Genomic DNA, 107,654 nt, shown 5'->3' with positions numbered 1-107,654 from the left:
GAGTCTCTCTGGGAAGAGGGAGGCCCCTCTCCTCCTTCCCCCAGGAGATGGCAGGAATGGCGGCCAGGCCATTGGTTCCAGACCAGAGGTCAGCACCATCCCTCCCTGTGGTTCTGAGACTTCCTGTGTGTAGGAAGGGATTAACTAGCCAAGTTTTCCTGTGACCCACTGGTTACCTCTTCGAGCCCTGGAGGCCGTGCTTCTCTGGGTCTGGAGAGGCTGCTGAGCAGGCTGGGATACTCAAGTGGGAAGCAAAGGGAGGCGAGAAGCAACATTCACATTTGGACCTGGACACCCCAGGCCTTGGCTGCAGCAGCTCACAGACAAGCCAGGCAGGTAGAATGTCAAGTGCACTTTACTGGGCCCCTGGACCTTCAGATGCTGTCCTTACTGAGCCTGGGGTATCCCCTCCCCACACTGCCACCTGCACAGGAAGTGGGGATGGTGGAGGGAGGACATGTGGAGTGGCTCATTTTCCTGCTCTGAAGGGTCTGGAGTGATATTGGGCCACAGCTGCAGCCCCAGTCCCACCCCCAGCAGCTAGATCCTCGGGGCAGAGAAGGGGGCAATGCCTGGGCCTTCAGCACGGGAAGCTGGATTCATATGAGGCACCAGTTCCTGCTTAAAAATGGGGCTAGTGGAGGGGGGGTGTCCACGTGCAAAACTCTACCAGGGGCAATGGTGAGGTAGAGGGGGTAGCAGCCTGCTCCTGTCAGGGAGAAGGCTGGGCAGACCCTGAGAGCCAGGCTGGCCCTTTCCATCTGGCCCAGGGGAGCTGGTGGCTGCAGTAGTGAGGTTCAGCCAGCTAAGGCTGGTGGAGGGTAACAGACGGCCAGGTGAGGCAGCCGGTCCAGCTTGTCCTGCCTCCCCTGCCATGGGTCACCAGTCCCGCTCAGCTGGCTCTCGGTAGGGCAGGCCTAAGAGCCTGAAGACATCCTTCTCAGTGGGGGTGGGCAGCACTCGGCCAGGCCCCACCTTGAGGCCTTGGGTGTCCCGGACCACTGCCGTGCTGAGGGCACGCTCTGACAAGCTCATGCCTTTGGTCTTGGCCAGAGCCCGCATGGAGCGGTTGAAATGGGCAGAACCGGTGAAGTAGAGCAGGGCGCAGGCAAACTCGCAGTAGGGCACGACGATGATGTCCAGTCGTCGGTGCCGCCGCCCTGGCCCTGGGAGCTGGCATACACCCAGGTACTTCTGCTGTTGGCCGTTCTCCTCTTGGCTCACCAAGTCATCCGTCAGGAACCCTGGCCCAACACAGGAGGGCTGCTGGGAGGGCAGCAGCCAGGCCCAGGGCTATCCTAACCTTCCCCCAGGCTTCTCTGATCATCCCTGGGTCCTCTATTCCCAGCTCGTCCATTCATTTGCTGGGTGACCTCCCACTCTCTGGGCCTGTGCCCTTATCGGTAAAACATGCATAGTAAATCCTCCACATCTCCCCACAGTGGCACAGGGAGAGCAAACAAGCCACTCAGCCTGCAGGTTATTACTGAGCACCTCTCAGGAGGTGCGGGGAGCTGATTCATCTCTTCCCTGAAGTGCCTCTGGCCACGAGAGAGAGGTGGGATTCTCACGAAGCAGCCTTCCCCTGCTTCCTGCCTAGAGATGGCCACTTTGAGGCTCTCCCTCCCGGGGGCCACCCTACCCTGCCCCCTGCCCACCTGCTCACCCGGAGGTGGGGCTTATACCTTGCTGCCGGAGACTGTCCAGGAGGCGGCTGAAGATGCCCCGGTGAGAACGGCCATCCGGGTGGGTGAGCAGCACGTCCACATCGCCACATGTTGCCTTCCCCCGTCGGTATGAACCACATGCCACGCACAGCAGCCCAGAGTTGAAGGCCTGAGCTGCTTCCCGAACCTGAGAAAGGGCAGTGGGGGGTGAGGGCCTTCCCTGACCCAGGAGCCCACACACCCAGCCTGTGCCCCAAGCCAATCCTTGGATGTGTGCTCCAGCCTGAGGGGAAAAGCTCCAAGAACAGAGGTCAGAGCTCTATGCCAGGGAGCGGCAGTTCTCTAGCTTCTAGGACAGAAGAGAAGAAAACACACTCATGCCACAGCGGGTGGCCTGACGAGAGATATGAGAAGGTGAGCTCAGATTCTGAGGGAAGGCACTGACCCTTCCCACAAGAGCTCTTCAAGAGCAGAGACACACCTTCTCTGGACTTCTGCCCCAACCCATGTGCCCAAGTCTGTGAAACTCTACTTAGGACAAAGGCCCAGGTGCCGGGAAGCCCTCAGCCAGGTCTCGGCAACCCCAGGTATCTTTGGATTTGGAGCTAAAGGCAGAATGTGAGTTGGGGCTTGAGGCCTGAGCAGGTGGCTGACAGGTGCTTTGGGCCCAGGCCTTGGGGGAGATGGAGCCCAGAAATATCACTGCACCTATAGGAAAGGAAAGGAAAGGAAAGAAAGCCAAGAGAGAGGGAGGCAATTCTGAGCCAATGCCCACCCACATCCTTCCCTGGAGGAATGAGGCTTGGTGGGGAGGGAGCTGAGACAGAGCAGACTGTCTGCTGAAGGATCATCGGTCACTGAGGGAGGATAAGCCCATTAGCCACCCCAGAGACACCGTGGCCTTTCATATGCAGATGGCCTCCCCGGCTCCACCCCAGGATGCTGAGATTTCTGGGGTCCTGGATACCTCTATTTTCCTGATAGGCAGGCTCTGCTAATCCCCTCACTCCCTTCTTGAGCCTCCCAAGAGGCTGGGAGGAGGCCTAGGATGAGTAATCCCATCAAAAACTCCTAAGGCCCTTAAATAGGGGGAGTGGGCCAGTTGGGAAGCCACTTCTGTTCCAATGGGCGGGGGTTGGAGGCTCTTGGGGGCATTTTCTGTGCCCAGATACCGTGGCTGAGTTGACGGGTCATCACTAGCATGAAGGCCTGGTGATGGGTGGACAAAGGGCCTGTCTATCCATCCCCCACCAGCCTCATAGCACATGGCCTCGAGTACAGCTGGAGGCTGATTTCAACTAAGCCGGGCCAGAGTCTCCAGGGAGTCCTACCCTATCAGAATCACAGACCAAAGTGAGCAAACCTTGCCCAAATCAACCAGCCCCTAATCCTAACACCAACTGAACAAATGATATATCTAACCCTATATGTACCCTAGTTTCCTTCTAATCTAGGTTTTATATGAACTTAATTCCTAACACGACTCTAAACCAATCCCAATTCTTGTCCAAACTTCTTTCTAGGACAACCACAAATCTTAACTAAAAGCATCCAACACTAAGAAAACCTACTCCTAATTCAGACCTAACCTTAACTCAGCTGTTGATCTAGCTTTCCTCTAACCTTAAACCTAATCCTACTGGCACTATGCTTCTACACCAACTCTAGCCCAAACCCTGAACCAGCCTCGAGTGGGCTGCAGAAGGCGCAAACATCTGGAAGGAGATATAAAACTGTGTATGTTTGTACAAATTGTGGAGAGAAAGAGCCCATGGTTTTCATTAGGTTCTCAAAGAAGTCTGTGAATCAAAAAATGTTCAGAACCTCTGCCCTGATCCACCCTAACCTAGCTCAATTCTAATCCCAATATCTTCAAGTAGTTCTGATCATAATCTGTCTCTAAGATAACCCTAACATTAAACCAGTCCTAACACCATTCTAGCACCTAAGCCGGTGCTAACTCTGGCCGATAATTGAGAACTCTAGCCCAGAGAGCCGGTGTTGTAGCCCTTCCCTACCAAAGCCACCCACCCCTCTCAACTTGCTCTTTTCCCACTAGTCCCAACCTCTGGTGGCCTGCAGCTTCCAGTGCCTACTGGGCTCCCCTGCTGAGGGATCAGGGTTCTTGGCTTCAAGCTGGGCCCTGAGCTTACAGTAGGGTCTGGCTCTTCTCACTGCCCTGGGACACCTGCTTACTGTCTGCTCGATCTCTGAAGCCTCCTCCCTGGGCATGCGGTCCAGGAAGTCGTCATAATGCTTTAGGCCAATGGCTTGCTGGCTGGTCAGAGAGGCCTGGGTGCGGATATCTTCTAGGCTCCGGAAACCCTGGAAAAAAGAAGCCAGATGGGAAGACTATGAGGATCCAGGGCCAATGAAGAAGTAGTGAATGAGCACATTCACGAGGCCTCCATCACTCCCAGACTCCAAGGCAGGCCTGAGGCAGGACCAACCCCATGATTGGTTGGGTCTGTAATCAGTGGGACTTGGGAAAGGCAGACGCATGGGGGACACACCCCAATCCAGCCCTGCCACAATCCTAGAACACTGGTTCATGATTCCATCAGTCTAGGGATGATTCTAGGCATGGCCAGGTTTGGGAACCACTGATCTGGATGCTCAGCCCTGAGGCCTGGTCTCCTCAGGAAGGCTCTTGCTGGTCTAGGGGACAGAGAAACATACGGTTTGCACTGCTTACACCACATATCAAGGACACCAAGCAACCAGGTAGTTCTGGGAGCCAAGAGAAGGACCTGCATAAGCCCTGGTCCCTTTGAACAGTGGTTTCCCTATTCATCTGGGTTCTTTCCCATCAGAGCACAGGACATCAACTGTGTGGGCCAGGAGCCCTAAGACAGGGAAAAACTGAAGTGGGGGCTGGGACAGGATGTGACCTGATGGTACCACATCTGGGCAGTCTTGGTTCCAGCCCCCCAGATGTTGGAGAAGAGCTCTAAGACAGGCACGCTCTCGCTGATGTGGTCCAACTTCCGCAGATGCCCGCTCTCCAGGATCTCCACGATCTTCTCAGCCATCCGCTTTCCAATCCCAGGGATACTAAAGGCCTCCTAGAGGAAGAGGAGGGAGAGGCAGGAAAGAAGGGTGAGAAGATGGGAGGGGCAGAGCCAATGGTGGAGAAGTGGACTCCGTTAGCAGATGTCTGAGTAAAAGCCAGTCTGGCTGGTTGGCAGCTGATAGCTGTGTAAAGCTTGGGCACATTTAAGATGAGAGGTTTTGATGAAATGGGCCAGGTAACTTGTCTTTTAGTTCCCAGAGGGATGGAGATCAGCACAGGAAACAGAGGAAAGGCAATACTGATGATACTAGTCACAGTCACAACAGTGGAGCTATCGTTTACTGAGGCTTTATCATGTATCAGGTCCTGCACTGCAGGGGTCATGGCATTTAGTCTTCACAGGTACACTGCATTTGTGACTTGTCTTAGTCCCTTTTTATTGATGAGGAAACTGATGCTCAAAGGGTTTAAGTAATTTGCCTGAAGTCACACAGGCAGTGAATGATGGGAACTAGAATTCAGTCTCTGGTCTTTTGACTTCCAAAGTATAAAAAACTTTTTATTATGGGAAAAAATTCCAAAATAGAGAGAATAGTATAACGAATCTCCAAGTACCCATCACCCAGCTTCTATAATTATCAAGATTTTGCCAATCTGCTTTCATCAATCTCCCAATTATTTTTTCTTTCGTGCAAGCCCCAGATATCATAAAACCTTAACCATTCCACCTGATCCCTACTTGTGTCTGGTGCCTCCACCAGCCTCTGGCCAGTAAAGAGAAGACCCTCCACATACCCTCCCCTGGCCCCCAGGTACCTGGTAGGAGGTGACAGGCTTGTGGAAGCTCTTGAGGGCATTGATGGCCTTGGCATAGCCCAGGGCCCTCCACTTGTCTCCCTGAACACTGTAGGCTTTGGCCAGCACTTCCAGCTTCTCTGTGATGTGGGTGTTGTGGTTGGTTGCCTTCTGGCTTGATGGCTGTGCACAGACCCACTTAGCCAGGCCCTCAGGTGCTGGGCTAGGCTCACCATCTCCCTCAAGGGGAGTGGGGTAGCGGCCACTGATCAGGGCTTCCAGATCAGCTGAGCTAACCTGAGTCTCTTCCCCATCACTGGTTTCATCATCAGAGATGGGCTTGAGGACGGGAAGGAGAAGACACAGTAAGTTTATGCCCCTCAGGAGGAGGGCTCCTCAGAGGTGGGGGTTGTTTCCTAGTCAGACCCAAGAATAAGGCTGGGTCCTCTGCATCATACTTGGGTCTCCTTAAGTGTGGGGCTGTGTTCCATCAGGCTCCCCGCCATGCCCAGCCCTAGGACCCCCAGTGGTATGTGGTAGACTTGGCCTGGGCAAATGCAGCAGTGAGAAGTGGTGGAAAGAGCTAAATGGCTTTCCAATAAAGAGAGCCCTCCTCTCTCAGGGGCCTGGGACTTTCTGAACAACCGCCCAAGGACTCATCACCCAGCTTCTATAATTATCATTCCTGTTTCTATGATTTAGTTCCCAGGGGAAAGGAGCAGTGGGGGTTGGGAGGCTCCTGACCTGGGCTTGCGTGCTTTCAACCTCCTCTGCCCTCAGGGAAGGAGGTACAGGTCTCGCGGGAGGAGGGGAAGGAGAGGGGGCTGTCCTGAGCTGAGCCTCACAGTCTCCAGGAAGAGAACAGTCTTGGTCTGCCTTGCTGAGCTGTGCTTGATCCAGGTACCTGCAGGGATGGTGATGGAAGGTTAAGACACCAAAGGTCTCACCCTGTTTCTGCTCTCAATCCTTCTCTACTCTGAAATCTTGGTTTTTTTTAATGTATCCAGTTAAGACAACGAGAGTTATTCTTAATAACTCAAGAAGAGTGCTGAAGAAAACATTTGAGGAAAGACTAAGACCAGCCTACCTCTTGGGGATGAAGATGCTGAATGCTGCTGTGTCCACCAGCCTTCTCTCCTGCAGGCACAAGCTCAGCCAGGCTGACTTCACCAGCTGAGCACCTGAGGGCAGCTGGGGCAGTCTCAGGAGGCGGAGGGCTCGCTCCCAGTCCATGCCTTCATCCACCACAATGTGAGTGACCCCAGGGGTCTGGGCTGGGCATATCTGGCCACCATGCTGGACAATCTGATTCTCAAAGAGTTCTGCCCGGGCTCGCCCAATGCCAGTGGGCACAACATGTGCCCGCACGGAGCTCAGCCACTCTGTGGAGGGGACATCCAGATGCCTACTGTCATAGCTTTCAGACATGATCCAAATGAACCCTTCACAGTCCCCTTCCCCCAATCATTTTCCTCCACCCAGCCTGCTTGCTTTCTGGGGCTTCTACTACAAGCATACAGTTAATTTCCTCATGGGTCATCGCTTGATGTAAGGGCAAGGATGTAACCTAGAACAACGTCTGGCACATTGTGGGCATCCTATAAATAATTTATTTGATCATTTATACTTTCAGCAAATATTAGTAGACACCTATTATGTATCAGGCACAAGGCACATGTTTTGCAATTTCAGGTCTCATCATCTAATAGATTCCCCTCTCCCCACCCAGCCCACCATGTAAGTTTTTGCCATCTATTTGTCAATTTGGCTGCAAAATAAGTTATAATTATGGGGACCTGAGAAGGCTCCCCCTGCCCTCCCCTGGGGCAGGCAACCTCCTGGAGAGCAAAGGATTCTGCTAGTTATTTCCTTAGGGACCAGGGAGTATTTTCAGATTGATGGAGGTCTCGGATGGGGTAGAAGATAACAGAGCAAGTGGCCTGTCAAAGACTGGGGACCGAGCCTAGTATAAGGTAGGTACAAACAAACCTGCAGGCTGCTGGTGGGCAGTCAGCTGTAATATCTGATTCTGGACATGAACTATGTAGGAAGCCTGAGGTTCAAACACACAAGGGTTCTGAAACTCACCTCCTGTTTCTTCTCTGTCTTCTCTCTTGGGAATCTTTGTAAGTGCTTTTGATGATGGATTGGTATGAATTTTCTTCCGTTTGGGAAATGCCTTCAGGATGCCCCTGGGGTCCATTGAGATATGGCTGGATCCTGGCCTTTCTATTGGAGGGTTGTTCAGAGCACCTGTCATGTGAAAACTCAGAATTGAGGCTCTCCTACTCTGACCACGAAGGTGGAGTCTTTGCTGACCAGGGCTTGGGGGTTGTAGCCCAGTTCCCAGGGGTCTCCCAAAACCCAGTTGAACTTGGGTGGTTTAGCCTAGCTCTACACTTACTAGCCTTTCAGAGTCAGAGTACTGGGGAAGATGAGAGGAAGAGTGGAACTATTGGGGGAACTTTTGAGGGGTACCAAACGATATCATTCCTCAGGCGGTTTACTCTGAAGATTCAGTGTGCAGTGTCTGCTCCTGCTGCATCCCACTTCCAAAGGGAATCCAGAATGGGATGCAGGCTAGGAAATGGAGCTACATCTTTAATAAGGACTTGGGCTCCCAAGAGGAGTGGGGACTGAGGGTAACTTGAATGTAATCTTTCTTTACCTCCATCACAGACCCGCAGAGGAAAACTGGGTGGGGGACGGGTGGCAGGTGGAGGTTAGAGAGGCGAGGGTAACGCCCTGCACCTGCCCGGGTCTCGAACCGCTCGGCATCAGGGGCGCACAGGCCCGCAGCTGCTGGGAGATCTGCGGCCGCAGCACGTGTGGGGAGTCTTCCGGGACTGGGGGAGTCTCGGCCTCACAGCTGGGGGTGAAGTCTCCGGCAGGTGTGGGGCACCCGCCGCATGCGCAGCTGGCGCGCGCCAGGCATTCTCAGTTGGGGGCCAGGGGAGTGCTGGGGTGTCCGGACCCTCTCTGAGGGCTCATTCCAATTCCTCGGATTCGGTCCAGTATGGGGTCAACTCCAAGCCGGATAGGTCACCCGGGGTAGGCAGGAGTAAAGTACTTACCAGAACAGCCAATGAGAGCGGACTAAGGGTGTATGTTGGCGGGGGGTGGGGCAGGAAAAGTAAGTGCCAAGAACACCTTCCGGGTCAGCCGGAAGTGACCTTAGACGGAACAGGTTGCCATGGCAGCTGCCCGGCAAGCGGCGGGGCGGAGGGAACATGGCGGTGACCGGCTGGCTGGAGAGTTTGCGGGCAGCGGAGAAGACGGCGTTGCTGCAGGACGGTAACTCGAGGTCCTTCGCGAGCTCCCTCGTCCTTTCCCCCAGTGTCCGGCCCTCCGCCCTGGTGCCTCCGGGGGGGCCTCAGCCTGGGACGGCAGGGCTGGAAGGTCGCGGCCACCAGCCAGGCTAGGTCCTGCATTTGCCGATGAGGAAACTGAGGCCCAGAGAGATGACGTGACTGAAACACGCATTTCTGAACACCCCTTGTTTCCTTAATTCCACCTCGCTCGGCTCTCAGTTCTGTTACTAACAGATAATAATTCCTTTCACATTCATTATGTTATTTGCTTCTCACCGCTGTCTCGAGAGGTTGTTAATTTTCCACCCCATTTTACGGAGAGGCAACTGAAATCCTAGAACTTAGACCAGCCCCAGCTCCTTTAGTCAGTCAGTGGTACAACTGGATCCTGACCCGGGATCCAGTGAGCCTCAATTCGGAGGTTCTATTGCTGAAAGTAGCCTGGTGTTATAGAGAGGGAGGGCCTGGGCTCTAGTTACGACTCTGTTAATTTACCGTGGACTCTCCAATCCTCCTCTTTACTTGTTTTACCCTCACTTTCCTCCTCTGTAAACTGAGATGGATGGATTGTCTCTATTATCTCAAAGGGCCTTTCTAGCTGTAATATTATGTTTGTAAGTGAACGTCTAAATGTTTCCTGGGTCTTTAGGCGAGACAGAGCAACGGCACCCCAGGGCTGGAAGCTTTAGGGTCCCTTCCTAGACGCATTTGGCAGCCAGAATGAATTAGGTCTGAATTCCTGTAGCTTTCAGGAAACCAGCAGACTGACATCCACAGGCGAGGCCAATCCGGAAAAGCGTGAAAATTGAAATCAGCTGGTCATTTGCTCATTTATTCACGCATTTAGGGATGCTTTTACTAGGCGCTGAGTTGTGTACTAGAGAAGATAGAAAGAAAAAGACATGTCCCAGGAGTTCACAGGGTGGTCAGGAAAAAGAAACGTAAAAAAAAATAAGAATGTGTTTAATAAAGGTTGGACTCTTCTATAAAATGCTATGAGGCTACAGAGGTGGAAATGGTTATCTCTTTGAAGGAAGACCTGACAGAACAGGTGGTGTTTATGGGTCCTAAAAAATGAATAGGTTGCTAAGTAGAGAAGAGGAGTTAGTTATTCCAGAGAGAATGACTTATGTGTACTGGCACAGAGGTGTGAAAGTATATGACTGATTACTAGCGGCCTAACAAAACATTTTGGGAGGCTGAAGCATCCACTCCATCATATTTTCCCCCTGCACTGTGTCAGTTACTAGGTGCTAGGACGCCAGGCTGCAAGAGTGTATAAAAGGTCTCTTTTCTCAAGGAGCATTGAAGGGAAATGGTGGAAAATGAAGAGAGATTGCAGATAAATTGCTGTATGTTGTAATAGATCTCCTATGCCAAACTAAAGGTTCTGAATATTATCTCATAGGATGGTGGTTTTTGTTTTTATTGTAAGAAACACATAACATAGAATTTACCATTTTAATCATTTTTAACTGTACAGTTCTGTGGCATTAAGTACATTCACATTATCATGCAGCCATCACCACCATCCATCTCCAGAACTTTTTCATCATCTTCAACTGAAACTCTATACTCATTAAACACTAACTCCCCAATCTCCCTATCCTCAGCTCCTGGCAGTCATCATTCTACTGTCTGTCTTTATGAATTTGATTATAGCAGGAAACTCAAGTAAGTGGAGTCATACAATATTTGTCCTTTTGTGGCTGGCTTATTTCACTTAGCATCATGTCTTCAAGGTTCAACCATCTTGTCGTGTGTGTCAAAATTTTCTCCCTTTTTAAGACTGAATAATATTCTTCCTTTGTGTGTGTGTGTGTGTGTGTGTGTGTGTGTGTATATACACCACATTTTGTTTATCCATTGGTCTGTTGATGGGTATTTGGGTTGCTTCTGTTTTTTTTATTGTGAATAATTACTGCTGTGAACATGGGTGTACAAATATCTATTCAAGTCCCTGCTTTCACTTCTTTTGGTCACAGGACACTGTCTAAACAAATATTTCATCAGCCAGGATTTTGTTAAGTTTTTTGGTTAGTAACATCACAAAACAAGATTGTTAGGGTTCCTCCCCTAATCCAAAAAAAGAAAACAAATAAAAAACCCCAAAATATATGGCTACACTTCTTATCAAACCTCTCCTGTATGTAGATTTGCCCTCCTAGTGTGTATGTGAGTGGGTGGGGCATGCGACTATTTCCCACCAAGAATCACTTTTGTTGGTAATGACAACCCAATACACTTTTTTCATAAATAATTTATGTTCATTATAGAAAAAAGGAAAAATAAAGTCACGCATAATCCCACCATCCAGAGATAATCATGATTGACTGTTTTTTTCTTTCTTTTTAAGAAAAATTTAAAAAAATATTGGGGGGGAGAGGTAATTAGGTTTTTTGTTTGTTTGTTTGTTTTAATGGAGGTACTGGGGATTGAACCCAGGACCTTGTGCATGCCTTGCTACACCCTTCCCCCTACAATTGACATTTTCATACAGAAACTTCTGTTTTTTTTCCATGCATACACACTCGCACATATATATTTTTTCGTTCACCAAAATATACTAATGTACTTAAAATTTTTTGGCTCTACATACAAATAATAGAATAACTATGTATTAGAATAAAGTATAGATAGATACTATATGATCTTGGGTAAGTGAGGATATTCTAAACACAACTTCTGGGTAGTAACCACAAAGGAAAATATAATTCACTATATAAAAATTAAATTGTTTGGGAAAACCCACTTTAAACAAAGTTAAAATGCAGTTAAAACTGAGAGTATTTGCAACATATATGACATGTGGTTAATATATACAAAACTCAATCAGATAATATGAATACCCAAATAGGCTAAGGCCTAAACAGGCAGTTCACTAGAAACATGAACAATAAACCCTTGTAACCGTGTTCAACCTTACAAATATTAAAAGCCATACAGACTATCCTGGTATGGTTATTAGAGCATGGACTTTGGCCTCAAGTGAGTTTAAGCCCAGGCCTGTCATTTCTCAGCTTTGTAACCTTGGACAAGTTACATGACCTTTAAGCCTCAAATTTCCTTATTTGTGAAATACAACTACTAGAGGCACATAGGATTATTGTGAGAATTAAATGCAGTAATACACATAAAGTGCCTGGCCCGTAGTAAGCACTGCATCCTGCTTGTACTTAACAGCAGACTCCAGGGGAGAAGAGGATCAGGCCAGACACCCTCAGCCACTCATAGGCAGCACCTTGTACCGCTCCTGACAGGAAACCTCTTCTAGCTCTATGAGCCAAACAAATGGTTAAGGGTGGTGTAACCTAGCGGCCTACTGAGAGGCCCTGCAAATTTGGGCGTGAGTTTCCCCAGAATACAAATTAGGACTGACTGACTCAAGGGAACTGTGTCTCAGGGGAGTGAATCGGACAGGAAAAAGGCTTGGTAGATCAGATACAGTTGCGAGTTTGGCTAGTGGTACCTTTAGCTGGCTAAGGGCCTTGGGGCTCTATTCATCAGGAATAGGTTGGGTGCCTGTCTACTGGGCATTAATCCTCTGGTATTCATTTCACTGGGGAACCTACTTGTATCTACTTACCTATTTGTAAAAATAGGAGAAATTATATAGCCACTTTTAAGAAAATGCTTATGATTATACTGCATGGGTGGGAAAGTTGGGCTAGGAGATGCCTTTGGGTTCTTCCATTCTTTCAGTGAAAGATGAATCAATGTTTTTTCTTTCAGTCAGTATTTAGTTGAGCTCTTAAACTGTGCCAGGCACTATGCTTGGTGTTGGGGAAGCCATGGGTAGGGTGGATAAAACCCCTCCTATCTTAGTAGAAGAGACAGCCAATAAAAAAAAAAAAATCACATAAATAGATGTAAAATCATCACCAAGGTAAATGCCATGAAGAAAACACATGGAGACTACCATCGTGTGGCTGTGCACTAGGAATGGCCTAAAGATGTGCAGAAGAAGGCAGAGCCAGGGCACAGCTAGAGGGAGTGCTTGGTTGGGAAACCCAGTTCAGTATCCTGAGCATATAGGCTTGGTTTTAGGAACTGGGGAGAGAAAGATAAACATGATATCGTTCTTAAAACAGATGTTTTTAAAAGTATCATACTGTGTGATAAATGCTCCACTGTGGATATGGATAAAGCACTAGGGAGGCATAAACAAGGAAGCGGTGGCTTTACCAGGGTGGCTGGGGTGATAGTTTAGGAAGACCTCCCAGCGGAAGTGACATTTGAGCTGAATTTTGAAGGGCAAGGAGTTGTTCAACAGTTGGGAAGAAGTTTGGAGCTATTGCTGGTGGAAGAATCAGCTGAGCCAAGACACTTTCAGAGAAAGTTTCAGAAAGAGAGTCCCAGGACATGTCTTAAAGTAATGGTGGGTGATGGTTGGCCAGGAGTTTGTGGGAGGCTCTGGGAAGATTTTTTAATACACCCAAGGCTGTTAATGTTTCCCAGGTAGATCCTTGACTTGCAAGGCCCAAGGCAAGAGGAGGCTTAGGGGTAAGGCACTCTCTGCTTTGTGCCTAGGGAGAAGGAAGGTGCACTATTTGTTCCCAGATGGGAAGGAGATGGCCGAAGAATATGATGAGAAGACAAGTGAACTACTTGGTAAGTGATGGGGCTCCCAGAGGGCCCTTAGGAACACTTGGGGTGATCTATACACAGGTTACCTCACTGAGTTGAGGCTTCACGGAGGAGCCCAGCTCCACATGTGGAAGCTAGGGGAGACCGAGGCCCTTGAGGCAAGATTGTTCCTGAGAATAATCTGAAGTCAGGGCTGGACACCAGAGATGGAGTGGGAGCCTGCTGGACCAGTAAACCTCAGTCCATCCCTAGACAAATGAGAGAGTGAGAAATTCTTCTAAGGTGGGAACAGGGATGTAGAGAAACCATTGGGAAAAACTTCACAGAGAATGTGGAATTGGAAGTAAACGTCAGCTGAGTAGTGGTAAGGGCTGGTGTTCCCTGTAATTTTTTTCACTTGTTTTTTGTTCTGTTTCCTGAAGCTACATCAGGAACAAGCAAATATCAGAGGCAGCAGCCTTTGACCTTGCCTCAGAGGCAGCTCTATTAAATATGTCCCTCATCTTGGAGAATGTCTGAATCAAAGGGAGTAGGAGGTAGAAATGGTGATCTTGCACCATTGTTACTTTCATTCCTGCATGCTTTTTCCTTTAAGAATAGGCTTATGAAGAGGGGCTGTAGCTTGGATTTCTGGAAATTATTTGATCTGTCCATTCTCTTTTCTCAGGTATGCATATCAACATTAACTGACTTCCCAGAGCTAGGTGGCTGGTTCTTTGACCCAGGGCCTGAGGCTGTCAGCAGTGGGAGTTGGTCTCTTTATTAAGTTTCACCTGAAATGCTAACACCAATGATGGAATCATGGGCTGGGTTATTTTCTTGTCATTATTCTTGACTTTAATTTCTTCCTTGGCCTGATCGACAGGTAGTATTGGCGAGGGAATTTATTTTTCCCTTTTTCTGACAGCTCATAAACGTCTAGAACTGACAACATGGATTATACTGGTTTGCATTCTCTTAGTCTCCGGTCTTAAAATGTGTGTCCTGTGCATGTTCAGTTGCACAGTGAAGTGTTGATCCCCACTTATTATGAGCTGCTTGGCCCCCAGTCCCAATTGGCTTAGTCTGGTGCTATTAAAAATCTTGATGTGTTTAGCATATGACACTGATTTGGTGGAAACCAATACAGTAGTAATATCCTTACAATGCATTGTAATTTATAGCGCTCCCAGAGGGTGACAGCCTTGGAATGCCTAACAGGGGCGAGTTTATGAAAGCAGAGGTCATGTGAGCTGACCACCACCATCACCAGGCTAGAGACTAGCCGCAGCTCTTCTTCGCCAGCCCTCAGCGTCACCTCTCTTCTCCACACAGAGCAAATAAAACAGCTATTGCTGCTGTGGCTATAAAAACAAACACATAAAACCCAGGCCTCTTAGTTGTGCTTGGACATGAAATTAAAATGAAAAACAAGTCTAGGTTCTTTGATTTGTAGCATCCATCCCACATGAACCTGTCACTCTCCCTCTTGGCAAGTGGAGAACAGACAGTGGCCTCCAAACTCTTTTTTTCTTAAAGTAAAAAATGAAGGTTCATAGGAGAAATTGTTTGGCTAAAGTTTACCTAAAATGATACTAATTCCGTAACTTTTATTGGGCACCATGGTAAGTGCTTTATATGAATCATCCTCATTACAGCCCCACTGGTAGGTACTGTTGTTTTCATTTTATAGTCAGAAAAAAATGGAAGCTTCAAGAGGTTAAGCAATTTGCTCAGAATCACATAGCTGGTTAGTTACAGAGCTAGGATTTAAGCCCAGTTCTGTCTGATTAGTCTCCAACAACATACTCTTGGGAGTTGAGTATATTTAATCCTCTTTTCTTTTCTTACTAAATTTTGTTCTCCCCAGAATGAGGAGGGGCTGGTGGGAACAGGGCAGAGAGGAACACACCACTCAAACCGCTGGGCCCTTTGAACAACTGCCCCTTTTCTTACCTGTCTCCAACCACCCCACCCTGCCCCTGCCAGCTTGCAAAATACTGTTCATTTTTCATTTTTAAGTATAAATAATCACAAAGGCTGAGCTGACTTTCACCTGTGCATTCTATGAAGGAAAATGTGGGTGGGTTTTGTGGGCAGTAAATGGGAATAGTTTCCCTTTTTTCAGCTAATTATACAAATTGGCTAATTGGCCAAACTGGATTTCTGTTTGAGAAACCCAGAAAGTAATTTACAGAGAGAATTGCCAATGGTGCATCCGTCTAGGTCGGAGCTCTTCCAGTTGGTGTTAATAAGCATAGTAGGGTCATATTTTTTTCCTACCCTCTCAGTGCTATTCATCCCCACCCCCCACAATGAATGTTGTATGTGTATTCATAGAGGAAAGAAGCTGAAGGGCCCCATAACAATGATCGGAACATCAAGCCAGCCCCAGAAGAACACAGCATGTCCAGGGGGGCAGAGGCTGAAGGGCAGGTCGTCTCCCAGCGATTACATTCGGATTACCGGCTTAATCTGCTTTGGTATTTGACCGCCAGCCTAACCACCCCAGGCTGCATTTGGAGGATATTGAGCACTTTCATCCCCAAGCACTTCACCGGCTTTATAAATGACCCACTCGATTCCCTTCAGCCTCCTCAGGGATGGGACGTGGCAGCTGTTTAATAGCCACATAGCAATGTTGCAGTGTTTTAGGGCAGAAAAGAAGAATCCTGCATCCAGTTTAAGCTGCAGGGAGTATTTAGGAAAGGGGAATGTAATTATCCACATTGGAAATGGGCCAGGGCTTGGAGCTCTGGGGAAAGAGGCCTTTAGGACCTCTACTTTCCAGCCCACCTGAAAGATGGGGTCTCCTTTCAGCAGTCTGGGACATCAGCCTGCTTCCTGCTGACTTAGGGAAAAGCCTCCAGGCGCTGCCTCCTTCATATATTCCCCATCAGACCCTTTATAGGGTCAATGAAAGTCTCCTTTCCGAGGACTGGCCCTGGCTCAGCCAGGAAGATATGACAGTGTCCCAGGGAGCTGCCTTGCACACACCAGTTTGGGTTTAAAATATAATCAAATCAGAGTGACAGCAGGTGGAAACAGTGTTCTGTTGCCGCAGGAGCTGTCCTTGAGTTCAGGAACAAAGACAGGACAAGAAAGACAAAACAGTGTGTGTTTGCATGTGTTCATTCATGCCCACCTCCATGGGAGGAATAACAAGGACTTCACCAAATCATTTATTGGATCTTATAAGGGAAGGAGGGGGGAGACTTTCTTTGTGTTCAAACAAAGAATTTAATCCAAGGTGTTTTGTTTTGTTTTGTTTTTAAAGAACGTTGAAATAGCCAAGGGTCCAGGTTCCTGTGACCTGAGTGGCTTTTAAGGTCAGCAGTAAAGAAAACAGTAGCTGACTTTCCTCCTCCTTAGGGTACTCCTTGGGAAGGTTTCTGTTCAAAACCCAACATTCCTTAGATAAAAAAGTAGACAGGAAATCCTGGGGTCAGAATTCCTGGTTTCGTGGCCACCCCGGCATCGTGCTTCAAGACACATGATTTAACAGGGCCCAGTCTTACAGGAGCACCTCACTTATCCAGCACCAGATAGTTAGGTGTTTTCCACAAATTACGTTTTCAAATAATCTAAGCTTTTCCTTTAAAGGCTAAAATATAAAAAAGAATGGAGCTACTTTTTAAAAAAGCAGACCTTCTAAATATCATATATGCTTATCGAATATTTATAGAATACACGTTATTAGCCTTTTATTAATGATTCAGATTCTGGCCTTGGTGTTAGGAGACGTGAATTTTAGCTGTGGCCTTTGCTGTAGTTTATCTCTCTGAGCCTTGGCAAAGAGTATGAATAGTCGTCATGGAGAGTGGTGGCGAGGGTTGAATGGAGAGCGGGCAGGGATGAAATGGCTATTTCTCATTTGAAAAATACAGGTATTGGACTAGATGCTTTCTAAAGGAACCTCCACCTTTAACACGTTGCTTGCCCATGTGGCTTGGGTGCCCCTGAGGAAACACAACTGTCACCCAGATTTGGATGACGTGGCAGTCGATGTGTTCAACTCTGTGATGACTGTGTTCTATCATATCGCGATCCCATCAGGGTCTAAGGGTGCTGGTTTGCCCTTAAACCAAATGGTCCCACATGCTAAATTTTTAGTTCTGATGCTGCCCTCTAATGTGAGCTGTCCTGTCATAGTGTTGTCAGTATGCCTGGGAAAAAATTAATTTCCTGCCTTATTCTACACTTTATACATGGTCTGAGTGAGAATCTGGAAGTGATCTTTCCTACAGTATAGAGTGAGATACATGGGTCTTGTCACAATAAGCCACTGCTTAGAGGCATTTGTCACTTCTGAATCTACAACTGTGACAGAGGCCCCCAGAAGGCTGGCTTCCAGTTAAGCGAGAGGTATTACATGAACAGATTTGGATACACTCCCGGTCACAGTCCATTCACTTAAGAGAGTAGAAGTATTTGTGAGGGAAAAAAAAGTTGCCTATAAAGCATATTTCCAAGTTTTACTCTTCCTTATTAATTTTCATTATAAACTTGGAAATGTGTTTCTAGGGAGAATTTTTGGCCCTGAGATGTAATAAAATCACACTGCAGAATGCAGCAGACCTTATAAAAGCACATATTCAAGGGAAAATTCTAATTTTACAGCACACTTTTGTGTTCAGCTTGTGTGCCTTACTCAGAGCAGTGAGCGTGTTTGGGTTTGGCACAGCTGTTCAAAAGGTTTCAAAGAAACCCATCCTGAGAATGGCACAGCAGCTCTTACCCTGCAGCCCAGTTTAAAAAGGAGCAGACGGGACAACTATGACATGACATCAGGCACTTTCTGAGTTTTTAGCTCCTCACAGCAGCTTCAGGAAGGCTGCTGGCCTGAAGCAGCCCCAGGGCTCCCCAGGCTGGAAGACACCCAGCGCGCAGAGAGGGCGGGGGCAGAGGGGTCGCCCTGATAGCAGTCACTGTGTCGGGACTGTGTGGGCTTCCCAACATCCCGGCGGGGGCTTTCAGGTGATGTCTGCTGGATTAGTCTTTTCACTTAGAATTTACATAAGGTATGTGCCTTACTTGAAAAAACACCTTATGCAAACACTTGGGTTTTAAAACAAGGTAAAATACAGATAATTACTTGCATTATAAAAGGATGATTCCACTCTCCAAAAAATTCACTTTAGACCTTTTATAAATAATGCATTTAAAACATTGTGTGTGCCTATAATTTCCTGTAGATACAACTCTGGGTCAATTGTTTTAAGCCAGGTACACCTGAAATAAGTGGAGTTCCATATTTGGGTTTCTGAATCGTGAGACAGATCTCCCTATCAGCTTTCACCCTTTTAATTCCTTTTTCCTTTGCACATTTTTAGAGGGAAAAATGCATGGCAGCTCATACTTTTTGGGGTCCACATTTTTCCTGTTACCAGTAGCTGCCCTTTTGCTAACCCTTCCATGTTCCCCGTGCTTGAAGTCACACTTGGGGGTTTCTGAACTCCATTTGGCTCCTTTCAGAGATTTACTGCGGTTCCCCTTTTGTCTGGGCACTCGTGATATGGGCTTTACAGGTTGTCTAATATTGAAATGCTCTACTGAGATTTCAGAGGTTGCGAGGTCCCTGCTCTGATGGACACAGCCAGCTCCCACTTTCATCCTGTTCTAGTTTCCTGTTGTGACATTGATGATTCAGCAGAATCCTCCTCCCCATAATCCCATTCCTTCCTTCTCTCCCCAGTGAGAAAGTGGCGTGTGAAAAGTGCCCTGGGAGCCTTGGGCCAGTGGCAGATTGAGGTGGGAGAGCCAGCACTCCCAGGAGCAGGGAGCCTGGGGCCTGAACTCATCAAGGAAAGCAATGCCAATGTATGTCTGTCTGTCAGGTGTCTTGGGGAGGCTGGGGGGAGTGGGCTGCTGGCCCTCGAGGGCAGGCACCGTGTCTTGTTCACCTCCTCATTTCCAGTGTGCCCAGCTGGACACAGTGCTCTAGAAACATTTGCTTGAATGAATACCCCAAGGGTTTTGGCTTGGTCATCCCAGGGCGAGGCTCCAGGCCTAGAATGTCACAGCAATGACAGCATCAGAGGGGAGCTGTACAGAAGATCTGAGGGTCTCCCATTGTGCCCCCTGGTAGAGCTTTGTGGAGGGGGGAGTCATCTCTTCCTGGCCCTCTCCAAGAACAGCCCTCGAGTTGGATTTGTCTTCTGCAGCCCATCTTCATACGCAAGGACACCAAGATGAGTTTCCAGTGGCGAATTCGAAACCTCCCATACCCTAAGGATGTCTATAGTGTCTGTGTGGACCAGAAGGAGCGCTGTGTTGTCATCAGAACAACAAACAAAAAGTAAGTGGCGTAGTGGGCACCTTCCGGCCTGAGTATGAGTGGGGTGTGGGATGGGGTTTGACCTGAGGTTAGGGCTCAGACTGCTTCCTACCCTGAGGGCAGAGAAACCTCCTCTTCCAGCTCTGAGGGAGGGAGGAAGGCTGCACTGAAGCCCCAGTAGGCGCTGAAAGCTGAAGGGTTTCCTCTCTGCAGGACCAGCTTGAATAATGTAATCAGCTCTATCAGGGCAGGGAAGTTTATACAGTGTATGTCTGGTCTAGTACTTGGCACATACTGGGGCTCAATAAATATATGTTGCATGAATGAGGGGATGAGAGAATCACTTGGCCATTGATTTGAGATCTTAAGTGTTTCTTTTTTTTTTTTTTTTCTACAAGCAACAATGTATTTCATGTTCACCACAAATTCTTGCATCAGTGTCTCTCTAATGTTTCTGGTGGACTTGATCTCTAGTAGACACTTTAATAAGGGCCCATGAGAACAATATTCCCTGAGTTCTTGCATGTTGATCACAGTTGGTGTCAATCTTACTGGATACAAAATCTTTTGCTCACATTTTGTTTCCTTGAGTATCTTAAGTATATTATTCCATTTTCTTCTGGCATAAATCTTTGCTGTCAAAAAGTCTGATAATAATCTAATTTCCTTTCTTTCATAAGTCACATGCTATGTGTGTCTTAAGTGTGCAAAGAAATTTTTTTATTTTTCTTTAAAGCCCAGCAATTGTTCTAGAATGTGTCCTGGTGTTTGTGGTTCTGGGTCAACATATTTAGGTACATGGTGTGCTCTTTCAATCTGTACTGCAAAATATTCTGGGAAATATTTCAGGAAAGTTTTCTTGACTTTCAGTTTTTTTTTTTTTTAACATTTTTTATTGATTTATAATCATTTTACAATGTTGTTTCAAATTCCAGTGTTCAGCACAATTTTTCAGTTATTCATGGACATATACACACTCATTGTCACATTTTTTTCTCTGTGAGTTATCATAACATTTTGTGTATATTTCCCTGTGCTATACAGTGTAGTCTAAAAGATTATTGTGACCTTGACCTCTGGCTGGATCCAGGCCATGGTAAACTTGATCTAGTGACATCACTGCTGGAGCTGGCAGGGAGCCATGGCCTGGAGCGCACACTTGTCTGAGGTGGCAGTTGCAGAACTTTAAAGTCCTGGTCTGGGAGCAGCAAACTTGATCCCTCCCTGGACTGAGGGACAGTAGGCAGGTGCTTTGCCTCTTGGAAGTCTCTTGCATTATGTTTCAGAAGGGCTACTCCACTTCCTTTTGCTGCTCTTCTCATGGTCTGCTGGGGGGCCCAGTAGGCAGGTGCTTTGCCTCTTGAAAGTCTCTTGCATTATGTTTCAGAAGGGCTACTCCACTTCCTTTTGCTGCTCTTCTCATGGTCTGCTGGGGGGAGGCAAAATGTAGGGTTATGGGGACAGAAGGTGACCAAGTAGAGATCTGATCCTGGCAGGGCTGCTTCTGGGCTGATCATCTTGGAAATGCATTGATCTCATTTGGGTTTCTGGAGCTGTGACTGATCACAGAAGAGAAGAGCCTTGTAACAACTTGATTGTGACCTGGGCCAGAGGGATTGCAGTATAGGACCAACTCCCATGAAACAGATATGGGGCATTGAGATAGGAGGTTTTATAAGTCATTGGTCCACAAACTGTGAAGCCCCCCAACATGTTTCATGGTATGCTAAGCTTTGGCCCAAAGTACCACCATCTATCCACTGTTTGCAAGCAGTAAGAAGAACCCAGCTGTTTGTCTATCTTCTCAGGTGGTGTGGTGCCAGCCTCCCCTCCCATGTCCATGATGCCCACAGGGAAGCAGCATGGCTCCCAGGCTCCCCTAGTGCAGCCATGCGTTCTACCTTCCTTTTGTGACCTCCACACCCTGTCACTTTGGCAGGGTTAAGGGGTGGGGAAGGGGTGGAGATGAATGAATTAATTTCAGGATTATTGCTGTACATGCAGCCAGCAGCCCCTGCAGTGGGCCTTGTCTATAAATATAAAGTCATAATAATAAGGGTTTGCGTTTATAAGGCACTTTGAAGCCCTCAGATAAAAGGCAGTTTATTCCTGTTATTGTTCTCATCATTAACAGGAGTCAGTGCCTAAAGTGGAATTTAGCAATTTCAGACAACAGAGAAATTTCCTTTAGGAAAACAAACTCTGTGCTTCAGCAAGCAGTCCCTGGCGTAAGAGGCCCTGGGTCCAAACTAGGAATAAAAGTGCTTCTGATAGCACTTGAATCTGCAGCCCAGTAGTTTGTGGAGCTGGCTGCTGCCTCCCTTTTGTCCCCCAGAGGTCACTGTCGAATACAGATATCAAGCTGAAATGTGATTACCAGGGAGTGAGAGAAGAGAGGCTAGCTAGCTCACCAAAAAATTCATCTGCAGGCAGATCCTCTGGGTTCCATCTCCTGCGAGTGTCCAGCCATAGGTGGCGCTGTTGGCCAGAAGCTCCATGGCCAGAGGCCCACTCCGGCGCCCAAGGCAAAGGGGGAGGTACATGTTTGAACTGATGGGTGAGGCCAGGTGGGATACGTGTAGTGCCCCCAGAGGAGGGGTCAGGGCCTGGGTTGGATTCCCACAGAGGGGAGAGGAGTATGTGAGTGCCCACTTCAGAGCCCACAATGAGATTTAGAGTCCAGTGGCCCTGCCTGGCTCAGCATAGCCTTCCTCTGTCCCTCTGCTGGGAGGAAGGTGACAGAGGCTGTTAAACCCTCAACTGGCTCTTTCCTGAGCCTACTGGCATTTTCATCTACCTGGAGTAGGAATGTATCTTATACCTTTATTACCCTTAAATAAACAGAACTCAATGGCTATTCTTTTGAGCGGTGTTTTAACTTTTTAAAGATACTTTAAAGATCTGTTTTCTTATCATCACACTGTCCAGGGATGGACAGGGTACATACGTATTTTTATTCTTGTGTTATATATTAATAATTATGTAAGTGTATCTATAAAGTCAGCACGATGAATGACTTGCCAAAGGGGAAGTTAGTGACAGGCCACTGCGGTTTCTACCACACTGTGGTTTTTCTCTCTGATTTGACTTCCTTCACCTGGAGGTTCTAATATTCTGGACTGTGGTTGCTGATAAAAGCCAGAATTCCTTTACCTATACCTGCCTTGTCCTGGAAGAACTGGGTTGGCCACTTTTCTTGAAGGAATTGATTCCTGTGTGTCATATCCTTGGCCTCAGGTAACAGTGAGGGATGAATCAGGGAAGGAAGAAAGTGATTCCCCAGGATCCTTTTGTGGCACCATCTGTTCCCAGTAAGAGTGTTTGTGCAGAAAGGTTTTTTGCTTCAGCCTGGAAGCTGGCAGCTGTAAAGGGAATGAGGTAGGGTGGTGGAGTAGGAAGATGTCAGTTTAAATCTGGCCTCTGCCACGTATTAACCATAGTATTTTGGGCAGTTTCCTCATCTGTCACAGGAGAGTACTCATATGTACCTCATAGATTGGGGAATTTGATGAAATCGTATATGTACAAACACCCAGACCAATGGCTGGCCTGAAGCAGGTCCTTGACAATTTTTTGGAATTGAAACCTGAAGGGAGCTTGGCTGATTTGATGTCAGTAATACTAACACTGTGGAAGAGCTTATAAAGGCATTACTAGAAAAAAGGATTCTGTGGTCAAACAAGTTTAGGAAACTCTGGAAGAACCTTTTCTTTGGTAGGACTGCTGAGAGCCTTTAGATTGTGACTGTGCATTGTGACTCTCTAGGAGGGGCTACTGTAGGCAGGGATGACCAGTTTGCCTGGATCATTAATCTTTAAGAAAGAAGGAAGATTTGCCTAATGATTCTCTAAGGGGTGGGCTGACTAGAGGCTTCTCTAGACGTCTCTGGCTGAGCCTGTGTGCAGGTGTGCAGAGCAGCCCCTGGAGGTGTGTGGGCCATGGCCCAGGTGACTGCATAGCCACCCTGCTTCTACTTTCAACCTCCTCCAGAGTCTCTCTCTGAAGGCCTGGCCTCTTGTGTCCTTTCTCAGTTCACCACAGGGGAGAATGGGTTGGGAAAGGACCAGGAATTGGGAAGGGGAGATGGTAGAAAGAGTGATGGGGTGCAGTGGGTCAGTTCTAAAGTAGCCGAAGTGAAGAAGCTGTTCTTTTGGCACAGGTTGGAGAGAAGTACAAAGTTGGCCTGTTCTGGTCCCTTTGACAGTGACTTAAAGTTCATTGAGGGCGACTCCTTTATTTGAGGAAGGAATTTGGAGTAAGAAATAAGCCCAGAAGTTAAGTGGTCTGCCCAGAGTCACAGGGCAGGGCCAGGAATCCTCCTGAGAGCCTTTGCTTCCACATACATCTTCTGAACACTTATATGCAGACCACTATGTGTCAGGGGGCCTGCAGGGTAGCTGGATCTTGGCGGGGGGGGGGGGATATCTGCCCCATCTTGGACAGACGCAGGGAACCTTGATCAGGTGGTCTGTTACTTTGAGGTAAGAATGTTGAGAGATAGAGGGGTCAGGAGATTTGGGGGATTATCCCTGTAACAAGGGCATCTCCATTTACCAGTTTTGTGACTTGGGCAAGATACCTAACTTTTCTGTGCCTCAGTTTCCTCTTCTGTAAAGGAGGATAACGGAAGTAATCAACCTGGGAGGGTTGTTTTGAGGATTCGATGTGTATGAAATGGTGCCTGGAACAGAATAAGCATCCATACATGTCAGCTTTCACTGTGTGCCTGAGACTGAGGATGGGGAAAGGAAGTGAGAATGGGGTGTTGTTGTGCATCAGCAAAAGCCCAGGAACCACTCCACTATAAGGGCTTAGCTTTTTAGCAGAAACACAGGTTCTCCTCAGGCAGGGATAGGCCTTGTTCTTCATCCTTAAATCTCCAGCTCATAGCTCAAGGCCTAGGACACAGTTGACACCTAAGAAATGTTTGCTGCCTACTTGCTGCTGCCTGAGGCTGAACATTTGGACTTTCCTAGAAGCACAGTGAGTCCCTCTCTAGTCCAGGTGCTGGTGAGAAAGTCAAGTGTGGTGTCTCTCAGGGCAAACCCCAAGGCCAGGGATGTAGATAAGGGAGTAGGCTGCTCCCTGAGGAGAGAAAGCAGATGTCCCATACCCCTTTAAGACTGCCTGTCAGGAAAATTGTTTAACCTCAACCAATAAACTAAATCCATTAGAATAGACTCAAAACAGAGCTGAGCCTCGAGACCCACTCTGCCTCTGTGCCCCTCTGCCTTGTGAAAGGTTGGGAGAACAGAGAAGGGGCGGCAAGCCACACAACTCGAGTTCCCTTTGATCTAGTCATTGCTGTTGAGGCCAAGCCCCGGGATTCTTTTCCCAGTCCTACTACGCCAGCCTGGTGTGTCCTTGTCCCTCCTTCCTGGCACACAGCCAGGTAGGCAGAAAGGACATCCCCACATTCTGCACGGCAGGGCCTTACACAGGCCTTATCAGTTCGGCTGAGCTCTGTGTGCTGGGCTGCTTCTCTCCTGGTTCTGCTTCTTGTGTATATTTGCACGGAAGATGTTAGAAGATCTTAACACTTCCTAACAAGCCTTTGTGTTCATCTAATCTCTGCTGTTTAACCTCTGACTCCCCCCATTATCAGTGTCTGCCACCTTTGCTGGCCAGACCAAGGGCCCCAGGAAGAGCCCTCAGCCTGGGCTGGCTAGGAAGAGGATGAGGCCGGCATTCCAACCTGGTTTGCAGGCAGATGGATCGCCTTTCCCTGGGGCAGAGCTTTGGAAAATAAAGCAAACTTGTGGTGCCATTAGGATCCCCCAGCCCCCACTCCTTTTGAACTGTCAGCCTTTAAGTAAACATTCTTTTCCTGCCTTGGGTCCCAGCACCTCAGAGGGGAGTGGGAACCTGGGAGGAGAGGGGCCCTGAGAGTCTCCACTAAACTGAGGGATTTAGGCAAGGAGAGCAGGGTAGAAGTGCTGCATTGATGTCAATGCTCTGAGTCCCCAGGGCATCAGGGCTTTTGAAGTGGACTTGCGGTACCTGTCACAAGGACCAGGCCCCTCTGAAGTATTAAAAGTCCCATCCTCACCAGGCCCCTCACTGTTGAGTTTGTTTGCACCTGCCTGCAGTGCTTCCCTGCTTAGCACACACAGCCTTGCAGCAGCAGTGATGCCATGCCCAGGTCACAGGTCTGGCAGCCACTGGCCAGACCTAGTTTACACACCCACCAAGGAAAATGGCAAACGGGCCTATTGCTATAGATGAGGGGGCCATTCTTTGTTCGCTGGTGTAATAAGACCAGGATCAGGGAACTTTAATCCTGACTCCACTGGACATCTGGCTATGAAACCAGGCAAGACATTTCACTGTCTCCAAGCCTGAGTTTCCTCTTTGGTAAAGGAGGTCAAATTTCCTGCAAAACAAAGTCCAGTTACACTCATTATGGGTTGGATGTTGCTATCTGGGCTTTTCTGGGTTTTTTTTTTCCCCCTACTAAAAGGGATCATTAATCTCTGGACTGGCACCTGCAGGTAGGTGACAGGGACTGTGTGTGGTATGTGAAGATGGAGGAGTGGGGTCTCAGGGCCAGCAAAGGAGTCCAGAGCCTGAGAGATCCAGCAGGAGTCTGTCAGGAGTCACAGGGTTTGTTCTCTTAGATTTCTCCTTGTGGATGTACTTCCCCTCTGGCCTACAAGTAGAGTCAGGCTAACAAGGCCTTGAAAGACCCCAGAGGAGGAGAATGTAGCTGAGGCCCTCAATGAAAGTTCCATGTTAAATGGCAGCTATCAGTCCCCAGCTTTGGAGCACAGCCCTACATGTCCTTATTCTGACATCAATTTCTTGGGGGTGCAGAGGTCTGGCTTGCCTGAGCTGTTATTCCATGAGGCTGCTTCTCTGTGTCTTTAGGAGTCCTGAGCCTTAAGTATGTCACTCCAGCCTGGTCTAATTAAGGAATTATGACTGGCCCTGTTCTTCTACCACTGGACTGGCCATAAGGCCTTTCATTCTTTTTCTTCTAGGGCCACTAAGCTCTAAAATACTGGTGTTCTAACTGGCTTCCCTTCTTCGTCTTCGGCTGTGTGGAAGGTGTAGGAGAACTGTGTAGAAGCTTGGTGTCAGAGGGCCTGATGCCCAACTGTTGGGGTCATCTTGATGGGTGTCCCCATGGCCTTTTGGTGTCCCCACAGGTACTACAAGAAGTTCTCCATTCCTGACCTAGACAGATACCAGCTACCTCTGGATGATTCCTCACTGAGCTTTGCTCATGCCAACTGCACCCTCATCATCTCCGTAAGATTCGTCAGACTTCTTGGCCACTATGTCAGGGAGAGGCTGCCTCTTTCCCTGCCCACTTCACGCTCCATAGGAGTCCCCAGTTCCAGCTCCAACAACCCCTGGGGTGTGCTTGCTAGAGAACAGGCATCCCTGCTCGAGCATGGAACGAGCAGGTGGGGGCTGAGGGAGGAACTTGATCTTAAACTCATAGCTGGAAGAGGATAATGGGGTGAAGGTGATGAGAGGTTTTCCTGAAGAAAAGAAACCTTTGTTCTTTGGGATCCTGAGCCATGAGGCTGGTCTTAACCCTTTCCCCAGCATGCCCATCCCCAAGTTTAAATCTGTTCTTCCCTCTCCCTGCGGGAGCAAATCATTCAGTCCTATAGGCTGCAATATCCTCATCTTGGAATAAAGGGGATAGAAGGGGCCCAGAGAGAGTGAGTGTGTGTGTGAGTGAGTGTGTGTGTGTGTGTGTGTGTGTGTGTAGGGAGGGGTGATGTGACTGAATCATGTCCTCTTCCTGGTCCCATACACAGTATCAGAAGCCAAAGGAGGTCCTGGTAGCTGAATCAGAGCTGCAGAAGGAGCTGAAGAAGCTAAAGACAGCCCACGGCAGTGACGGGGACTGCAAGACCCAGTAGTGGACCCCAAAGCCTGCCCTTCAGGCACGGAGAGTGGGTGAGGCTCTTCCTGTAGGCCTGTGAGACTTCAAGACTTGGGCCTTTCTGGCACAGGGGCTGCCCCTTTTCTTTTGGGGACTGTCCAGGCTCTGTAAGAACTGGGCCCTGGAGCACTCTTAGCCCCTGCCCATGGTCTTCTCTCCTGAGTAAAGTCATTCTGAGTCACTGTGGGTGCACTGCCCTCCTGTCCACCTCTGTATGTCCCTGCCCCTGGGGAGGGTGCTGGTAATGACATTTCCTTCTCCTCTAGACTAGGGACCGGCCTCCAACATAGAGCCTTCCTTCTACATAAAGGCAGGTATGGGCCTTAGGTGGAGAAGAGGGCGAGAGAGCCTTCCCCAACCTTTCTGCATAAACTCATAAACTCAGAGGACGAGGCTGGAAGGGACCCTGTGTGCTACCTTAGCTTGCAGACCCTAAAGTAAGGGGGGGTGAGTTTTTAAAATGCAGAAATAGCCCAGGATATTAAGACACTGTGGGTGTAAAGCCAGCACGAAGGTTGCAGCACTGCAGAGCGCTGGAGTAGGGTGAAGGTCACTGCAGGTGGACAGCAGCATAATATCCAGAAGCCCTTCCACAGTCCCCAGTCCATACCCAACCCTACCCCCAGGGCCAAAGGGATCGGGGTAATGAGTTTTCCTAAAGAAAAGAAACCTTTATTCTTTGGGATACTGAGCCATAAGGCTGGTCTTAACGCTTTCCTCAGTATGCCCATCCCCAAGTTTAGTTCTCTTATCTGGGGTCTCCCAGGACTCCCCAGACAGTGAGGTACCAAACCTGAACAGTCAAGCTTTATTTTTACAAAAATGAACATTGTAGCATGTCTTAAATTCACTAAAACTGCAGGGTTCCCTTTGTCCATCCTTGGTTTTGAAGGAAGACCAGGGCCCAGTGCCCCAGGAATGAGTCCCCAGCCGAAGAGCTGGTCAAGGGTGGGGTCTGACTGAAGTGGAGGTTGGGGGTATTGGCAGTCTCCCCACCTCCTTCAAGAAAGGGGCAGGGAGGGACCAGCTGGGAAGGCTGGAGTACCTCACCTCACCTCTGAGCAGCCCAGCTCTAAGAAGGGGTGGGCCTCTCCAGGCCAGATCCTTGCTCTGGCCAACAGGGAAGCCAGGCCCGGCTGGGTTCAGCTGCTCTCTCCTGAAGCAGTAGGTCCCTTCTCTCCATCTGGTTCCTGGGAAGGCCCCTGGGTGACCCTAATGCCCAGGAGTCAGCAGCCTTTACCTTGACGTGCCCGAGCGCCATAGTCACAGGCCAAGGAACACAGGCACAGTGGGGGAGGAGGTATCACTGTCTCCTCCAGGCAGGAGAGGTCCCTGAGTAGCTGGCTTTCCTGGCCCACAGGCTGGGGTGGCCCTGTCACGGGTTGTGAAAGTCCAGGACGTGGAGGTTATAAGATAGCGCAGCATAGAGATGCTTGGTGGTGAAGCGCAGGCAGTACACAGGACTGCTGAGGGGGGTCGATGTCAGCGGGAAGGCCTGCAAGGGAGGGGCAAGAATGGTGATAGCATCCCAAAGGGGAGCTGGGGGAGTCCAAACCCAGGACTTCCAGGCCCAGTGCAATGGGACAGGTGCTACTGTAGGCTTTCTCCCACCCTCTCCAGGCACACCGCTCCCAAGTGCAGCCCCTAATAAGAGTCCTGGCATCCTGGAGGCATGAGGGGGCGGGGCCCTTACGTGCAGGCAGGCCCTTTGGCGCCGGTCCCACAGTCGTACAACGCCGTAGTAGGAGGAGCCAGTGGCCAGCAAGTGGTTCCCATCCGTCTGCAGGCAGTACAGGGTGCTGTCATGGGGCTCCTCCCACTCCATGACACACTTCCTGTCCAGGAGGAGGAGATGCAGGGGGAGGTTTGAGGGTGCCCTCCACCTCCACCCCAGCTTCCCCAGGGGCCTTAGGGAGCCATTCTGGCTGGGAGAGGCTGAATCACCATATTCTTTTAAAACCACTTGATGGGGGAAAGCCTCCTCAGTAAAGATCTTTCTCACCAAGTCCGTGACCCCAGGCAAGTTATGCCTCATTTATGCTTCACGTGGCCAGACTTAAAGAGGCAAGAAAGGCCTCAAGAAAGCTGGGCGAATGCTGAAGGACAGCACTCTGATGGCTCCCAAAGCTCTTATCAGGGCCTGGTGGCTATTGTCTCCTGGACCACAGGACCAGGGCTGCCAGGATGAGGAGTCTAAGCTTGATCTTACCTTATCAGTTGCTCTCTACCAGCCCCTGACATGGAGTCTCTGTCCCTCTCCCTGGGCCCACAGGACTGGAGGGAGGGCTGGGACTGGCGCGGGGTTCCCACCACCTGTCCTCCCACCCAGCACACTCACCGGACACTGGCACGGAGGTCCCAGTAGCGAACGTAGGTGTCATAGCCACAGGACAGGAGTGTGGAAGGGGACTCGTACATGACGTCCAGCACTCCAGCCCCTGGCGGAAAGTCACTACCCAGGTGCGTCATCAGCTGCCCACTGGGGAGAGAGGAGGGGCAGAGGATAAGAGGTTGTCCCATCTTGGCCCACACACAGTCTTTTAACCTTCAAACAGCATCAGTCCCTGGGGCATCATAGCTCTCCTTCCTGAGCTAGAATTAGACTCCCTTAGGATGGGGACACGGGAGGAGATGCCCTTGACTCCCACCCCTCTGACTGGGTCCCAGTCCTTGCCCTTCCCCCTCCCCCAACTGAAGGCCTCATCAGTCAGCAGCAGCCCCTCCATCACACCTGCACCCTGGCTGCCCACCACCCAGCCACTCCTCCGCAGGACGATGAATGGGCCTTGCTGAAAGGGTCGGGGACGGACACACACGGACACACACACGGACACACACACACACACACACACACACACACACAGTTACTTTATACTCCTTGATCTTGTAGGTCATGCAGTTCTGAGCTGCCTGAGTCCAATGCCTTAATTCCTGCCTGTAATCTGGGGCTCAAACCTCATTGGGGATAAAGACCACACAAAGGGAGAAGGGGAGTCCCAGGAGATGTTAAAACAAGTAAACACCTTTGTGTCTGGGGAGAGAAATCGCTGAGAAAGCAGCTTAGCGGGCTGGTCCCTGGTGTTCCTGGCCCTGCTGGCCCCCGGCCCGGGGCTAGCACGCCTCTGTGATCACAGCCCCCAGCCTGCTGGGCTCCAGCTTGCTCCCCCTACTCTTGCCCCTCCCGGTGGCCGAGAGCAGATTACTGAGAAGAACAATTTCTTTGTGACTGTGTAATTCCCTCCGTGACCGCGGCAGTGGGCAGACCCCCTCACCCTGATGCCAGAACCCTAGCAACCACGTAGGGGGGCCTCCTGGCCCTAGCAACTACCCCTCGACATCAAGTGTACCCACTAATCCCTGTGGCTGGGGGACGAGTAGAAGCAGTGAGTTTCTGCAGAATGACTGGAGGGAAGGAAGATGAAGGGGCCTCCTCCAGGCCCAGGCCTTCAGCTTTGCCCAAGAGATGCTGGTCCTTCTCCATGGCATGAGAGGAGAACAGGGCCATGGACCCTTCACAGGTAAGAGGCCCCAGCATGGGGTAGAGAGCAGTTCGTGGTCTCATCAGCCCAGCTTTGGTTGAAGTAGTGTTCACCAAAGAGCTTGAGGCAGACTGGCTGTCAGCTGTGTGTGACTGTGACCCTCAGCTCCAGTCCTTCCACCTCACACAGACTGACCCTAAGCCTCCGTTCTCCTCAGTGGAGCCGCCATCTTCCCTGAAGACTAAAGGAATAAAGGAGGAGGCTGTTGGTTCTTTTTTGCCCACTCTGCCCTTTCCCCAAGAGCCCAGGGCAGGGAGGTGGCCCCAGCAAGCAGCACTGTTGCTGTCCAGTCAGGAGTGGGGAATAGGTTAAGTCAGCACCCCTACCACCAGCCGCCTTCCCAGGGAAGTGCTTCTTCCTGTAAGATGGTAAGTCTCTGTGTGCTGGGGGATCCTGAGAGGGTTCTGGCAGAAAGCCTCCTCCCCACAGCAGCATCTCCTAGAGATCACTGACCCAGCTCCCAAGAAGGCTTGCCTTCCCAGGTGGGCCACCTGCCATGATTCACCACCCCTGGGCAGGCCAGAGCCCTGAGAGGGGCTGGGGTCATTTTCTTCCTTTCCATCTCTTGCTCTCATATAATGGGTAGGGGCTGTTTTGCTCCATAGTTCTCCCTCCTTCCAGATTTGGGGGCCCTGCCCCCTCCATTAGTGAGGCCTTCAGGAATGACTGAGAAGCTCTCCCCTTTAATCTATAGAAGTAATTTCATGTTTGTCTGTTTGAAATAGAAGATGAAAGGCAGTGGGGGCTGGGGGGCCTGAAGCCCAGCATGGCTCTACCTGCCCACCCCTGGTCCCAGGGTTCAGAAGGAAGGAGAGCTGGGCACCCATGGACTGAGGGTTGGCAGCAAAAGGGCCATACCCAGACCGAGTTGCCAACCAGGGCCCCTGCTTGGGCATCCAAGCCACCACTGGAAAGTGTCCTGCCACAGTGTCTGCAATAAGAAACATAGAACCCTACCCTCTAGGGAGACCCAAGGGCTGAGTGAGCACCAGCCCCTGGCAGCTAGGACAAGTCTTGAAAGCCCCTGTCTGCCAGCACGGCCTGGCCAGGGCCTGAGGAGTTCCTGCTGCACTGGTTCTCTGATTGTCTGCAATGGCCACACACACTAAATGGGCCAATAAAAAGAGACAGTTTCTTTTGCCTCTGGACCTGAGACCTCAAGGCTCTGTTGTGCAGTGCCCGTGAGGTTAAGTTCAGAGCATAAGCTGACACACCAGGCTCTGGGAAATGGCCTGTCTCTTCAAATAGCAGCCCAGCAGTGCCATAGGAGCCCTGCTGGGGCTTTGATTTGGGAAAACAAACAGAAATGGCACCGTGGGCCCTTCGTGGCCCCCCACCCCAGGACCAATTTAACTAGAAAACTCTAGCTCAACCGCGCTGGTGGAGGGAGCACGATCGGCCCTACAATAGCCCCAAACTTTGGGGGGAAGGGGGACAAAACAAGCTGTCTCCTCAGCCCCTCCTCCCGGGCTCCTTTTCTTACTGCAAGTGTGTTCTTGTAAAAACGATTAGATTGCAATTTGTATAATGTGGTGACCCCCAAATTCAGACATTTCACCCCTTTTCTCTGGAAAGAATGTTAAGAATGCTTCTCAGCCTCTCACTGTTGGGGGTGGGAGGGGGGTGCAGAGCCTTGGCTGTTGAACAACTTGTGTGGGAAAGGGGCTGCTGCTCAGAGCCTCAGGCCAAGACGGGAGCAAGGGCCGGGTCTGTCACTATAGAGGGCCAGACAAAAAGTCCACTCCCTTCCAACTCCTGCACACAAAGCCTGGGCCTCCAGGAGCCACAGGGCTGGGGGGCCCCCACACCAGCCTCCCCCGAGCCTGACTCCAGCAATTCTCTCTTGACCCAGGAAAAGATAAAGACAGATGGGGCCGCCCCTGTGAGCCTGATGAATGAGACCAGGCCGGGGAGGGCTGCCTGAAGGAGACCTGTTCCCGCAGCCTGGCTGTGGGCGGCCTCCCCTGGGAGTCTCCAATACCTGGGCAGGAAAAGCAGAGTGCAGTCTCATCCCAGGGACCCTTGAGGGGATCAGATGAGGGAGTTGGGTCTCCCTGGCTCAACCCGCCCTGCTGCCCAGGCAAGTCCCCTGAAGCTGGAGGGGAAGGAGGAGGACAGGAACTTCCTGATAGTCGGAGAGGAGGAAATTTAACACTGACCCCTGGCCCCGCCATCACCATCTTTGTGGGGCCAGCTAACTGGAGGTAGGTATAGGCCTTGAAGACCAGCTATCCCGTCTGGGAGAGGCCTTGAGAATCCAGGCTAGAGTTGGGCACAGAGGGACAGTCCATAGCAAGCCCCCATCACCCCACCCACCCTACCCCCAGTCTGGGCACTGCAGGCCAGGGAAGCCTGGTGCCCTGCTTCACTCCCTCACTCCCTCCCTCCCTCCAAGCTCCCTTGTCCCAGCCTACACACACCTCCCTTGGCTGTTCTCCCTGAGCTCCCAGCCCAAGCTGTGGCCCAAAGAAAAGTCCTATGCTAAAGTGCCCTGAGGGAAGATACCCCTGGCTTCACCTCCTCAACCACATCTAACAATGCCCATGGCCCCCACACCATTTACAGCCACTGTTAATACACTGGGTTCCTGATGATGCTCCCTGGAGAGCCTATAGGTGCTCATTCCTGCATCTCACACCCCATTTGGAATGTGCAACTGCAAAATGTAACAATGGCTTTTGGAGGAGAGAAAGGATGGAAGCGTGACAAATAGCTCCTTTCCTACATCTCTGCCCCCAGGGGACAGATGGCCTGAAGGTATAAGCTGGGCCCAACTTAGTTGCTAAGAGAATGGGAGGTTTTTCCTCCTTTCTTCTCTTCCTTCTTTCCACCCCTCCTCCCCTCTTTTCTTTTCTTTGATCAATAACTATTTACTGAGCACCTTCTGTATACAAGGCATTGTGCCTAATAGAAACTGCGAGGAGATGTGAGGTGAGACTTTGGAGGTACTGTCCCTTCCTCAAGGAGTTTTCAATCCACGGAGGGAGAGAAGTCTGTCATGTATCCAACTAACAACATAAGGGGTGACCTAGTGGGTACCAGAAGAGAGATGAAAGAGCATCTTATAAGGGGGACAGATAAGAGAACATTTCTGGCTGTGCATATTGAGTGATTCTTCAGTGAGTGACAGGGCTGTGACAGGCAGTGACAGGAGAAGGGGGATGGCTCAGGTGAAGGACCAAAAACAACAGAGGTGCAGGGCTGGGGCACCTGGTTTGGCTGGAGGTGTGAGTGTGTGAAGGGAACAAGATGCCGGGATCTGACTCCTGGTGTGCACTGCTCAGACAGCACAAGAGCCAGGAGGCTTTGCAGCAGGGAGTGGTTGTCCTCGCCCAGCCCACTGGTGGTGAGGGTGAGAGAATTAAAGAAGCAGGCAGGTCCTGCGTGTAACCACGAAGTGGTAGAGACCAGAAGCCCACGGAAGCTTTGCCTGCCCCAGCACCCCTAGGTGAGTGCAGAGGGCTCTTCTCAAGCACAGGCCCCTCACATGCATGTGCGTGCGTGCACAGTCCCAGCACCCGCCCGTGCACACGTGTTCAGACACAATGGCTCAAAGGCCAGGCAGCCGGGCAGCCCACTTTGTACTGCTAACAAGGGGACTGTAATTACAGGAAGGGGCAGCCGGGCAGATAAAAGGATACAAAATTTCAACATCTGTTGCCATAAAGGGATAAGGAGAAGTGAAACGCAAAGTATCAGTTTGGTGTCAGCAGGCAGAGAGCCAATTTCAAAGAGTTCAGGGGGACAGAGGGGACAAGAAAGAAAAAGGAAAGAGGGAGGGGGAGAAAGAAAGAGAGAAATTACAGGGTTCCTTGAAGAGGTAAAGAAAAAAAGAAAATGAAAAAAGCTGTCAGTAATACTTTCAAAGGAGAAGGCAGATACTTTAAAGAGGGGCAATTCCCATAATCACACTGACTGAGGGCCAGGCCCCCTGTCCTGGGTGGAGGTGGAGGGTGAAGAGACAAAGCCACACCTGGGTGGGATGGGCAATAATGGTGCCCTCAGAGTGGCCCAGCCTGTGCTCAGGACACCAGTTCCTTCTGCAGACGGTTAGAAAGGGCTGCAGCCAGACACCCCTGCCATTCCAAATGCCATCGGATGCCGTGATCTATCTCCTGTGCTCAGTCCAGGGTCCCAAGATAAGATCCCAGCCTGAGAGGAGGCTATTCCAGGCCACAGGGTAGCCGATAAGGTGGCCCTATGAGTGCTCTAAGGGTCACCAATTCCAGCCATAGGGGTGAGGATCAGGGAGGACTTCGTGGTGGAGGTGCTCTTTATGCTGAAGAGTGAGCAGGGTTTCATTAGGCAGAGAGTGGGTATTCCAGACATAGGGGTCAGCTAGAGCAAAGGCTCAGAGGGGAAAAATATAGGATGTCAGAATGTGTGAGAAGAATGTGTCCTCTGCCCCTGCCTTTGTTAAGAAATAGGAGACTTATGGGGCTTAAGGATGGAAATGGAGGAGTAATGGGGAACCAGGAATGACACTGGCCTGAAGGGGAAGGGGAGATGAGGTGGGGCATGCAGGAGCCATGCACACCCTGCCACAGTGCCCCAGGAGTAGCCAAGTCACCAAAACCCATCTCTACCCCCTTCCCTACCCAACAGTCCCAAGACTGGCATAGGGCTATGGCCAGACCCACTGCGCCATCTCCAGAGCTGAGATCACAGGGCTTCTCTATCCTGGTTCCCACCTCCCCTCTGCTACTGGGGTGCCCATTGTGCCCTGATCTTAGGGCACCAATGCTAGATCCAGCTCAAATGCGCCTTGGCAGAAAAGGTAAAACCTACAGCAAGGGCAAGCCCAGGGAAAGGTGTGTGTGTGTGTTGTCAGGCCAGTCAGAAAATTCACCCGGGGGGAGGGATAAATTAGGAATTGGGCATTAACAGATACACACTAGAGTATACAAAACAGATAAACAGCAAGGACCTACTATACAGTACAAGGAACTATATTCAGTATCTTTTTATAACTTACAATGGAAAAGAATCTGAAAAAATATATGTATAAAAATATATATAACCGAATCACTTTGCTATACACCTGAAACTAACAACATTGTCAATCAACTATACTTCAATTAAAAAAGAAGAAACAGCAACAACAACAACCCACCGACTCCCTGGGGCCTTCCAGCAGTCCCACACAGACACCTCAACACCTTCCCTGGGGCTGAGCCAGGGCTCTGCTCAAATGCAGACAGAGAACACAAGCCTTAATTCCTCTAGACCCAAGACTCAGTAAGAGGATGGCTTTGGCACAGTTTCTCAAGGCCTAATGGGACCACAGGGCCTATCTAGGGATACTTCAGTGGTTGGCTGTTGGCACAGTCTGTCAGGATAGAGCCCTTGGGGGCTGGGGACTAGGCCAGAAGACCATCTACCCTCGGAAACAGGAACACCCTGGCATGTCCAAGTTAGGTGAAGAACTCCATCTTTCTCTCCATCTAGTTAGAAATTCCCTCTCTTTGGGCTCAGCTCTAGAAGAGAGAAAGGCAGAAAAGGAGGAAGGGAGAGGGGGACAGCCAAGCTCCTTGCCATCTAGACAGTGGCTTTGTGCCCATGGCTGCTCTCTGACCCAGCCAGAACCTCCCCCTCCCTAGCCCAGAGGGAGAATAGTTTTCAGGCATCTTGGTGAACAAAGGGCTGAGGGAGCCATGGTGACCTTGAAAGAGGTCCCCAGGCATTATGAAAAGCAGCCTAGGCTTCCTGAGGATGTGTACCTGAGAGACACAGATGGATGAGGGTGCACTGGTGCCCAAAAGGGCGCCTATACCTCTGAGGTATGTCCCAGCCCCCACCATCATCCTGAGGGCAGCCTCTGGGGGGCAATGCTTTGAGCAAAACTGTCCCTTGAGTACTCCTCCCCTCCAAGTCATAGCACACACATAAAAGAGAAAATCCCAGCACTCAAGTTTCAGCGGTGACAGGTTAAAAGCAAAGAATCCACACAGCACTGCATACTGCCCCACCACTGAGTCCTGCCGGCGTTGTTGCTCCACCCTCCAGATTGGCCTGTCAGTCAGGCTTTGGCATTATTGAAAGATCAAACTCTGTCCTGCCTGTTCATTACCTTAATCCTGTTTTCTACATGGCTTTATTATCTGCTTGGGCTTCTCTGGGAAAGACAGCTACAGATAGTCGTCCTGTCCATCAGTTTCCTCCCATTAAAAGGGGATGTCTCCACCAGGGCATCTTTCCCTTGGTCCCTGAACCACTGGTCCTCCAAGCTTCCCTGGGATAGAAGAGTTTTTTAAGTAAGGCCTGGGTCCTCTCAGTGGTGAGGAGGGGAGTCCAGGGGCTAGAGAGAAGGCAAAGGCAAGTGGCTCCCAGGATGGCCAAAAGGTGCAATGGCTGTTTCTTGTATGGCTCCAGTGAGAACTGAGGCCATAGCTGCCTTGTGCCCATTTTCATTTAGGTCCTTCCTGGGTTCTGTAAAGACCCAGTGTTTGGGGTTAGTGAGGTCTTAGGGATTCCACAAAAGAATGCTGTTGAAGGAGCTGGTGCCTTAGAACTCCATCCTGACCATAAATCTGCACCCAGAGCACCCCCAACAAGGCAACCACAGGCAGGAGAGGCCACTCAAAGATTACTCAACCTTCGAGATAAAGCTGGGCCACAGTGGGGTCGTGCACACCCTCCCCACCCCCATTGTCTGCCATCCTGGGCCCAGGTCAGTGATGATGCCAAGCACAACCCATTACATTACATTAACAGAAGGAGAAGATCTAGAAGAAGGGAGGTGATAGCACTGGCCACTTATCAGCCCACACCTGGTGTCCTCAGGACTCAACTGTGAACACCCTGTTTCAAGAGGGATCAAATCATATACAGGTGGCCAACAGGTACATGAAAACATGCTCAACATCACTAATCATCAGGGAAATGCACATCAAACCCACAATGAATTATCACGTCATACCTGTCAGAATGGTTATTATAAAAAAGATGACAAATAAGTGTGGTAAGACTGGAGAAAAACCCTCCTGCACTGGGGATGTAATGTACAACACGATAATTAATACTGCTATATGTTATTAAGTTATTAAGAGTAAATCATAAGAGCTCTCATTACAAGGAAATTTTTTTTCTATTTAATTTTATATCTATATGAAATAGTGGATGTTCACTAAATTTATTGTGATAATCATTTCATGATGTAAGTCATCATCATGCTGTACACCTTAAACTTACATAGTACTGTATGTCAACTGTGCCTCAATAAAAGTGGAAGGAAAAAAAGATTAAAAAAAAAAAAAAAAGAGGGATCAAACCAGATAAATTAGAGAAACTTTCAGATGAGAATGGTCCTGGAACTAGTGTGAGACCAACACTGTAGGCCACCCATCCAGCTATTCCTCACCTTCTTCCTTGCTGACCAAACCCTGATTCTATGCCTGCCCCTTCCCTCCCCCACTGCCAGTGTGCATGCCGGAAAAGCTGGGCCCCTCCCCAGGCCCAGAAGATGTGTCTCGGCTGTTCATTCCATCTCTCTTATTGGGGCTTGGTTTAGGGTATGTACTGGAGCACAATTCTGGCTCACTAAATATGAGAAGTCTGTTTGGGAGCTCCTGGGAACAGCTTCCTCATCTTAAAAAGGGACCCCAGGTAGGGACATGTCCTCTTCATTCCTTCTCCCCTTTGGATGCTACATTATGAGTTGGTAGAACTATTATAAACAAGCCTGAGGGCAAGAACAAAAATGACCTTGACTGGGTGGCAAAGCAGAAAGCTGAGGAGAAGATGGGCACTCATGGTCTCATTGAGCTACTAATGAATCCATCAATCCTGGAACCAATCAACCATCCAACTTCTAAAGTCCTTGTCATTTAAGATACTAATAGTCCCTTTATAGTCTCAGCAACCTGAATTAGGTCTTCATTATTTATAGCCAAAGCCACCTTAACTGATCAGCTACATTTATGAGCAATAACTGAAAGGCCTCCAACTTTTTGGCCTGGAAAATACCTGGAGGAGCAGGATCAAAGTTTTCAGATATTTAAAGGCCTGTCCTTCAGAGGACAGGTTCAACTTGCTTCTTATACAGGATCACAGCTCCAAGAAGATCAACCTTTGATGAAGGGCAAAGGCAGGCATCCCAACTCTCAGAGCTTCCCAAAGATGTAATGTGGTGTTTGGGAAAGTTGTTAGGTTTCCTATCTCTCTGGTTGGATGGCCATCAAGAGAATATTATAGAGAAAACCATATTTAACTGAAACATCTTGTGTTATTTTTTTTAAAAAAGTCTTTTGGAAAGATTGACAATATGATGAATTTTTCAGGAAAAAAAAAAGTTCTGGCTAATACTTTCCTAGGGAGACGGAAGGAAAAGACAAGCTACAGCAACAGAGGCAGGAGACAGGCAGGAAGAGCACCTTCCCTGCTCCCGTAGATGATAGCACTGACAGCCAGGAGGGGCCTGGGGTGAAGGGTTCTTAGACTCGACGCCAAAAGCACAACTGATGAAAGAAAAAGTTGGTAATTTGGACTTAATCAAAATTTTAAAGTTTTTGCTCTGCAGAAGACCCTGTTAGGAGGATTTAAAAAACAAGCTACAGACTTAGATAAGATATCTGCAAGCCATATATCTGACAAAGGATTAATACCTAGAAGATATTAAAACCCTCAAAACTCAACAGTGAAAAGGCAAACAATCCAATTAGAAATGGGCAAACAACTTGAGCAGACATTTCACCAAAGAGAATATACAGAAGGCAAATAAGCATATGAAAAGATGTTCAATATCATTAGCTGTTAGGGAATTTCAAATTAAAACCATAACACATCCATTAAAATAGCTAAAATAAAAAATAGTGATAATACTAGATGTTGTTGAGGATGTGAAGAAACTAGATCTCTCATACATTAGGGTCAGAACATAAAGTGATAAAGATACTCAAAATACTTTGGCAGGTAAAAAATTAAACATACACTTACCAAATGACCCAGCAATTGGATTCCTGGGCATTGATCCCAGAGAACTGAAAATGTATGTCCACACAAAAGCCTATACACAAACGTTCATAACAGTTTTATCTGCAATAATCAACAAGTCAAAAGCAACCCATGTGTCCTTCAATGGGTGAATGCTGGTCAATGGGGAAAGAAACTTTGGTATATCTGTACCAGGGAATACTTCCAAGCAATAAGTAAAGTACTATTGACAGATGCAACAACTTCTGTGGGTTTCAAGAGAATTTCACTGAGTTAAAAAAAAAATCTCCAAAGGTTACATACTACATACATTATTTAACTTAGATAATACTTTCAAAATGACAAAACTATAGACATGGAGAGCACATAAATGGTTGTTAGGGGTTAGGGATACGAGGGAGAGGAGATAGGGAGGAGGATGGGTGCAACTATGAAGGGGTACATGACCGATCTTTGTGCTGATGGAATAAACAGTTCTATATCTTGATTGTGGTAGTGGTTACATGAATCTATGCATGGGATAAAATTGTAAAGAAGCACACACACACATAACTGCATCTGGAATAAAGGTCTGGATTGTACCAATGTCAATTTCCTAATTTTTATATTATATTGGATAAGATATTACACAGGTACCTCACCTTCCTGTTTTTGTAACTTCCTATGAATCTATAATTATTTCAAGTAAAAAGTTAGAAAAAAAAAAGAATGGCAGGTAATCAGATGAGAATGTGTCAAGCCTGCCAAGGCAGAGAATTGTGAATGAAACCTGAATGTACTTTAACTGTTCTGTACTGTTATTTTTATGGATCTGTAGGCTACTTCCAAAATTTATTTTAGAAAAGTCATCTCGGAGGATAGATAGGATTTTATGTAGCCACATAGTCAGGCACTCCTAAGAGAAAAAGTTGGAGAAAAGTAAATCCAAATTGTTGTTGTTATCATAAATTCTACATGAAATTATTTACCTATTATAAATTATTTCAACCGTCTCCTCAAGCTAACACAAACGATTCCATGTGAGAAGGCGCCACAGCAGAGGCTGTCAGTGGGTTGTGGGGCAGGGGCCTTCCCAGCCTCCTCCTGTTCCACGCGGCCAACTGAAGCAGGGGCTGCCTCGGCTGCTTTCCCCTACCTCCCAGCCACTCCAGCCCCACCCCCACTGGAAGCCATGGTGAACACAGGAAGCTCTTACCTGTTGAGGTCCCAGATTCTTAGGGGTGAGAAGTGCCCACAACAAGCCGTCCCTGTCACAAAAGAGCTGCCAAACAAAAGGAAAGCAGAGTCAGATCTGGCCTGTCAGAACTTGTAGCAGAAATGGCTACACAATGCTCATTCTCCAGGGGATCGTGGGGTTAAGCCAGGATGAGAGAAGCAGCCAAGAGAGCCATCAGAGTTGTGGGAAGACCACATGGAAAATGGTGAGGGCTATGACCTCCCAGAGCTGCTTGGCCAGAGGACCCATGGATTCAACTACAGCTGAGTTTGCTGCTCAGACCTGGCTGGGTGGTCTCCACCCCCACTAGACGTGCAACTGAGGCCAAGGGAGAGCGAGCCTGCCGGGCTTTAGGTGTACAGACACCAAGTTCACAACATCACACTACAGAAATGGTCTCCTGGGAATAGGTTGCTGTGTGCTGGAAGGTGAAGCTCTGGTCAGAAGTGAAGGTGGCTGGGGGGCATTACTGACGGTTTTAAGAGCTGGGGAAATATGGTAACTTGGTACAAGCACAGGGCAGGTGTAAATACACCAAAGTGAGAAAAGGAAAACTATGAAAGGTGGGGAACAACATGAAAAGGTGAGGGTGGGAGAGTAGGGCAAGTGAGGGGCCAGGCAGCCAGGACTGCTGCGAGTGGGATGGGAGCCAGAGTTTAGAGGACAGTAACAGACACGCCCCAGAGGCAGGTGAGAAGGGATACTCTGATTGTATCTCCCAGAGTGTCTCTTAAACCCCTAAAAAGTTCAACGTATACAATCTGCAAAGTTTCATTTTAAGTGGAGGCCCAATCCCAGTGAGAAGAATCCGTGCAATGAGCCAGCTGGCCATAGTGCTAGGACTAGAACTTGAACCTATGTGCCAGACCACTCCTTTGTTAGAGGATTTGGAAGGGGTGGGGAGGGGGAGCCAACAGGAACCCTGGGCTTGAAAACCTAAACTCCAGCAAGAGAGTTGAAAGCATCTGTGTCACTCAGGAACCCTGGGGCAGGGAAGGGCCAAGTCCCTACATGTCTGGACATGGGGGGAGGGAGCCTGGACATACTAATGACACGTTAGCAATGTGGGGCAGCAGCCCATTGGCCCTAGCCCTGCCCAGCACCTGTGGCTCTCTGATCCCAAGCATGTCAGCATGGAGATGGATTTCCACAGAGGGGGCTCTGAGAAGCCGGTGGCTGTCACTTTGACTTGCGGGGGGGTGGGGTGTGGTGGGGGGTTGACCTGCCACTTACTGATGGAGAGATGTTAGGGCAGGAATTGGCCAAGCCACTGATTTACAATCAAAATTGCAGGGCAGGGGTCTGTGTTTCAACCCCAGGCTAACAAAAAGGCCACACGAACCACCCTGGGGCTTCCATGCCTCAAGACAAGACTTCCTCTAAGGACATGCTCAGTCATCCCAGCTTTCTCTTAACCCATAAGCGTGCCACAGCCACTAAACTAGAGTGATGTGCCGAAAGAGCCACTTCATCATGCCCCAAGTGGCTCCCAGCCCAGGAAGCAGCCACTGGACACTGAAGCCCCGAACTACAGCCAGGAGGTGTTGTCCTCACTTCCCTCCCCTGCTGACATTTTTCTCTTGAAGATAATCCATTAATAACTGGTAAAGACAATTACCTGGGGTTGGAAACATAATAGCCACTTGGAAATCATTCAAGCAGGCAATTGGGCTCTTTAGACTTTTGAGGACTGGGGGCCAGGTGAGGGGCGCCAGCACAGACACACAGACACCTCTAAAGGAGGCCTGTGGCAAGCCTCTGACTGGCCACAGGATTAAATTAGTGTCAAGGTAAGTCAACAGAGAGAGAGATGGGAGGCATCTGGAACCTGAATCCCTGCCACTCCCTCAAACTCTGAGCTCCCAGCAGGCTGGGGTGGGGATGGGAACACCTACCCTGGGACTCCTGTCCTCCATTCCTGCCTGCCCACCCTGACCCTGTCCATCTGCCTCTAGGAGGAGTGCCTCTCACCTTCATGCCCCACGAAGGCTTTCTTAACTGCCTGGACATGACACCCAGAAACATTTCTTTCCAAAAGCTGCCCTTTTCCTTTGCTTAACCATGTGAAATAGGGAGGAGAAGGAGGAAGAGTAGAGAGTCCCCCTGGCATTTAATGAGGACCTAAGAGTTTAACCAAATCAAACATTCAGTGAAAAACTACATAAGCAACGAACTGATTTGGAGCCAGGTCCTGCTGGGACATTCACCAAGACTCACACCCAAACCATGGGGACTGCCAAGGGACAGGGACAGTAAACTCATGCTTAACAAGAAGAGGCAGGAGCCACTGGCTCCCCAGGGGGCTTGACTAGCCTTCTTCTTAGTCCCTGCCACACCCTGATCTCACCTTCATGGGACAAATGGTATTTTGGGATTATCTTCCCATCTTCCTTTTGAGATCATGGACTGTCTTGTGGCTCTTGTGTACTCAAGTGCCCAGCACAGTGCCTGGCCCAAAAGAGGCACCCAGAACAAATCTGTGGACTTCAACTGAAAGGGCCTTCCAGAGCTGGCAGCCAACAAGGCTGGGGAAGCTTGTCAAATGGGCTGTGAAGGGGGTCCCTCTGCTCCCTAGAGGAGTAACTCCCAAATCACCAGACTCAGACCTGAATGACGCATGACACAGTCATACACTGTTGGTGCAGCTCCACAACCAGACAATAGATGAGAAGTACCAACAATATCTAAAAATTCATGTTAGCACATGCACACATGCACATGCTCTCTCAGCTTGAGGGTCTGAAAGTCATCCTGACTCCATAAACTCTAGTCTTTTTGGACCAGAAAGCTGTTACCAGAAGCCAGCCTTTTATAATTTCTCATCTAGTCCCAGACCTTACCTAGATCCCCAACCTACCTCACTGGTCCCCTGGCCCCAGCTCAGGCAAACCTGGCATCACAGAGATCATTACCAGGCCCAAGAAGCACACATAGGAGCTCTCACATCAGAGCAAGACACCAGGAAAATCAGGGACTCTGGTACTCAAGTTGAGGGATAGAAAATAATAAGATAACGGAAAAGAGGAAAGGATTATAGGAAGGAAAATTAGCTGGATGCTAATTTTCTTAGCTGGACTAAATTAGCTGGGAGGGTGAAAAGAAGGTAGATTCCTGCTGCCTCTGCCTTAATTTAGCCCTCCTTAATTACAGTAATAATTGACAGAGCACTTGCTGTGTGCCAGGTTCTGACAGGTGTTTCAAAAGCACTACCCCATCTAATTCTCATAGCCCTGTGCAGCAGGTACCACTTTCCTTATTTTATAGGTGAGGAAACTGAGGCACAGAGAGGTAGAGTGACTTGCTCTAGCTCACTAGCTGGACTGGAATTTGAACCCAGTCAGTCTTAATTCCAGAACCCAAGTGATTTTACACCCTTTGACCTATAAGTTCTCTCCTGAGCACCTAGTATAATGCTGGACCCATATTGAAAACTCAAACGCTTACTGAATGAACGAATGGACAAATGAACAAATGACTCCACCTGGAAGAAAAAAGGAGCGACTGAGGGGCTCTGAGGAGGGGCAGCAGAAGGGGCGTGCTCAGCAGCTGTGCCCCGTGGCTGGCCTGGAGCTGCCCAGCTGGCCCAGGCCCCAGCCGCCTCTGAGCTGGGGCTGACACACTTTGGCAAGGGAGGCCACCAGAGCTGTCACATCATTCACCAACATGCCCATCAAGTGTATTCAGTTCTCTTCAACCCGCACTGGCATTTTAATTACTGTTGGGTAAACTAATTTGTACAAATGAAGGCCGGGCTGCCTAATAGAATATGCAAGCTCTCTGACCTCTGACAGGCACTGACACGAGATACAAAGGCCGCCGAGGAAGGCTTTTTATCTGAGCCTTATTACTCTCTATTACTCCAATTAGTCAGGCTCCAGTGCTCCTAATTGGAGGAAAAATTGCAATTAAATCAATTTTTGATGGGCTGCAAGTGGGCTCCCGAACCGCCCTGCTTGTGAAACACTGATATTATAGCAGCAAAGGTCACAGGCTTCATCGGCACCTGGGGGTCCCTCGATTTCCCTTGGCCCCCTCCTAAAATGCCTCAAGGAAACCCCTGCCCCTCCATCAGCTCGGCCAGCAAGGGTGGGAAGGAGAGAGTCATTAGAACATGTCAGGTCTCATTGCTGCTGCCGCCATCTGCCAACCTGCGCCATTGACATCATTATAGCAACTAAGTCCCAAAGCATGAATGCAGTGCGAAGGTCACACAAACTCACTGGGTGCAGAGAGGCCAGGAGCAGGAGTGCAGTGACAGCGCTGTGAGGGAAGGACCAGTGGAGTGGGAACAGGAGGTCAACAGAAGTCAGGAAGAGGAGAGACATAGTCCAGGGAAAATGAAGTGTGAGTCAGCCAGTTTCCAAGATCCAGCCAACAGGGCACCCTAGGCCACCCAAGGGGAAGGGAAATAGATGTACTTGGGAAGGAAAAAAAAAAAAAAAGAGAGAGAGAGACAAAGAAATCTTGTTCTCCCCAGCAAACATCCCACCTTGCAGCTGGGGAAACACCCACCTGAATGCTGTACACAGACCAGAAGGCTGACAGTCACATCAGTGATGGGGGCAGGAGCACACTGTGGGGCCTACCATCCATAGCAGTCCCTGCCTATAAAGGCTGGGCAGGGGGTGCCCAGAACTAAAGCTGTAAGACCAGGGGAGGGGAAGAAGGTAAACACAACTTTGTCCATCAAACTAAAGGATAACAAGACCGAGAAGCCTATCTGAAGCTTGAATGAGTAAAGTTTAAGGCAAATAAAAAGAAGTTCCATTTCACACAGCAACTGGCATATACCACTACCTCAAAGAGATGGTGCAGACAGAAAATACAAATTCAAAAGACATTTAGCCAACTTCATGGATGACTGAAACAAAATAAGTTAACAGGGAAAGAAGGATGTGCCTTGCCTTCAAGGGGTCAAGACCAAAAACATGTTGAATAAATGCTGGTCCATCTACTTAATGGAATATTACACAGATATTTAAAATGATGTTCCCAATGAATACAGATAAGATGCTTATGATACTATTATAAGAAAAAAACGTTAGGGTACAATTATTTTAAAACTATTTTAAAACACAACTATTTTAAAAATAACCTGTGAAAGGTAAAGTAAACACAACTTTGTTCATCAAACTAAAGAATAATAAGACAAATTTTTTTTATTACAAAGGAAGCAAGAATATACAATGGTGAAAGGACAGTCTCTTCAAAAATGGTGTTGAGAAAACTGGACTGCTACTTGCAAAAGAATGAAACTAGACTATCTTACACCATACACAAAAATTAACTTAAAATGGATTAAAGACTTGAATGTAAGACCTGAAACAGTAAAACTCCTAGAAGAAAACACAGGCAGTAAGCTCCTTGACACTGGTCTTGGCAGTGATTTTTTTGGATCTGACTTCAAAAGCAAAAGCAACAAGAGCAAAAATAAACAAGTGGGACTACATCAAACTAAGAAGCTTCTGTATAGCAAAGGAAATCATCAACAAAATGAAAAGGCAACCTACTGAATGGGAGAAAGTATTTGCAAGTCATATATTCAATAAAAGTTAATATCCAAAATGTATAAAGAACTCATACTACTCAATTGCCAAAAGACAGACAATTTGATTCAGACATGGGCAGAGGACATGAATAGACATTCTTCCGAAGAAGACATACAGATGGCCAACAGTCACAAGAAAAGATGTTCAACATCATTAATCATCAGGGAAATGCAAATCCAAACCACAGTGAGATATCACCACACCTGTTAAAATGGCTATTATTAAACAGACAAGAGGTAAGTGCTGGAGGGTGTGGAGATAAGGGTACCCTCGTGCACTGTAGGTGGGAATGTAAACTGGCGCAGCTACTATGGAAAACAGTATGGAGTTTCTGCAAAAAAAATGAAAAATAGAACTATCATATGATCCAGCAATTCTACTCCTGGGTATTTATAAAAAAAACAAACAAAAATACTAGTTTGACAAGATATATGCATCCCCATGTTCACTGTAGCATTATTTACAACAGCCAAGAGATGGAAACAATCTAAGAGTGTATTGATGGATGAATGGATAAAGAAGATGTGGTATGTGTATGTATGTATATGTATGTATGTGTGTGTGTATACATCAAACTATGTATGTGTGTGTGTTCATCAAACACACACACACACAATGAAATACTACTCAGCCATAAAAAAGTATGAAATCTTGCCATTTGTAACATGGATGGGCCTTGAGGGCATTATGCTAAGTGACATAAGTCAGACAGAGAAAGACAAATACTAAATGGTTTCACTTATATGTGGAATCTAAAACAAACAATCAAAACAAAATTAGCTCATAGATACAAAGAACAGATTGGTGGTTGCCAAAGGGGAGGCAGGTAGGGGATAGGAGAAATGGGTAAAGGGGATCAAAAGGTACAAACTTCCAGTTATAAAATAAATATATCATAGAGATGTAATGTACAGCATGGTGACTATCGTTAATAATACTGTACTGCATTTTCGAAAGTAAGAGAGTAAGTCTTAAAAGTTCTTACCACAAGAAAAAAATTCTTGTACTTATGTAAGGAGACAGACGACAACTAGACTTACTGTAGTGATCATTTTGCATTGTATACTAATATCAACTCATTAAGTTGTAAACCTGAAATGAATATAATGTTATGTAACCATTATACCTCAATTTAAAACATAGCCTGTGTATAGAAGAGGAAAGAGTGGAAGGAAACATACTAAAAAGCTTTAAGTGATTGTGTTTGGACAATAGAGCAATTAGCAATTCTTTCTTCTTTTAAATTTTATTTTCTGAATCTTCTTTAATGAGCATGCATTACTTTTTAAAGGGAAAAGCGTATTATTTACATCTTGTAAAAGAAAACACAATATAATCACACACTCCTGTCCATTGACTCATGGCCAGAAGCAGGTGGATCTGATTATAAGCTGCCTGCTGGAGCAGGTGTCAGCAATGGTGGCCCTGGCACATCTTGCACTGAAGCTTTGGGATTGACCAGTGGCCCAAAGTTAGGACAGGAAGCCCCAGATCAGAAGGGAGGGGCTCCACGAGACTCTTTCTCCCAACTAGGCACTGGCCAGTAGGGAGCAAGACGGACTCCTGACTCCCACAGCTGGCAGAGACCTGGAACACCTCACCCAGTGTTTGTCTGTCTGTCTGTCTGTCTCTCTCTCTTCCTCCCAGCCCCCTGCCCCCTGCCGCCAAACACACAGCCCCACTCAGCCTATGTGCATCAGGATAGGGTGGTGCAAGTAGGCCACCTAGAGTGTCTGGAGGCTGGGGCTCCCAATGCTCACCTCCCACTGCAACTCTATCAAACAAGAGCAACAAAGCAGGCTTTCTGCTGCCCCAGAGAGAAGGGCAGTCCAGCAGCTGGGAAATGCCTCTACAGAAACACAAATGGTTATTTTCCATTTTAACCAGTGGTAAGAGGGCAGCCTGGCGAAGGATGTAAGACCCTGGCCCAGGCTAAACAAGAGGAGGCTCAAGATAGAGGCTGCTCTTCCCAAATGTACCAATTCTACTCAAAAAGTAGAAGCTTAGAAACCTGAGCAATGGAAGGGCAGAATTAATAGAGAAAAAATTAACTACATCAAAAACAAAAACTCAGAGTACAATGGAGTAACATGTTCATTCAATCTATTGAGTTTAATTAGATATGTTTAAGAGTTTCTACACTCTATTTTCCATCTACATGGCCTCTAAACTCAAGCTTCATCCACTCTCAAGAAGAAGAAATGGCTATATGTTGCAGTGCTAAAGATAAAACAGACCAGGTCAGACTTCCTGAGAAATGATGCAATACTCACAAAACTATGGACCCAACAAATGGCATGGAAAAAGAAGAAATACATATGGTCATTATTTGCAGACAATATAATTGTCTACCTAGAAAATCCAAAAGACTCAAGTAAAATTATTACAACAAATTCCAGGGTTGGATGAGGTGGATGGGAGCATGGGCTCAGGGCTCCTGGCTCTGCCACCCAGTAACCATATGATCTTGGATGAGCTATTTAACTGGGCTCTAATGCCCAGTTTCTTTGTCTGTAAAACAGAAATAATAATAGGATATAGGCATAAGTTTGTTGTAAAAATTACATGAGATAAGATGCTTAGAGTAGTGTATGGCACATAGCAAATAACCACAGATGTGAGCTCTTATACACCAACAATCCACCCCACCAAAATGAAATCAGAAATCCATTTACAAAAAAGAATTAAGAAACTGTAAAATAGCCAAGAATAAACATAACAAAAAACAGAAACAAAAAAACAAAAAACCAAGACAGCCTCATATAAAAAATTATACTGTATCCTTTACTAAAGGACATAGAATTGCTTAATAAGTGCAGAGATCTGGCATGTTCCTGGATGGGAAGTCTCAAGATTACAACTGTCAGTTGTCCCCTAATTAATCTAAAAATTCAATACAGTCTCATCCAAACAAGATTTTTTACTTAATCAGCTGATTTAAAAATTCATGTGGAAGAGGAAATGCGCAAGAATAACCAAGAAGCATTTTTAAAAGAGCAATAAGAAACAAGTCACTCCACCAGATATCAATGTTCATGCCAAAAAAGACAAACAGATCAATGGATCAGAATAAAGAATCCAAAGTCATACCTATACATCTGCAGGGAATCAGTAGATCCTAAATGTGGCCTTTAAAGACAGTGGATAAAGAATGAACTAATCAATAAACAGTACAAAAACCATAGGGTGCACGTTTGGAAAAAATAAAATTAGAGCCCTAACTCACAGCAGACATCAATTCCAGATGGATTAAAGACATAAACATTTTAAAAACTATACAAAAAACCATAAATGTATCAGAAGAAAACACAAGAAAATAGTTTTACAATCCTGAAGTAGGAAAGACATTTCATAAGACAAAACAAAATTCTGAAGCCATAGGGGCAAAGATGACAGAACTACTCTCCAAATAACAAAAACTTTTACACAACAGCAGACACTGTAAACAATAGACTGAAAGGAATTACCAGATATACGCAGTAGTCAAAAGAGTAATACCCAGAACATACAGAGATCCTACAAATCACAGGGGGAAAAAGTAGAAAAATGAGCAAAAATTTTTCAATAAGTAATCTATAGGAAAAAAATACATTTGGCCAAAAAGCACATGAAGTAACATTAAACCTCCTAGTAATCAAAGAACTGAAAATCAGAAAAACAATGAAAATGATTGCAAACACTTATATAGCATTTACTAAGTGTTGGCTACTGTTCTAAGCACTTTATAAAATTAGTTCACTTAACCCTCAAAACATTCCTACATATTTGAGGATATTCTTCTAAGTATGATAATGGTATAGTACTTACATTTTAAAAGCATCACTGTTTTTCAGAATATACACTGAAATATTTATTTATATGCCTGACATTTGCTACAAAATAATATGCGCGGGAAAAGTGAGTGAGCAGTATTGAAGAAAAATTGGCTGAGAGTTGATAATTATTATGCTTTTGTATATTTTGAAATTTTCCATAGTAAAAAAATTTTAAGTCACTGAGGTATGTACTACCAGTACCATCCCCCTTTTACAGATGAGGAAATGGAGGAAAAGAAATTAAGTAGCTCACCAAGGTCACACAGCTAGCAGGTGGAAAGACTCATGATTTGACCTCAGCCAGTGGGGTTCCAGAGTCCAATTCTTAATCACTATTCTATACCTACTCCCCAAATTACATATCATTTTTTACCCTCTGGAGAAACAAAAAAATTTTAATCAGATATTATCCAGTACTGATAAGTGTAAGAGGAAATAGGTATTTATATACTGTTTGTGGGTATATAATTTGCATCTAAAAACTTTTAAATGTACTTACCCCTCAATCCAGCAAGTCTTTTCTAAGTATCTTTCCTACAAAAATACCTGATTATATGCACAAATAGGCCAAGTACACAGTTGCTTCCTGAGATATTGTTTGTAATAGCAAACCACTGGAAGCAACCTACGTGTCCATCAAGAGCAGGATGGCTAAGTAAATGATGGTGCATCCATATTATTCTGAACTAGAATGTAGCAGTAAAAAGAATGTGTTCTGACAGCAAAGGACCTCTGAGCCACATGGGCACCAGAGGAAAAATTTAAGTTGCAGAACAAATGCATAATGTGAGCTTAAAACAAAGCAACACTTTGCATGTATGTATATATATAGACATATATACTCATGAAATGTGATGTCTGATGTTTGCTTCAAATTAGAAGATCTAGAGTGACACATACCAAGACTTCCAAAAAAAAAAAAAAAAAAAAAGGAAAAGGATGGAGGAAGGGGCCACAGGAAACTGAAGGGAATTTTAATTTTATATTCTATGTTTTTTAAACCGTTTGAACTTTTCACAATTGGGACATATTTACATATTACTTATCTGAAAAATAAAACAAAATAGAAAATGAGAAATTAAATGGAGGATGGTAATAAGAATATTCATTTTGAAGTTGCCTTAAAGAAGGGTTGTATATTGGTGGCACCCTGAATTCAATGTGATTCAGAATAACACACAAACCACATGGTCTCATGTCTCCTTCCTGAACCTGGTTTCCAAGTGATTAAGGCCTGGAAACAGTTACCTATGCAAATTCTTTGCTCTTGTATTATATACTCTCCAAATATCTGTTTCATAACCACTTTCTCAGTAAAGAGGTTAACAACAAGCTTCTTCAAACAGGTGAGCTACTGAACTCTGCTGCTAGCCCATCAGAGCCTGACTTACCCAACAACAGTGCCCTGTACTTACTAGGTACTCAATTGACTGTTGCTGCTATGGCTAGCTAAGCCTGAAGCACAAAATACATTTCCAACTTCAAAACAAATCACTTTTTCCTTTTAGGCAGTCCATTTTGTCATCATGGTAGTGGTCAGGCCCAAGGCTGGGCCACCAGCCTGCTAATGTCTTCTCCTGGGCATGGGTGGCCCACATGGTCTGGTGATCATTGGGGAGACTGAGGCCAGAAGAGCTCTCGTGTTTTTTCAGGTTTCCTTATGAATATAAGTGGCTGGTATTTCAACATGGGTATGAGATGGAAGGATGACAAGAACCACCAGGATCAACTGCGGCTCTCCAAACAGAGAGGAAAGGAGAGCTCAACTAGAGAGCTGCACAGATAAGACGGACACCAACTCCACAAGTTTATTTTAAAATCTTATTCTTCCTAAACATATGCACATTAACAAACCACAGAGGGACCCTGAGACTCAAGACTTGATCCAGATTTGGGCATGAGCATTACATGTTTATAACACAAACAGAGAAGAGAGATGAGGACAGGTCAAAGAGGAATCTGTGTGACCTGTGATCCTGAGGTCCTACATTCCTGACCCACTGTCACATTTAGGCCAAGCGATGGAGTTCCCTAGAGACTGATTGGCTTGGCTCTTATTTTGATTCTCAATAGCACATAAGCACCAATGTGGGGTATTTTCCTGTGACAAGCATCAAAGTACAATCAAGACTTTTGAGAAAGAAGTTCTCTCTGAGGAATCAAAGGACAGGAGAGCCCACAGACTATCTACCATGTGCCTGCCTGACTGGCCTTCCTTGTCCACTGGCATTATAACTCTGGCAGGGCTTAAAGAGAGAGAGGTCCTGATGACTAACCAAAAAGGGTCCCACACTGATATCAAGCAAGCTGAAAAAAGGGAGGTGGAGCGTGTGAGTGTTGATCTACAGATTCACCACCACCATCTGCATCCCTGAACCATTTCTCTTCCATCAAAACAGGCAGAGAAGAAGGGGAGGTGAAGCTCCACATTCCTCAACCTAATCTGATTGCTACAGCATTTTCCACCATTACCCTGAAGGAGGTGGGGGTGTAGTGGTCAGTCAAGGAGAGGGGAAGGGGTGTTGTGGAGGTTGATAGGCCAGTAAAGCCTGCTAAGCATCATAAATTATACACAACAGGGCTACAGAAGTAGACTCCATGAGAAGTAAAAAGGAGAGGACTGTGTGTCTCCATAATGGTAGGTAAAACCTATTCCTTAAGAAAGAAGGGTTCTGTTGTAGAGGAGGGCAACCAGCAAAACTTGGTGTGCAAATTCAACCAATAACTCTTGTTTTGACTCCTTCCCTGTGAAGGGAGACATGACGGGCCCCAGAGTCCTCACACTGGCACAGACTGAGGGTTACTTTACAGGGTGATGTGGAAGGATCATGCGGCTGGAAACAGTAGAAAAGTGGGGTTACTCAGGTCCTTTTCTGCAAGACTTCCATTACAGGGTTTCTCAGGAAGGCCAAGTTCTGAGGAACTTCCTTGCTTCCAGATTAGTTGGCAGCACCAGGAATCTTGACCTTGAACTTTGTTCCTCCTCAAGATTACCTGCTCTCTCAACAACAGCACTAAAGAGTGGAGAGGCAGCAGTCTGTGTTCCATCCTGTTCTACTGGAGTCCTAGAGTCTAATTCAGTTATTTTCCTCTGGAGGAGGCCCAGCCAGGTCGGGTCTGTGCCATCCCAGGACTTGGCTCCAGTCTCTCTCTGCCAGACTAGGAGTGTGCTGGGCCACTGTTCATTTGTCCAACCTCATGTATTTGCAGTCAGGGTTTTACTCCTATGCATGTCAAACAAAGTGGCAGGTTTTTCTAAGGACAACATCAACAGCTTACAAAGAAGGCATTTCTTATCAGCAAAGCAGTAATAAAGTGAGGAAGAAGAGGTTAAAGGCTGCAGTGCCACCGTTCCCTCCAGACTGACTGACTGAGAGCTGGTGGCCAAGGCTCTGAGCTCAGTGACCATCCATGTACTAGCGCCATCTGCCTAGACACCTTAGGACTGGATGTCAAGAAGTAATTTGCTCTTTATGAAAACAGTAGGTGCTGATTGTTCTGTCTGCCCTATTGGCTCCCTCTATATAGGTGATTCCTGAGCAGCTTCCCATGTTCTTACACACTCTCACTCCCTGGCCACAGTGAACTGGTCAAAGGGTGGGCACCTTACCCAAACAAGGCCAATGAATCTCTGCCCTGGGATTTCTGAATGCCAGCCACACTCCATGACTTAATCTGTGAGCTGCCAAACTCAGGAGCTCTTGGCAGCCTCTGGAATAAGCTGGTCAGCTAGGAAAAAGGAAGGAGCTGAGATCCAAGAAGAAACAGAAATGAGCACCCCAGAAGGATAAGACCTGACAGCATTGTGGTCTCTGGGTCCAGCTAATCCTGAGCCCTGCTGTATTTCTGCTTTTCCTTTGGCTTGTATGCTCAGATTTGCCCTTGGATTTATAAGCCAAACATTCCCCATTATATTTAACTTAACGTGAGTTTGGTTTCTGTCACTTACAACCAATTTGTCCTGACCACTACAGAACCTCTATTCAGTAGTTGCTGGGCTTCTCACCCACCTGAATGTCCTAACAGACGAGCAAAGGGCTTCGCCAGGCACCTACTGGGCACCTTGAGGCCTGGGTAAGAACAGACACCTCAACCATGAAACCAATAGCTGGTGAGCCTGCTAGGAGAGCAGATAAACAGGGCAGCACAGTCTGGCCTCGAACTTCAGAAGAGGGATGACGTGTTCTCTTACACCTTGGACCAAAGAGAGTGCCAGGGAAAAAACCTACTCTCCCACACCCAGTAGTGGCTGAGGAGACAGTCTGCACAACAGCAGATAACCAGGATGCTGCTTCAGCGATGTGATCACAGTTTCTAAGGAAGAAGGCTCTGATCTTCCGAGATTTGGCCTCTGGGATTCTTTTTTAAAGACTGATTAGAGTGAAAGTTCTGCTGGAAATCACAAGGCTCACTCTGATGGGACAGAGTTTGGTCCACTCTCAGACTCTTTCATTTTCAACAACTATGGTGCCAGGTATCTGAGAAATAGGCAATTTAATGATACTTTCCACACACTTACCTAACTTGAATAAGGACACACAAAATAATTAAGACGGTGATGAAAACACAGGAGTTAATTTTACTATTTTCTCTTTGTGTATGTTTGAAAATTTTCAAAATTAAAGTTTAAAAATACATACACCCAAAATGAAAACTCTGTAACCCCAAGTAATTCCTTTGTTACAACTTCTTTTATCTCTTTCTTACCTTGACTCAGTAGTAATGGCTCCAAAACCAAGGGAAAAATAAATCTGACCATACGAGCAAACTCAAATATTCCACTGCTGAATCCCTCTGAGTGACACACATAAACCAAAAAAAAAAAAAAAAAAAAAAGGCAGAAGGAACCAAGCAGAAAGCTCACATATAGCATTTAGAATTTTGTTTTTCTTAAAAAACAAAAAACAAAAATAAAACAAAAAAACCCCTACACATACTTAAAGCAGTCCCCCAAAACTCTCTCAGTCTCTTTTTTTTAAATGAAACTGGTCCTAAGTCAGAAAGACATCTGAAGTCATAAATCAGAAACTAGGTATGAGAAAACCAAGGTCCACTCATGGACAACCACATTCTGGAGCATCAAATAATAAATATCATACGTTGTATAAAACCTCTATACATTGCATGAACAGACACATATGTGCATGTGTTCATGTTTATCTATCTATATACACCTATAAAAATTTTGAAGCAAAACATGCCAAGCATTTGATCTTCAGGTTCCTCCAAAGATCCATCTCCTTACAGGCAGTTACTGTGTGAAGCCACATGCAATGAGCAGCCCCCCATTCCTGCTGCTCTCTGGGCTATTCCGCACCCACCCACACAAGACCCCAAATTCCAACCAGCCCTTGTTCTCCATAAAACCTCACCTCCACCTCCTGGTGATGACTTTGTCAGCAGCCCTCACCTCCCGACACTGCCAGCCTGCAGGCACCAAATTCTACCTCCTAAGTCCCCTTGGTAGGCAAATAACTTGGCATATTTGTTTTCTGGGAAAAGTCTACCCCTCGATGTTTAATTTCACCTCTTTGGAACATTCAAATAAAGGCCAAACACATCATGAGCCACAGGGAAGCACTGGGGCCAGGGCAGTACCTGACTCAATGCCATGCCCACCATCAGCGCCACCAGGCCCTGCCTTAAAGTACCAAGACTTGCGGCAGGGTAGGGCATGGTACCTACCTATCCATGTTACCTATGATCTGTGGGTACACATGTGCATACACACCTGTAAATGATCAAATTATAGACCATTGATGTGTAAGTTTACTGCCCTCCCCAGATAAGATAAAATAAGATCACTGTATCTTTCCAATTTGTGCTTCTCCTTTGGGAGAAGAAATCTGAAGGGAGGGGTTTTGCCAACTGGAGGCACCCACCATAAGCCATATCAGCCAAGCCAGACACCAAGGAAGCATCTGCCAGGCTAGGCCACGGATTCCTTTCCTGTCGAGTTGCCACACTCGAACAACATGACAAAGAACACTGCGGAGATAAGCAGGTCCCTCTATCACCTCCCCCCAGGTCATTCTTAGCCTAGGGCCAGTAGGTGGCCCTTGGCCATCCAGCCCTCAGATGCCAACTATCCAAGGCGGAAAGCTATGCAGTGGCTCAACTCCCAGGTGCTGGTATTTGGCTCCAGGGAGGACAGAGAACATGGGCCCAGTCACAGCCTTGGGAAGAGGTACATGTCCAGCTGGGTTGTCTTGGTCTTGCCATCCTTTGCTAAGAAGGCGCACGCGCACACAAACACACACACACACAAACGCACATACACAGAGCCTGTGGTTGCTCCTTTCGGTAAGAGGGCACCCAGGATGCCACGCACACACCCACACAGACGCACCCACTGCTTGCTTCCACTCCTGGCGAGGAGAGGAGAGCAGTGTGCCCATGTGCACCCCACACATACATACCCCTACGTACACACTGTGCCCCATGGGAGTCTCCGCAATCTTCCTGGATAGTTGTGATTTTTAGTCAGTCCAGGTGTTAAGCCCCTGCCAGTCTCTCCCCTCTCTGGCCTGTCTCTGTCCCTCCCTCTGCCCTCCCATGGTAAGTGCTTTCAGGCCACACAATGAGTGGGAGGAGGAGAAACACTTCTATTGAGGAAGGCGTTTTGTTGTTTCATCCCCAAGGGGGGGCTGGGGTAGAGAGGAGGGGGGACCCACAAAATTTCTAATAAGCAGTTTCTCTCCTCAAAGCTAAAATGATTTTCTTTAATTGCTTGGTGGGAACAGTTTATTGTGGGGGTCTCTGCCCTCCCCCCCAGCCTAATTGACTTACTGAAGTTTAACAGGGGCTTTCACCTGGAGAGACTGCAATTACTCCCCCCCATCCCACATTCGTACCTGGGCTATCCCCACAGGGGGCCTTTGTTCCTCCTAAATACAGCAGTGACACAAATGTCCTCAGCAGCAGGGGAACGCAGGGAAGTGGTAATTTTCAGCCCAACGCAATTAGCTGAGGGCTTTTCAGCCTTCCCCTTGAATGGTAGGGAAACTTCGGCATGTGGGAACGGTGAGCTGGGGCTGCTCTGTGCAAGTCAAACAAAAGAGGCCTCTGAATTGGGCCCCGTGGTGAGCCAGACCAGGGCTGGTGGGGGCAGCTGAGACTGGGGCCTGGACGAGGGACCTACAACCACCCACCCAATCTGTGTCTTCCAGTCAGGGCCAGTGGCCCCACATAGCTTTCTGGGAGGCAGAGGCACACTAGACGTTGACTTGTACCTGGCACCACAGCTCTATATGAAGCAAAGAGGGAAAGGGTGGTAGACTGAGCTGGGGTGGGATAATGGCGGGTCAGAGGGCCATAGTGCTGTGTCTACCCCGCTCTCTCCAGAGGGCCTGAGGCTGGAGCTTCACATTACATTTTGGGCCTTCATGGACACCCTGAATCAGGAAGCTTTAAGGAAAGAGACTCTCCTGGGAGTGCAGAGACAGGAGACCCAGAGCTTCTCTAACACTTAGGCCTACTGTTGCTGTCACTGTAGCCCCTACTGCCCAGCTAACCAGAGGAAAGCTTTGAGGCTAGGGAGGCACAGGGTAAAAGCAGTACGTGGCTTATCTGGGGTCAGTGCCGAGGGGTCCAAAGCCGGAACATGGGCTCCAGCAGAAGTAACTGAAGAGCCAGCAGCAAGCAGGCCTGCCAGCCTCTCGCAACCAGCCCTAGAAGAGCCCTGACTCCAGACCCAGGAGAGAGAGAAGTAGTTTTCCTTGAAAGAAGGAAAAAATGAAAACTAGAAACAGAAGGGCTGGTTGATAAATGAGCTGTGCATGGCTGAGAGAGAGCATGGAGGTGAGCTCACTGCCAGGTAAGAACACAGGCCAGGGCAGGCAGCACCATGGCGCGCTGAGAAGGGCCCGGAGCTGGGGCTTCAGCAGGCCAGCATTCAGTGCCAGATCAGGTGCTTACAAGCTGTGTAAGCTTGGGCAAGCCTGTAACCTCCTGGGACCTCATATTTCTTGTCTGTAAAATGGGAAACAGTTATACTAGAGCACTGTTTTTAACTTTTTAAAAAAAGCAACAGAAAACTTTTGTGAGCATCACTAGTTATAAAATAGGAACCAGAGGAGCCGTTCAGTGGAGCAGAGGTCAGGGAGGGGGATGAGCCCCACTCATGTGTCCTCCAACCATCCTGCCTTTGACGCAGATCTCAGAGCCCTGCCCGGAAACCCCAGAACCAGATACTCTCCAAGGCAACTCCACTGCTAACACTCCACCAATAACATTTTGACCCAGCAGCAACAAAGGAACAAAGCTGAGCTTCCCGTAGCACAGGCCACTCTCTACAGCTCTGCCTCCCGGCAGCCCTCCAGTCACAACAACGGAAGTGGGATCATGCCCTCATTTGCCATGAAAAACCTCATTACACACGACAGTCTCTGAAAGCCCAGATGAACTACAGTCAGGGGCAACTATGTCTGGGACATTTGGAGCAGTTTGGCATGTGGCTTGTAGGCAGTGGTCAGGTCAATGTTTATCCAACAATGAGGTCTAGCCATGGCACTACAACAATATGACATGCTACCCCCACCCTCATCCCACTCCCTCACTGGCCTGGTCTAGCTGTTAGGAACTACTGCTCCTACCCTCACCCCCACCTCAAGCTCTGCCAAGAGGTTCAAAGTGATTCTGCATAGAGGTGTCTACAAAGTAAAGGGTGGCTCGTCCAAACACCCACAGGTCAGAGACGTGAAAGCAGACCCTCCCCTCACCCCCTGCCGTCCCTCGAACAGCCTCCTCCTCTGGGAGCAGCTCAGACCAGCGACCTGCAGGGGACAGACAGGCCTGTTGTGCAGAACAACTGGCTCAGCTCCAGCCACATCTGGCCTGGATTCTGTCTTCTCGCTTTCTGCTGCCCATGCATCAGCTCGTGTCCCACTTGCAGAGCCAGCCCACCCCTCTTCAGATGGAAGCTCCTTTAGGACTGGCCTCTGCCCTCACGGAACAAGGCCTTGCCTAGACAATTCCTGAGATGAAGGGGCCTCATTCCTTCAACAAGTACCTGAGGGCTATCCAAGCCAGTCTTGTGCTAGGTGCTAGGGTGTTCAAGAAAAACAAAAGTCACACAGGCTTGCCCTTAGGTAGCTTAAGATCTAGTCAGAGTCAAGTCTTCAGTTCATATGAAAAAAATTTTTTTTTAAAATAAGCAATTTGAGACAATCGAGTTCTAATCCCAAATGAGAGCAAGATCCCTATGGGCCAAGAAAGCAGGCAGGGTAGCACAGTAGTTAAAAATCATGAGCTCTGGAGTCAGATGCCAGGGCTCAAACCATGGTGCATTAATTACCAGATATGACTTTGAGCATTAAGTGAGGTTGATTAACCTCTCTTAGGCCTCAGTTTCTTTGCTTTTAAATTGAGGATGGTGACAGTACCTATCTAGGATTAGGTGAGACAGAACATGTCTGGCATAGTGTGTGGCAATTAGTTGGCATCCACAAGAGCCTTCATCCTCATCATTATCACCACCGTCGGCTAGACATTAGGAGAGGCACTGGGGACTCTAGATCGAGAAGTGGTCTAGTAAAAGGAAACTGTACCATTCCCCTCCTGAAGCACTAAGACCTGAGTAAGAAGAGACCTTGGGTACCCTGTCCCTACCCTGCAGACTACTTCAGAAAGCTACTGTCCATGCTGATGACAGACAGAACAATTTAACCTGGCCAGGGCCGCTGGGGATCCTGAGCCAACCAGGGGCCTTCAAGGGCAGACTGGAATTTGTGTCCCCTGAAGCTGACCACAGCCCCCTTAGCCCTCTCTTCCCCTAACGCTCTGCCATCAGCCTGCTGGCTGGAATGCAGGAGCCCCTGCGCCAGAAGGCCCATGCTAGGCAGGAGGCCGGGAGGCACAGGTGGTTCTCAGAGGAGATCCCTGGACTCCAGAAAACATTTCCCCTACAGGCTCAACAAAGCTGGGGCTTGTTGTTGGTCAAGGCGCCTTTGCTTGTTTGGGCTGCAGCCCAGACAGTGAGGCGGCCGGGGCAGGCCAGGGGATGCACGGCTGTGGAGCAGTGGGTGGGGGTGCGGTGGCCAGCCCTCTTGGCACCAGCTTCCTCCTTCCCTGGGTTTCTCACTTTGTTCAGTACAGCAACCCAAAGGAGGCTGGGGAAAGCACTTTTCACTACCCAGCAAATAAAGCCACAGGGAGAAGGAGAAGGATGAAAGGTTTGGGGTTTTTAAAATTTGGTTTTGGGGTTTTAGGTGGTTTTAAAAAATAATAAAAGGAAGTTGTTTCTGCAATCCAATTAATGTCAAACTCAGGATTCAGATCATAAATAGCCAACAGTGATCCCATAGCATCTAATACATATTATCCTTCTTCTGAGACTTGAAGTTCCAGCAGAGCCAGAGCTGGTCCCAAGAGGCCTGGAAGGAAGCTTTCTACCTCCTGGTTGGGGGTAGTTAGGGATGGGGCACAAGCATGGCTTCAGTCAACCCTACCACAAAACTCTGGGACTCTTAGCTCCCTAGGTCTACAAATACCTGTGCAGTCCTGCTAGTATAGGTATGCATGGCTTTCCAAATGGAGGTATGTCACCAGGGGCTTATTCCTAAGAATGATGTCCTCTTGGCCCCAGGTGTAGGCACAGACTCCAATAATGGGCAGAGGAGATTACAATGCGGACCTTAACTGTTTTCTTCATTATTTCCAGGAAAGGAGCCCTCACTCACAGATCATTCTGCCTCTGTTGGCTCCCTTCTACAGGGCCCCAGAGCACTGACTCCAGATCTTCCTTGGCCCTGCGACCTTAGAGTAAGAGGAGGGACTATTTTCATTGGGTCTTTGACAAAGGAGAGGTTTCACACAGGAGTTTAAGGAGATACTGGGCCTGGGAACCCCTTCCCTAAGCAGCTATCTGCGCTCTCATCCAATTCCTCAAATTTAGATCAACCTACTCACACCACATGCCCATTGATTGCTTTGGAACAGATTTTTTTTTTCTGGTGGCATGTCTTTGTCATGCATTTTTGAAATTACAAACTATAGAAACTGTGGGTTTTCCTCTTTGGAAAAACATCAGGTTACCAAAAAGGTCACTTGGAAGTTTCCTTTCTTTCCCACTAAGCCACTTGGGATGGGATACAAACCTTTCAAGAATGAAAAGAAATGACACAAATTTGTAAACACACTTGACAGAGGTGTGGGTTCCTGATTCATTGGCTGGCTGACCCACCTCGCTTCAGGCTTTCATTGCTACACAGGATCTGTGCCAAGTATTGGACACTGTTAGCTGCTATGAGTTGAGGTATCCTCAAGTCAAAGATTTCTAGAGAACCCACTTTCCATCCCCCTCTCTGCTCCCTCTGTGGAAAAGCCAAGGACCCTGATGATGAACCTGCTGAGAACCTGCTTGGTCAGCTGCCACCAGCACCAGCCTGGCCTCTGCCACTGTGACAGCTCCTGCCCTCTTCTGTGCTCAGGCCCTGCGTTCTCCCACATAACCACACCACCCACTGTGACTTGCTTCAGAAGCACACACCTTCTTCCAGAAAACAACATTTCCTTGCACTCCACTACCAATAGGAGGAGAATTCACAGGGAAGGGGAGTCCCAAGGAGACTGGGCAAAAGATAATCTAGAGAAAAACATAAGAACTTCAGGAAATACAGCGATTGCCAAAAATTCAATAACTAGATCCCTAGCTCCTTCTCCATGCTTGAGGAAGAGAAAATGATGGAACCCAGTGGCTTTAAGAATCCACATACATGCACACTCACTTATGTTGAGTTATATTCTTGAGGTGACTCTGTCCCAGGAGACGCAGTGACATCAACACAAAGTAATAAAGGTTAAAGCAGAGGATTCCATGTGGATCATCTCAGGTTGTTCTTGCTTGCAGGGGAGGGCACTCAGAGACCAAGGAACCTGCCTGCCACCCTGACACACACTTAAAGATGCACAGGCTCAGAGACAGGTGACAGACGCATACACACATGGCTGGAAAGAGAAGGACCTGTGCCTGAAAATAAAAAACCCAGCATTGGGTATCTTTTATTTAGTTAATTTTCATTAGGTGCTAATTGCTTCCTCTGATCATCTCCTTCTCTTTTTCTTTGGGGAAGCAGAAAGTGAACAGAGGGATATATTTCCCTCTTTGTGGGAAGTAATTGGGGGAAAGAGGGGAAAGGAGGAAGGTAGAAATAAGTTGCCTCCTATAGGTACTCAGTGAGCTCATAACTCCCAGCTTCTCTCAGTCACCTGAAGAAAGAGATTAAGCCTCCATCAGGGATTAGGTCTACCAACAGGAAGACATCCTGTGTATTTAGAGTCCCAGGCATCTCGGAGGTTGAGCTAAGCAGAGACCTGTGGTTTGAAAGCAAAGGATGGTTTGAGCGGGACACTTTGATAAAGTTACAACAAGCACTGATTCTAAATGAGATTTTGTACTCCTACTCTAAGACCCCAGCCATGGGAGGAAACTCTCCCAGGACAAAATGGTACCTTTTCTCAGCTTCCTTGAGAACACTGAACACCAGATAATCTGATTGACTAGACAGAACCTAGACAAGTCACTTTTTTAAGCAAGCACCCTAGATCAGAGTTTCCTTGGGGATCAATTCAGACATGCGCCCTGGGGGAGCAGCAGCAGGAAAAGGAGTCAGAACGTTAAGAGCAAGCTCACCTGACTGACTCAGATAATCCCCCATGGACAGGACCAGGTCGCCCCTGCCTGGACAGAAGTTAATATGCATCCAACCAGGCCCAGTGAAAGGCCAGCCCACCCTACCCCTTCCTAGGCCCCCAAAGAGAAGGGCCTATGCATTCTATGAAACAACAGTTATGTCAGAATATTGCACTGCATCTGAATTCCACCATTTTGTACTTTAAGTACAAAGCTAAAATGGTCAAATATCAGGTCTACCAGGACGGCAGGGTTTCTGATCAACATTTTTCCTGTCATCCCAAATTCTTCAAACTTAGTCGCAGAACTGAGGTCCTCACCCCCTACCTGGGATTTTTCACCACTTTTTTATTGTCAAGAAATGAGGGAGGACTCAAAATAGTCTCCCACTGGTCCATCTATACCTCCACCTGGCTCCAAAATCTGCTTGAAATCCCTGGGTGCTCCACAGTTACCAAGAGTAATTCCTGCCTCTTCCTCCAACCTAAATACATATTATACTTTTAAAAGGGGAAAAAACAGCCCACGGAATCCCCAAAGAGGCCTGCTGCACTCTTCCCCTTGTAATGAAGCTTAATAATGAAATGCCGAGCACTCCAATTAGTAAGAAATGCTCGTTTTCTCCAGCCGAACACCCCCTATAGGTGTATCTAATTTGTTCCATGCTTCCATCTCTCTCCTCCATCGAGTTTGCATTTAAAGGTTATGATCTGTTGGTGCCTTCCCAGCCAGGCCCTGGTGGAAAAACCTGTGGGGAGCAACAGTGTTTTCTATAATCTTGGAGCCCCAGCCCAAACACCCCTGACACCCCTTCCCTCCACTATCACATCCATACATACATCTGTCTCTTTCATGCTCTTTATGAGCTGTCCACAAAATGGAAGAGAAGGGAAGGGAGAAACAGCATTTGAGGAAGTTAAGGGAAACCAACAGTAAAAGGAAAAAGAGAGGGGCTGGGTATTGCTGGGAGTGACTATTTCTCAATGAAAGAAATGTTCTCTGCCACAGAGTGACCTAAAGAGAAGCTGCTCCTTACTGGTGCGCCCCCTTGGGATGCAGGCCCTTCAAAGGCCTTAAAGCTCCAGCTTCTTTCCCCTTGTTAGGCCTGGCAATGTGACTGGCACCAATTCCCGACACAGTCTGAAAGGTGCCAAATGGAGCACAGAGGAGACCCTGTGCTTGGGGAACCTTGGTGGGACACCTCTCCAGGGCCACCTCACCTCAGTGGCCAGCCTGCATCCCTACCTTCAGAACATATGGAAAGTGAGGACACAGTCCCTTTCTAAAAGACCTGATTCCTCAGATGAAGGCCCTGCCCCCAGCACCACACTAGATGCCAAGACCAGCTCCCTGATTCAAAGGTACCCCTAGGTTTCCCTCTCCCCAGAAGTAGAGCAGGCCACTACCAGGCTGAAGCTCCCAGATTTCCCTTCCCCCACACCAATGCATATGTCTCTTCTGTCTCAGCAAGGCAAGGGGCCCAGAATGAGTAAAGACCCTTCCCCCGGCTCCCAGCATGAGGCTGTACTTCAGTGAGGTGAATGGTAAAGACCGAAGACATCCTGTTGGATAATCCCTAGAGGATGTGTCCCATTCTGTCCCTGGTTTCTAGGGACTCTCCCCTCAACTGCTGGAGATGAGCATTTGAGATCTCCCAGACACTCTGCCTCTTTTCTGCCTAGTCCTGTTCTCCCCTGACCCTGACCAACTGCTGGGTAGTCATCTGCAGCAGACTTGTGCTCTCCTAGCAGCCCTCCTGCCTGCCCCCACCTCCCCCAACCCCGGAAGATAAGGCCCTGCCCTGGCTCCCTGAGACCCACAATCTGTGCTCCTGCCAGACTCAGGCACAAGGCGGGTATAACTCACTTCAAGCTGGCAGTCCTACATGGCAGAACTAACTGCCCTGCCTCAAGGGGTAGGGGGCCAAGTAAGCGTGTGCCTGAGCATCCCAAGGTGCTCTTGTTTTCTAGGCACCCCATGGTGGTCTGTGACAGACGCATGGATGGGGGAATCCTTTGCCAGCCAGAGTTGGCATCTCACCCTACCTCTCAAATCTGCCACTAGCCTCCAGGGCTGAAGACCCTCCAAGAAGAAGAGGCCCTGCAAGACAAAGACCCGAGGCCCCCCAGCCTGGCCTCACAGCCCAACACAGACCCGCATTAAAATCAACACTCCGTGAACACACAAAACTGACAGGGCAGAGGGGGAGTACACATCAGATACAAAGATCGGGCTCTCGGGAGACGCGGCCTGTTGGTCTCCCATGTTAGCTCCAAGTGACTAAGCTCAGGGTGGGAAATAACGCCATCAAGGCGGCCAAAGCTCCCGCTTGGGCTCCAGGTTCGGCAGCCTTTTCACAGGGAAGATGCCTCAGCCTGGAAAAAAATGCAAGCATTGTGTGGGGACCATTAATGCGTGCGCCTCTGCACATTCCTTCGAGAAGCAGGAGCACACTAGTCCCTGAGCCCCCGGCCCCGTGCCCCAGCGATTGTACAGGCCTGGAACACACTGCACATGCCACCTGGTCCTTCCCCCCAGGCCTCCGGCTCTGTGAGCGGTGGGAAGGGGCCCACCAAACACCCTGGATTCATTGTGCCCCAGAAAGAGGGGACTAATTACTGGCCTACACTCTGGAGCGCCCAGGGAGAAAACAGAGGCCAGTGGGGTAGAGAGGGTGGGAAATGGGGGTGGGGGGTTTGAAGAAGGGAGAGAGAAAGCCACAGGATACATTTCAAAGTTTCTCTAGCAATTTGGGGGTGGGGGAAAGAAAGCCTGGTCCTGATGTGAAATCATACAGAGGTCAGAGCTGGGTCTCCCACCCTTGTGAGAAAGTGGTGAATCGGAGACGGTTTATCAAACGATCATTTTTTTCTTTTGAAACTGGGAGGCAGCAGCTTGGACAATTCTGCAGATGTGCTTGATGAGTTAGGGACAAAAATGGCCCTTCTCTGCCCCCCTCCTCCCCTCCTTCTATAAGGGCTCCCATCGGGGGTTGCTTCTCCCTCCACTGCCTCCAGGGCCCTCCCCTCCCTTCTTCAGTGGTCAGCTGAGACCCCCACCCACTGCTTGCTTTTGTACTCTTGGCCTTTGGACATACTGACAGAGGCCTTTATGAGACCCCAATCAAGACCCCCATGTCACAGGTACCTAGTAGAGACACCAGACCTTTTCAAACAAGGGACAACAAGGAAAATCGGCTGGCCCATTGTCTCTTCTCTGTGCTAAGTGAGATGAAAGGGGCCCGCGGCCCCCTCCCCTGAGCCCGCCTGCCAATCACCTCTAGTTATTAAGGTCACAATGTGTAAATTCTTTTGACCTGCACCTAATCAAAGATTCACCGGCCCTTTCAAACCCGAATGGGGAGGAGGGGAGAGATTCCCTCCCATAAACCCAGCAAACTCTCCCTCAATAAAAGTTCTCTCTCTGATTCCTTCTCTACTTCCCATCTCCACCCCCTCGCTTCTCCTCACTCCGCCCTCCTCACCACTAGCTTCAGACACAAATGACAAGCCCCATGGAATTACTACCCAAAAAACTCTAGGAGGATTTGAAAGTTTCTATTTAATTATCTTTAAAGAAAATATTTTGGGACAGGCAGAGTTGCCCAAGCAAGCCCAGAACCTGGGCAGCCCCTGTGGCTCAGATGCCAAATCTCTCCAAATGGCCAAGTGGTCGACGGACTTTTTTCTCTCCTAAATCAGCTTTTTTTTTTGCTTTACCCAGGATACCATTATATGTGGAGAAAAAAACTGGGATTAATGTTACTCCCTCATATTGTCACTCAGCATCCCCAGCTCAGTTGCTGACCCTCCAAAATCCAGTTTACACTCAGTGGTTTTGTGAACTGAGGGGCAAAAAATTATCAAGCCCAAAGTAGACAACCCTCAAGGGAAAAAAAAAATAACCGTAGGGTAGAACAATAGGGAACAGAACAAGAGCGAGAGGAAAGAACTTGAGAGAAAGTAAAACTTAAGATTTTGTGTTTTGAAAACTATAAAATGCTTAAATCAAGCAAGGAGAATAAAATGCTTGCAAATCTTCATCAATCAATATTAAGCCATGCATTTTAATCTTATCCATCTTATCTGTCACTTAGAATAGGAAGGAGGCATAACAGGCAAGGTAGTGATAATTTACGTAAATTGCCCCCAAATGCTCACATCCCACCTGCCTACTCTTGCTGGATGCCTCGCTCTCCCTTTCCCTCTCCTGCTCCTTCTCCCTCCTCTCTCTGCTCCTACTTTTCCTCCTGCCTCTCTGATGATACCTTTTGCTTCTTGGTTTCTCCCTGCCCAGCTGCCTTATTTCTCTGTGCTTCCTTTCCGTGCTAATCCCACCTGTTATTTCGACTGCTGTCTCCATGCCGAAGCTTCCACATCTCAACCCCATGTCTGAGCTCCAGGTCACCATTCCCAGCTGTCTCTGGCCATGGCTCCCTGACTGTCCTTCACTAACTCAAACAGAACTCAGTCTTCTCAAAGTCAGGGTATCCTCCTTTCATCATGCCCATAGAGGAACTTATGCGGGTCTCTCCCCTCTCTCCCCTACACAGTCACAACCACCTACAGATTTTTTCCTGTTTTTCTTGAATCCAAGGTTGCCTTCCCACTGTTTCCAGGAGTCCAGTCTCTTACTGCCAACAAAGTGTACTCCTGGAAAAATGTCTTAACAGCCTCAGTCTCCCCTCACTCTCCAAAATACCCTACTTATTGTACCACAACATTTAATCATTTAACTGCTTCAATTTGGCCAAAAATCTTTCATGGTTCCCTATTACCCTCAGGTTAAAGTCAAACCCTGCCCTTCAAAACCCTCCAAAACTATGCCCCAAAGCTCCCCTCCAGCCACGCTGCCCACTATTCTTTTACATAAACCCTCCCCCCTAGTCAGCCAAACCTATCTGCTCTGAACCCCCAAACCTACACTGAGCTTCCCCATCCCTTAGTATGTCTTAGCTCATACAGCTCCCCTGGCCTTAAGTTCCCTTCTACAATTTAACTAGAGCTATCTTTTAAGTCCCACTTCAAATTCCATGTCATCTGGGAAGCTCTCCTGGTGACAAAACAGCTACTGCTTTCCTCTGATTTCCTATCGATAACCTTGACAGTTGATGGCACTCACACTGGAATAAACTGTCATCTGAGCACGTGCATTTTTTCCCAACTGAAATATAAGCCCCTGGATGGTAAAAATTGTCTCTTGTGCTTCATACTCCCCGTGTATCCTTGCACACAGCAGCATTCTTGATACACCTGTTAAGGCAGGCGCTCAGCGATACGCATCATACAGAAAAATAGTTCAGAGTTTACACTGCCTTTTAAAAAATTCCAGTATTTTAACTGTTTTCTTTCCCCACAAAAGGTCCCAAGCATGAAACTATGTTTAACGCTGATAAAGGAAATATAAGGAAGGACCATTTCAGGGTGATGGAACTATTCTAAGCTAATTGTGGTGATGGTTGCACAACTCTGTAAATTTGCTAAAACTCATGGAATTGCACACTTGAATTGTACACTTAAAATGGATGAGTTTTATGGGATGTAAATTATACTTCAATAAGTGTTTAAAATTTTTTAAAATGTAGGTCCATGGATCCTTAATTTAAATAACTGCGTAAAGGAAAAAGGAAAAATTCTCTCCATAATTTCCCGATACTAAAATAGACATTTAAATGTAATTTGTTTTTATTGCTAAAGATAGGCTTATTATAAAAAAAAAACTTAAATACAAAGAAGTAAAAAGAAAGTAAATGTCAGCAGAAATCTATCACATAAGAAATAACTGAAAAGATAGTCACATAACTATCATACTATTTTGTGACCTTTTCTCATTCAACATATGTAATGACATCTTTGGGGTCAATAATTATATACATCTATGTCATCCTTTTAATGGCTAGGTAGTACTCTATTGGGTGAGTGCACCATAGAATACTTAACCAGACCCCTATTAATGGATATTTATGTGTTCTTAATATAAGTCTTTATGTATACATCTTGCATACATCTGGTTATTGCCTTAGGATAAATTCCTAGAAGAGGAATTTATGTGTCAAAAGGTTTCCACATTTTTATTTTGATACTCATTGCCAAACTAATGTAATTTTAAAACCCTAATTTTCCTCTCCTTATTCCTGGACCTGCCCTTACCAGCCTGCAAAGAAGAATTTTCCTGGCCATAGACCTCTAAAAAGTGAAGAATCCTTTGAATACCTGTATTTTTTGTGTGAATTTTTAATTTTTATTCTCAACCACAGCTCACCCTGGATGCTAGTGAGAATCAAACTGGCCGGGAAAGTAGAGAGCTTTCAAACATATTAACCCATGTGTCCCTCTCTCTTCACCAAATGTTAAAAAAATCTCACCTTCATGCCCAGATGACCCTTCCCTTGGGTCATTTACCAGAGGACCCCACTCCAATCCCTCACATGGTCTCCTCTCATTCAGGCCCAGGATGAAAGAGGCCCAGGCTTGGCCAGGAGAACTAATGCTACAGCTGCAACAAAGCAGAAAATAGCAGGAGAAAGAGAAGCGTTCTGCAAGAGTAGAGTCCTTGGGAGAAATAGAGACAGTGGGTCACATGCCCTGAGATAGGCCCTCTCCATAGCCCCTGAAGGCCATGGTGCGGTGAGTTCAGGGTGAAGAGCGTGTGCTAAGCGATGGCTGATTAAATCTGGACAGTGTCCTATAGGGAAACTGTGTTCCTGAAACTCCACAGAGCTTTGACCAGGCACCACAGGACTGACCCAGGGCAAGACTTGAGCTAATCTCTCTCAAAATTCCCCAATCAACAAAGAAGGGAGGGAGGGACACTCATGGTGGCCTCGAGCAGAAAGTGGTCCATTCCACTTACCTCGCACATCTCTGCTTTTCCCTCCCTCTCTGCTCAGCTAGTGCATGTCACATGTGCGACAAGCCACACACAAAGGAGGAGAAGCAATCCCCACAGTTGCATGGTGGCCTCTACTACCGAGGTACATTTACACTTGAAAAGCTCGCCTTCCACCCTGCCTTCTGGCCTCTCTTTGTGTCTTCCTGCCTAGCTCAGCTCCTAGAAGGAAGCCCATATGAAACTTCTCACCTGACCCCTTGCTGTGCCAGCATAATGAAAGTGATGGCCATCCCCTACGTATCCCCACCTCCAGCACCATGGAGGCATCCAGAAGCAACACAGACATAAGTGTCTCCAGCTTGGAGCAGAAAGCTACACCTCTTTAGATGGGACAGGTGAAGCACGGAAAGTCAAGAGAGGAACAAGATCTGGCGGCCACACCTCCTGCTTCACCAAGCCTGCCCACACCATAAAGAGGATCAGAGAAAGCGTAAGATGAAGGGCCTTGGCTTTAAGCCTTCTCAAAGCAGGCAAGCTCGTGCCTTCGGGGGATGTGCTCTTCAGCCCACTGAAGAGGCTCCAGCCCCCGGAACTGGTGTGCACGTTATCTAAAGAGCACTGACTGCAGATGGAGCTGCTGTTGCCAGCCTGCTGTGAAAATCAGTATACTACACCATGACCACCTTTACCACACTTCTAGAAGCTGGGTTATGGCTTTGTTGTAGGAAGGTGCAGAGGAGAAGACAGCAGCGCAAGCTGAGGGGCTAGAGACAGTCTGAACACAAGAACATGGAAATGGCGTGTGTGTGTGTGTGGTGGTGGGGGATCACAGCAAAATATGATTTATAGTTATTTTCATCTCCTAAAAGGTTCTCTCTCATTACTTGAAATTCTCTTTTGCAAATTTTAAGGCCCTGCTGAAGATTTTGGATGTTATAACATCCCAACTGGCACCCCACCTGCCCTTCGTATACTTTTTTGTGCCCCATTCATGTTTTAAATTTGCATTGCAAACTATGAAAAAGGAAAGCTTCTGCAGAAAGCAATTTCCTGGGCCAGCAGCTCTTGGACTAATATTCCCTTTGCAATTATCATGGCTTCTGCATGCACGTACTCTCCGCCCTCCTCCCGCCGGCTCTCCTCCCCCTTCCACTCCTCCCTCCTTGCCAGCACCTTGTGCCTGAGCCAAGCCTATCTGACAGGTCACTACAGACTATGTCACAAACTACCCCTATGAAAATGTTCTTGCCCCAAGAGAAGCAAGAACCAGCTGGAAAAGGTACAAGGATCTTGGGTACTCAGCTTAATAGAGCACCCCACAGGCAAGAGGTTTAGTCTCTAGCACAAGGCACAAACCTTACACAAAACAGGAAATAAAACCCCTCCTCCTCAAAGTTCACAATCTGAAACTATGAAAAAAAAATCCTGTTCAAGAAATTACTAAAGAGGCACAAGGATTACCAGATATCCACTCCACACAGCCGAGATCTTTTAGCATCGGTATAAAGGAAGAGTCAAATATATTTGTTGGCTTGCAGAGGTAAAAACGCATCCTTTGTCATCATCTTATGTAGGAATTCTAGTCAGCACAGCAAAGTTCAGAATCAACACAGATCTTTTTGATTCATAGCATCTTTATGGCCAGTTTTCCATATCAATGGTGTCATCATGCTGGTGGAATACAGGGACATCTATTCTGAATAGGTGGTGTGAGGAAAATGTTCTAGCTCTTGGATCCCATGCTCCTAACCCCTCAAAAGGAACTAGTACAATAACGAAACTCACTGATGCAGGGAAACTCATGGGCAGCAGAATTCCTATTCTTGGGTCTTAAGCCCATGACCAAGTAAAGCCACATGTGACTGTCCTGAACTCAGAGAGGGGAAGAAATATAACTGACACTGTGGACTGCCACCTGGAGATCCCAGGAACCAGGACTCTGGTAGATTGAGTTGGGGGCGGGGAGACACCTTTTCAAAAAATTCAGTTTGAAATGAAAAGGAAAACAAGGAACTTAAGACTTGACTCAAAACTGAAGTGCCAAAATCTGCCCCAAATGGCCTGAAAGTCACCTAATTACAGGAGGATGGGGTGATTCTTCCACCTCTGACATGACCCCCCAATATACAAACACACATTATGCTGCTAACCCAGCTACACTCCCATCATTGCCTTTTTCACTTGGGCCCAGTACAAACTCCACCCCACCCCAGGCTACTTATAAGAGTAAGGTCCATTGGCTCAAAATACTAAGAGCACAGGTATTTCATGAAGATCCCTCTTTTGACTGAAGTGAGTGTTGCAGCTAACAGGTGGGGAAATCTTCTTAAATATACGAGTGTTATCATGACAGGACCACTGGAACGGATCGGTGCCATAAGTCAGACAGGGCTAGAAGTTTCCGCCCCACCATCAGGTTTCTCTTTAGCCTTGACAGATCAAACTCAAGCCGAAGCAGGCTACAGAGATCAGTTCAGTCTCTGAGCCAAAGGTCTTCACAGTGAGGGACCAAAGCTGCCCTGGCTGGGCCTCTGCCGGCCTGCGTCCCAGATTAATCACCACCAGGAGGGGCCTGGACACCAGCCTGCAATCTGAGCCCAGCAGCACCTGCACAGGGGTCACTCCGGCACCTCCCTCACTCCCCTTGGGCAAGGCTCCAGGGCGTGAGGGTGTCCACCTGTTGACTAGGTTACCTGGAGCAGGCGGGCAGGATGCTCAGCCATCTTCCATCCCTCAGATAAGTCACAGACAGTTTGAGTTAGTGCAGGAAGGAGGAAAGATGCGGTGACTCAAGCAGAGAAGTCAAGGCTTCAAGAGAAAGAAAATTCTCAGCCTCTGAACAGAAAGACAGAAAGGTCCCAATGCTCTTCTTGCCACTGTCTAGAGATGAAATTTAGCTCAAAAACAGCAGTGGGTGAACTAAGCCCTCAGAGGTTATGAGCTAATGAGATGCTCCGGGAGTGTTTGGGACACATTCTCATCATCTACAAATCAACAAGATGCTGACAGGAAAGAGGGAGACCAGAGCACGGATGTCTTTTCAAAACACCCCCAAATGCTGCCAATACACCTATTTGATGGAAACTTAGAAATAAATTCACTCTGTGAGGGTGCAGGAGAGCTTCCTCTGAATGCCAAGACCTCAGAGAAGAGTTTCCGCAAATGATCTCCTAAATCAGTAAGCTATTTCAAACACATGTACACACAGTGCTATCAACTACGTATGGTGTGTGTACACATGTCTGTGTATGCTAGAATGCACTTTTTAGGACCAATGGCCCCTATTATAAATTCTTCTTAGATGGTAATGTCTTTTATATTGTTGTTTCTCTAAGTCTGACTAGAGTAGGAGGAAGTATTCTTGAGATTCAAAAAAAAAAAAAAAATCAAAAGGAAGAAGATAAGCAGAAAGAGCTGGATCTTAGAACATCTGTCCCAGGCCCCAACTTGCGATATAGGGAGAAACCACTCAGATGGGTGCACCTTTTCCCACCTGCCCCATGGCCCCAGGGGAGGAAGGGTGGGAGGGGTCCAAGTCAGATTGAAGTGTGTGTTCCTTGAAAGAGCAGAGAAAAGCACAGGTCAGATAAGAGGAGAAAGAGCTCCTACACGCGCCTTCATTTGAGGAGGAACACCCACATCCTGACTGTTACACCTTGTCCCTCCAGAGCTCCAGCTCCAGGAATTCCCTTTGAACTCCCGACCGCAACCCAGAGTTAGGACAGAGCAGTGGCTACAATTACACACTTGCTTGGAAGGGGGGGTGGGGGTGGGTGCTGCATGTGACAGGCCATGAAAGGTCCCTGCCTATAAAACAGACTGGAAAACAAACCCTTAATTTAAATGTTAATGAAAGTGCTGTAGAGACATCAGAGGCTTCCCGGCTGCTCAGAGAACAGCTACACCAGCCACAGAATTTATGGCTCCCCTTCACCCTCCTGCCTCCCTCTCTGCCTCATCACCCACTGAAGTTTAAAGAGGGGGAAAAAAAAACCCAACTAATTTTAACATTAACTCCATGCTTCCACTTTGGGATGTGATTGCTAAATTATCTGTCGGCAGAACAGTGATCAAAGGTGGAAAAACACAGGCATATTGCACACACAACCCAGAAAAGCCAGCCTCAGCCAAGGCAGGAAGATTACCTTCTCCCTTCCTGATGCAGGAAGGGTAGAAGAAATAGCAGTGCAGGTACGGACTGGAGCTGGGAGGTGCAGGCAGCAGGAAAAGGAGGAAGACTCTGACCCTTCCCTTGTGCTCTGCTACCCATCTGAGAACTTAGCATATCGTATTTGCTAAGTTTGACTGGTCTGTCTCTCCACCAGACTATGCTGTCTAGCTCACTGTTGTTTCCCCAGGGTCTAGCACATAGTAATGCTTAAGAAGTATCTGGAAAGAGAAAGAGAGATTGGGACAGAAAGAGGAGAGAGATACAGAAACAGAACAGAGGAAGAAAGAATTTAAACACTAAGACTGGGAATGGAAATGTGTCCCTGTTAGCAGGGACAGGGTCCTGATGCATGGACTCTGTATCCATAGCATCCCACCTTCTACAACAGCTTCTGTTTCCATTTGCAGTGTTTTACTTAAGTCAGTTCTTCACAACTGAGCCAACCTTGCTGGCCAGGGAAGGAGTCGCTCCCACAAATGGGATCTAGGCCAACCAGGGCTGGTTGGGTTGCTGGTCTCGGGCCAGCAGCTCAGCATATGAGCCTCCCTGTGCCCAACATGCCCTGGGCACTGGCAGAAATCCAAGGTCTTGAGGAAGTGAAACCCACCCCTGCGGCATTTTGTCCTTGCTACTGATGGATATGCCCGCGGGAGAGGCTTGGCTTAGCACCGGCAATGAACTCTAGGGTGGCGGGCACTGCCCTGAGATTCAGCAGGACCAGACTCTGATTCAGCTGTATTCCTACACTCATCTCTTTCCAATTTTAGGTCATTTTAGGCTGGACCAGTGGGCCAACCTAGCATTACCCAGAGCTTCCTTCTTTCTCCAGGAGTCATGCCACCCCTTCCAGCCCTGCCATCCTCTGGCCCTTCCATGCTGTCTTTGTGCCTCTGACTGTCTCATCCAGTGTCACCACATGCAGGAGGCTCCCTCCAGTGTGCTCTTCAGCCTGGCAAATGGGGACACTGAGCCTCTCCTTGCCTAGAGAAGGTCTCCTTAACCTAGACAAGCCCCTGACCCTGGGATGGGAGAACGGACAGATCTTGACAGCTGTGGGCCAGACCATCAGGATGACCAGCTACAATGTGAAGCACAACAAAGTCATCCCCCAGAGTCTCTCCCCAGGTTATCAAGGTGAGGGATCCCCTTCAGGACCCAGCTCTTTATTGCCAACTAGAAAAAGCAAAACTCAGAGGTGCAACCTTTATTTTTGATTTGTCTTCCCTTAATAGCACTGAGTGAGTTAGGAAGCCCAGGGTGAAAGGATTTTGCTGAACCACCGGGAACCAAAAGAATCTAAACTGAAAGTTGGCTGCCTCTTTTTCCAATCTTTCAGACCTCTCTGTCAGAGAAAACTCCAGATGCAATTACCTTTCACTAAAGAAGAGCATATTTCACAGGCTGGTGAATGTGTGTCTGCCACACACACAACACACAGTAAACAACACACTGGGAACAAACACCCTGCTCTCCCAGAAACCCATTCCCTTACCAAACAGTACACAGTTATTGCTTTCCTCCCAGACTCTCCCTCACCTCTGGGAGAAATGAAGCAAGAAGGGGCAGCTCCTCCATCAAAACCCCCCAGAGGCCACAACTCACTTTACAAATTTGAATTGGTACATTTCATGCAGACTTGGACTAATCCTCCCAAAAACAAACAGGCCACCACAGTGAGCAAAGTTACACAAAATTACATTGTATACCTAATAACACAGCTAAGTCAAGTTTCTACACCTATACCACTCATGTTTCCCTAATGACAGAAACAAGAGAGAAGGGATTAAAACCCAAGTGTCCTTGGAAGCCTTCCTGACCACACTCCCTCACACCGTGGCACATGTTATGAGGAGATGGGGAAGGATTCTGCTTAGCACCTCCCTCTTCTTGGAGGGCAATAAATACGGTGTCTGCAGAGAAAGGAGGAGATTTGGACTCCTCTCTCTTCCGCTCCCAGGCAAACAGGGCCAGTGGGGCTCCTGACTCATTTCACCACCAACCCTCCCCGTCCCAAGCTGTCTTGGAGGGGCCCTGAAAACTGAAGTTCTATGTGCACTGGCACTCCTGGGATGGTGCCCGAGTGAGCCCAGACCTTGATTACACACTACCTTCCTTCCCTACCCCTCTCTAGCTCAACTCTGGCCTCCAGGGAGAGAGAATGTTCCCAGGTCCCCACAGAGCCTTTCAAGGGTCACAGCTACTGTCTGAGATTCTGGTGGTTGAAGGCATAGCAATGACCCAGAGGCCTGCCTCGTGGTCCTCCCTCAGCATCACAGCATGTGGCAACAGGCTAGAGACCTGAGCCCCTCCTGCCCCCTCCCACATGTGCCCTTCCTTGAGCCTCAACTTCTCCATCTGCCAGCAGGGGAATGACCCTCCCCGTTCCTCAACCAGAGATAGACTAGTTCCAGGCACTCAGTATCGTCCGGCAATCATTATAGCTATATACCAGCTTTCCCCACCACTGAGTAAGGGCCTTGGGAGAGCTGCCCCACAGCAAGTGTTCAGTCAATACATGGGGAGCAAGGAGGAAAGGGAGTGAGAAAAAAAGAGATGGAAAGTAGAAGGGATGAAATCAAGTCTTTAGTTCTACACTTCCTTACTCTGAGTATTTACTAACTTTATTCAGTTGGAAATAATTTTTTAACAGCAATAAAATGCACTGCACATTTAAAAAACTCTGCTTTTCTGTGTTACTCATGGAAAAGTACTCAGAACTCTATGTGGCCTCAGGAGGTTGCATGTCTGAGACTTGTTGGGCTGAACGTATTTTGGCCCCACAATGACACCCAGATATGTACCCTTACACCAGAGGCACACCTCCAGCATCTCATTTCTGTCCCATCTCAACCTGTCCTTCCACTCCTCGAAGAGCTCCAGGCTGGGCCTCTGCTACAAGAAGAGGGCTGCATCTGTAAGTCATGAATCCTAAAAGCAGGGTTATTTAGTATTGGGGCAAGAAGATGGGCAGGAGGGCACATAGGAATCAGAGAGAAAGGTCTTTGCCTGCCACCTTCCTGTGGCTCCTGGCTTTCCTTCCATGGTTTTTGAGGACCGAAACATGGCTCTCAGCACATGACTGGTATTAAATATCATCCTCCACAAGCTACGAATCAAGAACTCAAGGTCGAGGAAGGAAGGGTGACATCTGGACACAGGACAGAATACCTGCTTTCTCCCAGTCATGAACACCTCAAATTACACCTAGGGCTTGAGGTTTCATGTTTCATACTACAAGTTTCTAAGTACACACAAATGAAAAGAAGGCAGGAAAGTCCCAGCATCAAAGATAAATATGATGAAGAGCTCTGACAAATTATTTTAAATAGAAGAAAGAGATTGAGATGTGTTGGGTTTCCCAACTGTCCTGGATCCCTCTAACTGTATGAGGGAGCAGCAGGGGAGTAAGAGGTCGTCAAGTGAATGAGGAGTACCTGTCCTGGAAGACAGCTGCTGCCTCCTCGCTCTCATGTTCTTCATGAGGGGTTCACGGCCACAGCACATTAGTGACAGTGACAACTGTACTCAACAAGAAAGGTGACAGGGAAGGGAACAGAAGGCAGCCATGGAGGACAGGAACACCACAGGGGAAAAGGAGAGGAAAGAGAGATTCCTGTTGAGCCCTCACCTCAAGAAGACTGCAGAAGAGCAGTGTAACTCCATGGGGGCCAGGAGAAGCCCCAGGGAAGAGTAGAGACATGAGAGCAGCTAAAGCCACTGATGTTTTACCAGGTAGGAGAGATTCTGGCTGACACAAGATTCTAGCCCTTTTAGCTTTGTAGAGTCTTTTCATATTCATTATTTAGATCATCTTCACAACAATCTAGTAGGGTCTATAAGGGAAATTGCATTCACATTTAACAGATGAGGAAACTGAGGCTCAGAGAAGGACTTACCCAAGGCCACCCTGCTGGTTGGTAGCAAAATGGAACTCCAGTCTCCCAGAACAGACCCTACGGCTGGGAAGCAGTGTCTCCCCAGAATGGAGAAATGGATGAGTTTACTGAAAGGTTCAAATTCATTGGCACAGTGGGAAGAAATGGATCGAATGATAAGGTGAAAAGATCCCTATCACAGTATATTTTTTGGGTAATATAAAAAGAGGCAGAGAGAACACCACATATACTCTGGTCATCTATTGTAATGAGAGAATCCCAAATGCAAACTATTTTTTAACAGAGTCCAAGATACCATTTGTGCACTTGGGGAAAAGGTCATCTCAAATAACTGTGGGTCAGGAGCTGAATAGCCAGCCAACAGTAAATGAAAGAATCATCCCAGGGCTCAGAAAGTAAATTGAGAGGACAAAAAGACACTTAAGGAGAATGTGAAAAAAACTTGAGACCTAACTTTTCACCAAAGATGAGGCACATCAAGGATTTAGCAGAGGGTCTGGCATAGAGCACATGACTAACAAATGGGAGCTGCCAGTCACAGCAGGAGTCACAGAGCAGCACTAGTAACACTAGGAAGCCAGACCCTTTCTCAAAGCCAGCCTCCACGTTGTGGCCAAAAAACCTCAAACCTAGTTTACCGTGATCTAAACTGCTTCTTAGTGATGAAGGCAGACTCTGTCCTCAACCTCTTTCACTGACATCATCTTCAACAGATGCCATGCTCTATTCTGTTAACAAGTGGCCTAACACACTCCAGAGGAGGTAGCTGGAGTGGAGGAACATGAGGATGGGATGCTGGGAGAGCCTGTACATGTCTCTGGCCTAAATCCATGTGCAGGAAGCACATGGACCATCTCCAGCCCTGAAGAGCATTCCTCCATCACTGACCTCACCCAAGCCTACCCAAGTCTCCTGAAGATAGCAGAAGTCCTCAGGTAACCACCAAGACAAAGTCACCAGCCCATGTGCCACCTCCCACAGGCTGTCCCACCTTCTTTAAATCCTTACACATACAGCCCACAAATACCCAGGCCTGGCTAACTGGCTTTAAAAGGGGCAGCATTAGGAAGAAACTGAGGAGAGGACAAAGCTCAATGGTTCCATTTTCCACCCTCTGCTCCCACACACTTAGGCCTTTCTACTCCCTGCTGGTCTTTCCTTCCTTCTTTCCTAGGATTGCTAGAATGATTTGTTCTGAACAGCGACAGGTTTATAGGTTAGCCGACACCTCCGCTCTGTGGAATTTTAATTAACTTCTCCCATCGTCAATATGCTAAGGAATGGGGTCTCCATTCTCTGAGGTCAGCAATGTGTTTCAGGTCCTGCTATATCAGCCGTCAAATTGAAGAATTAATGACGTGGCTAATCGGCTCTAATTCTTTAGGAAGAAAAAAAATTGAGAGGGAGTTGTGGGAGGGGGCAGGAGGAGGGGTGCAGGCTCCACGGGGTGAGGAGAAAAAGGCTGAAGGGGGCTGAGCAAAGGGGGTGACAAACTCTCTCATAAAACAAGTGACTGACTTAAACCTAGTGTTGGAGGGTGGCAGCTCCACAGCTTTCCCACTGATCCCCTGGGTGAGGAGTGTGGGGTGAAGGAAGTGGGAGAAGACACTAGGTAAACACTCTGACAAAGCAGGTGCAGAGAGGGTGTCTATGTACCCTGCTGGTAGGGGAGAGGGGCTCTGCCTCAGTTCAAGGGAGACTAGAAAGCAGAAGTCAGGATGCAAAGCTCACTCATTCACTGGTAAAACTACAGAAGTATCAGTCAGGCCAAAGGATAGGGTAAAGCCACCATCAAAAACTGGCACTTCTGCTACAACTGTCAATGAATCTACTCCACATACATGACTTTGGATGAGGGCCCAACTGGACATGGACTCCAAGCCTCTCCTGATGATGCCCACCTGACCTCGTAAAATAAAAGCATTATTATACGGGACAAAACCATACCGCAGAACATCTCCCTTACCTGAGCAATGGGCTGATAGCAATGGACCAGACTCGGTCTTCAGTCTGGATGGTGTGTAAGCACTGCCCCAGTCGGCCTGAGGCCAAAGGCCATACCTGGAAACAGGAGAGGAGATGCTCTCGTTGGCATTGCCTGGGATCAGGATGGGGACTGGAAAGATGCACCAGGTAGCGTTACTAGCCCTAGCGGGGCAGGGAAATGGAGAATCTTTTCTATCCTGTATACACAGAGCTCTGGGTCACAGCAGAGGGGACTCTCCAGCTTCTGGCTCGCCCACCGCCCAGATGCTGGCTCCTAGTCCTAACCACCCTTTCACTTTCACCTGATAGCCCTTACGAGCAGCCAATCTTACATCAGGGAATCAGAAGCTCCATATTCCTCAGCTGAGACTTGACTGAGAAGCCTGGGTAGGTGGGGCTTGCCTCGCTCAGCAATCTCCCCATGTTTTTCCTCTCGCTCATCAAGATTTTACTTTGGGGAGGTAGGGAGAGGGAGGAAGATCAAGGCCCAGTATGGGAGGACAGAGATAGAACTAGAGTAGAATTAGAGAGAGGAGTAAAAAGAAAGATCCAAGGGAAGAAAAGAATGGAAGAAGAGGACTTCAAAGTGGGAAGGTGGTGTGTTATTGTTTGTTTGTTGATAATGCCCAGAATCCAGTGCTATTCATGTCAGCAGGGAATTTAGCACCTAGTGTCACCAAAAGTAGCAGAAAAGCTTAACTCTTTTAAGCTTCCATATCTCCTACAGGTTAAAAATATTGCTTGGAGCACATTATCTGGTCCCTATCAGTCAGGAATGTACATTAGCAGCCACTCTGGGCTTAACTCTAATCAACACTCACAGAGCCCTCTCAGCGGTCAGTGCATTTAGAAATCTCCCATTAAGCACAAGGCCCCCCTCACCTCACCCTACCCTAGATGACACTCACAGGGAAATAAGCCTCTAACCAAACAGAAAGGAAACCTCAAATGTACAGGGCTGTTCCCAGACAGCAGCCAAGGAGGGATTCTAGGCAGCCAGATGGATCAATGACCTCTCAAGGTCCCTGCAGTGCTATAAGGGGAACATACAAAAGTCAGTCAGGACCTTAGATGGAAGAACTTTCAGGAAACATTCCTAGAGTTTAAGGGGTAGGTGACGGAGTAGGGGTGGTCCTGACTTCTTAGGATCACATGATATCTCTTCTCTATAAAAGGAGAAAGTGTTTCTTAGATTTCGTGTGTATACGACAAGGGGAGGAGGGTGAGAGTTACTTTTCCCAACATAGGGAAAAGAAAATAAATCTAACGAGAAGATCCTGAGTGGGGAAGAGCAGAAAACAAAGGTAAATACCACAACTTTCCTGGAGTGCCATGATTCTGGCTCATTCTTCTGGACCAGGTCACTTTGACAGTAACTGCATGCATCTAATGTCCTCTCTCAGACAGCCCCAGCTTGGAAGAGATGTCTGCCTCTTCCCTGATGCAAACTCCTAGCAGGCAGGTTCTTGCTTGAGGTGGGTGGGGAGACACTAAGGACTCTGATTACAAAATCTATGGGGACAGCCCTAGGCCTGAATTCACTAGTGCCCTCCACTGAATGGGCTGGTGGATCCCTAGACCGTAAAAACTACAGAACCAGGTTCCTGGTCTCCAGGAGTGGCTCAGGAAGCATGCTGCCAATTTCCCGAGCATGATCTTGGCTCTTCTGATCTGAATCAGCGGCACACTACCCACCAGAAACACGAGTGTGCTAATCACATCTTAATCCTCTGTGGTCAAATCCAAAATACACCCATCCCTGGAGAAGATACAATTCAGTGGGAGTGGACATTTATACAATCCTTTTAAAAACCAGTTGGCAATATGTATCAAGATCCTTAAAATGACCAAAGGCTTTGACTCAGTAATTCTATTGCTGAGACTCTATCCTAAGAAAATAATCCTAAAATGAAGAAAAACCTAAATGATAAAAATACTCCCTGCAGCCTGCAGTAGCAGAAGGAGCATGCATAGGCTTTAGAATTAGGCAAAGCTGGGTCTGAACCCTAGCTGTTACTTACTTATCTCTGATCTTAATGTTTCATAACTTCTTAGCCTCAGTTTCCTCATGTGTAAAATGGGAAATAATGCCTATCTTTCAGGGTTGCAGTGTGATAAAGTGATGTTAAGTATAGAGCACCCAGCACAGTAGCACGGTATTTGGCAGGTATCAGGCATCAATAATGGTGGTTCTCATTTCTATAAGAAAAAACTAGATACAAGCATCCACCAATATGAAAAAATGGTAACTAGATTATGGTAACTCTGTTGTGAAGCCATTAAAGATGACACTTAAAAATAATTTGTAATAATAATGGAAAACCCTATAAAATAAAGTAGACACAGCAGGGTATACTGCATATATAAAATACATTATGAGCATAATTATATGGGGAAAAATTACCCCAAAGGATAAACTGAGAAAATGAATAAATGTAAAGTGCTTATTAGCACAGTGCCTGGTTACATTCTGTTATCACAAAACAAAAAAAGTAAACCTATGTACTGAAAAATAACTAAAATCAGAGGGAAAAAAAAAACAGTTCAAACATTCCTCTCCTTCATAAAGTGTCCCCTTCCAGGTCAGATGTGATCTCTCCACCCTCTGAACTTCCTGGCCCTTTCCCTAGAGCCTTACCCTTCATAGTCCTCGCCACCTCCCCCTCCAACCAGCTTCATAGCTAGTGCATGTATGTCTCAGGTCCCCTAAGGGGAGGCTGTATCTTCCTCCCCTTTGAAGTCTCACATACAGTAGGTGCTTATCAGAATGAAAGAAAGAATAAAGGAAAAGGAAGAAATGAAGGAATGATCAGTACTGGCCCAGGTCCAGCAAGAATATAAGCTATCATCCTATCACATCTCAGGATGGGGCCAGCCTCACTAAAGCCCAGGGAGGAAAGCCAACCTAAATCACAGTAAATCTGAAACTAGGGTTGGGGGAGGGGAAGGAACAAGCTCTCTGGGCAGTCCCTAGCTCAAAAGTCTTGCAAAGAAAATATTTTGCTTCCCTTTACCCCCACAAAACAAATCTCTTTCCTAAAACACAGTACAAATTTGGGGAACTCCCAAAAAACAGGCTATAGATGTTTACAGACAAACATGACTAAGTTCTCACATAGGTTCAGGTATTAGGAACCCATAAAAGCCGCTGGAGAATTGCAGATGCCACCAAAAAGAAATAGAGTTGTTATAAAAGATGAACTGTGGGTAATGTGGAAATGGTCCAGCAAGATGAAGGTGGCTAACTGTAAAGACAGCAATAGAAAGGAGAGAACATATGCAGCACCCAGAAAGCCAGAAAAGAGGAGCTGGTCTGGAGATCACTGGAGAGCCCCAAAACAGCTGACTAGCTTTCTGGAGTTGAAGAACCAGGGGGCAGAATTCTGTCACTGACCTAAAAGAAATTCTCAAAAGGAATAGGATGTTCTGCAGTGACCATTTTAGAATTAGAAAGTACCTATTTTAACACTTAAGAAAAATCTAAGTTGGTACTGAAAACATGAAACCAACCCAATATCCCAAGTAAACTTGCTATCAATCCTCAACTGTAAGCAGTCCACACCCCTGAATTGCTACCTGTGGTCATAGAGCTCAGTTTTATACTGCTCTGGGTGTCAGACCACAGAGAAAAGGATAGAAGAAAGAGATGCCACTGAAAAGGGAGAGCCAGGGGAAGCTTGAAGGCATGACAAGAAAATGCTAGAATGAGATGGGAACATCTAAGTCACAGATGCACAAAAGGTTTCCATGCAAATTGACTTCTGAACAATATGGAAAGTTAAGGCTGGTCTCTTTGCAAGGAATGGTACAAAGACAGTGACCAATCAGAAACCTGAAGTAAGTACTGGGTGTGGGGGGTGGGAAGCGGGAGATAGAAAATTTAGTTTCCATGTTGATTCAAAAGATTTTCTGGATTTTTCTCAGGTTCCCTTGTGCTACTGTGCACATCCTCCTGCCAGAATACAAAGTGTAAGGGAAAAATTAGCAAAGGGAGGAGAAACTTCCATAAATAGAAAGGAACATATTTAGTCCTTCTTTTTACATAAATTAGCAACATTTTCACATGAAGGTGTAATCAACAGAGGGTACCTGGAGTCAGAAAAGTTAGTGAGAATGACTGCAACTTCTCTGTCCTAAGTCCTCTCTCTCTGTGTCTTAGAGCCCCCATTTGCTGACATGGATGAGCATTTTGCTCTGTTAGCACTGTGAGGTCTCCAGATGCTGGGAAACAGACAAGCAAGAACCTATCAAGCCTCTTGCACCATCAACTGAATTGTCAGCAAAGTTCCCACAGCAGCCCGAAGGGACCAGGCATGTGTGGGCCCTGGCAAAGGCTACTAGACACAGGGATGGAGGAAGTTCTGTTTCATGGGTGGAAGCCTATTTGACCCAGATGTGGACGAACTGAGTCCATAAAGCAGGGGTTACACTATTTATCAGCTTGATTCTGTTGGGCCTTGGCAGATGTCTGACTATAGACCAGACAGCCTGGCAATGACGCAACAAACAACACCCTTCTCCCATCGTCTCTCTACTGCTTACTGACCACATTACTCTCCGGAGAAGCAGTAAAAACACATTTTAATTATCAGCCCGATTGCTTATAAACAAGGTGGTAAAAAATTAACTTTGCTAAACAGAGAGTGAGCAAAAGGAGGGAGATTTTAAAATAAAATACTGGGGTCAGAACTCAACCCACGAACTTGAGGAAACTCAGCTCAGGGAGGAAAAGCTGCCCAGGCCCTCTGTTTTTGAGTTCACGCCACATTTCAAGTGAGTGGCAAGCTTCCCAGCCACTGTCCACTCCCTTCCCAGGCCAGCTGGCAGGAACAGAGCCTGGCATGGCAAGCTGCATGCCAGAGGCACATAAGTGAGTTCTTTATTGTGTCGTTTCCCCACCACCCCAACTCAATGCTCTCAGCCAATCCCAAGACTCAAGGTTCTCTCCACCCTCTCCCACCCTACTCCCTATAGACAAGAGGGAATAACAGTATGTAAGGGGGAGACCACCTTACCTTGGCTGTCCTGTCCCTGGAGCCACTCACAATGATGCCCCCTTTGCAGTCCACACAGTTCACCTCCTGTTCATGGGCTGAGTACTTGACAGTGAAGGTGCTATGAACCTTATGAATGCCAATCTTCCCATCTCTACAAGAAAAGTAAGAAGCCCACACCCAAAAGCCAATTATTCTCTCTGTAGGAAGAGAAAACGTCTACAGAAACAGCCTGAGTCCCCAATGACGTTCAAATTTGCTAAGCTTTAAGCAATTCAGCCCAATAAGGTGCTGAGTTTCTAGATAATTTTACTTCTTCAGTACACTTGGGGCTAAACAGAGCTGAGAGACAAAACAAATTTCCCCCTTGAGAGTATCAAAACCAGCTTCACTTTTCATTAAAGGCTCTTCCTGTTTTCCTTCTCCAACTAACCCTATTAAGTGCCTTTGGTAAATCTCCCCACTTTAAACAGAAAAAAACCCACTACCCTTTCTTCTAGTCTCCCTCCTCATCCCTTTGGAGCTGAGACAGGAAAGTCAGAAGCAGACAGAAGGTCCCTGAAGAATGCTAAGGAGAAGGGAAGTAGGAGAAGCCTGCAGCACTTACCCTCCTGCACTGATAATATGTGAGTTGGCCAGCACGAAGTGGCAAACATCCTCATCATGCCCAGCAAAGACTCCCAGGGGCCTCCGGTTCAAGCTGGCACCATCTGGGCGGAACTGATAGGCCAGGATGAAATTAGCCTGGGATATGTACAAAGAATCACCTTCTAGTTGCATCCAGGGCATCTGACTGCAGAGAAGGAAAACAAAATTTAAGGACCATCAAGATATAGCATGAAAACTCAACTCCAATCTTTGGAGAGGCTGACCAATCCTCAACTTAGCAAGGATAACTTGCAAGGCTAAGTCTACACCTCATCCTCCTCCTTCAAAATTACCTACCCTTAGGCTACCCTCAGAATACTAGAGTGATTGAGTTTTGTGGTGACCTAATCTTCCTTGGACTTTCTAAAAGAGAGTCAGAATTAAAAGGTCAATTAAATATCACTTAAATGGAGAATGCTTAAGACTTGAATGACTGGCTACCTACACTTCTTGTGGGTAGGCAGAGCTTAGAAAATGCAATGACTGAGGAGTGGGAAAGGGCAGAAAGAAACCTTCCATCTAGATGAAACAATTTTCTTTCATTCTGTGTCCTCACTGACTTAAAGTGTAAGTGATCAGGTTCAAGGTTCCAAGACTCCCATACACACCTCTTTCCCAATAGATCAGTTAAGGTGTGACAGAGAAAGACAAGAGTGAGCCCAGGGAAGCCCCAATCCCTTGTCCTACTAGAGCAAAGGGGCCATTTTTAAGTGAAAGGAATAAACCCATTTAGGAAAGGATACTAATGTACTGATTAAATACCTAGGTCCTCACAGGGGATATCTACATTTCTGTATTAGAGGGTAAATGTGGCAATGGAAAAACACAGCTCCAGAGCAGTCTACTACAGTTTAGGGGCTACAGAGTAATAGCTGGCGCTCACAGGCAGCTGATAAGAGAAATCCACAAATAGTTAAAGATTCCCTCTATAATCTGGCAGGAGGAAGAAAGGATAGAAGCCACAGGCCAGTCCTATGACATGGAACAAGCCTTAAGAAGAGAGAAGATGCTGGCAGACACCATGCTCTCTGGTGGGAACTAAGCCCCTTTCCCAAGGTAGACATCCCAGCAGTCTGTCCTACACCGTATAGAGGTCCTGGAACTACCAGATCCCAAGCAAAGCATAGGGACAGCTGATTCATTCCCATTTACAGAGACACCATCTCCCACTGCCAAGCCTGTCTGAGCAAATTGGGTTGTGTTTCTTCCCCAGACTCCTTAATACAAGCGTCATGGGAATGTGGAAAAGCTCTGCAAATTGACTTGACGGGCCATTAAATGCAGCTTGGACTTTGTAGTAACTAGTTTCTGCACATGAGGTTTTTACAAATGTGTGCATATATTACATGGAACATGTGTACAGTGCGTACAGATGCCTACATTCTCACTCATTATGCACATTCCTCTTCAACATCCCCTTGCACAAGTTTGTGGCACACTCAAGTGGGCGGCGAGTGGAGGGGTTTGAAATTCATGTGTTTAGAGCCATCTGGTAAGCAGCCATTTGCCCAGGACAAGAAACCAGGTTCATGCCAGGTGAACGGTGGAGAATCCCAGGGCAGCCTGGTAACTGTTTTGTGTGTTTGTTTGCCAAATTGCTTGAAACCAGCTCAAAAAGACGTCAGGGACAAAACCTTGACAGAGAAATAAACTCTACTTTCTGGTATTAAAAGGCGTAAGTGGGAAGCAGAGGGTAAAGTCCTTCATTGTACACATCCATCTTTCTCCCCTGTAGTTTCTTTACAATCACTGCCACCACAAATTTTACAGCAACTCGTGTCAGTGAAAGCAGCAGAAACTGGACACAAGCAAAAGAGAAAAGGTCATCAGATGAAGAAGCCTGCCTGGACCTATCAGTACAGATCTAGGTCAGATGGAATGAGGAATCATGATGTTCCCTATCCATTCCAACCAATCAACAAGGAGCACTTTTTTGGTAGGGAATCAAATAACTATGACATAATTTAGCATCAATGAAGCATAAAATGTGTGGCATTAGCAGTACCAAAGCCATTATCTAAATTTCCTGCCATTTTTTTCTAAGTTCTACCTCCTATAACTTATACATCCAAACATTTAGATCCTATTTTGCTTTTTAATAACAGTAGGGGAGAGGGCTACAGGAAGCCAAGAGTGAAGGTGTAACTTCTTAGAGTAGAAGATTTAAAGAAAAATAATTATAAAGCAAGATGGGATGAAATATTGGTTTCATTCATTTCTTTTGATGAGGTGCATTGACATAGGTTACCTCTGAGTGGTAAGATTATAGGTAAATTATTTTCTTAAGTTTTTAATTTTTTTCAAAATTATACAATAAACAGTTATTTTTATGATCATAAAAGTATGGGATCTGTTAAGATACATTTTTTGTAATCCTTTTTTAAATGTGAAAAAAAGTTGTCCCTCTGGTGCCCCTTTGGTGGTAGTGTTTTATGGATCACCAGTGCCCCATCACCCAAGACAGGCACATTTACACTCCAGCTAGGACCAGATTTTTCACTTTCCAGAATGTTTTTATGTCCCAGGTAGCTTTAAAAGAGTCAAGAGGCTACTCACCTGCATCTCCACTTCAGCAGAATCCCCTCTCGGCAGCGCCCCAACTTCCAGTTCTGAGACACCCTCACCCGTTCCTTCACTGGTACACTGGCCATCCTGTGTCCGGGCAGAACAGATAATCCAATCACTACAACTCATTGCCAACCAGAAAAAACTCCATGGGCTTACAAGTCAGGACTCAGGAACATCAAATATCTAGATATATAAGTGAAGGGGTTAAGAGACAAGAAAGAAATAACTCTTCTCTCTCCATACTAGGATAACCAAGAAAGCCAATGAGAACAGCCTGTCCTTTAAAGTGTCCATAGTGATGTCAAAGCAATCTAATAGGGAAAGGATGACAAAGAGCGCTGGAACCACTGGCTAGCCATGTGGAAAAAATTCCTACCTCATACCATACAGAAAAATTAATTCAAAATAGAGCACAGATTTAAACATAAAATCTAAAACTATAAAGCTGTTAGAAGAAAAAGTATAAAAATATCTCTGTGACTCAGGGGGTAGGCAACAGTTTCTTAAGACACAGAAAGCAGTAACATAAAAGAAAACTCCAATAAATTAGATATTATCAAAGTTAAAATAATCTACTCATCAAAATGAATACACAAACCACAGTCTGGGAGGAAATATTCATAAAATGCATATCTGGCAAAGGGCTTATATTCAAAAAATATGAAGAAATCCTCTCTGTATATGTGTGTGTCTGTGTGTATGTGTATATATATATATTTTTTGAAAGCCAATAACGAACTCTCCTACATTCTTGGTGGGAAAGGAAAATGGTAGAGCCATTTTGGGAAAAGGTCTGGCAGTTTATTGTAAATCTAAACATACAGGTAAACCTACTCTATGACTTAGCAATTACCCAAGAGAAATGAAAACGTATGTCTACAAAAAGACTTATACAAGAATATTCATAGGAACTTTAGTTATAACAGCCAAAAGTTGTAGACAGCCCAGGCATCCATCAAGAGGCAAATGGATAAACACATTTCAGTGCATAGTCGTATAATGGAATACTATTCAGCAATAATAAGGAAAGAACTATTGATACATACAGTAATGTGCATGAATCTTAAAAACATGCTGAATGAAAGAAATGTTACACAAAAGAGTTCATATTGCATGATTCCATTTACATGAAGTTTGAGAAGAAAGATAACTAATCCACAGTGAAAAAATTAAAAAGTGATTACCACCAGGCTGGGGACAGGAACTGACTGGGAAAGAACAGGTAGAAACTTTCTGGGGTAATATCCTATACCTAAATCTTGAAGGAATTTGAGTTATGTGTGTATGCATTTGTCAAAAACATATCAAATGATACACTTAAGATCTGAGCATTTTGTTGTATACAAATTTTTTAAAAGAACCATAAATTAATATACTCTAGTCAATGATATGCATGCATGCAGAAGTGTTTAGGGGTAAAGTGTACTGATATCTGCAACTCACTTTGAAATGCATGATAAAGCAAACATAGTAAAATGTTAACTGTAGACTCTAGGTGGTGGGTGTATGAGTGTTCACTGTATAAACCATTCAACTTTTCTATATATGTTAAATTTTTCATTAAAAAATGTTGGAGGGGAAGTATCAATAGTACTTTCTGGATGAGGGAAGTTAGAGCAGGAAGAGATGTGGGAGCACAGCAGAATGGCATAGTTTGGGGGTGGGTTAGAGTGGTAAGGGATACGGAGAAGAGCTCAAAGCCCCTATGAAAGTTCACATTTGGATGGAATTTTGAAATTGAGGGCAAGAATTCGAACATTTCATTTCAGGCCCCTGTATGTCCCCTGGGTCCCCTTGGCTTGCTCCACTGGGCAATACAAGGTACACTGCTTGGAACACAGAGCGGTAACTGCCAAGTCTGAGAAAAGGAGAGAGACACATGTTTCTCCTGGTTTCTACTGTACCTTCACATTTACTACCCTTTACTAAAAGAAAGCAAGCAAGTCCTGCTTTCAAGATTCTAACAGATGCAGCTTAGAAAAGATAGTTTTGGCAGACAGAAAGAGAAGATACCTAATCCATTCCTAGATAAGTGATAACTCTGCCTCCTAGCCTCATTTCATTTATTTATTTATAGAGAATAATTATTTTGTATTAACAAAGTAATCAAAGCACATGGTAAAATAAAAATGCAGATAGTATAGAAGGTTAATAACGCAAAAGTGAGACATTCTCTTCATGTCTGGCGGAGACCCTCCCTAGAGGCAACCATTATACACCATATATAATGGAGGGTATGTGTGTATTTATATGTATACCCACTTTTAAATTTAAAAAACAGCAGTATACTATTCTACTCATTGCTTTCTTCACTTTACAATATATCTTGGGGATCGTTCCATATCAATACATGTAGAGCCGTCTCAGTCTCTTAACAGCTGCATAGAATTCCACTGTGTGACTCAATCATTATTTAATCAACTACCTACTGATCGACATTTTAAAATGTTTCCAGACTTCAGCTGTTATAAACAATAAATGCCTTTATACCTTTATTTACATGCAAGGATATTTCTGGAGGAAAAAATTTTATAAATAATATTGAATGAATCAAAGGAAATAGTGGGTTTTTTTTTTTGAAAGATACATCCAATTTGTCATTGTTGGTTATCCCAACTTATACTTCCCAAACTCTATTATGATGTTTATTTGGGAATATCTCTGATTTTCTTCTCTCTTTTTTTTTTTTTCAAGGTTTTTTTTAGGGGGGGTAGATAATTAGGTTTATTTATTTTTACTTATTTTTTAATGGAGGCACTGGGCATTGAACCCAGGACCCTGTGTGTGCCAAGCACACACTCTACCACTGAGCCATACCCGCCCAATTTTCTTCTTTTTAAAAATAAACATTTTTAAAAAACAATTTGTAATAAGTTTAGATCTCCAGAAAAGCTACAAAGATTGTACAGAGAATTCCCATATACCCTTCATCCAGTTTCCCATAATGTTAACATCCTACATAACCATGGTATATTTGTCAAAACTAAGAAATTAACACTGGTACATTAGTATTAACTAAACTCCAGATTTTATTCAGAGTCCACAAACTCTCCACTAATGTCTTTTTCTGTTTCAGGAGCCCATCTAGCGCCCACAGTACATCTAGTTATCGTGTCTTCTTTGTCTCCTCTGCTTTATAGCAGTTTCTCAGTCTTTCCTTATTTTCATGATCTTGATACTTTTTCTTTTATCTTCATGTAACATTCTAAGAAGTAAAAAAAGATTCCTCCCTGTTCAACATGTTTTTTCCCTAATTATGGATGAGACTGAATATCTGGTTGTGTCTGAAAACCATTAGCATTTCTTCTGTAAAATGCTGGTTCATGCCCTTTGTCCCTCTTCCTATTAATAATAATGGTCTTTTTCTTACTTAAAGGCTCTTTATATATTCTCTGATGTCAATTTTTTTTAATTTATCATTTTCTTTTTAATTTAAAGTATTTTATCCATACAGATATTTTTTATTTTTATATATCCATGATTTCATGTCAGTCTTTGCCAGAAATCTTTGCCAGAAATGACCTAAACTGATAAGATATAATAAAGTAAAATTTTAAGGTAAGGAAAGAAACCACTACTTAATGAGTGTTCTTGGGTTTGTATGTCCCAGCTTTATCAGAAAGGAGGGAGGGAAGAAAAATACACATGCCTAGAAAGAACACTGAAAGAATATACTCTAAAATAGTTAACTGTGTAAGTTATTTATAAAAATTTAAAAACTTATATTCTAAAAAAATAAAATAGTTAACTGTGGATAGCCAACTTTGGGTGTTTTTATTTTCTTTGTATTTTTCTGTATTTTCCAGTTTTTCTACAATGCAATATTGTGGTAAAGATAGAAATACTCATTAAAATAATAATAATGTTTTTGATAAAACTGAATATCAACAGAGCAAAAAACTGATTTAGATTACTATCTCACATCACAAAACATCTAATAAATCCCCCCGAAATCAAAGAGTAAATTTAAAGTAGTTTTTTAAGAAGATTCTTAAGTATTTAAATTTTGAATACTCCAAAGAGAAAAAAGAGATTAAAATGAAAGCAACAGAGTTGGGGGAAATTAACAATTAATGATATAGGTACAAGTTTTATCCCTAAAACTTTTAAGGGATTGATGCAAATCTATCAGGATAACACCCTGTCTCCAATACCCTATCATCCATATCCAGTAGCAGATAGAAAAGTAACACAGTGTTCACATGATAAACACTGGGGAAATAACCAGAAACAACAGTAGTTTACAAACATGCACATTAAAACAAGTATTAAAGTATCACCTCACATCTATTAAGTGGAAAAACCATACACTACCTTTGGTTTGGTAGAAGGGTTTGGGTTTGTTTTTATATTGCTGGCAGTACACTGGTACAGACTTCCAGGAGGGAGTTCTATCAAGAAAAGTTGTTAAGTGACAGTTCTGACCCAGCATTCCCAACACTATATCACAAAGAAATAGTTTTAAAAAATACATTTTTACAAAAATATTTATAGTTGCAGCCATATATTACAGCTAAAAGCTGGAAATAGTCCAAATGTCTGTCTATGGGGGAAAATGGTATACTAATGCGATAGAATATATTGCTACTAGAAATGAGAGATGTGAACACTGCAAAACATTTTGGAAATTAACAAGCAATGGTAATTTTAAAACAAAGTCAAATGTGTAAAGGTAAAGGTAAGGAGACACTATATAAAATTACATCACCATAAATAACAGGTCAGAAGAGGTAAACAGACGGTGTTTTAGAAAGTGAGTATTTTTTTTATATGTTATCACATAATTGTTGCTAGTTTGGTCTTTTTATTTACCTTTAACTAAACAGCAGATTAAAGTTGTGGCGAAAGCACAGAATGCAGATATAGGAAACTGGGATCTGACCCTCAGTTCTGCCTCCTATTAATTATACAGCCCCAGTTACTTAGCTTCTCTAATTGTCCACTTCTGCACCTATGAAATAAGGATAGGATTTCACACAATTGTGGTGTTTTAAAATAAGAACTAAAAGAAAATACAGGAAAAGTTATAAACCACTATGAAAAACGTTATTTTTTTACACAAATATAAATGTAGTAGTAGTTTAATTCATTAATGGTGACATCACTAAAGCTAACAAATGATCATTTATTTTTCTTCTAACTAATTTAAGTATAACTGTTAGAAATTGTTCTTCTAATGTCAAACATTAGCCTTCTTTCAGGCTGAATGATTACGATTTGGGTGCACATGTTAAAGCTAAGATATATTACCGAATTCTTCCACTGGGTGAATGTGGTTCCCGGTTTCATATTTCTAGAGGGCAACCTACACTACTAGATGGATAGAGAACTGAAGACCGTAAAAAAGACAGTCATCAGGATGGACCAAAAGAACTGAACTCTTAGTGAAAAAGATTAGACTCCCCATCAAATCTTATCTGCAAATCCCTCCCAGATATCAAAGAAGAGATTGTTCATAGTTAAACTCACCTCTTAAGTTAGGTATGTTAACAGGTAGAGGTGAAATAAAAAATTGAATATTCTGTATCATAGCAGGAAGGAAACAAGGGGGAAAGAATCAATTTATTTCCTGAATTGGGATAATGATAATACTCTCATCTCCCTGGTCACTTAACTGCCATTTGGTGACACTTTACTAAGGGTCAAAGCACTGCCCTGAGGGCCTGATCACAGCAGCAAGAAACTTTCAAAGTTGAACTTTAGAAGCTGCTACCAAGCAGCAGGTGCAGGCGTCTTCTCCCACAACCAACACCATAATCAAAATACTTGGCTCTGGTCCTTCAGATCAAATTGTAACTTTTTAAAACTATTCCATTTGGCTTTCACCTGAGAAATAGTACCACTTTGTTAAAAGCAGCTTAACAACTCAGCTTTTTTATCCCTTTTGTTAGTTCAATTCTCTCTGATGGTTAGTTTCCCCAGCTGGTGGCCAAATCATATCTATATTCTTCTTGGCTTCAGGACTTGAAAAATCAGAAGGAATAAAAAAATCTCCTCTCTCTGAAAGCAGGTATCCCTCCCTCCTTGTGGGCACCTGTCACAGTCCAGTCAAAGGAGATCAGTAGAATAAGGCATCCAAACTGCCTGAGAAGACAGGAGCAGGTGCCCTTGGGTAGTCAATAAGGACTCTTTCTCCCATCCTTGAAATGCTCTCTGGTTGGGCTGTTTCTCCAACAGTTACTGGTGTAAAGTGGGGGTGCTCCCCCCACAAAATGATTAGTATACCCTGTAAATAAATCTCTGGCATGACTGTTAATGCATGGAGGAATCTCTAACCCGGCCTGTGGGCCTGGTGGAACTTCTATTTTCCCAGCCTCTTTCTCTTGCCTCAGGCTCATTTTTCCACTTGGGCCCCCTCCCTCTCAGCTTTCCGGCACTTAGTCACCATTATAGTTGGACTGCATTCCTGGGTGCATGACCTATTTTAAACAAAAACAACACAACATGCACCTACACTAAGCTATCAGGCCCCTTAAAATCTTGGCAACAGTGAGTCCAGAGGAACAGAAATTAATCTAGGCAGCTATCTAGAGTTCCCTTTCATTTCACCTCCTCTTGCTCACACCCCAGACCAAAAGCAAATAAATAAACTAGGTCTGAAGAAAAATGGCTAGGGGATGAAGGAGGGGAAGTGTGCCCACACTGGACAGGTCTTATACTTGCACAGTCTCTTAGATCAGAAATCTCCTGGGTCACAAACCAATTTCCCTTTCTGTCCCATCTTGAAGTTTGATTCCCTTAATGCCACTGATGCTGCCTACCTGCATGACTGACATAATTTCCATAAGCGTAACTTGCTGCTGCCTTGGGAATTCAGGAAAGGGTATCCGTCCGCAAGTGTAGAACAAGGCCATCTCAAGGGGAACTGAGCGGGGAAGGGCTATGCAAAATGATGCCTGGGGGCCTTGAGTTTTAACTTAACACTGTCTCATGATTTCTTTGATCTTTTTGCTCTCCAGGAAGCAGATTTCACCCCATATTGCCTATACCCACCAGCTCTCCCACTAATACTAAGAATTCGGCTTTAACGTAAATACAAGTATTTAAACAGCCCAAGATAAGAGGCTTCTAACTCTTCATTTATACTTGTGTTAGACTAAATCCTCCAGTGGCCTCAGCAGCAGAACTCTATAATTAAGGTTCAAAATAAATCAATGAAAAATTGTATATTGTGTTAAACTGCTTACCCTTCCAGCCAGGTAACAGGGAATAGTCCAAACACCCAAGGTGAAGTGAGATTGCAGGGAACATGCCAGCACGAGAACAGGACTATGCACAAGGAGAGCATGGAGCAGACAGACCCATGTCTCCCTTGAAAGGCCTCCAAATGTCAACTACTCTTATTCATTCTGACCTCCCATGGCTCCACACTCTGCAGCTGAACTCCAGCCAAGCCTCTCTCTTCTACATTCATTCCTATCCTCATACTTTCTCCTATATTGTCAGCACCAGCCTACCTTTGTCCCTGACAAATGCTTGCTTATCTCTTCAGGGCACTAATCAAATTCACCCACTCTTCAAAATCCAGCTTAAGCCTCTACTTCCTTGACTCCTCCAAATATTCTACTCCTGCTCATGTGAATTCTTAGGCTGCATTATCTATGCATCCTACCATAAACCTAGGCATTGTTAACTTTTCACAGCTGTATGTCTTGTTTGTCCAATACAGTCATAAATTCCATAGGATCGAGTTTTAAATGTCTCAGTACTTCTAAAAGTGGGTCTCAATCAGCATGCTACAGAGCAGTGGTGTATCAGGAACCTGAATAAGTGTGCCATAAATTTTTAAACAATTTATAGAATTTATTTTCGTTCAACTAAAGATTCACATTTTTATGAAGATATACATCAGACAAACCACTGAGCCACAGTATGGCTCATGACACAATTTTCTGCAAATAAGAGGAAGATTGCATGTTCAAAGGAACATATGAATTTTACCTCAAAGGATATAAGAGAACAAGGTCAGGGCAGTAAAGAGTTCTACTCAAACAGTAACACACTGAACAGCGAACAAGTAAATGGACAGGTTTTTCAACTTTCTGAAACTTGCTTTTTTTTAAAAAAAGACATTCATCTTTTAATCCTTTAATGTACTATCGAACACTCCAACATCACACAAAAGTGTATCTTAGACACAAAAGGCAAGAACCTTGGTACTAGCATAACAGATATTTTGATAGATATTGCTTAGGAACTGCGTAAGAAAATTCTCAAAAGAACAGTTCTCCCTTTGGTGAGTCACACTTTCAACAGTACCTACAGTTTTCAGGAGCCTGGACACACTACCTTCAAGCTCCAAAGGCCCTTCCTAAAAATGTATAATACATCACATCTTCAGGAATTCAACCAAGGCCTCCAAATTTTTATGCTAGAGTCTTGAAGGAAGGAATCTGAGCAGATAAAGTATCTTAATGTGGCACCCACATGTCAAAGCTGTCCAAAGCAGTTTCAGAAGCACTGGGTATAAGCCTGATTCTTTATGTGAGTTTAGGATTTAGGGCCATGTTCACATTCATTTCCTCTTGCTATTGGTCACGTTTTGTATTTGCAAGACACTTGACAAGTACGTGTGTTCTGCAAGATGTTAAGAGATATTAAGCAAGAGAAGAAAGAACTCTATGGTCAAAACATTTTGGACAATGCTGGCTGAAACAAAATTAAACAGGTCCGTCTAGCACAGGACTTCTTTTAATTTATGGATGGGCATTGTGAATCCCCAGGAGAAGGGATGTGGGGCACAGCATTTCCCATACTCATTTAATCACAGAATCAGTTTTTCAAGAACCTCACAATACAACTTTTGGAAAGGCTGATCTGGCACTTTCTGAGAATAAACAACAGCAAGAAACATGCCACTATTTTTTGTGAACAGGTCATCTTCTAAGTGAGTCATAAATTAGACACTAGCAGACTCAGAAGTGGACTTGTTCTCATATCTTCAAAATGACTTTCCCCTGGGCTCCCCATCTGAAATGTGAGGAATAATTACACTGCTCTGTTTCTCAGGGTTGTTTTTTATTATTTTTAATCTTGCAACTGTGTTCCATATTAATCCCCAAAACAGGTTCTCAGCCCAAGTGGCCAGGCTTCAAAATCCCTGGTGCCCTTCCAGCCTGGATGAAGAGATGGAGAGAACATGAACCAGATGCCACCCAGAAAGTTTGCACATCTCCAGTTTCTAGGCCATTATGATAAAGTCAAACTGCAGCCAAGATAAGGGATGAGAGGTTCCCGCTTAGTAACTCACTTCTGGAGGGAGGTCCTTCTTAAGCACACACACCACCTGTATCTGAATCTTGACTCACCTTCTCAATAAGGACTTTCTAAAGGAAATTCAAAGCAACATGGGAGGTCAAAGCTGGATCTACAAGGAAGAAACAAAAAGAAGCACTGGAAAAAGACTACTTCCATTTCTCTATGGAGAAAGAACCCACTACAGAGTTAGTGAGCAGGGGAAATATCATTCCTTTCAGTGGAACAGCTTTCCAGGAAAAGTATCTCAACATATTTACTATAAAACAATTTAATTTCCCTGTCCCATCACCTGCCACCCCATCCCCATCCCCCTAAAAAAGCCCACAGATTGTGGATTTCCTCTCATTCTTGGCAGAGTTACCAGAAGAAATATAATACCCCCTTCGGACTGCTCCCAACAGCTGCTGGAACAAGAGAGGGAGCTGAGGGTAACCTTCCAAAGCTGCATCTAAAAATGACCATTCCCCCTGCCAAATCATGCAGCCAATGAATATAAGACAGCTCTTTTTCTACTTTCTTAAAACAAGGAGAGACCCCAAAAGCAAATGCTCCCTAGTCCGAAATAGTTACATCCAGCCTATCTGTCCTCAACTTGACTCTAAGCTGAAACTTCCATACTGTAAGCCACCACTCTATTTCCTTCCTAACATGCACTTCTTAAAAACAGTCATCTACAACTTCACGGGACTAGTATTTTTTTATTTGTTTGTTTAACCCACCAATTTCCAAGTTAGGATTCTTATCAAACTCCTATTTAGTGTAATTTCCTTATCTCTGTCCACCTCCCCAATATCACATTCCTCTCTCTCTCTCTCTCTCTCTCTCACACACACACACACACACACACACACAAATCAGGTCAACAGCCTTCCTAGACAAAAATCTAGGAGCAAATTCAGCAATGGCTGCACTGCACCCTAGTCCTTTCCCCCTTTCCCAACATCATCATCCACTAAACGTGCTTCAGTTTTGTCTAGAAAAGCCCCACCGCGCCAGGCAGCCAAGAGACTTCCAGTTAGCCTTCAGCCTCTCAGCTGAGACCACCAACAAAGAAGTTCACGAATGTCAATCGGGGGCACAGGCAATATCTCTTTTGCTGAGGAGAAACTGGACAGAGCCTCTAGCATCATTCCCCAAAGGTGACAGCCAGCGTTGAGTGAAGACCGTGAAAACTGTACAAGAGCTGGGGGAGAAAATATAAAGTAAGGAATGATTTGGAATCAGGGGCAGGAGAAGGCGGAGGCATGAACTGGCTGACCCCAAATGTCTTTTCCATCTCTAACTCCTATGATTCTTTGACCTCCAATTTTGTGCTGCTAACAAGGAATGGAAAGTCAACAGACGTGGTGATGTTTTGAAAGAGCCTGGCAGTCTGCTCTTGTCATTTAGTGGCCTTCACATGTATTTTTTAAGGTGTCTCCAAGCCCTGTCTTCATTTCACAGTTGTCACCTTTCTCAGCAATTTGAGCTCATGTCAAATACCAAAAAAGAAGGAGAAGAAGAAAGAATGTACTGGCAATTAATTGCAGGCTAAAGAGGGGCAGGCACAGGGGCCCATTGAGTGGCCCAGACTTCCAGGGAGGGCAACGTGGACAATTTGGATGTAATGAAGAACTGACAAGGCAACCAAAACTTCTAATAAGAGATAAATTCTTTCTCCAAATAGTTTCATATTCAGTTTTAGATATAGTTCAACCCTTTACATAGATTCATAAACATAGTCTTAATTAGCACAACCATCTTGCTTCTAGTGATTACACCTGGAATTCCATCTGGATCCCAATCAAATTTGAGCAAGACTGCTAAACAGGAAGGACTTTCCTCAAGAATAAACCAAATCTCTGGATTCTCAACCTCATCTGATAGTTGACATACCTGAGATAAATTCTGGAGCTTAGCAAAAATGTTTCTGTGGATCAAAGTGAGAAGCATGTCAATTTTCACTGGAAATCCGTAACTCAAGTTTCCCCTCATTTTTTCAAACAGTTAATCTGATTTTAAATTTTCAAAATTTATAGAAGACTGGCCTCAAGAAAAGTCTACCTAAAATTCTCCCTGTCCCATGGTTATGAGTCAGAACCAGAAATCAATAAATGCCACAGTCAACCCAGAGTTCAGGTTAAGCTGTCACACAAAGGTAATTCTCTTCTGTGTCAAACATCCAAAAATATATATATTTTTTAATGTATATGCTTCCTCAGTAACCTCACTGCCAGTTTGATTTCAAGCAGCTAAAGCACAATCTTTGCCTAAGGTAAAGGGCCAGACACAGAAAATTGAAAGAAAACTGGGAGTACTGAAATATTTTCAGACATTTCATTCCAATGTGAATTGTTCATCTTGTAAACTGTGAGGACTTTGGGTTTCTCCAGGATTCTGCCTTGAAAGCTAGGAAATTCATCCTCTGCTATTCAAGGTTTACAAGACTGGGAAGGATATAAGCAGCTTCTATAGTCTCATAGTCTTGGAGGAAAAGGCCTCTTCCATTTCTCCAGTTTGCATTAGGAGGTACTGACTGTACTAGACCATTTCCTGCTTCCACAGGTGTATTGTTTTATTTAGTTTAAGCATGTAAACTGAACTCACTTTTATTAACTCACAAAACCACTAAAAATAAGGCCTTTCCAAAACAGTTGAAGATAATAAGTACATCCATACGTGAAACCTTTCAATGAACCAGAGAACAAGTAAGTGACTCTTCTCCCTAGGTAAGGCAGAAAGGTGAAGGAGAAATCAAGCAGCCAAAGCTACTTTAAGTTGCTAATTATTTTCTAAAAATCACTGTTTAGGCCTTAAATGTAACCAGTCAGCAATGCCTTTTCTGTTCAGAGTTAGGAAAGGAAACTTTATGCTTTCTGGGCCAAAAAATGCTCTTAGGCACAATCATTTTAAAACAAACAAACACACTCTGCTTATCTGTGTCCATCTCACCACTCTGGACGTTAATCATCACTGAAATAGATACCCCAGTCCCCTAGCCTCAAAGAGCTCCAAGCCTATAAGACCCTGGCTGAGGAATGAATGTACATGCCAGGGCAAACACCTCAGAGCATTACTCCCTAAACACCTATTGTTAATTCTAGGCAAATCTATCACAGGCAAATGCAAGAGAGCACCCAGTATTGCTCAAAGGATACTTAAAATAAAATTCAAGTTTGAAAGCATACAGGACTTAATTTGGGAGGAAGAGGATCAAGCAAGCTTTCTTTAACTTAAGACTGGCAAATTTTTAAAAAAATAGATTTACATACATGGATATACTTTTTTCTTTCCATTCTTTCCTCCTGTTAATTTTCAGTATCAAAATTTGCAGCTAGCACCTCTGCTCTTCCACCTGTCATACTGTCTGTCTAACCTCTTGCACTTAACCTACATTATAAACTGACAGAGTTAAATTTCACTGTTTTGTTCTTGAAGACTGAACTAGCTTAGTTTTGCCTACTCTTTAGGGAAAACTTAGAAGATTGCTATAGGGAACACTTCCCTGATTTTTATATTAAAGATATTTCTATTCCCCCAGGCTTCATAAAACTTTCAAATAAAACTGATTTTAAACCAGATGACTGACTCACACTGTCTTTGTGTCCACTGGGGGAAAAAAAAAAAGCTTAGGATACCTACCAGTGTTCACTGTTTGGGCAAGAGGCCTAAAGGGAAGCAAATTATTTGTTTGTGGTTTTAAAGTGGCCAAAATGCCTTCAAGCACAAGTATAAGACCATTAACAAATCACAAGGAACCAAAGCAGTTCATCTTACTCAACAAAGCTATGATCAGTTAGGAACAGCCAAACTGAATGGGGCTTGCCCTGGGCCGGAAGGTCAGTAAACCTTAGCAGTTTGTGTTTCTGAGAATTCAAGAGGCTCTTTGGCAGGGAGTGCAGACCCTAATGTCCACAGGTTCTGCTGTCATGTTTCCAAAAACATTCAGGACAGGTGAGAGAAACTAAGCAGTATGTGTGTGTTTTCCCCCACTTATGTCTTTAGGCAGCATTTCCAAGTCAAACCATCTCCACTATAGCTATATATAATGACTAGAGGAGAAGCCAAGCAATTAAGAAGTTCCATTTTATAACAATGTATTGAATGCCTACTATGTGCTGAACACTGTGCCATCACTTACACATCACTACATTTAAGCCTTATTCTACCTTATATGTTTTCACCATTCTTTATTGATGACAAAACTCTGGTACAGTGAGGTTGTGTGGCTTCTGAAAAAATGAGGTTTTGTGTTGTGCTTATAAGAAAGTATCGTACTATCCAGTGTGCAGTTAATCAGCCCAAAACATGAACTACAGCCCTGCCACTATCCAAGCAGCCATTCTCTCACTGAACTTTGGGCTCAGGCTCCCTGACGCCCTAAGAGGACTGGGGTTCATGCCATCTCCCTCCAGGGATGACAACCACCACTCTTCGTGGCTTATCACAGCTCTGCAGCTGTCCAGAAACAGACCACACTGGTAAACATTCTCTCCACCTGCTGTAGCACACATAACTTTCCCCCTCAACTCAGAAAACACAAGCAGTGACCCTATGCTTTATCCTTGATGCTGTGATAAAACAACTTCCCTAGAAGGTCGGAGATACCACATACTAGGAGGCAGGCAAGAAATCAAACCACTCATGGCTAATAAATAATAAAGCTGTATCACTTGGCAGTCTCAAAGCACTTTATACTATAAACTCATTTTCATTTTGTTGTTATTACTGCTTACAGAAGCCACACTCATTCCCATTATTTCTCTTTCAGAGCATTTGAAAAAGAAAAAAAAATAAACATAAATTCTTTCATTTGCTCATTTAATCTCTATGAGGAGAGATAGAAAGCCAAATTTTGCCTTGGCTGGCTTGGGTTCCAGGCATTTTAGCCAACTGCTCTTATAGGTCAGCTGATAGGTTCTTTGAAAGAGTTCTTCTCATAAGAAAAGAAGGTAACAAGACTTGCATGCACCCAATATCCCAAAGAAACATTATCATTGACAACAAAATCATACTAGAATTAATAAAAGTTAAGTAAAATGATCAGGTTCAAAGTTTCAAAGAATTGAAGTAATCCTGGACATTATTAATAGCACTCAACTGGAAAACATACTGAAAAAGAGACTGTATTCACAATAAAAACAAAATGTGCAGCATATTTAGGAATACTTAGGAATAAGAGTAACAACAGATATATAGGAACTTCATAGTGAAAAGCACAAAAACTTTTGAAAAGGCAGATTTTTTTGTGGGGGGCTGTTGGTAGGCTGAGTGAGAGTGGAGACCTGACACACACCCATAAAAATTCAACAAGGGTAATCTAACCCCAAGAGATATTAGCCTCTATCAAAAGGTAATAATATTTAAATTAGAATGGAAGTGGAAAAATATATCAGTGGAACAAAATGGAGAGTTCAGACAGAGATCTAATACATATACATACATATATATGTATGTACGTGACTATATATATATACATATATAAACTTAATATTGGCAAAACAAGCTTTCTAAAACACAAATTTTTGTCTTTCTAAAAGGAAAGACAAGAATTATTTAACAAAAGGTGTAGTGATAACTAGGTAGTTGTTTAGAAAAAAAGAAAGTTGAATTCACCTCTCGTACCTAAACAAAAGTAATACTGATGTAAGCGTTAACTATTTTAAAAAATCAAATTATAGGAAAATCAGCAGAATATCAAAAAGAAAATTTAGCAGCTCGGTGGAGGAATCATAATTTCTCAGCTTTGGGGTGAAAAAAATCACAAAAACTGACAGATTTTGACATACTTAAGTGTAAGTCTTCTATAGATTAAAAACAGTAAAGTAAAAAGAAAGCGAACTGGGAAAAATATTTGCATCAAAAATGACAGACTAGAGCCTAACATCTATGATCCACAAGGACTGGAATCCTTTATAAAACATGAAGATCCCGATAATAAATAGGCAAAGACTAGGAACAGACAATCTCAGAGGTGAAACAAACACACGGGAAAGTATTTATCCTGCACAGTGGTAAAAGAAATGCAAAAAAACAAAATTTTGAGATACTATTATATATTCACTAAAATAGTAAAGATTTTTAAAATTCTCACATGAAATTGGTTTAATCATTCGTGACTGGTGTCACTGTAACTTGGTATAACAACTTTTCACAAAACACAATGTTTGACCCAATAGTGCCAATCTTGAGAATTTACTCTAAGGAATTAATTAAAAAAGACATGTATTATACAGTATGTGACATATCTCAATAAAATTGCTACCCAAAAAATGCATTAAATTATTCATCTCCTTGTTCTCCATCATAGCTAAAATCTGGATACAACATGAAAGTCCAATATTAGAGGAATGTTTTTTATCTCATCATGGCACAGCCCACAAACATTTGTTATGTACCTGTTCTATTAGGATCAGTTAGATAGCAACTAAGTGTGGGAAAATGTGTGCAAATGAAAAGTAATTTTTACAACTGAACATCTGAATAGTTGTCTAGAGGTGACGGTATTACAGCTTTTTATGTTCAAATGAAAAGTAATTTTTACAACTGAACATCTGAATAGTTGTCTAGAGGTGACGGTATTACAGCTTTTTATGTTTAAACCAACTTTCTTTAATGTTGTTATACTGTATTAGAACTACCTTTTTTTTCCCCTAAACCAAACCAGTGGAATTGGGTGCAAGCTTCTACTGAAAGCTTCTACTCCCCCAACTTTATACATTTTTTTCCCCTTGCTATTTAACAGCTTAGGTGGTTCAGGAAAATTTTTCACTTAACAGGTCTCAGATCCTACCAAGAACAGGCCAAACTGCAATACCATGTTTTGTATACAGTCTAGATCTCATCCAACCCCGTGCCATTAAGCAGGCACCCTTTTTTGTGTCATTCCGCCTGTATCAAGTCATCAACTATGGTTGACACTTGGACCAAGCGCCTTCTTTTGGGGGTCTGAGCCCTTTTCTCCATATTCCATTTTATCCGAGCCCTAAAACCTAACAACCTTTAGAAGAGGGTAACAGGATGAAAGTCCACAAAAGCGTTCTGATAGGCCAGAGTGGACATGTGTCCTACACCTGGACAGGAGGAGGCCTCTAAAGGCACAGACCAGACGGGCTCCTCTGGGGCTGAGGAACCCAATAGGTCAACGTCTGCGAAAAGGCACATCTAAAAGCTGAAGAGAGTGCATAAGATGGCTAATTGTGGGGAGCCGCCCACAGGGAGGGTGCGGACTGAGGGATGCTAGTAGGAGACTTCCTTGGATTGGGGGCCACCGAGAGCAGAAGGGTGCTCGGGGAGGGGTCGACGGAGGCCGGGTCCGGGCCTCGGAATTCGGGGTGCGACACGGCCCCAGGCCGACCAGGCCGCGGCGCCCCGCCCTTTCCCGGGACGCGGGCCGGCCCGGAGCGGGGAGCGGGCGGACGAGCGGGCGCTTACAGGTCGGTGCCGAGCCGCGTGAAGCCGGAGTTGAGAGAGGCCCGGGCTATCCGGCGCCAGAGCAGGTCGCAGCTGGTGAAGCGCCGCAGCCAGCGGCACACCTGAGCCAGGCGGCCGAGGGCCTGCATGTCCAGGTAGGAACAGATGAGCAGCAGCAACTCCTCCGGCAGGCGCCAGAGTGCGGGCCCCGCAGCGGGACGGCCGGCCGGCTCCCGGGCCGCCGCCTCCTCCTCTTCTTCCTCAGCCGCAGCCGCCATGGCCGCCCCAGTCCCGGCGAGGCGGCCCCAAGCCTGACCCCCTCGTCCCTGTGCTCTCGCCGGCCTGGCCTCTTCCCGCCGCCCAGTTCTGACCCTCCAATCCTCCTTCTTCCCATCATCTCTTCCTTTGGCCTCCTTCCCCGCCCCTGCGCTCCCCTTATCGCCCCTGACGATCCTTCTCTCCCCTTCCTCCACGCTTCCGCCTCCCTCTCCTGCTTCTCCAGGGCCTGCTCTCGCTCCTGCCTCGGCCCCCAGCCCCGCTGCCTCCTTCGCCTTTAGCGGCTCCGGCTTCCCTTCCGCCCCGCTTCCTCTTCCGCCTTGCCCTGCTCCCGCTTTTCCTTTCCCCTTCCCCTTCCTTCGCTTCCCCCTCGCGACCCTCCCCTCCTGCAGTTTCCTCTCCTCCCGACTCTCGCCCTCCCCGGGCCCGCCGTTCCCGGGAGGCCCCAAGCCGCCCTGGCTGCCCATGAGCGGCCGCGGGGCCGGCCCGACGCGGAGCCAAGCCCGAGCCGCCGCCGCCGCCGCCGCCGCCCCGGGAGGAGGCGACACCATGTCGGACCGGGTCACATGGGGCGGCGCGGGCCGAAGCCTGGGCCCGCCCCTCACACCCGCAGCCGTGGAGCGGCCTCGGGGTGCGGGCCCGGGCCGGGGAGTGGCCCACCTCCCATGCCCTGGGCCGACCAGAGCGTGTGGTGGGAGCACATGTACGCATTCGCCTAGCGTGTGAGCAGCTGTCCGAGGCCGCAAAAGGAGCTTCCGCCTTCAAGAAGCCGCTAGTTCGAGTCCCTGCCCTCAAGAAGCACGCACTTGGGTTGCCTTCCCTCTCCGGGAGCCCGCCTGTACCTCAGCTGATGCCTCCTTTCCACAGGCCACGTACCAGGGCCTCACAACTGCACCCCTAGATATTGACAGGTTGCTTAGCCCGAGTTCTCAGAGTATAAACCAGTCCTGGCAATGAGGTGGTATTTTAGACATTTTGGAAGGTTGCAGTCATCTAGACCCTGAGTCCATAACTCCCCAGTCATGTTTCAGTAAATGGCAAAGCTATTAGTCACCACTCAAGTGCAAGTGGATTCTCCGAAGTCATCCAGGAGCCCTTCCCCACCCACTCTATTCAGAAGGACACAAATTTGAAGGGAGAGCTAAGAAAAATCTAAGTCTAGACATGCTGTCCTACACAGCCCCCTCTAGTCACACGTGGCTGTGGGGCATTTGAAATGTGACTAGTCCGAATCGAAGTGCTCTAAGTGTGAAAAACCCACCAGATTTTGAAGACTTACACAAGAAAAAGAATGTAAACTCTCATTAATAATTTTATACTATTACATGTTGAAGTGATAAGATTTTTGATACATTGGCCCAAATATATTTTACTGTGACTACTGGAAAAGTTAAAACTATACATGTGACTTGCATTTGTAGCCCACATTATTTTTCTATTGGACAGCACTGGGGGAGGCAGTAAGATTTGGAGATGGGGTAGGAAGATGCCTATCTCTGTGTATCCTGTACCCCAAATTCTAATAGGAAGGATTTGAGGGCTTTATTTTGTAATTACATCTGAAGACCCATTTTCAGGAGCAAGAATGAATGAGAAGGCAACTCTGAAAATTATTCAACACCTAGCATAGCCAAGGAAACACCTAGCATAGCCAAGGAGACATCTAGGAAATGAACTACATTGCATTATGTCACTGCAGAAGCATCATGTAACAAGGTCAGACTGGAATCTGGCTTTGGCCTAGAATTGCTTTTTGATCTTAGCAAAACAACAACAAAAAAACCCCCACCTATCTTGGCCTTTTAGTGTTCTCAGTCTGTAGTGGAGATAATGCCTCTGCCTTACTTTCGAGGGATAAATGAGATGATCCCTGTAAAATGCTTTGAACTCCTCTAAGAAAATTCTCAATAATAGTTACAGGTCAAATCCTGTTACAAAAAATACCCTTACCCACCCCTCCAAAAAAGTACAACAAAGGCTTTCTGTAGGAAAAGATTTCCAAACTCCAGCCAGTGGTTTACTTATTAATAGTCATATTTGATATATTTCAGTACAAGAATTTAGAATAACTCAGATAATTATCAAGAAATTTACTAATTCATAATGTTAGAAGACTATTGAGGTAGGAACACTGCAAACTGAGGTAATCATCATCAACTCAACATTTATTGATTTTGCTACAGTTGTATACTGTAAGCCACTATGGAAGGAAGACAGAGATGAACATGGCATATGGTTCCTATATTTTGTGTTCATATTTGTTAAACATGTTTGTAATTTCTTGCTGTTTATTTAACCATTCCTTCGCACAGAGTAAACCTGAGTAGTTCATCCACATTGCACCTAGTTTTTAGTGGAGGACTTGAAGGCACAGAAAATTATTTAATTAACCCAGCATAAATTAAGTCAGTGTTAAAATCCACA

General features: G+C 46.1%; 3 protein-coding genes across 13 annotated transcripts; 1 reads left to right on the top strand and 2 right to left on the bottom strand.

Moving 5' to 3' along the window:
* Positions 1–337: 337 nt before the first annotated feature.
* POLL (DNA polymerase lambda) lies at positions 338–8,624 on the bottom strand. Of its 3 annotated transcripts, none has more exons than XM_010971012.3 (9): positions 8,550–8,624; positions 7,564–7,728; positions 6,563–6,857; positions 6,220–6,379; positions 5,497–5,814; positions 4,559–4,732; positions 3,864–3,992; positions 1,686–1,854; positions 338–1,244 (listed from the first exon to the last, which is right to left on the bottom strand). In XM_010971012.3, exons 2-9 carry the CDS (start codon positions 7,676–7,678, stop codon positions 880–882), a joined length of 1,725 nt encoding a protein of 574 aa, XP_010969314.1. In that variant the 5' UTR covers positions 7,679–7,728; positions 8,550–8,624; the 3' UTR covers positions 338–879. The 3 variants fall into 3 exon arrangements, with proteins under 3 accessions (XP_010969314.1, XP_010969315.1, XP_074229837.1); XM_010971013.3 differs by lacking the exon at positions 8,550–8,624 and adding an exon at positions 8,144–8,539; XM_074373736.1 differs by lacking the exon at positions 5,497–5,814.
* Positions 8,622–27,711, top strand: DPCD (deleted in primary ciliary dyskinesia homolog (mouse)). Of its 4 annotated transcripts, none has more exons than XM_010971015.3 (6): positions 8,631–8,769; positions 13,317–13,397; positions 19,048–19,172; positions 19,517–19,650; positions 26,778–26,880; positions 27,402–27,711. In XM_010971015.3, exons 1-6 carry the CDS (start codon positions 8,706–8,708, stop codon positions 27,504–27,506), a joined length of 612 nt encoding a protein of 203 aa, XP_010969317.1. In that variant the 5' UTR covers positions 8,631–8,705; the 3' UTR covers positions 27,507–27,711. The 4 variants fall into 4 exon arrangements, with proteins under 4 accessions (XP_045363447.1, XP_010969317.1, XP_045363449.1 ...); XM_045507489.2 differs by having other exon boundaries at positions 8,670–8,769; positions 13,245–13,397; XM_045507491.2 differs by lacking the exon at positions 13,317–13,397 and having other exon boundaries at positions 8,622–8,769.
* FBXW4 (F-box and WD repeat domain containing 4) lies at positions 20,432–105,856 on the bottom strand. Of its 6 annotated transcripts, none has more exons than XR_012510152.1 (10): positions 104,976–105,825; positions 88,293–88,388; positions 85,696–85,881; positions 85,110–85,242; positions 80,075–80,169; positions 41,195–41,260; positions 29,868–30,008; positions 29,223–29,364; positions 28,770–29,024; positions 20,441–21,058 (listed from the first exon to the last, which is right to left on the bottom strand). XR_012510152.1 is itself a non-coding variant. In XM_045507486.2 (9 exons), exons 1-9 carry the CDS (start codon positions 105,779–105,781, stop codon positions 20,948–20,950), a joined length of 1,776 nt encoding a protein of 591 aa, XP_045363442.2. In that variant the 5' UTR covers positions 105,782–105,856; the 3' UTR covers positions 20,432–20,947. The 6 variants fall into 6 exon arrangements, 4 of the variants coding, with proteins under 4 accessions (XP_045363442.2, XP_045363443.2, XP_074229835.1 ...); XR_012510153.1 differs by having other exon boundaries at positions 20,442–21,055; XM_045507486.2 differs by lacking the exon at positions 28,770–29,024 and having other exon boundaries at positions 20,432–21,058; positions 104,976–105,856.
* Positions 105,857–107,654: the final 1,798 nt, after the last annotated feature.

Source organism: Camelus bactrianus, chromosome 11 (assembly GCF_048773025.1).
Source record: "Camelus bactrianus isolate YW-2024 breed Bactrian camel chromosome 11, ASM4877302v1, whole genome shotgun sequence".
NCBI lineage: Eukaryota > Metazoa > Chordata > Mammalia > Artiodactyla > Camelidae > Camelus > Camelus bactrianus.
This window is presented reverse-complemented; position numbering and strand designations above follow the sequence as displayed.

Bases quoted from the DNA above. Each gene is read 5' to 3' on its own strand.
- POLL (XM_010971012.3), bottom strand. From the start codon at position 7,678: ATGGACCCCAGGGGCATCCTGAAGGCATTTCCCAAACGGAAGAAAATT. The intron at 4,733-5,496 runs GTACCTGGGGGC...CTCTTCCTCTAG, and splicing joins AGCCTGTCACCTCCTACCAG to GAGGCCTTTAGTATCCCTGG. The intron at 1,245-1,685 runs GTATAAGCCCCA...GTGTTGGGCCAG, and splicing joins GGACAGTCTCCGGCAGCAAG to GGTTCCTGACGGATGACTTG.
- DPCD (XM_045507489.2), top strand. From the start codon at position 8,706: ATGGCGGTGACCGGCTGGCTGGAGAGTTTGCGGGCAGCGGAGAAGACG. The intron at 13,398-19,047 runs GTAAGTGATGGG...TTCTCTCCCCAG, and splicing joins GAAGACAAGTGAACTACTTG to TGAGAAAGTGGCGTGTGAAA. The intron at 26,881-27,401 runs GTAAGATTCGTC...TCCCATACACAG, and splicing joins ACTGCACCCTCATCATCTCC to TATCAGAAGCCAAAGGAGGT.
- FBXW4 (XM_074373734.1), bottom strand. From the start codon at position 105,781: ATGGTGTCGCCTCCTCCCGGGGCGGCGGCGGCGGCGGCGGCGGCTCGG. The intron at 85,243-85,695 runs GTAAGTGCTGCA...CTTTTCTTGTAG, and splicing joins CATATTATCAGTGCAGGAGG to AGATGGGAAGATTGGCATTC. The intron at 29,025-29,222 runs GTAAGGGCCCCG...CCTCCCTTGCAG, and splicing joins GCCAAAGGGCCTGCCTGCAC to GCCTTCCCGCTGACATCGAC.